This window comes from Oncorhynchus mykiss, chromosome 26 (genome assembly GCF_057628025.1).
Source record: "Oncorhynchus mykiss isolate SJ-2025 chromosome 26, ASM5762802v1, whole genome shotgun sequence".
Taxonomy (NCBI): Eukaryota; Metazoa; Chordata; class Actinopteri; order Salmoniformes; family Salmonidae; genus Oncorhynchus; species Oncorhynchus mykiss.
In genome coordinates, this window is record NC_143047.1 from 19,215,982 (window position 1) to 19,360,160 (window position 144,179).

A 144,179-nucleotide genomic window follows, 5' to 3' on the forward strand; every position below is an offset into this window, starting at 1 on the left:
AAGCTACACAATCTAATTCTAGAAAATCTTATAAATTAGTAAAACAAAATTAAGATGCATTGATTGTCTTCACACCCCAGAGTTATTACTTGGTTGAAGCACCTTTGACAGCCGCTACAGCTGTGAATAATTTTTAATAAGATTCTACCAACCTTGCACAGCTCCTATGGCATCATATAGTTATTTTGTCAAAATTGCTCAAGCTCAGTAAATTAGGATGGGAATCATTGATGGGCAGAAATACTTAAACCTTGTCTCTGATTTTCAAGCAGATTTAAGTCAGGGCTGAGACTGGACCATTCAGGAACACCCAATATATATTTGGCAGCATCATGTTATGGGTATGTTTGTCACCTGCAGGGACTGGGGAGTTTGTCAGGATCAAAAGACATATGAAAGCAGCAAAGCCCAGATAAAAAGTTAGCGGAAACCCTGTGTCAGTTTTCTGAATATATAACACACAAATGTTACACAAATGTTAATGCCAAAGACACACCAAATTGATTTTCCAGAGGTGTTGAACGTTCCTTGTCCAGTCTACGTTCTAACTTAAATTTGCTTGAAAATCAGAGACAAAGTTTAAATATTTCTGTCCATCAATGATTCCCAAACAAGTTTACTGAGTTTGAGCAGTTCTGTCAAAAACAATGGATGTATGTTGCCCTAAGAGTTGTGCAAAGTTGGTAGAATCTTATTCAAAATTATTAACAGCTGTGATGTGATGGCTGCCAAAGGTGTTTCCACCAAGTATAACTCTGGGATGTGAAGACATACACAATCAAGGCATCTTCATTTTTTATATTGTTTTATTAATTTGGAAAATGTACTTAAATATTCTTTCACTTTGAAAATGTGGAGTACATCTTAAGGGAAAAAAATCGAATTTAATCACTTTTTAGATGTAATTTTAAGGCAGCAAAATTTGAAGACTGTGCAAGGGGTGTGTAGACATTCACTTGGCACTGCATGTAGAGACTTGAACACTTTAGCCCCAGTGTACTGCCTGCATGAAAACTCAGCTCATATCAGGGCCACAGCTACAATACTTAAAGACGCACTCCAGATATTTTTAAATTTTTCCTGTTGAAAAATAATATCCCACTTATAAATACAGTAATCACTTAAGGGTAAACAAATTATGTTTTAAGCAAAATAGTGTTTTCTAGACAAAACTGCAAACTTCAAGGAGTAGGCCATTCAAGGAGTTGGTCTGATGGTGCACGCTGGTGTCATCGGCCTCCCCCTTACTTGAGGGAACAATAGAGGAGTAATAGAGAACAAAATACGAAAGGCCCACACCCCAACTTTTGTCATGTCATGAGGATACTTGGACCACATATTAAGATGTGCCTTTTATTAAGTAAATCAGGTGATAAATGAAGCGCATTCTGGGAGGACACACACTGACCTACCACATACCTACTGAACTATCACATTACATACATAGGGATTTTCTCTCCTCCTAGTTCTAATCATCCCGTCAGGTTGGTTCAGGACTTTCTGGTTCAGGCCCTGGAGAGGGAGTGGCCTGTCTCCATGGTTACACAGCCCCCCCTGCTCATACACTCCTCCCCCCAGAGACTAAATGCCTGTTGCCCTGAGATACAAGACACACACACACATTGCTACTGGCTACACCCCACACACACACACACCACACACACACACACCCTCGGATGATCACGAACACATAGACACTAGTGGACCTACTGGCAGACACACACATAACCTACAACTCAGAGGATGAGGGAAGGGAGAGAGACTGTAGCAGCCGTGGAAAGGAGTGTGTCGGTGAGGGAGAGGAGTGTGTAGGTTTTGGGGGATCCACGTTCTGCGTCCTTCTCTACTGCCTCAGATGGAGATACTGAGAGAGGAGAGAGAATACAGAGAGAGGAGGTTCTGCATGGTGTGAGCGGCCTTTTCTTTCAGAGAGTTCACATCAGTCCCTGGTCCCCGCCTGCCTTCCACCAGCTCCTCCTCTGGGGAGCATCTGACCTGGGGTGGAGTCTGGAGCATCTGCTGACCCCCTACGGGCTTTCCCTGGCTGAGGAGCAGGGGTCTCTGTGGCTGGCGGCCGAGCCAATGAGACAGCTAGACTGGCTGTGGGCTGATGACCTCACTGATGATGTCAGTGTGTGTCTGAACCTTGACCTCCTGGCGTCACTGGTCTACTCCCTGCCTGACTGGCGCCTGCTCTGGTCACCTGACCCCCGCTTCCTCAACCCCTTTCTGCCCATTGCCAGAGCAACCGTTCCATCCATTCTCCCTTTTTCCACAGAGCTTTGTTTATGAAATCAGCTTCTGGGTGGGGCCAGACTGGCAGGAGGCAGAGTTTCATGCTCTAATGAGAGAGGCCAGTAGAGAGACGGTAGAGAATGTTACACTTATAGACACCTACACACCCAACACACACCTACATACACCCTGACATAACACACACCTACACACCCAACACACACACCTACACACACCACCCAACACACACACCTACACACCCAACACACACACCTACCACCCAACACACACACCTACACACCCAACACACACACCTACACACACCCTGACATAACACACACCTACACACCCTACACACACACCTACACACACCCTGACATAACACACACCTACACACCTACACACACCCTGACATAACACACACCTACACACCTACACACACCCTGACATAACACACACTGACACACCACCCAACACACACACCTACACACACCCTGACATAACACACACCTACACACCCTACACACACACTGACACACCACCCAACACACACACCTACACACAGACCGACACACACCCTGACATAACACACACCAGCTACTGTTACAGACTCACCTTCTGCTCACACACACATGCCCTCTCACACACACACGCACACAAACTCCACACATACCTGCAAAGCCTGCTGTACACACGCATGCATCTCACCGTTAGGTAGTGTCTGTCTATGTGTGTGATAGAGATGAGTGCAGTGTTGAAATATGCTGTAGCAACACTTTCCAGACCCCGAAGCTTGTGGTTGGTGTCAGGATGGTGTTGTTGTCAGGTTGGTGTTGATGTCAGGATGGTGTTGTTGTCAGGATGGTGTTGTTGTCAGGATGGTGTTGATGTCAGGATGTTGTTGGTGTCAGAATGTTGTTGGTGTCAGGATGGTGTTGTTGTCAGGATGGTGTTGTTGTCAGGATGGTGTTGTCGTCAGGTTGTTGTTGATGTCAGGATGTTGTTGGTGTCAGGATGTTGTTGGTGTTAGGTTGGTGTTGATGTCAGGATGGTGTTGGTGTCAGGATGGTGTTGTTGTCAGGATGGTGTTGGTGTCAGGATGGTGTTGATATCAGAATGTTGTTGGTGTCAGGATGGTGTTGGTGTCAGGTTGGTGTTGATGTCAGGATGGTGTTGGTGTCAGGATGTTGCTGGTGTCAGGATGTTGTTGGTGTCAGGATGGTGTTGGTGTCAGGATGTTGTTGGTGTCAGGATGGTGTTGTTGTCAGGATGGTGTTGTTGTCAGGTTGATGTTAATGTCAGGATGGTGTTGTTGTCAGGATGGTGTTGGTGTCAGGATGGTGTTGTTGTCAGGATGGTGTTGTTGTCAGGTTGATGTTAATGTCAGGATGGTGTTGTTGTCAGGATGGTGTTGTCGTCAGGTTGGTGTTGATGTCAGGATGTTGTTGGTGTCAGGATGTTGTTGGTGTTAGGTTGGTGTTGATGTCAGGATGGTGTTGTTGTCAGGATGGTGTTGTTGTCAGGATGGTGTTGATGTCAGGATGTTGTTGGTGTCAGAATGTTGTTGGTGTCAGGATGGTGTTGTTGTCAGGATGGTGTTGGTGTCAGGATGGTGTTGTCGTCAGGTTGTTGTTGATGTCAGGATGTTGTTGGTGTCAGGATGTTGTTGGTGTTAGGTTGGTGTTGATGTCAGGATGGTGTTGGTGTCAGGATGGTGTTGTTGTCAGGATGGTGTTGGTGTCAGGATGGTGTTGATATCAGAATGTTGTTGGCGTCAGGATGGTGTTGGTGTCAGGTTGGTGTTGATGTCAGGATGGTGTTGGTGTCAGGATGTTGCTGGTGTCAGGATGTTGTTGGTGTCAGGATGGTGTTGGTGTCAGGATGTTGTTGGTGTCAGGATGGTGTTGTTGTCAGGATGGTGTTGTTGTCAGGTTGATGTTAATGTCAGGATGGTGTTGTTGTCAGGATGGTGTTGGTGTCAGGATGGTGTTGTTGTCAGGATGGTGTTGTTGTCAGGTTGATGTTAATGTCAGGATGGTGTTGTTGTCAGGATGGTGTTGTCGTCAGGTTGGTGTTGATGTCAGGATGTTGTTGGTGTCAGGATGTTGTTGGTGTTAGGTTGGTGTTGATGTCAGGATGGTGTTGGTGTCAGGATGTTGTTGGTGTTAGGTTGGTGTTGATGTCAGGATGGTGTTGGTGTCAGGATGGTGTTGGTGTCAGGATGTTGTTGGTGTCAGGATGGTGTTGATGTCAGCGGCAGGTTGCCTAGTAGTTTGAGCGTTGGGCCAGTAACCAAAAAGGTTGTTGGATCGAATCACCGAGCTGATAAGGTAAACATTTGTCGTTCTGCTCCTGAACAAGATAGTTAACCCACTGTTCTCTGGTAGGCTGTCATTGTAAATAAGAATTTCATCTTAACTAACTTACCTAGTTAAATAAAGGTTGAAAAGGAGACTGGGATAGGACTTTAACTGCCTCATTGGCTTCAGAAGAGAAACTTTAAAGTGGCTCTTATTGGCTGTGCTTCACTGCAGATTAAGTCTTTTTCAATAAAGCCACAGTCTCAGATTTCTAAGCTCCTGTCACTACACCCTTACCAAAGTTCCAGAGACTTTACCTCATCATATCAATCAATCAAGTGTATTTTATAAAGCCCTTTTTACATCAGCAGATGTCACAAAGTGCTTATACAGATACCAAAAACTGTCCCCTTGATCTGAAATAGACCCTAGAACCTTATTTCCTAGTGAGACCTTGTCATGGCATATATTGACCAAAGTGTGTCCCAACTAATATGGTCTTTGCATCAAACTAATATGGTCTTGCATCAAACAATGTAACATGCCTACAATTCCCTGCTTGTCTCTTCCCATGAGACTTTAAAAGTGATTGACCATGGACTCATGTTCCAGAAAGCTCTTATGCAAAATGTTATTCCTGGTTTTGTACAGTACAGTACAATGCCATGAATTTAACATGTATTACTCTAGGCTCCTGCCTGTGCCAACTACACGCTTTCCTGCTTGTTAAGTTCTGACATTCTACAGTATTTCCTAAGTACATGGAAGAGTGGGTTTTGTCTGTAAGGGACATGGGACACCATTGTGTGCACTTACGTTTGTAGGGCATGTGAGAGCGGGTCTTGTGGTAGAGCTTCTTGCCGGCGACACTGCGCACCCTCCTGACGTTATAGCCCAGTGTGTTGCATTTGTTCTTGCGGTAGTCCAGGCAGGTACCCTTCTCAAAAGCATTGTCATCACATCATCTGTAGGCCAGGATCTGCTTGTCTTTGTTCAGAAGGGAGTCGATGAACAGGTAGACTAAACGCTCATGGGCACATTTCACTGTCTGCTCAAAACCTAGGAGAGAAAGAGTGGAAATGTGAGTGGAATTTTAAAAGGGGGCAGGTAATAAGACTGTAACACATATGAATTGAACATTCAAACTTTGGACTCAAATGTTTCCTTTTGTGATCAGGTCACTGCATCATTCTAGCCCTGGTTAAACGAACTGGGACTGAGGCTATTCAGAACTGTATCTGTTCCAGCCTTCAATCTTTTCCTCTCCTCAGAAGACAGACTACGCCTTAACAAGATCCTGATTATACTTTTTAGTTGGTCATTATTTGGGGATTGATCATTATCCCGAAAGCAGATGATGTCCTGTCACTTCTCTGGGTAAAAAGGCCTGTCTACCTCTTTATGTCTGTGAGCTGACTGATCTGAGACCTGTCTTCGGGCCTGCTTCTCTTGAGGAGTTCTCATCATAGCCTGGAGGCAGAATGCAGAGTAGATGGACAGGGCTGAGGGAGACGTATTTGGCTAATTAACTCATGAGGATGACAGGTGCTTTAATGTGCTTCTGTCTTTCATGTAAGAAAAAAACGTTTTGATTGAATCCCCTGAAATCCCACCACCACTTATTTCGGACTATTGGGAATTCTATTCATATTCAGCACAGCAGCGTGAATATAAGATGAGGCACTGCTTTCACACAATACTGCTTTATTATTTTAGTTTGTGCCTCTCTTCAAGGTAAATGGTAATGGTTTACTTTGATCAAAAATAGCTCTTCCCCTTAATATACCCTACCAATATTTTTATATATGCCAAATGACTCTCCCTTCCCCACTCCACCACTGTGACAGACTCGCCATTGATTCCATGCAAGGCGATGTGTTCCATTAAGCTCTGGAAAGGGTGGCATCCTGGTTGGAAGTCACCCCCGTTGGGGTAGAAGTCAACATGTGCCACAGGCTGCTTGATTACCACACTCAGCCCCATGCGTTCTTGAGTGTAGGTCTGTCTGATGCTGCCTTGCCCTCAAACAGGGGACCTGCTGGATCCAGACCTGGACAAAGAAACACAAAGGATCTCAGGCTTTTCACCAGAGTGACATTAGACTTGGATACTTCTATACGAATTGTACTCTAATGCATTATTTAGCCAGGAAATGGTGTGACAAAATATTTACAGAGAGTAGAAAGTCTCACCGGTGATTCGTCCAATCTTTCCAGGTCCTCGCAGGTAGCTTCCAGCAAATCCAGAGATGTGAGCACCAAGACTGTATCCAATCAGATGAACTTTCTCTGCAGGAAACTGGTAAAACTCCTGACACACAAAGATCACTATTTTAGTGTTGATGTGAAAAGGAGGTGATGTGGCATTATTGTCTTTTGTAGGAGACATTATATCTCCTAAAGAACTTGTCTTCACATTTCTGTCACACAAACAGTACTTTGCAATGACAGTCCTTGTTGAACACGTTGAACACTTTTCTGACTCTCACCTGCAGCCACTGTAGCAGGAATGCTGTCTTTCCCAACTGCCCTAGTGTTCTGGGCTGCGTTAGGGTAGACTGGTCTTCAGAGCAGAAGCAAGAACGGGCACCCCTATCAGAGCGTTTATCTTGGAAAATTAGAAATGGGTTTTAGTCTCATTTGTAGGGTTGCAAAGGGAGGGTATCTTACTGGAATCCTTCTACGTTTACCAGTAAACTCACAGAATTTTGGTAACTTTCAAGGTTTTTGGGGGGAATTTTATCAGATGACATCTAGTGGCCTTTTTGGGTACTGCAGATTATCACAGGTGTACATAATTATTTCTGTCCCTCTATGTGGCCTTATCACATGTCAAATATATCAAATAATCAAATAACATAGTTTTAAAATACAAACCTGTTAAACATTATCAAACATTTAAACCATCAACTTAGTGAATACCAGTGGTGTTTAATATGAGGGTTTCAGCATGAAATATAATTGTATTTATTTTTTTACACACTTTTATTTACTTAAATATGTCAATATGTATTTTGTCGCCAAACTGGTAGCAGTTGTGAAAAAATAAATAGTTGGAAGAGTTGCAGAGTTAATTGAAAAATAATGTCATTGCTGATTAGATGCTTTTTTCATATTTTTTATTTTTATTTTTTATCATTCTTGAAACTCATGGATAATATGGACACAAATATAAAGCATGTATTCTATATATGAATACATTTATAAAAGTTATTAATGTATAAATTACAAAAGTTACCATATATTACCTGTTCATTACCAAAATGATAGAAGATTCCGGTAACTTTGTAATTCACCTGTAGCTTTGCAACCCTACTCATTTGGCTCACGTTTTGTTGTAAGGGACCATAGCAAATCTATATAACTTCATTCCCCCCAACTTACTACAGTTTCCATCACATTTACCGGCCTGCATCTGAAGTGCAGAACAACAACTGAGTAAAATAAGGAGAACTGCCACCAAATTATATCTGGCCCTCCACTGTATATCATCTACCGTCCATTTGTGATGTTTTTTCATAGGAGCCAATGGCCATGTTGTGTACGTGTCATCACTAGTTGAGCCAGGAGGAGTGGAGAAAACAGGCCGTACCGACCATCCGTGGGTGATGATAATGAGTGGATGACTGCTGTTGAAACCACAGGAGGTCTGAGTATGAGGTCTGAAAGCCTCCACCGTGCACCAGTCCTCCATGTCTTTAGCACCATCAGAGTAGAGCTTGAAGACTGTGCTGGTAATGTGAGGCATCTTCATTCTCAGGACAGGGTTCGGGTCCATTACAAATGTTTCAAAAATACAAACATGGTCAATGCAGAGTAATAACAGAGGAAAAAAGGTATAATGTTTTAGGATTTTATATTTGACATTAATGTGTTTTGAAGTACAACAGCAGATTATTGTGTATAGAGTGGTAGAACAAGCATTGTCATGCATGTGCATTTCATACATACCTGATTATTGAACAGCACAGGGTTCAAACTCATTGATTTAGGAATTGATTCCCCTGTCCACTCACCCACTGCATTGATTTTTTGTTCTGGTAAGTGTTAACTTGTGACTAGAATCTGTGTATTCCTTGTCTAGTTTGACCATAAGTGGACACTAGACTAACTCTCCCTCCACATTGTTGTCATTTCAGCCACAACAATGATAGTATTGTAGTAGATCCTTCACAACAGTAATCTATTTTACATCTAACTAGCACTGTTAGTATCTTTACTATCAGAATTGGTCATTTTACAGTCACCAATGATTGAAATATACACTACCGTTCAAAAGTTTGGGGTCACTTACAAATGTCCTTGTTTTTTAAAGAAAAGCACATTAATTGTCCATTAAAAATAACATCAAATTGATCAGAAATACAGTGTAGACATTGTTAATGTTGTAAATTACTATTGGAGCTGGAAACGGCAGAATATCCATATTATTATGGAATATCTACATAGGCGTACAGAGGCCCATTATCAGCAACCATCACTTCTGTGTTCCAATGGCACGTTGTGTTAGCTAATTTGTGTTAGCGTTATGTTAGTTAAACAACAATCTCAACATCAACAGTGAAGACGCGACCCCCGGGATGCTGGCCTTCTAGGCAGAGTTGCAAAGAAAAAAACATATCTCAGACTGGCCAATAAAAAGGAAAGATTAAGATGGGCAAAAGAACACAGACACTGGACAGAGGAAATCTGCCTAGAAGGCCAGCATCCCAGAGTCGCCTCTTAGCTGTTGACGTTGAGACTGGTGTTTTGCTATTTAATGAAGCTGCCAGTTGAGGACTTGTGAGGCGTCTGTTTCTCAAACTAGACACTCTAATGTACTTGTCCTCTTGCTCAGTTGTGCACCGGCGCTTCCCACTCCTCTTTCTATTCTGGTTAGAGACAGTTTGCGCTGTTCTGTGAACGGAGTAGTACACAGCGTTGCATGAGATCTTCAGTTTCTTGGCAATTTCTCGCATGGAATAGCCTTCATTTCTAAGAACAAGAATAGACTGACGAGTTTCAGAATGAAGTTATTTGTTTCTGGCCATTTTGAGCCTGTAATCGAAACCACAAATGCTGATGCTCCAGGTACTCAACTAGTCTAAAGTTGACCAGTTTAAAAAAAAAAATCAGCACAAAAGTTTTCAGCTGTGCTAACAAAATTGCAAAGGGGTTTTCTAATGATCAATTAGCCTTTTAAAATGATTAACTTGGATTAGCTAACACAACGTGTCATTGGAACACAGGAGTGATGGTTGCTGATAATGGGCCTCTGTACGCCTATGTAGACATTCAATAAAAAATCAGCCGTTTTCAACTACAATAGTAATTTACAACATTAACAATGTCTACACTGTATTTCTGATCTATTTTATGTTATTTTAATGGACGGAAAATGTGCTTTTCTTTCAAAAACAAGTACATTTCTAAGTGACTCCAAACTTTTTAACATAATGTACACTAAATCAAAATGTATTGGTCACATACACATGTTTAGCAGATGTTATTGCAGGTGTAGAGAAATACTGGTACTTCTAGTTCTGACAGTGCAGCAATATCTAACAAGTAATATCTAACAATTTCACAACTCTAGATGGCTAACAGGGGTACTGTATTGACGCCGCCGTGCGTCCATCTTGGCACTTCCCCACCACAGTAAAATAACATTTTGGAAGCTATATTCATATTTACATTCGTTTTTTGCCACATTCATTCTAATACAGACACCTTAATGCATACTTTGAAATTACATAATTTGACCTAAACAAAATAATCATAAATGAATTGTTTAGATTACTAATGTTACAATCCCCACTACAACAAAAATACTTAAATACATGTAATTTTGTCCTTGAAACATGTAATTAAAATACTGTAGAATTCCATTAATTCCTATGGAGGACTGCTCATACTGGGGAGTGTCAATATGGCCAACCGGTGGCTTCAAAGCCTCTCAATGGCCAATACACAGCATCAGCAATCCGGGGTTTGTATAAAGTTGAAGTCGGTAGTTTACATACACCTTAGCCAAATACATTTAAACTCAGTTTTTTACAATTCCTGACATTTAATCAGAGTAAAAATTCCCTGTCATAGGTCAGTTAGGATCACCACTTTATTTAACGAATGTGAAATGTCAGAATAATAGTAGAGAGAATGATTTATTTCAGCTTTTATTTCTTTCATCACATTCCCAGTGGTTAGAAGTTTACATACACTCAATTAATATTTGGTAGCATTGCCTTGAAATTGTTTAACTTGGGTCAAACATTTCAGGTAGCTTACCACAACTTCTCACAATAAGTTGGGTGAATTTTGACCCATTGCTCCTGACAGAGCTGGTGTAACTGAGTCAGGATTGTAGGCCTTCTTGCTCGCACGCGCCTTTTCAGTTCTGTTCTGTTTCTATAGGATTGAGGTCAGGGCTTTGTGATGGCCACTCCAATACCTTGACTTTGCTGTCCTTAAGCCATTTTGCCACAACTTTGTGAGTTTGCTTGGGGTCATTGTTCATTTGGAAGACCCATTTGCGACCAAGCTTTAACTTCCTGACTGATGTTGCTTCAATATATCCACATCATTTTCCTATCCTCATGAGGCCATCTATTTTGTGAAGTGCACCAGTCCCTCCTGCAGCAAAGCACCCCCACAACATGATGCTGCCACCCACGTGATTCACGTTTGGGATGGTGTTCTTCGGCTTGCAAGCCTCCCCATTTTTCCTCCAAACATAACGATGGTCATTATGGCCAAACAGTTCTATTTTTGTTTCATCAGACCAGAGGACATTTCTCCAAAAAGTATGATCTTTGTCCCCATGTGCAGTTGCAAACCGTAGTCTGGCTTTTTTTATGGCGGTTTTGGAGCAGTGGCTTCTTCCTTGCTGAGCGGCCTTTCAGGTTATGTTGACATACGACTCGTTTTCCTGTGGATATAGATACTTTTGTACCTGTTTCCTCCAGCATCTTCACAAGGTCCTTTGCTGTTGTTCTGGGATTGATTTGCAATTTTTGCGCCAAAGTACGTTCATCTCTAGGAGACAGAACGCGTCTCCTTCCTGAGTGGTATGACGGTTGCGTGGTCCCATGGTGTTTATACACTGCTCAAAAAATAAAGGGAACACTTAAACAACACAATGTAACTCCAAGTCAATCACACTTATGTGAAATCAAACTGTCCACTTAGGAAGCAACACTGATGGACAATCAATTTCACATGCTGTTGTGCAAATGGAATAGACAACAGGTGGATATTATAGGCAATTAGCAAGACACCCCCAATAAAGGAGTGGTTCTGCAGGTGGGGACCACAGACCACTTCTCAGTTCCTATGCTTCCTGGCTGATGTTTTGGTCACTTTTGAATGCTGGCGGTGCTTTCACTCTAGTGGTAGCATGAAACGGAGTCTACAACTCTCAGGCTGCAAATAAATTCATAAAAAATCCTACAATGTGATTATCTGGATTTTTTTTCTTCTAATTTTGTCTGTCATAGTTGAAGTGTACCTATGATGAAAATTACTTTTTTGCCCCACTGTATATTGTACCGGTAACTGCCAAAATAAAGGAAACACCTGAGTTAATGAGGGATACAAAGTATATTGCTGAGCTGACATATGGAATTGTTCTAAGATGGTCATACTATGAATCATTTAGCTATTTGATTTTGAATTTTAGGAACCCTTTAGGTATATACTGTATATATATATTTTTTTACAAGTATTTCATAAAATATTATATTTGGCTTTTACTACTATAGCCCAGAGAAACACATTCAATAGCATATTCATAAACACATATTTAACCCCTTTTTGTGGATAGTCACAAAACTACCTTCATACTTCCCTTAATTTGTTTAAACCAGTTACCTTCAGACCAGTCCTGTGGCACTGGTGGGGGTCATAGAGCACAACTGGCATTCGTCTTACAGTGGATGTGCCAACTTTGTGTTTGTGACAATCTCCCCTTTCCACAGTGGGGTCACATTAGTTTGTAGCCAAAACGGTTTGGACACTACAAACAGAAGTTGACACATCGATGGTACCGAAAATTATGAAAATTACAGGCCTCTCTCATCTTTTTAGGCGGAAGAACTTGCACAATTGGTGGCTGACTAAATACTTTTTTGCCCCACTGTATGTGCATGCAAAGAGCAAACAACAAGCTGCACAAGAACTCACTACTGTAATGGTCCAGGTTACAAAGTGGCTCAGTGACTCGTGTTTGCATCTCAATGTGAAAAAAACTGTTTGCATGTTCTTCACAAAGAGGGCAACAGATGCTACTGAGCCAGATGTCTATGCGTCAGGGGAGAAGCTCCAGGTGGTATCTGATTTTAAGTACCTTGGCATCATACTTGATTCCAACCTCTCTTTTAAAAAGCACGTGAAAAATGTAATTCAAATAACCAAATTCAACCTAGCTCATTTCCGATTTATACGAAATTGTTTGACGACAGAGGTAGCAAAACTGTACTTCAAATCTATGATACTCCCCCACTTAACATACTGCTTGACTAGTTGGGCCCAAGCTTGCTGTACAACATTAAGACCTTTTCAGTCTGTCTACAAACAGGCTCTCAAAGTGCTTTATACGAAGCCCAATAGCCATCATCACTGTTACATCCTCAGAAAATCTTGTGCAATACACCAATGTGCAATACATGTCTTGTATTCAAGATCCTAAATGGCCTGGCTCCCCCTCCACTCAGTATTTTTGTTAAACAGAAAACCCAAACATATGGCAGCAGATCCACAAGGTCTGCCATGAGAGGTGACTGTATAGTTCCCTTAAGCAAAAGCACCTTTAGTTAATCCGTTTTCTCTGTGAGAGCTTCCCATGTCTGAAATACACTGCCATCAGACACACCTAACTGCACCACATATAACACTTTCACAAAATGCTTGAAGACATGGCTAAAGGTCAATCAGATTTGTGAACATGGTCCCTAGCTGTGTGTTGCCGACTTTCCATGTTGTCTGTTGTCTGTAGCTTGTGAGGTGTGGAAAACCCTTTGTTGCTTTTATGAATTTTGTCTTGCTGCTTTTTGTTCTATGTTGCTATGTCTGTATGCTACGTCTTGCTTGTCCTATGTTGCTCTGTCTGTCTGCTATGTCTTGTTTGTCCTATGTTGCTATTGTCTATATTGTAATTGTTTTTAATAACCTGCCCAGGGACTGCGGTTGAAAATTAGCCGGCTGGCTAAAACCAGCATTTTTATTGAAAAGTTGATTAATGTGCACTGTCCCTGTAAAAATAAAATAAACTCAAACTAAACTCAAACCTGTATTTGTGATTTAAAGGGAGATGTATAGGTAGGGACTGATGCTGCCAGTTGAAACTGAATTTAAAGAGTTATTTTCTCTGTGAGTACAGTATGTGAGCTGGCATGATCCACTGTGAGTGTCCTAGTGCTTTGTCTGTTATTCACACATACAGTGAGATTAACTCTGCAGAGGGGAGGCAACAAACCAGGCCTAAAGAGATAGATAGAGAGAGAGAGAGAAATCATGCCTTATCTATTCTTCATGACATTACATAAGCATTTCCGATTGCTGCCTTTTTAAAATGTTTTATTCACTCCAAACTGCGCTGGGTGACTAAGTGGTTGTAGTTAGTGATCGTGACCGGTTTTCTGGCCTGTTTTTTTTAGGATTGCATACACGGGTAATATTGAATACCTTCCAGTTACTACCAATGCACTTATTCCAGTGCTAGTGGACCACAGTGGTTAGTGACAGTTTCTCATTGAATGTCTGTTACTTCCCTTAATCAGTAGACCATTAATCATGTGGATTGATTGATCAAGACAGTAAGTAAGAAAGAAATACACATGAAATATGTATTTTTGTCAAATCTACATTACAGTTGTATAAATTACAAAATGACCTTCACAAACAAGTCACTTTTATCAAATAGCATCTGAGAAAAATTGTGTGAGGAAAAGTGCCTTTTATCTTTTCTTAAGCCAAGTGAAGCAACAAAAAAGCCATAAAACATTGTACTCCTCCAAAGGTTGAATCTCAGGAGAATCAAGCTAGAATCATGTAGTCATCCAAAGGTTGAATCTCAGGAGAATCATGCTAGCATCATGTAGTTATCCAAAGGTTGAATCTCAGGAGAATCAAGCTAGCATCATGTAGTCATCCAAAGGTTGAATCTCAGGAGAATCAAGCTAGCATCATGTAGTCATCCAAAGGTTGAATCTCAGGAGAATCAAGCTAGCATCATGTAGTCATCCAAAGGTTGAATCTCAGGAGAATCAAGCTAGCATCATGTAGTCATCCAAAGTACATGTAGCAATTGTTTTAAACAAAAAATGAACTACAATAAGAAACTACAGCAACTAAACCACTAAGTAAAATAGAAAATAATTTCTAAAGAGCTTTATTATTCCTTACGAATTATATCTGGTTCAGTAGTAAGCCACATACAGGTTATAAAATGCTATGTGTTCCATTGGTGAGGGCTCTTTAGGGAATAGGGAACTAGTGTTCCTCTGCCCACCCATGTTCCTCTGCCCACCCATGTTCCTCTGCACACCCATGTTCCTCTGCACACCCATGTTCCTCTGCCCACCCATGTTCCTCTGCACACCCATGCTCCTCTGTCCACCCATGTTCCTCTGTCCACCCATGTTCCTCTGTCCACCCATGTTCCTCTGCCCATCCATGTTGCTCTGCCCACCCATGGCTAAATAACATCATTTGGTTCATTTGAGTGTTTTTGTCTGAGTTGAAGGGCTCTATTCTTGGAAGTTGCACTGATGTTATCTGTTATTGTCCAGTTCACTATAGGTCATAGTGTAGGAGTTCCTCAGTGGTTAAATCCTAGTCACATCATTGGAGGAATAACGTATTGATTACGATAAACAAACAATTTTTATACATTCCCATATGGCCATTGGCCAGTGGGGTAAACTATCTCTCATTGGACTCTTCATACAGTATTTTGTTTATTAAAACATGTCCAATGGTACTGTAGATACTAGGCTTCCCTACTCATGCTTCTATGAAAATGTGTGCACACGACAGCAGGAACGTTATATACGAGGAAATAAAAGTCAGATAAAAATAATTTAGAAGTGATGCCGTGTCACGATACACAGTTCTGTGCTCCACGAGAGAGAGAGAGTACAAACAAGAAATGCAATGTAAATTCTTAAAAATCACTGTACTCAGGAACTATCCTCAGAGTAGAATGGATAGTCTGAACACCTGATGATGATGTCATGGGCTAGTAAACATGCCTGAGATCTCAGCTTGTGATTGTGAATTTAACATTACATACTGTTTGTGTTTTTTATGTGTTGGCTCAACTGGCATTCTTTCAGCGGACCTGTCCATGAGAGTGCAGAGACTGAGACCTGACCTCAGGTCCCTTAGACAGAGGAAATTACTCTAGTGCAAGCGGAGAAGGTTGTGTCAAGTGTGGCCTCATTGAGGTGAATGTTTAGCCTGTTGAGGGTTAAAGGGGTAGGAAGCTGCCAAGCCTCAGTACCATTGGTGCTCATGGCCTCTTTGTCTAACTCAGGGTGACCATCTCGTATTTGTCCTTGATGTTGTTCTCCCCCTGTTTCTCAGGCTCGGCATGGTGCAGCTCGATGAACAGGAAGTAAACGGCGGCTCCCACCACTCCTCCCACCATGGGCCCCACTACTGGGATCCACCACCAGCAGCCTCCAGCACTGCACAGACCAGATGAGATATACATGCAGGGGTTTAGGAGTTTACATTTGACTTTGTAGTGAGTAAGTTAAAATAAAACATTTAATACCAAATACACTGAGTGTACAAAACATTAGGAACACCTGCTTTATCCATGACATAGATTGACCAAGTGAATCCAAGTGAAAGCTATGATCCCTTATAATGTCACTTGTTAAATCCACTTCAATCAGTATAGATGAAGGGGAAGAGATCGGTTAAAGAAGGATTTTTAAGCCTTGAGAGAACATGGTTTGTGTATGTGTGCCATTCAGAGGGTGAATGGGCAAGACAAAAGATTTAAGTGTCTTTGAACGGGGTATGGTAGTAGGTGCCAGGCGCACCAGTTTGAGTGTGTCAAGAACTGCAACGCTGCTGGGTTTTTCATGCTCAAAAGTTTCCTGTGTGAATCAAGAATGGTCCACCACTTAAAGGACATCCAACCAAGTTGACACAACTGTGGGAAGCATTGTCGTCAACATGGGCAAGCATCCCTGTGGAACGCTTTCGACACCTTGTAGAGTCCATGCCCCAATGAATTGAGGCTGTTCTGAGAGCCAAAGGGGGTGCAACTCAGTAACGTTTTGCACACTATCTACAGGGTAAATAGTGGTCACCCGTGTTAAAGGGACAGTGCAGTCAAAAACATGATTTACCTGTTTATTTTATGATATCTCCACACTATGAGGTGTAAAAAACACTCTGAAATTGTGAAAAATATTATAATGTCCTTTAAGAGTAAGAGATTATTGAAAAAATGCTTGGAGTTTCAGCCTGTTCAGGTGGGATGCAGTTTTTGGCCAACAGCATTAAATCATAATCTGATCTAATTATTCAGACCAATGACCAGTTGTCTTGTTCCTAATTTGAAGGAGTAAGCAGGGATGATCCTATCCACCAATCAGGGATGTGTATGAAAATATATTTAAATTTGTATCAACACGCCCACACAATGAGACATCCTAATCGATAGCAAAAGGAGGCTCAGGGTAATAAATTATAAAAATATATTTGTCGTTATTTTCATGTGATACAGTGATGATTTAAAAATACATTGAAAAAGACACTGCATGGGGCTTTAAAGCGGCCCAGGAACATGCCATGGTCTGGGGTACGCTACTGTACATTACACAGGAGGTTGGTGGCACCTTAATTGGGGAGGATGGGCTTGTGGTAATGGCTGGAGCGGAATCAGTGGAATGGTATCAAATACATCAAACACACGAACCATTCCATTTGCTCCGTTCCAGCCATTATTATGAGCCGTCCTCCCCTCAGCAGCCTCCACTGGTACATTGGGAGCAGATTCCACTACTACCTTTTGTTAATTTACACAGTAAGACTCCCTGGATAGGCTCTCTCTAATCTCCACCTCTCACTACTCCTCTACACTCTCTCACATCTTCGGGATCATTGTTCCTTCCACGGGACGCTTGAGCTAATGTAGGCTAATGCGATTAGCATGAGGTTGTAAGTAACAGGAAAATTTCCCAGGACATAGACATATCTGATATTGGCAGAAAGCTTAAATTCTTGTTAATCTTTGTTAGTCAAATTTACAGTAGCTATTACAGTGAAATAATACCATGCTATTGTTTGAGGAGTGTGTACAATTTTGAACATGAAACGTTATTGATAAACAAATTAGGCACATTTGGGCAGTCTTGATTCAACATTTTTAACAGAAATACAATGGTTCATCAGATCAGTCTAAACGGTGCACATAAACTGCTGCCATCTAATGGCCAAAATCTAAATTGCACCTGGGCCGGAATAACACATTATGGCCTTTCTCTTGCATTTCAAAGATGATGGTACAAAAAAAAATACAAAAGAACGGTTGGCTTTTCTTTGTATTATCTTTTACAAGATCTATTGTGTTATAATCTCCTATATTCCTTTCACTTTTCCACAAACTATATCCTTGCATCAGGGCCTGAGCTACAGGTAGATTTGGGTATGTCATTTTAGGTGAAAATGTAAAAAAAGGGGCGGATCCTTAAGAGGTTTCGATCTGCCTGCTAATCTATTGATCCAACTATACATAAAGTTGATCTGTTCCCACTCCCCACCAATCTGTTTCTATTAATGCCTAATTCTAATTGTGCTTTACAGATTTGCCAGTTATCTTAATAGCAGGTAATAGTAAAAGCCTAACAATTTCCAATGACCCCCAGATCACCCCTCAAATTCCCACTTAAACAGCTCTTTGCTACTGTAGCCTACGTAGTACATGTCCTGATTCTGTCCTGAACTGAGCGCTTGATCACCTCAGGGCTACTCCTTGATAGAGATTAGCCTCCCTCTGCTAGTACTGACTATTTGGATCCTGTGGGTGAAAGGGACTGAATGACCAGCACTGACGTGACAAGGCCCAGGTAGGAAAACTGACCGTGTCTGAACAGGCTGTGTTTAGCTGCTAAACTACCAGGGGGTGGATGCAGACTACATGGCTGGTGGATTAGGGTGTGTAATCCATGGGCAGAGCCAGGGTGACTAACCATATCCCATGATCAGGCCTGATGACGGACAGACACACGGGGTCACACGATGACGTCTCGTAGACATGGCACCCTCTCAGCTCTTCCTACTGATGTCAAAGGAAAGTGCCACTGTACCTGGTCCTATTGCATTCAGTTTCCTTACAGAGATTCAGTGGATGTAATGTATGGTGGATGGAATGTACGCTATATATCCTACTATCACCCTTATACATCTCTATCTTAACATCGTGATTACAGCTGTGTGTGCTGCTAAAACAGCTGAGATTTAAGGGATGTACTTACACCTATATTTCAAATGGGCAGATTACGTCAAATTTGACAGTGTGATGTAAATCTCAGGGCCGCAGGTTTATGTGCGCATTAGCGAGAACTAATCTTAAATGTATACGTGTATGGATAATTTCATATAGACATAGGATCTTAATTTGAGTCAGCTTGCTACAGCAGGAAAGGAATCCTGCAGCAACAGGAAATTATAATTCATGGACATTTTTGTAGGGGTTCATACATTTTTCGTAAGGGAAAATCAAGTCTTTAATCTCAAAGTGGAAATTACAAACTTTAGAAACCTTTTAAAACTTCAAATACACTACAAGTTTTTAATGTCCTGCATTGCAGGAGAGTTCTCCTATAACAGGGTGATCAAATTAAGATCCTACATCTGTATGCAGAACATCTGGTAAGATGTAGTGTGAACACGGTATAAAGTAGAGGGTCAAATACTGTACGTTAACGTTTCCCACCCCAGTAGGGGACCCCCAGCCATTGCACACAATTGTTCTATTCCAGCTCCAGCACTTCTGATTCAGCTTGAGATTTAACCGACCAGCCCATTCCCGAAGAAATCAGGTGTACTGTGCTAGTGCTGGAATAGAACAAATATGTGCAATGGCGGGGCTCCCCAAAGTGCAGGTTGGGAAACTGTTGACTTTGGCCATTAGAACAGACAGCGCCCTCTTCTGAAGAGAAGTCTATAGTGCACTGGCAGAGAGGTTCCTCATATCCTTCACATTTATCTTATGTAACTCTTCTTTAGCCCAGCTCTCATTGTTGAATAACTGCTTGTGAATTGCTTCACCCAGCTTTCTCTAGGGACTATGGAAGTTTGCATGGCAAAGTACAGACATTGCAGCCGATGACCGCTTTGCTTATCTAGTGTAAATAAACACCCAAAGACCAGGGACAGCTTTGAGGAGTGATGGCAGAGAGAGGGAGTCTGCCTCTGACAGTAGGACACACAATGGTGTCATTTTTCTGTTATATGAAGCATGGAATATTTATGTGCGGAGAAATAATCTTACTCTGCCCGCTCACATCTCCAAGCCTTTTTGAAAATGCAGGAGATACAAGAGGTTGCTGGAAATATTGATAGAGATTGTCAGAAGAGCAGAGATAGCGATAGAGCCGCATACTCCTGCTCTTCCTGAAGGAGAGAAGGAGGCCAGGCCACTGGCATTCACTCCCATGTTTCTCACACTGTGTGCCTAAATCCCAGCCACTGCCGGGGAGGAGGACTGAAAAGCAGCATAATGTGCCTGCAGCTCCGCTTGGCACGCTCAGATCAGAGAGGGGCTTCCCTGTCACACACACACACATACTCTGTTTTTGTGTCTTCGTGAATCTTTCAATGTTCTACTGTAAAGTTATTTTTTTAGGAGACGAAAGCTCATTTTCAATTTCAAAGGGTTTCCGGGCAAAAGGCATCTAACAATGTTTGTGAAATGCTACTGTACTTATGGAGGCCATCCAGCTCTCATTTGTGGGACTTGTCTTCTCTCTAGTATAAGCATTGTTGGAAATTACCGGAACACCTCCATGCCCCAACCGGCCACAGCAGTGAAGAGCCTTGGGCCCAGGTCTCTAGCAGGGTTGATGGGATAGCCACAGTTGAGTCCCATGGACACTCCGATGGCCATGATGATCAGGCCAATGCACAGTGGCTCCATCCCTTTAGGAGCTCCAATGTTCTTCCCATCAATAATGGCCAGAATGCACAGGATCAAGGCAGCTGTTCCTATTACCTGGAGACAAGGCATCAGCCATGAGTTTGCGATAGCAATGATCAAAACAGAAAATTGACAGACATACAGATGTAGGATCTTAATTTGAACCAATTTGCTACAGCAGGAAAATAATCCTGCAGCATCAGGAAATATGAATTATTGTGTAGATTACAATTAAAGGGATGGTTTGCTCAAATTACAAAATTACATATTGGTTTACTCAACCTGTAAGTAGTCTATGGACAAGGTATGACAGCAGTCCATGCTTTGGTTTAGATTCCCTGGCAGTGTCTGTCATTGTTTACAAGTGCTAACAGCCTAATTAAAAATTGAATACACTGCAATACACTTTCCTGCTGTGCAGAAAAATTTGCAGCCGCAAAAGAGTGATCAAATTAAGATCCTACATCTGTATTCAGTATATTCATCACCGCTACAAAATTAACCATCTGTAGCTACTGCTCATGCTGTCACTGTGATGCCTCCACCAATATAGAAAAGACAGCCTCTCATAATAGCATAACAGTGGTATTCTTTGTAGATTTTTATGTAATGGTAGATGATAATAGGAGTTGGATACCAGACAGTGACAGAGGGAGAATGGCTTGTTGTTATGGTCTGGGTTTTATAATGACTGTCTGTGGCCAGCAGGACTAATTTGCTGTGATGACCTGTGGCCGTCTATTCTTTTGCCTAAGCCTATAATGGGGCTTCCCCTTTCCCCTGGATGAAGGATAGATGAGGCAGCTTTAAAGTCTTTTGAACAGTATCCATATGGTTAGATATTAGGAGCAAATGTTATCTAGGGATAAAAATAGTCAACAACTCAACAATTGCATTAATTACTGTTCCTAGAGGGGAAAACGACTGCTTGAATGTTTGCTTCTATTAGCCAGTTAATGATTGTTTTCTGATTATATTTTGACCCCCTACCCACACACACACCTAACCACATAACCACATAACCACACACACACACACACACACACACACACACACACACACACACACACACACACACACACACACACACACACACACACACGCGCGCACACACACACACACACACACACACACACACACACACACACACACACACACACACACACACACACACACACACACACACACACACACACCACACACACAGACACAAACCAAACCACATAACCACACACACACACACATATACACACACACACACACACACACACACACACACACACACCAGTGTTGGGCTGAATTCGAATTGAAGGCAGTCAATTTAGGAAGTAAACTACAATTAGATAATTGAAAAAAATTGCATGTATTTTCAAAGACTTCTCAATAAACTGAAAAGTAAAGCTACTTAAATCAAAAGTTTTTAAAAATCCTTAATTTACTGTAAATTTCACTGCCTTCAATTCGAAACCAAACCTGTATGTGCACACTCAGCTCTTGGGTATTCAACACAGATGGTTGTTTTTGCTCAGCCAGTATTGCTCACAATATGTATGAGAGCAACAGCTGTTCCGGACGACTATGTGATCATGCTCTCCGTTGCCCGATTTGAGTAAGAACTTTAAAACAGGTTAACATTCACAAGGATTACCAGGATGCCTACTCAGAGCATGAGCTGACCAGCTGGCAAGTGTCTTCACTGACATATTCAACCTCTCCCTGACACAGTCTGTAATACCTACATGTTTCAAGCAGCCCACCATAGTCCCTGTGTCCAAGAACGCCAAGGTAACCTGTAAATGACTATCACCCCATACCCCGTATCACATCTGTAGCCATGAAATGCTTTGAAATGCTGGTCATGGTTCAAATCAACATCATCCCAGACACCCTGGACTCACTCCAATTCGCATCCCGCCCCAACAGATCCACAGATGATGCAATCTCTATTGCATCCACACTGCCCTCTCCTACCTGGACAAGAGGAACATCTATGTGAGAATGCTGTTCAATGACTCAGCTCAGCGTTCAACACCATAGTGCCCTCAAGCTCATCACTAAGCTAAGGACCCTGGGACTGAACACCTCCCTCTGAAACTGGATCCTGGACTTCCTGACGGCCAAACCTAGGTGGTGAGGGTAGGCAACAACACATCCGCCATGCTGACCCTCAACACGGGGGTCAGAGACCTGTCAGGACCAGGACAACAAACTCTCCTTCAACGTCAGCAAGACTAAGGAGCAGATCATGGACTACAGGAAACAGAGGGCCGAGCAGGCTCCCATTCACTTTGGCGGGGCTGTAGTGGAGGGGGTCGAGACTTTCAAGTTCATCAGTGTCCATATCACTAAGGATCTATCATGGTCCACACACACCAACACAGTCTTGAAGAGGGCACGACAACTCCTCTTCCCCTTCAGGAGGCTGAAAAGATTTGGCATGGGCCCTCAGATCCCCCAAAAGTTATACTGTTGCACCACTGAGAGCATCTTGACTGGCTGCATCACCGCTTGGTATGGCAACTGCTTGGCATCAAACCACAAGGCGGTACAGAGGGTAGTGCGTACGGCCCAGTTCATCACTGGGGCTAAGCTTCCTGACATCCAGGACTTCTACTCCAGGCGGTGTCAGAAGAAGGCCCTGAAAAATGTCAAAGATTCCAGACACCCAAGTCATAGACTGTTCTCTCTACTACTGCATGGCAAGCGGTACTGATGCACCAAGTCTGGAATCAACAGGACCCTGAACAGTTTCTACCCCCAAGCCACTAGACTGCTAAATAGTAAGTTAAACAGTTTACCAATTAGCTACCCAGACGATCTGCATTGACCTTTTTTGCACTAACCTTCTTTACTCATGACATCTGCTGCTGCTACTGTTTATTATATATCTTGTTGTTTAGTCACTTTATTCCTAGCTATATGTACATATCTACCTCAATTACCTCATACCTATCGACTCGGTACTGGTACCCCGTGTACATAGCCAAGTTATCGTTACTCATTGTGTATTTATTATTACTTCTATTATGTGTTATTACTTTTCTATTATTTCTCTATTTTTCTCTCTCTCTGCGTTGTTGGGAAGGGCCCGTAAGTAAGCATTTCACTCTTCGTCTACACCTGTTGGTTACGAACCATGTGACAGCTAGCATTTGATTTGATTTGACACATACTGTTCACCATGTCCGCTTAGTTACTTACACTTCACATGACTGATCTAAATGCATTTAGGGGACCGAGGGGCGCAGTGCTCTAAGGCACTGTATCGCAGTGCTAGAGGTGTAACTACAGACCCGGTTTCAATCTTGGGCAGTATCACAACCGGCCATGATCAGGAGTCCCATAGGGCGGTGCACAATTGGCCCAGCGTCGTCCATGTTAGGGTTAGTTTGGCCGTGATAGGCCGTCATTGTAAATAAAAATGTGTTCTTAACTGATTTGCCTGGTTAAATACATTAATGCTCACGTGCACATTCACTTATATACATACTATTACACATGTACTGACATGCTCTAGCTCAGGGACGTCAAACATAAATCAGGGTGTGTGCCTGTGCGGCTCATATCATTCAGTAACAAAGAGTATTAGGATATGGTTAGATAACCATTGATGGTGCATCTCTCACCTGGTCTACGAATCCTCCAAGGACTGAGATGTGCTTGGCAGGGTAGGAAGCCCATATATTAGCTGTGGCATTGACGCCAGTAACTTGCATAACTCCTCCTGTGTGTTCCATTAAGGCATCTATGGAAAAGAGAATAGTAGAATTAGCCATTGAGTTTTCCCAATAATGTTAGTGTTAGTAATAACCTATAATGTTCCCACTCCAATAATGATCAATACCTTTCCATTCAAATATCACATTGGCTAAATGCTATGAATATGGGTTCCATTTAGAATCTCTGCATTAATGTGTATGATCATAATGATGATGATTATGATCATGGTGATGGACATGATGACAGTAACATCTACCATAATACAACCCATAGACAGCACAAGATCCAGCAAAGGCACCCAGGAACTGTGCTGCCACGTAGACAGGGAACTTCTTTATTGGCAGCTTGCCCAGGACCACCATGGCCAGGGAGACTGCTGGGTTCACATGGGCCCCTGGAACAAAGGTCAAAACTGGAATTCAAAACAAGGTTCAAGCTTTTGTAGGAAGTCTGAGATACAAATGAATGTAACCACTATCCTTATCTAGTGGATTCAGTCATAGACACAATTACGGCACAACACTAGGCGGGGCCCAAGGCGGGGACTGAGGCTCTGGGTGACCTCAGCGGGGCAACACTGCTGGGGGTTTCAGAGCGCCCCAAACACTAATCCCCAGCCCTGTTCCCTTACTGTGGCCACAACAGCCGGCTGAAACATCCGATCGGAATTGGGTCTGACATAATCTGCCTGAATCTGCTTAAGGCTCGCGCAAACTGCATGTCGTTGGAAGGACCCGGCCATGACACACCTCCGCTAACAAGGGTTCTGGTTTACTCTGCCTGTAAATTAGCATCGCCAACATAGGAGTGAAAAGGAGTGGGGGGAAACAGAAGTGTGTTGTGTTCCACTTGGAGAGGCTAGCCTGGCTGGGAAGGCTGGAGACCCATGCCCCAGTAAAGCTCATTAGTCCAATACCTGTGATCATCATCAGAGATGTCACCTAACAGCGTGAAGGCTTCTCATCCACACATGGGCCCCAGGGTTGAATGGCCCAATCATGCAGTAAAGGTTCCTATACTGTAGCCTACTACACACTCCATTCTTCCTGAATTCATTTTCGCTCAAGGAAGCTCCTCAATTAATGATTCATCCACATTCATTCAAACATGGCATAAATGTTGGCTTCCCAACACTCTGGTCTGATGTGCTGTAGCTGTAAACCAGGCATTGAGGATGAGGGGTGGTCATGAGTTGAGCTTTAGAGATACAGTACAAAGACTAAGCTCACACTCTGCCAACACTGGATTTTCTAAGATGAAAGCACATTGAGTATGGCTCATATAACACTCATATTAGCTCATATGCTACAGTGTTCATATTATCCCGGGGGTGGGCATTAAAAGCTCTAATCACATCGTTGCTCTTTTATGTCCCAATTGTGATGGAAATTACCACGGCAATTTCAAATTACAACTCATCATCCCCCATTACGTAAAGCCTCGCTGAGACATAATGAAACCCTTGATTGCTGATTAAAAAGCGCTCTCCACCTTGCTCAGCAAGCTCATCTAAGGCAGCGTGACTTTTAAAAAGTAATTCCCCCTAATGTTATCCCTCTGTGCCATTATTGCTGCCGAAGCGAGAAGGAGAGGGCGATCCTTGCTTTAATCTCTATGGAATGTACCCAATAAAGTTCCCCTGGACATGAGGACACACAACTCCAGCCTTGTAAATCTAGCCGGCACACTTCATCCTCTGACATCAAGAAGCAGCCAGGCATTAGGAATGGGTAATCGAGCTATTACATATTTCTTCCATTTCCTCTGTGCCTCTCTCCCGGTTAGGGTAATACTAAATGGTACCCACGTTGAGTCCAGACTGCTATGGAATACTAAGATGATGTTCTCTGCATCATTTCGCCATGTTGCTGAGTCTCTAGTGATGACCTAGATCTCCACAGTCCATTTCTGTTACTGTATGTGGACTTTTCCCCAGGACACAAGTCAGAGAGTGTTAGTGATCCATGGCTGTACACTTTACTTTCTCTCCTGTGATCTACCTGACAATAGGGATGGACATCATCTCCCCCTTTCTCAAACAATGAACACGTGAACATGTGGATGTGAGGACATCCATGGAGCCATAACACACAGTTACCCAGACATGTGGGAAGTACATGTTGTCCTTTAAGAGTTTAGTACCTGAGAGCAAAGAGAGCCAGACATCCATGGTCAAAGTTCATGGCAAAGTAAAGCCTTTTCATCAAAGACAAACAACCATTGGTGACCTTTGAGTCCTGCTCACATATTTTAACCCAAAAGCCTTTTTAATATTAAGATCCTTTAATTTGTCAATTGCACAAAATTTGACTTCTGCTTTTAACCCCTCTGAGACACACATGAGCAGGTTTTTGGAGAGGTGCAGGGGGCTGCCACACTGGGCACCCAGGGAGCTGTTGTTGTGGGGGGTTAAGTGCCTTGCTCAAGGGCAACAGTACACTCTTAGAAGAAAAGGTGCTATCTAGAACCTTAAAGGGTTCTTCGGCTGTCCCCATAGGAGTATGCTTTAAATAACTATTTCTTTGTACAGAAAGTTCTACATGGAACCCAAAGGGTTCTACCTGGAAACAAAATGGGTTTGCCTATTGGGACAGCTGAAGAAACCTTTTGGAACCTTTTTTTTCTATGAGTGTAGGCAATGGAATTTAGGATTTGATACCACCAACCCTCCTGATGCTGGCTTGCCTCTCTAACCGCTAGGATACGTGCCACCACTTTTGTAATTGGACAAGTTGTTTGTGGATAGAGGTGACTGAGTGCAAAGTATCATTCTTTCTCTCAGTGTTCATCTTGTGTTTTTTATAGTAATGACACTATACTACATCGGTCAGTATCTCAGTCTCTCCTTTTATAGTTTCATGTTACAAACAAAAGAGGATATAATGACATAAAAAGGCGTGATTTATAAAATGAGGTGCTGACCAACTGAAAAGTCTCAACACTAAACACACATGTTGTGTTGCATTTTCAATCATACTGCAAAATCAACTATTTGGGATGTTAGAACAATGTATATTGGCTATGTGCCGAGTGGACTTTAGAAATGAATGTTGAGAATGCAAAGTTCTGTAAAGGAGGCATGGTATTCACCTGAAACTCCCCCAGCCACGTAGACGGCCATCATCACACCCAGAGTGAAGCCGATGTGGATGGTCAGGGGTTCTCCCAGAGCTCCCTTACTCAGCACCGTCTGGGCCACCGAGCCACATCCAAATAGCTGAGACGGAGACAGAGACAAAAAAAACACAAGCAAAAACATGTTGTTTTTTAATTTCCAATTATGCACAAAAGACTAGTCCTCTTGTTCTACAGCCTTCATTTCTAATTAGATGGCCTTTTAGATCAGTGTGTTCCTCCTTAACTCTGTAAGAAGAATGCCATAGAAGATGTCCCATTTGAAGCATGGGAAATTATCATTCATCCTTTCATTGATTAATTAGAAGGACAAGTAAATCAAAACAAAAGTGTTGAAAGAAGGATGCCGTCCAAAAATAGCTGTTTCTGTTGTGAGGAGTGGATTAGTTCATTGATGCTGTGCCGCTGACCTAGATGACCACTGACTCACTGAGCCCACTGAGACTGAGCTTCAGTAAGCCCAGCCACTGAGCTGTGCCACTCAGACAGACAGGACAGGACGGGGAGGTGAACCTAGAGGGGACAGGTGGAAGGCAAAGGACAGGTCAGATTATTAAGGACCCCTGTAGATTTCACCTCAGTAAACAGTGTTTCCCTCCAAACTTGGTGATGATGGGGAAATGTGTGTGTTTTTACCACAGTAATAATGCAGAGAGAGAGAGAGAGAGTGTGTATGTCTGTTAAGGGGGAAAAGGAACAGTGAATTGGACCAGGTGGTCTATCTTATGCTAATGGCTTCTCTGTCTTCAGTGTAATATAGATCTATTCTCATTCTATTTCAAATCACTGTATTAATTTACAAGTTGATTGTAATTGATAGGGGGATATGCTTTAAAAGTGTATTAACTATTGATGCTGTCATATGATGATTTTCAGCCTACAAGCAACATATAAGGTAGCCTGGTTAATCAAATAATGAAGCTTTGCGGAAATATAAAGGTGTGCAGTATGCTACATAAATTGGGTCTATTCACAGATTAGATACATTCTAAAGAAACGTGAATGTCAAATCACTGTGATGATCATACATCATATGGAATGGTGCATGGTGCATGGTGCATAGTGCATGGTGCATGGTGCATGTCAGTAAAGGTTTATTGTGTTTGATCATGTTTTTCTTTATGTCTGAAAATACCAAGCATCCCATTAATTCTCCCCCTCCTATCCTCCACCTGTCAAACTTGCCATTACAACATTCTCTAGATGTGTTAATTATCTCCCAAGGAGTTTCTCAGACCAGAATTATGGATGAGCACATCAAAGAGAAGCCACATTATCAGGATATATTAGTCAGCACCTAAACATATCAAAACATGATATCCCTGTTGACAGATCAAGTCCCCTGAGAACAATTTGACACCTTATTACCATATTGTTGCAGCTTTAAAGCAGGCTATTAAATGACAGTCGGGTGATGAGGGAAAGTGTCAATGTACTTACTATTAATACGAATATCCCCAGAAATTCTGCCAGGAACTCTTTGATGATGTCCTTCCTCAGGGCACATTGCTCCTTCATTTTTCTTTTCCTCTCATGGTCCATATTTCCCGCGGACATCTGATGTCTCACTCTTGTCAGGACAGACAGTTGACGAGTAGTGTGAGCGTGAACATGAGCGTCTCTCCGGTAGTTCAGGATATAACCCCTCCTTCCCTTAGTATCCTACTACGCGTGTTGACCTGTTAATCTTTTTCTTCCATGAAACTGTCTCCCATCCCCACCGCTACCGCCAGGGATGCACTATTTGGATCTAGGTGCTTTATTGGTCAATAAGTGTTTGATTGGTCAATAATGACTCCAATGGTCAGCAACTGACTGAACGTGGGCAGTGCGCATTTATATATATGACAGTGTGCATTTACTCACTACTTGTCTATTTTCTATCAACAAAGTCATTATTTTAAGTTTTAATTAAATGGTTGATGATAATTAAATATTTAAAATGTGGAAAATATCCCCCTGGGCACAAACTGGTTGAATCAACGTTTTAACGCAAATTTTCAAGTATTGTGGTGTGGAATCTATGTGGAAAATACATTGGATTTGAAAAAAGTAATCAATGTAAACTGTTGTTTTAAGGATGGAATTTCAACCACAGGATTTTGCCATCATTGTAACGAAGTTTCAACATATACAAACATGGTATTATATATGTTGAATTTGTACCTTTGAAACAAAGTCAGATCTTCAAAGTTATAGCCACTATTATTTAAAAAACTATAGGCCGAGCAGCACTTCCTACTGGAGAGTTGATCTATCTACAGCTAGTCATTTGGTCTCCAATACTGGGTTTTAACCAAGCCCATTTTAGCAATGATATTTGTCAGTGACTACTAACAATCTTCTATTGTGAGAATGATTATTGAGAGATCTCTTAATAACTAAATTCACTGTTGCTATCGAAATCATTCCAACGGGTAGGTTTAACAGAGTTACAGCTATTGTTTCAATTCAACCCAGGGTAAAACCTAAAATAGACAATGCACAATACTTATAGGCCTATGGTTTCAAGGTTTGGTTGATTTTAAACCTAATCTATTAAGTTAATCATTAATATGTTGAATTCACGTCTCCATCTCAACCAAACGTTAAAGAACAGGACTAAATCAAATCAAACTTTATTTCAAGTGCATTTCAAGTTAGATTTGATTAGATTTAGTCATATTCTTGAACATAGATTTTTGGTTGAGATGGATATGTGAATCCAACATATTTTAATTTGTAGACAAACTGAAATTAAATCCAGCGTAAGTCAGTGGCACAGATGGAACTATCCAAGCAGAAGATACATTTCCTTCAAATTTAGATGTTTGGTTGCATTGACAACCAAACACAATTCAATATCACTTTTGAAATACAACAAATAGCCTATGAACTTGTCTACAAGTTTAAAAAATGATATATTGGATTCATATCTCCAACTCAACCAAAAATAAAAGTTAAAGAGTGGATTAAGCCAGTGGCTCAGATGGAGCTATCCAACCAGTAGATACATCTCAATTAAATGTTGGTTTTTGGTTGCTTATAAACCTAACACAATTCAATAGGACTTTTGCAGTAAATAGACTAATGCTAAGGCTGTCTTGCAAACAAATGTAACATTCAACATTAAAATTAGTAACACATCCATGGCCACATTTTGAGGTGACTATAACTATTAATGTCTTCTTATGTAATCATATAAAGCGTGCATGTTCAAGATAACATGCATAGGTCATCAGGGGTCTGTGGAGATCTTACAATTGCTGTAATAATCTGCACAATTTCTCGGACGTCATTGATCACTTGCACTCTTTATTTTAATGTAATCTCAACTGCAATCCATCAAGGTCATTTGGTTCTGCTATTAGATGAAGCACGGTGATAACACATTCATCTCTTGTATAAACCAAAAATCTGTTTTTGCATTGGAATTTGGTTGTGATTTTAGATGAAAGCATAGTGATAACACATTGGAAATTCAACAATCGTTTTGCTTCTCACTTATCCACGTTGAAATGACATGGTGTGTCCAGTGGGATGTTGAGCATAAAAATAGTTGTGGATTTTTAGGGAATGTCATTGAATCGTAGTAGCCTAGCCTGTATGATGATGTGACTCATTTGGCTATACATATGTTTTGTTATCTATTTATGTCTTATCATATTGACCCATGAATCCATTTGGTGTTCATGAGAATATTGTGTAGAGCCAACCGCTGCCCTCTTCTGAGAGTGTTGGGTTAATGGTGTGTACTGAATGTGGCAATGTTGTAATGATATGCATTGTATCTCTTTGCCTTGAGGTCGTGTAGACCGTTGTCAAGAAGTTTGAAAAAACATCATTTATCATGCAACTCATTGAGTATTTAAAAGTGTCAGTTCCTGACTATGAGGAGTTATAAGTGCCTAGGCACTTATCAACAAGCTCTTACATTCTCATGTTTCTCAAACATCACATTTCGAAGTTGTTCCAAATGTCCAGTTTCGAAGTGTTTAAGGTTAAGTTTAGGCATTAACTCAGAATGTTTGTTAGGGTTAAGTTTAGGCATCAACTCCGAATTCTTAAGGTTAGGCACTAACTACAACTGGTTAAAGTAACTGTTATGGTTTGGGATAGGCGTAAAAAATATATATATCAACACAACTTTCTATAACGGGATTCGAACGTGCAACCTTTGAAACCAGTCGAGGATGCCTACGAAATGTACTTGAAGGTAACAGCGCTCTCTCTTGCCCCTAGTGGCCGGTTTCCAAGTCATCTCCCGACATCCTCAGATATGGATGGATGTTGAATACTGACTTGTATCACGGGTGACCTGCCTGCACTTATATCAGGGGTGACTGCCTGCACGTATATCTGACACCTTTCTTCAAACACCTATAAAGCAGTGCCATTCAGATAATTCAATCGCCATTTATTTCATAGGGAATATCAATCCCCCTTTGACCCTTTAAACATTGGTATCATATAGGCTACCTTCTGATCAATCAAGTTGCCACCAAATGAAATTATAACTAGGATCAGAGGGTGGCATGTTACTGTATTAGACCAGTTCGAGTTGATGTTTTGTCCAACAGAGGGAGCTCAATGAACGGAGAAGGAGTGGAGTGGTAGCGGGGAAGGGACACTGTCTACATGTATGTCTTATCTTCTGCTCCATGTAGTCTTTTAAAAGGAGATGCGACATGTAGAGGATGGGATGTTTTGGTTGCATTAATCAATGTCACATTTTCGTCTTTGTTGTCTTTGATGTAAAACAGACACGTTAAGAGTGTTGCCCATGCTGTGGAAAAAGGGAGCTGTGGTGATGGAGAAAAAGCACCACTGAGGGGTATTTCCAAATTATACAACTCCGTCCACTTTTTTATTCTGTCAGCCGCTTCTTGGATTGTCAATATATTCAAGGCATGTGGAAAGCCTTGTCACAGTAAGAATGTATCTTCTCCACTAGATAGATGTCCACCAACAGTAGGCTATATCCTATTTTATGTATGTTCGTCAATATGTAGCCATTAGATTGGAATAAATAAATAAAAAGTGGGATTATCCAATATGTTATTGTTTAAAAAAGCTATCAAGAACATTGTATTTTAAGATAATGAAATACTGCATCTAGGCCTAGTAGGGTACCTTATTAAATAATTTAATGTAGCCTATAGAGATGTATTATCAAAACATGGAATCACATGAGAGAGTTCAAATAATCTCACCCAACCAACATTATAAAGGCTACACCTTATATATATATATATCTCAGTGATGGAGAGATTACTCATGCAGGTATAAGAGCTTTGCTTCCAATCACTCGATTTATTGATACATTTAAAATGTTTTTAAAAAGTTTGGCCCAATAGAAATAATGCGATGTCAGTAATTTGTGGTTTTATTAGTTAACTATTATAGCCCAAAATTGTTATAGGCCTTTCTTGAGATGTGCGCAATTGGCTAGTAGGTCTACCATCCCTCCCGAGGTGTAAAGATTCGTGTAACTCCTTATATTTTTGAGACATCGCTTGAGCCGACTTAAATCGTTCAAATGTGTATTGGGAAGTTTGAAGTGAATGCTAACAGGGAATTATCACCACAGGAGAGATGCCTCTCATCAACAGACAAGGAAATAATAATGATGGCTTTAAGTCCACACTAAATAACATCTTAAGACCTTGTGAGGATGTTATAACAGGCAAGTTGATGAAATGTGTGGCAAACGGACCTTATTTATAGACATCACACTTAAATATGACAAGTGTAGCTAAAGAATAAATACATTATGTCATTCGGGTTTGTTCTAAGTAGTCCAGCATCAGGATTAATTATTATGCTTCTTACCACCTCTTATGGAAATAAGGCCACTGGTATTCATGAATAGACTAAGTTTTAGCTACAAAATAATTAGCTGAGTACTTAAAAATATTCTATACATTTGCCTATTATAGACCCATATCTGGTGAGAAAAAAGTTTAGAATCTCTCTTTCACACAAGTCTCATATAAAGAAGGTTCGTTTACTTAAAGGCGCACCGTGGAGTCTTTACAGCAAAAAGTCTGTAGCATGTTGTTTTTATTAAAGAGTCGTTTAAGGAATTGCTTTCACACTTACCGTTTACCAAGGTGTTTAATTCTCTCGTAAATACCACAAGCACCACTTCTCTAATATAACATCTTACCCTGATCCCATTTTGTTATAGTATATTCATTATAATATCTTAAATGTAAGTCAGTGTGTTTAAACTGGCACTATTCAATACAGATAACATATCAATTTCAATGTGTTTGCTTTGACTTATAATGAGAGACATTGTGATAAGTACTTTCCCTCCCCAACATGGATGGCTGGGTTCGTTTATGTAAATTAAGCTAGATTTTAATTCTATCAGGAGGACGGCCCTGTTCTCTACCCAATAAAAACGGACCGCCGCTGACACCTGGTTATAAACACAGGAAGGATTCCAAAGTCCTAATCAGAAATCAGTAGAAAAAAACGAAGACGCATCTGCAACAGACACACGGAGGCAGGCGCGATGACTTCCAGTAAAATCGAACTCCCTGGTGAAGTGAAGACCGACGCCGATGCCGCTGCGCTCATGGCATCTCTCCAGCTGATGCCCTCGCCGGTGCCCAACGCGGAGATCAAGTACACCAAGGTCTGTGAAACAACTTAAACTTACTTACTCCGAGTCACATATTATGTTCAATGTATCATATCTCTTCTATTATGCAGAATATTTCCCCCCTAAAGGTATTTGTCTGTAGATGATAGACACAATTTTCAAAGTGTGTAACTGCCCAATTTAGCCAATGTCTTTGCGCACAGTACAGGTGATTGAGTCCGGTTTAAAATGTTCATTCAAGTTTTGGAGTTACCCTCGTAAAATTGGTTTCAGATCTTTTCTCGCATTCATTGCTCAACTCATAGCATAGAATACAGCTCAACAACATGTGGCGTACAGTATGTGTGAAACTTTTCTAAAAGTTATCACATACGGCCACATCGAGTGTTTTCCAAGGCATGTTTGAATGATTAACAGTGCTGCCAACATAATTATATTGCACAGGTGGTTTTTATTTCACTTTTATATTCACCATGACTCATATAGTCTGTATGTCATCTGCAGTGGCTACAATGAATAGTATTTATCACAGGTGACAGCAGTCATTTAGTGAAGGTCAGCATTTTTTCCAGATAGAATGTTGTCGTTACGCAATTCTGTCCAGATAGAATAAACGTCCCGTAACCTGCCGTTATGTGATTGATAATAAACGCATGTTATTAACTATTTATTGATTATAAACATGATTCCCAGGTATCTTATATCACTTGCATACAATTAGAAAAAATACCTTGTTGCTGTGATTCATTCACACCTGTAATTGCAAAATACGATTGAATTGAAAATGTTCACTTTGGAATATATTTTTGTTGTAAAAATCCATGGTTTGGTCTGATATACATTTGATAGGCCTATTGTCATATTTTATCTTAAGTGTGCTTTTATTTCGTTTCAAAATATGTATTTAAACTAATTGTATTCAATCATATCAAAGCTTGAACATAAAATGAGGAGGGTCTTGGTTTCTTTGCCTACCGTAAGAAGCAATTTCACTGGTTTCAGAACCCCTTACGCATGTTGTAAATTCTATTAATTTTACTATGATTCAGAATAAGTTATTAGATTCACGGAATTAATTGCAAAGTCGTGGTGTTCTAGTCCATTGTTGTCCTTAGAAGTCCGCATGACTCTTCTGACCTCATGCAAAATTACGCAAGAACACTTGATGAAATGTGAAGACTTATTTCAATCACAAGTCTCATGTTTCCTACATATTTTATTTGATGTGTACTCTATAGCCTAGATATTGTATTTGAATGGTATTTGAATAGATTTTTGTGCCGTTACACTTGTGGTTGGTTATTATGGGCTCCGTTGGCGTTTAAGTAGGCCTACACAGCAATAGCAGGAATCAGACTCCAAGGGCTTCCTCTGAAAGTGTCATATTTTTGGTCATTATTGTTTCACAAAATGTATCCTTGCATTTTGAGGATTTCATTAATGAGAATAATATGTGATGTCAGTATAGACCCAGTATAGGCTGTTTCTCAACTCCCCCTTTACTTACTGCTGGTATACATTTAATCAAATCACTAGGACTTGACTGTAGAGTCACCATCCAAACATGTATAATAATGTGGATGTTTGTCTGTTTGCTGTAGCATGGTTCCTTCTGCAGTTTCAAATCCTATGCTTTTATTGCCATGAGTGTGAGTAAAGGGCACTTCTTATTGAGGAGAGCTCCATAACAGCACAATATGAAGTACAGTGTTGTAATCAGTGTTAGCCTCACACCTTGTTGTTGTAAGTTCAAAGGGCACTTCGCTGAGGCAACAAGCAACTTACAGTGGTCTACTCGCCATAAGAGGAGAACTGGTTTAGCATGCCTGTCTTATGTGCACAGTCATGCTATCAGCTCTCCTTCCCTCTCTCCCTCTCTCTACCTCCCTCATGCTTAGTATTATTTAAAAGAATGCACGCAAAGGGTGGAATGTATAGGAGAACCTTTAGGGAGCGCAGGGCTTGGTGAATTAACCCCCAGGAATTTGAATCCTCCAGTCCCTGTTGGTTTGGTGGACATGGGGGGCAGGAGATCACTGATTTATGGCCACCCCTGATGCAGGCGCTCCTCTCCTCACACCCTGTTCATGTTCTATCCAGCCCACCGCCTGCCTGCCAGGGGGAGAATGAACACTGCGATCAGGGTCCTTAGCTAGGAAAGAGCTGGCCTTCTGGACTGTGGGCGCATGCTCTCTGTGTAGCCCTATGCATTCTTCCACTCCTTGTAGGCTAGTTGTGTGATGTGCCTCTGCCTTTTGCAGCCAGACGTCCAGTAGAGAGCTGAGAATGAACATGCTTGTAACGCAGCTCCTTGCACTCAGGGTTAGAATTGTTTCCTTGGTCTCACATGAGCTTGAGTATGTTGATGTTTTTTCTACTTACTGTAAAACATGATCGTTGATAAGTGAATATGAATACAGTTTGAGATAGTCACCATGACTGGGCATGTCTTTTTTTCAGTCAACAGTTTTGTTTTGCAAATGGATGTTACTAATAGTGTGTCCTTGAAGATATGGCCATAGTATGTTTAGTACCAACAGTGACTGTAGAGAGGTGTGAGATAGAGAGGTGTTATCGCCATAGACGCTTTATCCTTGTCCCTTTCACTGAGCAATGAACTGTTTGCCGTCAAAGAGACATTTGTGTGAACATGTCAGTTAAGCGATCTCCCTCCCTGCGTGGGATTGTGCAGATCAGTGAGACTTTGGAAGGTCTGCTCAGGTCTCACTTTGCTTTGTTATAAAAAAATTCAAACTTTTTCACACCCCGCTCTCCTGTAGCTACAGCCGTAAAAAGAGGACGCTTGGGTCTCTGTTCCTCGATCTACCCTACCCCCACTTCACCATAGCTTGTGGCCTAAAACCAGCTGGGTAGTAAGAGTCAAAGCCAGTATAAAAACATAGCGTTTGAATGGTCACAGGAGAGTCGGCTTTAGAGCTCTCAGTCTGTGAGGTAGTCCGCAGGACTGATAGCGCCACGAAGGAAGCCATAAATTAACCTACCCCGATGGGCATTTATTGATGATTTGAGCTTTTTGCAGAGCGGGGAGAGAGAGGAGAAGGATAAACTGTGTGGTGTATAGTTAATGAATGGAGACAGAGCCAGTGTTCTCAGGGTTTTAGGGGGTGATTTCTCTGGCCCGGGTGGCTTCTCACACCGCTCAATGATTAGGAGTCGTTAAACCAGACACCTAGAAGAATAAATCTTTAGAGATGGAGGGAAGGAGCATTTCTGGCACATTCTCCTTCAAGTTGTTGAGAGAGACACCTGGAAATGCAAAGTTGAGGTCACAAAATGTGTTTGATTTGATACTTAGTGTGTATGATCCTGCATAATGTTTGAGCGGCCAAGGTGTAGACATTTTTCTGTCATTGTTTACTATAAAACTGTCATGCAGGGATTCCTCATTGTCAGTAGGACAGAAGTAGCTGAAGTTAATGGTAAACTGGAGTCACTGTAGCACGGTTGTAGTTTAGTGTACTTTTACAGATGTAGGATCTTGAGTTGAGAAAATAATCCTGCAGCAACAGGAGATGTGAATTATTATGTGGATTATAATTCATGAACATTTTTGTAGGGGTTGATACATTTTTCGTAAGGGATAACCAAGTCTGAAATTTCAAAGTAGATATTACAAACTTCAGAAGCCTTTCTAAACTTTAAATACACCACAAGTTTTACTGTTCCAGCATTGCAGTTCTCCTGTAACAGGGTGCTCAAATTAAGATCCTACACCTGTGAGCGTACATAGACTGTGGGGAATGAGGACTATAAATCAGTGAATCCTGGCAGAGGAATTTGGGCTTTAATCCAAATAGGGTTTAATTTTCAACTGTGTCAAATGCAGTGAAACAGGAAGAGCTATGCGTATGCAACCTTCACAATGTTCAAACATACCAGACTTTAACTAGACGCAGTGCCATGCTCATTATATAGCTTCCCAATGTAAATAATGGCTTTTATTTTCCAGATTGGCTTACGTTAACTTTAACGTTAATAGGAATCTATAACCTGCATATTGAAGCAAGGGAGGGTTTTGTAAACTAATCTGTGAGAAGTCCAGTCAGTCAGTCAATGTGGATGAATGAAAGAGGCCCCATCAATCCGTCACTGATTGAGATAGTACAGATGAAGGCTGGGGCTCCCCAATGCTAGGTGCTGTCCACTGGGCTGTAAATTCTGGGCCTGTCTCACAGTGTGGGTCAGTGACCTGCCTTGCCAGAACCTGACCTGCACTTCTGGAGTTTTTCACTTCAAAACCACCATCTTACTGCGATGAACATCAAACAAACCCCAAGGTGGAGGACACTGGGAGACTGAATGATTTATCACAACTAGCACAGCGAGTGTTCACTTTTTCTTCTTCTCTCTCTCCGATTCCCTCTCTTTCTCGTTTCACACTCTCCCCCCTTCTTTCTCTCCGACACACAGTCACAAACGCAGTTATACACATCCCTGGTTGTGACAGGGTGAGCTTGGTACCATGAATATGTCCGTCGTTGTGAAATGGCTGTTTGTGCAGTGAGTGTAAATTATCGTCTGAGCAGAGGCGTCAACATCGCGTCGCCTGTCTCTTAATCACTCTTTAAGGAAGCCCGGTGACAGGGAGGTTATCCCATTAACTTCTATACCTTAAGTCTTCAGGCCGGTTGACATGGAACGTGTAAATCCTTATGGTGTCATTGTGAAAAACTGCTGGCTCCATAAATCCTCTGATATCCATAAAAAACTCTCCCCTCTAGAGAGTCTTAGATACACAGAGAGCAGAAGTCTGCCAGACATGAAGTCATAGTCACCAGGCCCCAGTCACCCCTTATCACTAGTGGATCACTGTAGTTATATTCTACCCAGATGACATTTATTTGTGTTATTTCTCCCACTGACAGAATGTAGTGGAAGCATAGAATATTCTACTCTTACTTCAAGGTAATATTTTGATCATTTGAACCCTTAGAAAAGTATGGTTAAGTCTTTCAGTCTTAAAGGCTTATGCTCTTTATGAAAATCGGGGATTTGATATCCCTAATATTATTTTATGAAATTAGGCTATTTCTTTAACACAGATATTTATTTAATTAGGATAAATGTTATGTTTGAAATCTGCACAGATGATACAGCTGATTGAAAGACAAACTCAGTGTACCTCAGTGAAAGTGTCAATCTCAGACTCTGTAGACATTGGCACCACATGGCGGCTTAGAAGAGGCTGTGCCGCCCAACTCCAACTCCCGCATGTTCCATCCATTTGAACAAATGACAATTCATATTCAAACACAGTTTCCTATTGAATTTCTGTTTCTTGCGTTAAGGAGTGAGGGGGAACAGATTCAACTTTCTCACCACACACACAGTCAAGACAAAGATGTTTGCCAGTCGGTGACAGCGGGGTCGTCCCCTCCACACCCAGGAGAGCAGGGTGGCATTGTCTCCGGGTGTGTGAATGGAAAACATGAAGGTTCTATGGTGTCAGGAGGACTGGGGAAAAAACACCAACTGGGCTCCAGTTTCACATGCCCTCCCCTCGCTTGTAACAGTAGTAATTATAAATGTCTTGAAACAGATCCAGAAAACAGAGCGGAAATAGAGGTCCTGTGATAGGAAAGGATATGAAACTTCCTGTGCAGACGAAAGCTGCAGGTGCCCTGATCAGGATCCGTCTGGCTGTGGAATCTTGGCCTGCTGTGTATAAACATATATGTATGTTTTTAACTCTCTCCTGCCTCCTGAAAATGGACGAGAAATGAGTCCCATTAAATATTCCTTAAGCGTGTGAGCCATGAGAAGACGCTAGAGGCCAAACAGATGTTTTGCTGGCTGCTGTGAGTACTTTGGCATCCCCTGCCTGCCCTCACTCCCAAGTGCAGTTGTGGAGCAGCCTCCAGAGAGATCACAGTGGCAGATGAGAAATGGATCAGCAGGACTGCGCCTTGAATTCACTGAACTGATGGAACATTACTCTTTAGTTTCTCAATGTCTGCTGATTGCACATGTATTCTCAGGGGACTCCCAAATATATCTACCTTTTGCTTGGTCGAGGTGATCACCACCTAGTCCCATTGCATTGAGAGCATGTTGTAGATAAGCAGAGCTTATTTTCATATTGACATTTGTGCCCTGTATAGTGAACAATAGAGCCACGCTGATGTGATCAGAAACATGTATTCTGTAAACCTTATGTTCATCGTTGGCTTCAGGCACGCATGTCTCATCATTTCATCAGCCAAACAGACAAGTACTGTCAGCAATGTGAGATTGACAGTTTTAACAGAAAAACATGGGGGTTGCTAAATGTTTGCAGCTGTCCTGTGGCCCATGCATAAAGTGTTGACCTATCTGCAGACTGTCCAGTTCCCATCCACGCCAGGCAGCTCTCTCTCTCTCTGTGTGTTGTAGGAGGATCAGATGTCACGGCTGCACCGGGAGCACAAACTCTGCCAACTTTCTGTAATACCAAAATGGCCTGCGTGTTTACCAAATAATAAGAAACCACACAGCTTGAAGCATTCCCTCATGAGCACAAATCGATTGATTTAATTCAGTGTAAAGGTTCTATGCATTTTTAGCAGTTGTCTTCATGTTGGTGTACTGTGAGAGGTCTGGATCCCACCACTTGTTTCCTTTCCTATTTGTACAATACACACAACATATAACTTTCCCATGTCAGTTATCATCTTAAAACAGGCTTTGGGACTGACATACAGTACCAGTCAAAAGTTTAGACACATCTACGCATTCTCGGGTTTTTCTTTATTTTCACCATTTTCTACATTGTAGAATAGTAGTAAATACATCAAAACTATGAAATAACACATTTGAAACATGTCGTAACCAAAAAAGTGTTAAATAAATCAAAATATATTTTATATTGTAGATTCTTTAAAGTAGCCACATTTTGCATTGATGACAGCTTTGCACACTCTTGGCATTCTCTCAACCAGCTTCCCCTAGAATGCTTTTCCAACAGTCTTAAAGGAGTTCCCACATATGCTGAGTACTTGTTGGCTTCTTTTCCTTCACTGTGCGGTCCAACTCATCCCAAACCATCTCAATTGGGTTGAGGTCCGGTGATTGTGGAGGCCAAGTCATCTGATGCAGCACTCCATCACCATCCTTCTTGGTCAAATAGCCCTTACAGGTGTGTTGGGTCTTTGTCCTGTTGAAAAACACATGATAGTCCAACTAAGCACAAACCAGATTGTCACGTTCGTTATAATGAATGGACCAAGGCGCAGCGTGCGTAGAGTTCCACATGTTTTAATCAAAGAAACTCACCAAAACAAATACAGAAAACAAGCGAACCGTGAAGTAATTGCAGTGTTAACAGGCACTACACAAAAACAAGATCCCACAAACAGGTGGGAAAAGGCTGCCTAAATATGATCCCCAATCAGAGACAACAATAGACAGCTGCCTCTGTTTGGGAACCATACCAGGCCAACATAGAAAACGAAAAACTAGAATGCCCACCCTAATCACACCCTGACCTAACCAAATAGAGAAATAAAAAGGCTCTCTAAGGTCAGGACGTCACACAGATGGGATGGCGTATCGCTGCAGAATGCTTTGGTAGCCATGCTGATTAAGTGTGCCTTGACAGTGTCACGGGCAAAGCACTCCCACACCATCACACCTCCTCCTCCATGCTCCACGGTGGGAACTACACACGCGGAGATCATTCGTTCACCTACTCTGCGTCTTCCAAAGACACTACGGTTTGAACCAAAAATCTCAAATCACCGGTCTAATGTCCATTGCTCGTGTTTCTTGGCCCAAGCAAGTCTCTTATTATTATTGGTGACCTTTAGTAGCGGTTTCTTTGTAGTAATTCAACCATGAAGGTCTGATTCACACAGTCTCCTCTGAACAGTTTTGATGTTGAGATGTGTCTGTTGAACTCTGTGAAGCATGTATTTGGACTGCAATTTCTGACACTGGTAATTCTGCAGCAGAGGTAACTCTGGGTCTTCCATTCCTGTGGCGGTCCTCATGAGAGCCAGTTTCATCATAGCGCTTGATGTTTTTTTGTGACTGCACTTGAAGAAACTTTCAAAGTTCTTGAAATGTTCCGGATTGACTGACCTTCATGTCTTAAAGTAATGATGGACTGTCATTTCTCTTTGTTTATCTGAGCTGTTCTTTCCATAATATGGACTTGGTCTTTTACCAAATAGGGCTATCTTCTGTATATTACCCCTACCATGTCACAACACAACTGATTGGCTCAAACGCATTAAGAAGGAAAGAAATTCCACAAATTAACTTTTAACAAGGCACACCTGTTAATTGAAATGCATTTCATGAATCAGGTTGAGAGAATGCCAAGAGTATGCAAAGCTGTCATCAAGGCAAAGGATTGCTGCTTTGAATAATCTAAAATATATTTTGATTTGTTGAATTTTTGGGGGGTTACTACATGATTCCATATGTGTTATTTCATAGTTGTGATGTCTTCACTATTATTCTACAGAGTAGAAAATGGTCAAAATAAAGAAAACCTTGAATGAGTAGGTGTGTCCAAATTTTTGACTGGTACTGTAGCTGTTATTTTTTTCATTTTGCTAGACTTGATTGGAGCTAAGACATGGTCAATTTATTTATAATGGCCCCTTATCAAAGGCAGTGAGTACTTATATGGGGATAATTATTTGTATACAAATGAAACCGCCATGTGTGGTGAGAGCAAGGACACCACGGGGGGATGGGAAAAACAAAAAGAAAACACATCATTTCAAAATTTGCACTTTTGCACTTGAGTTTCCATCTGAGTTTTTTTCCCCTTCGTTTCTAAATGAACCTAAAAGCAATTTGAAGAAACGTTGAGAGTTGATTTAGTGTGCAGCCTTGTCGTCTTAATCAACTCTCTGAATGGGACGAGACAAAAGTCTAACAGCCCCCTGAGCCCCGAGAGGGCCGAGCCAAACGGTGGCTGATGGTTGTCCTTTTCTAGCCATGATTTAGATGGCGGCCTGGTCCACTGTTCCCCTGTTTTATCCCCTCTCCTTCGGCGGTGCCTTGTGAGAGGGGTTACGCCGTGCATAAAGCTACCCACGGACTGCATTCTTGCTCAGACTGTCGGGGCTGTCAGGGGGCTCCCCTGATTTAGGACGTTCCACTACAGTGGCCCCTATAAATTTTAAAACTAATTCCGTGCTCTATAGGGCTTTCTGTTTTTGTAGCAGGCCCTCAGCTCCTCGTCGTCACTGACACTTTTATGAAGTGCTCTTAATGAGAGTCAGATTAAAGGTGGCCCCCGATGTTAGGCGCCTGAGAACACTCAGCTTGGATGAACTGGAAGAGAACTCACTGAGAAGGCTAGGCTGGGGCTGGGAGAGAACTCACTGAGAAGGCTAGGCTGGGGCTGGGAGAGAACTCACTGAAAAGGCTAGGCTGTGGCTGGGAGAGAACTCACTGAGAAGGCTAGGCTATGGCTGGGAGAGAACTCACTGAGAAGGCTAGGCTGTGGCTGGGAGAGAACTCACTGAGAAGGCAAGGCTGTGGCTGGGAGAGAACTCACTGAGAAGGCTAGGCTGTGGCTGGGAGAGAACTCACTGAGAAGGCTAGGCTGTGGCTGGGAGAGAACTCACTGAGAAGACTAGGCTGTGGCTGGGAGAGAACTCACTGAGAAGGCTAGGCTGTGGCTGGGAGAGAACTCACTGAGAAGGCTAGGCTGTGGCTGGAAGAGAACTCACTGAGAAAGCTAGGCTGTGGCTGGGAGAGAACTCACTGAGAAGGCTAGGCTGTGGCTGGGAGAGAACTCACTGAGAAGACTAGGCTGTGGCTGGGAGAGAACTCACTGAGAAGGCTAGGCTGTGGCTGGGAGAGAACTCACTGAGAAGGCTAGGCTGTGGCTGGAAGAGAACTCACTGAGAAGGCTAGGCTGTGGCTGGGAGATAACTTAGTGAGAAGGCAAGGCTGTGGCTGGGAGAGAACTCATTGAGAAGGCTGGGCTGTGGCTGGGAGAGAGGCCACTAATAAAGTCTGGGATGTGGATGGGAGAGAGCCCACTGGGGGCCTGTGTCGATTCTGCTGTCTGAAATGACTGTGGGTCCACTTTGTGTGCTGTGCTGGGATGTGTTGGACGAGGACCCTCAGTGGGCATGTTTCTATCTGTTGTGTGTGTGGGGAAGTGTTCAGGGCAGGCTAATACAGATTCATTGAAATGGTATACAAGTTTGTATGGTATGGCCCGCAGAGTGGTACAGGCAGATACCGAACACCTGAACACTCAAACATGAGTTATTCATGTGCAAGGTTCTTCTTGTAAAGCAGACAACTGCGGGAGAGAGTGAGTGGGAGGGAGTGAGAGTGATGTCTGTGTGCTGAGTCTTGAATGGTTTCCAAGCGAGCTGGCATTTTATACCTGCCCTAAAGTAAACACTCCTCACAGTTTACAGCCAATTAAATTGTGCTTAAGCCTCTAAGTTTACGTTGGTAAACATGTTGGAGAGCTAGAGAGGCCTGGGCCAGCGGGACACTTGAACCCTGCTTTCAGTTCTGCTCTCAGTGTATCTTTTCTCCCTCTCAAATAAAAGTATGGTAAGAGCACATGTGTATACAGGAGGATTTAAGCCAGCAGATGTTTTCTTAACACCCCATCTATCAGACAGACTGACATTAATTAAAAACAGTGTCTGAGGAGTCGCTGTGATAGACCAAAACATGTCAATAAGCCAACGGGACAGAGACATCTTTAATTTACCTTACTCTTACATAAGACATCCGTCACATTTGTATAATCAAATCACACCAGTTTGTTAGGGGGCTTTTAAAATGAAGCTCAGAGGACTGTTATTAAACTCAGGCCAATTCCTTGAGATATGTACCATTTCTGTTTTTTGTCTAAACATTTGTTTTTCTTGGTGTCTTTATTGAGCTTGAAAAGAGTCCGTTTGGAATCCCAGGTGGTTGTTTAACGGACGGCTTGCTTTAACGCATCACAGAAACCAAGTGTGGCCTGTGTTTTATGATCTCATAAACGAGCAGCGATGTTGTGAAACGTGTGTCTCTCTCTCTCTCTCTCTCTCTCTGTGTGTATATGTTTATGTATGTGTGTGCGCACGTGTGTGTGTGTGTGTGTATGAGAGAGTGAGGGGGTGTCTGGTGTCTGATAGGGATTTATCTCTCCCCCACCTCTTTGTCTAGATGTTGGAGTACTCCCCAGAGAGCCATGCGGGGCAGGCAGGAATCTCTGTCCACATTTCCACAGATTCTTCCTCTCTCTCTCTCTCTCTCTCTCTCTCTCTCTCTCTCTCTCTCTCTCTCTCTCTCTCTCTCTCTCTCTCTCTCTCTCTCTCTCTCTCTCTCTCTCTCTCTCTCTCTCTCTCTCTCTCTCTCTCTCCCTGCCTGTCTGGCTCCCTGCCTCTCTGCCTCTCTCCCTCCCTTACACAAGAACTGAGAGGCACTTGTAGGAGCCAGGCTCACTCTCACTAGACTGTTTATCAGGAACTACCATTAGTTACGGAATAGGTTGGTTTTTTTGCACCACGGTAACAAAACAATACGTTTTTATTAAATAATATAACACACATTACCAATGATCCAACCTTACAATTATGCTCCCTCTCAAACTGATCCCAATAATCTAATCATGAAACACAGCACATTTCTTATTTGATCAGGTAAATACTTCTGTCTTGATTCAGCATTTGTGTGTTGAGAAAACTGCACAAGTAAAATGTTATACCAGGGCCCCTGTGCCTCTTTAGAGCAGGAATGGCTGAATAGGCTCTGGAGAGAAACAGAGCTGCTCCTATAACCACATTTCCCCTCTCACATGGGCCTCTCCATCCTGTGTACTGAACGCTGCATCTTTTCTCCCTGCAGATTTTCATCAACAATGAGTGGCAAGACTCTGTGAGCGGAAAGACCTTCCCAGTCTACAACCCAGCCAGCGGAGAGCAGATCTGTGAGGTCCAAGAAGCAGAGAAGGTATTGTAGAAAATAAAAACAAATCTGTAGTTTCTGCATTCCCATATCTTATATTTTCAGAAATGAAAACACAGGTACTTTCCCTTGCAGTGTTTGAGGATTAGATGTTTGTTAGACAGAGCTACGCTTGGGTTTTCCACACGTGTTTCCCACCACCCCTGTCCTGGCATCCTCTCCTTCATGCATTGTCCATGTGTGAGTTATGTGTCCAAAAAAACAAGGAAAGCAAACGGGCAGGGAGTTTAGTCTAATGTGGTTTGGTTCTCTGGCTCGGCTGCTCCTCCTCTCCTTTCCTAAATCAGCACCTCTGTGTAGAATAACTGAAGCAGAACAAGCCTTAAACATGCAAATGGAAGATCCATTAAGTATCATTCGGAATAGACAGACACATTTTATTTGTCTCAATGGAGGTGGAGAAACACCTGTTAACTGGATAAGGTTCTATCATTAAACTGTGTACTGGATACGGTTTCTCTGTTTCTCTACCTCAGGCTGATTCAATCATTAAACTGTTTCTCTGTTTCTCTCCCTCAGGCTGATTCAATCATTCAACTGTTTCTCTTCTACAGGCTGATGTGGACAAGGCGGTGCAGGCGGCCCGGCTGGCCTTCACCCTTGGTTCAGTGTGGCGGAGGATGGATGCGTCAGAAAGGGGTAGACTGCTGGCTAAACTGGCTGACCTGGTGGAGAGGGACAGTGCCTATCTAGCAGTGAGTCTACCACAGTGCTCTAAGTCCAGATCCCGGACTTCTTTGTTTTTGCAACATGCTCAAAGGAACATTCACTATACAGTTCAGATTCCTTGACTTTTTCACATTTTGCCACATTACAGGGTTATTCTAAAATTGATTAAATAAATAAAAAATCCTTAGCAATCTAATGACAAAGCGAAAACAGGTCATGAGACATTTTTACAAATTTAAAAAATAATAAAAATGTATGTACTTATTTACATAAGTATTCAGACCCTTTGCTATGAGACTCGAAATTGAGCTCAAGTGAATCCTGTTTCCATTGATCATCCTTGAGATGTTTGGATTCCACCTGTGGTAAATTCAATTGATGGGACATGATTTGGAAAAGCACACAACTGTCTATATATGGTCCTATAGTTGACAGTGCATGTCAGTGCAAAAACCAAGGCATGAGTTCGAATGAATTTTCTGTACAGCCCCGAGACAGGATTTTGTCGAGGCTCAGATCTGGGGAAGGGTACCAAAAGATTTCTGTAGCATTGAAGGTCCTCAAGAACGCAGTGGCCTCCATCATTCTTAATTTGAAAAAGTTTGGAAGCACCAAGACTCTTCCTAGAGCTGGCCACCCGGTCAAACTGAGCAATCAGGGGAGAAGGGCCTTGGTCAGGGAAGTGACCAAGAACCCGATGGTCACTCTGACAGAGCTCTAGAGTTCCTCTGTGGAGATGGGAGAACCTTCCAGAAGGATAACTTTCTCTGCAGCACCCTACCAATCAGGCCTTTATGGTAGAGTGGCCAGACGGAAGCCACTCCTCAGTAAAAGGCACATGACAGCCCGCTTGGAGTTTGCCAAAAGGCACCTAAAGGACTCTCAGACCATGAAAATCCAGATTATCTGGTCTGATGAAACCAAGATTAAACTCTTTGGCCTGAATACCAGGCATCACGTCTCGAGGAAACCTGGCACCATCCCTACGGTGAAGCACGGTGGTGGCAGCATAATGCCGTTGTAACAGTTTTGCTTCCGTCCCTCTCCTCGCCCCTACCTGGGCTCGAATCAGGGAGCCTCTGCACACATCGCTCTACTATCGCTCTACTAAAGCCGTGGCCACTACTTTGAGGTCTCAGAGCAAGTGACGTCACCGATTGAAAAGCTATTATCGCACACCCCGCTAACTAGCTATCCATTTCACACCGGTTACACTGTGGGGGTGTTTTTCAGCGGGAGACTAGTCAGGATCGAGGCAAAGATGAACAGAGCAAAGTACAGAGATGTCCTTGATAAAAACCTGCTCCAGAACGCTCAGGACCTCAGACTGGGGTGAACGTTCACCTTCCAACTAGACAAAGACCCTAAGCATGCAGCCAAGGCAATACACGAGTGGCTTCTGCGTAAGTCTCTGAATGTCCGTGAGTGGCCCGGCCAGAGCCCAGACTTGAACCCGATCAAACATCTCTGGAGATACCTGAAAATAGCTGTGCAGCAATGCTCCCCATCCAACCTGACAGAGCTTGAGAGGATCTGCAGAGAAGAATGGGAGAAACTCCCCAAATAAAGGTGTGTCAAGCTTGTAGCGTCATACCCAAGAAGACACAAGGCTGTAATTGCTGCCAAAGGTGCTTCATCAAAGTACTGAGTAAAGGGTCTGAATGGTTATGTAAATTTGAAAACATTTCTAAAAACCAGTTTTTGCTTTGTCATTACGGGGTACTGTGTGTAGATTACAGAATAAGTCTGTAACCTAACAAAATGTCAGCACAATAACAGTTAGTTGGGAGTTTCATGAAATGGGTTTCCATGGCCGAACAGCCGCAGACAAGCCTAAGATCACCATGCGCAATGCCTAGTGTCTGGACTGGGACTGGTGTAAAGCTCGCCACCATTGGACTCTGGAGCAGTGGAAATGCGTTCTCTGGAGTGATAAATCAAGCTTATCCATTTGGCAGTCCAACGGACAAATCTGTGTTTGGCAGATACCAGGAGAACGCTACATGCTCGAATGCATAGAGCCAACTGTAACATTTGGTGGAGGAGGAATAATGGTCTGGGGCTGTTTTTCATGGTTCAGGCTATGCCCCTTAGTTCAATTGAAGGGAAATCTTAACTCTACAGCATACAATGACATTATGGACGATTCTGTGTTTCCAACTTTGTGGCAACAATTTGGGGAAGCCCCTTCCTGTTTCAGTATGACAATGCCCCCATGCACGAAGAAATGGTTTGTCAAGATTAGTGTGGAAGAACTTGACTGGCCTGCATAGAGTCCTTACCTCAACCCCTCAACCCCATCGAACACCTTTGGGATGAATTGGAACGCCGACTGCGAGCCAGGCCGAATAGTCCAACATCAATGCCCAACCTCACTAATGTTTGTGTGGATGAATGGAAGCAAGTCCTGGCAGCAATGCTCCAACATCTAGTGGAAAGCCTTCCCAGAAGAGTGGAGGCTGTTATAGCACCAAAGGGGGGAGCAACTCCATATTAATGGCCATGTAATGTACCACGGAAGATCAGAGAAGGATCTTCATGAGACCCCCTTAAAATATAAAAGTGTCCATTTTTTACTTGAGATAATAATAATAATAACTTGAATCTTTAAGGCATGTTTCTAGACATCCTATGTCACTTTACATTAACATAAATGTTTTCAATTTAAAGCATATTTTTTCAATAATTATTGTAAAAAAAGAACAGATTTAAAACAAATGTATTGTGACAGAGAGATGTCAGAACAAGGGGACTGTTTTAAAAGATGCCGGAGAAAAGCACTACGCTTTTGCCGATGTGGTTATAATAGTGTTAAATCAACCTAATAACCCTAAGTCTTAAAGGTTGATTTATAGGCACTGTAGCATGATGTTATTTTAGTATCACGTTTCCCCCCGGAGATAATCTTAAGACCCACTGTTTCTTGGAAAAAACAAAAAGACAAAGATTGTGTTTAAATATATATTTCTCTCCAGACTATAGAGTCCATGGACAGTGGGAAGCCTTTCCTGCCCACCCTGTTTGTGGACCTCCAGGGAACCATAAAGACGCTCAGATACTATGCTGGATACGCAGACAAGATCCATGGAACGTCCATTCCAATGGGTAAGTCTATTCCAACTCAGGCTTCCTGACTGTACGTTATGTAGCCAAAAGCACATTGAATTCTTATTCTCTTCAATTTCAACGAACTAGAACCCAGGCAGAATGTTACAGGTCAGAGGTATGTGGTGGATGCCAGTGCCAGGTGAAGATTACTAGTTAGCTAGCAGCAGATAAGCGGAGCACCAGGCTTCTCTCTGGGGGCCTGCGGGACAGGAGATGAGCTGTGCTGAGGGCACAGAGGTGATGTGAGGGTAAATATGGCTGCTCCCTGGCCAGTTATAAATCTGAGCCTTAATGGTCGCCCTCCTGTTGAGACTGCCACCAGTGGAGCCCAGTGACAGGACTAAAGAGCGAGGGCCGCTGGCTGTTCTGGCTAATTTAAAGCATCGCAACGGGGAGTCTATAGGAGTTAGGACAGCCACTCCGCAGCTCTGTCATAGACAACCATTAGCTGGGCGAGGGGTTGGGGTGGTGTTTGGGTAGTAGATGGTTCTCAGGGACCCACCTGAGGACCAGATGGGGTCTGCTCACTGAGGGTCTGGCATTAGAGAGTCTATACAAGTCATCCACACTCTTTTAACAGGCATGTTAAGTTATTGTTTAGTAGCCAAGAAAACAGAGGACCTAAGAAAGACAACCTCCTGGGACTAGCACTGTGGTCTGGTCGCTCTTCAAGCCCCTCCTGTGTTTCTTCACCAAACCCAGCCAGTCCTCAGCTTGTTCAGAGTTTGTCTTTAGCACTATTCCAATGTGCAGCAGTGTTACAGAGCAAACAAACAGAACTGTTTCTGTGGCCTGGATGATTTTGAGATGTCTTATCTTGGCCACCAGGGAAGATGAAGCAATTGGCCAGTCCACCCTTGGGCCTTAGTTCCAGGTCCAAGCTCCTCCTCCTTCTCCTCCTCTCTGGAGCAATGCTTCATCAGCTGAAGCCATAGCCATCCTGTTCTCATGAACATCACATAACTCTATTGTAATAAACACTGTTCAGTTTTCTACCACTCCATAGCGATTGTTATTACTACTGTTGTAGGGAATGAATAAACATGGCACACCCTCAACGAGTATCATCCTTTACTCTGGTAATGTAAGAGGAATTAAACTATCCTTCCAACTTAACACCCACTGCTTTCTCCTGACTTTAAACAGAGTGACACGTATCATTTTGCTCAATGTAGCGTGACAAAAGAATGGTACTGTGTGATGTATTGCCTTTTTAGATCAAGATGAATTGTGTTGGTCAAAAGCACAACATGGACACCTGGTGTTTGATGTGTAATCCGGTCACTGCTCTGCTAACGTCTCATACATGCTCATTTCCCAAACCCAGCTTGAGCAGAGGATAGTAACGAGCCTTGTTCTTGTGTGTTCCTCTACAGATGGAGACTATCTGACGTTCACTAGACACGAGCCCATAGGAGTGTGTGGACAGATCATCCCTGTGAGTGTGCCAGTTTGTTTTCTATTCAGATGTCTAGTCTCAGAGGACAAATCTAACAGTCACTCTCCCACATCTGCAAAGCTTCCCACTCAATATGCAGTGAGAGGTGGATAGAAGGAAAGGTGTTGGGATGGTGGTGGTTGTGAGGTCTGGGACAGAGGCAGCCCTGTTGTTAAAACATATTGTGCAGGTTCCTGGAAGTCTCTGACGTGCTTATCAGTGAGTGTATATTTGGGTAAATCTGTTGGCAGGCTGAGAAAGAGACTGTGTCAGATCAGTATAAGCTCAGAGAGAGAGAGAGGGGAAGAGGAAGGGGGAGAGAGAGAAAGGGAGAGTGGGGGGGCACTATGAAAGAGACAAGGGACAGGAGGACAGAAGTAAGAACAGAGCATTGATTGTGCAAGAGCTTGAGGAAGCGTGTGTGGGTCTGTGCTGAGGCCTACTGGGGTTCAGTGTAAAGTAGAAATAACACCCGCCTGTGTAGTACCATGACACGCTCTAAGGACTGCACATGTGTTGCAATTTCCTTGTTTTCTCAGTGATGTGGGAAGAGAATAGATAGGGCGGGAGAACATTTCCTGTCATGACTACGTTGGGCAAGTGAAAGTGAGAGTCTATGAGTGAGTAAGCGACGGAATGTGTGGGAGAGCAGGGAGAGCAGTGAAGAGTTATTGAGTATGAGTGAGCGCCCTTTGTCAAGAGTCTGATGTCCTGTGTGTGTGTGTGGGTGGGGGGGGGTGTTTATGTCTACAGTGGAACTTCCCACTGATGATGACTGCATGGAAGCTAGGTCCAGCACTGGCCTGTGGGAACACGGTGGTCCTGAAGCCTGCTCAGCAGACACCCCTCACCTGCCTGTACATCGGATCTCTGGTCAAAGAGGTACAGTACAGCACAATCACCACAGTAACCCAATCCTTAGAGCCTCTTTATCCACATCCTCCATGTCTTCTCTCTGTGTTCGGCCTCTCCCATTCTCTGAGACAGTGTGTCTCTCTTGCCCCTTGTCTTTTTGATGTTCTGTCCATTCTCTCTGGTCTGCTGGTAGGGAGGTTGGGTTGGGTCCGGATTCCCTAACACTGCCTGGGGTTTTGCTTGGCTCTCCTGTCCTCTCCTCTAAAGCTTGTTTCCTCTCATATTGTTTTGACAGGCTGGGTTTCCACCGGGAGTCGTCAATATTTTGCCAGGATTCGGGCCAACGGCAGGAGCTGCGATTGCTTCGCACATGGGCATAGACAAAGTGGCTTTCACAGGATCAACTGAGGTAATTTCCATGAACAAAGCGATTGACGGATAATCCACTGTCCCTATTGCTTTTTTTAGTGACACAGTGGCCAACATGTGCAGAGCAGCAGAGATGGAGGGCTTTGTAATTAGGGGACATTGGGTTCCTGTATTGAAGTCTAAATAACAAACAAACAGGTGCTTACATAAGCTGCGTGCCTTGTCATTACTTCTCACCACAGGGGGATCAGAGGTGAGCAGTCTGCTGCTGGACTTTACCACACACACACACACACTAATGTACACATACACACGCACACACTAATGTACACACACACACACACACACTAATGTACACATTAACACACATCTACACTACACACACGCACATGCACACGCACACACACAGACACACAGACACACACACACACACACACACACACACACACACACACACACACACACACACACACACACACACACACACACACACACACACACACACACACACACACACACATACTAATGTACACATTAACACACACATCTACACTATACACACACACACACACACACTAATGTACACATTAACACACACATCTACACTTCACACACGCACACGCACACACACACACGCACACACACACACACACACACACACACACACACACACACACACACACACACACACACACACACACACACACACACACACACACACACACACACACACACACACACACACACACACATATTGTACATACACTGACATACATAGACCCGTCACAGACAAACTAGCTCATAAGTGTACCAGCCAGTCTAATGACAACCTGCTACTGTACCTTACAGACATTGAGTTGTCTATCAGGTCCCTAGGAAAAACAGCCGCCTTCATAGACAGTGGAAAAATGTTGATGGAAAACTAGGAATGATCAACCATGTTAGGCAGTGAGCATTAGGAGATGTTGTGGTTGGATTGCATTCCTCCGTCTTGTGTGATCAGTCAGAATGACTGCCAATTCCATTCATTTAGATCATTTTATAAACATCTGTTATTGCTAACCACAAATGTACCCCCTCAGGCAGTAAGAGCACCTACAGTAATCTTAACATAATTATGAAGCGCCATAAATCGATGGATTTTATATGTTTTGAAATGACCTGCGTATATTTCACGTGTATCTGTCGTAAATGAAACAAGGTTTTGTAGTGTTTAGAGAAGCCCTAGAGTTTATAGTATCTTTGCTTTGACTCTGGGGATCTGTTTGGAGAGAAAGGGAGGAGAGTGACTGTGTGTGTGTGGTATTCAGCACCCCCCAACACTGCTACGCATGTGCAGACATAATAGATTGCTCTTGGTGATAAGGGGACAAACAGAAACACTGTAACCAAAGCAAACTAACATAATGTGGAGAAAAACATGTATTTAAATTGTGTGGTTGAATCAAATCCAGGCCTTTATTGAGAATATAAGGGATTTGTTTATTTATTTATTTTTGTTGCAACATCTCTGTCAAGCCCTGTACGGATGACAAAGACCCAGATGTCCAAATCATCTGAACGGTTATTAATGAGAACCTGAATGCAGTAATAAAGTTAATGAGGGTGAATAGGGTTTCAATTGATCCTCAGAGTCCATTCATGCAGCCCGAACTTAAGTAATTTAATCATTTGATCAATGCTCCATTACCTAACCAATGAACATCCACAGGGCTTTCTCCACCATCACTGTACATGCTACCAGGCAGCACACACATACGAGCCTTCCTCTTTTAAAATGTTTTTACCATCCACGGTTACAGAACATTTCCCCAAAAAGTGGCCAGTTGTCTTTAACTGCTTTCTCTGTTGTTGTTTCCTGTGATCTGGAGTCAATTACAGAGTGGATGAAGCGCTGCTGTGAGAGAATGTAGATGCCCAGACTGTGAGTCACCTTGGGTTTCAGTCACACCGGGCGAGAGGGGACAGTGGACACAGCATCCTCTGAGAGGCTGGAGGGGGTAGATGGGGTGGATGGGTAGAGGCTTGAAGGGGGGTGTGGTTTCAGGTGGCCATTGAGTCAGCGGTCCCTTATCCTTGTACTCACTCACACACACTCAGGGCTGTGACTCTCCACAGTAGCGGCGCAAGTGGGAGCCAGCCCACCGTGTCTCCTTTACACTTCAGTGTAACGTCATGTTAGTCAGCACCCCTTGAGCCCCGCCATCAAAGAAAGCGACAGCCAGGACAGCTTTAGAGACCGTGCTGCCTGCCTGCCTGCCTGCCTGCCAGAGGAAGGTTTGTCCTGCTGTCCCTATCACACAGCTGCTCTACCAATCCAACAAGAACACTCAGCAGGCTGCCCTGCTCATTTCCTAACACAGAGTAACGCAGTCTGGCAATATTGGGAAAGTGAGACATTCCAGTGTTAAACATTGTTCGTGCAAAGAGATGAGGCATCACTCTTTTCCACTGGGGGGACTCCCTCTATCTTCTTCCAGCGCTGGTCTTCTCTCTATCTCCTGGAAAATAAAATCATGTGTGTCAGTGACTCCTGGGTGGACAGGAAGTGTGCTTGTTGGTTTATGGTTACGAATGTTGCTCGCTCTCTTTCTCAGGCTTGTCTCTATTTAATAAGGATGTATCTCATCTCATGGTGTTGAGAAATAATGTTGGGGTCAATACAATACATCAGTATAATAAGAGCAGCTGGGCAGACTCAAATACTTGCAAGCGATTCATTTTCACTGAGAGCTCACGCTATGCATTACTAGAGAACCACTGTTTTTACACGTCTCCACTGTGTGAGTCTGGAGGGAGATGGGAAAGGGCTGTGGAATTCAGCAGTATTTGGATAATGGTGAGAGCACTTTTGATGAGGGGGAAATTGTGAACAGAGAAGTCGAAAGGAAAGCTCCTGCTGCTGTTTGATAAACACTCCCAACTCCTCAGATCATCCTCAGCATTCAGCGATGCCAGCCAGGGCAGTGTAGGCCCACGTTGCACCAAACAGGCATCACTTTACAACTTATCACAGTTAGGTGTTTCAATGTGCCACACGCCCAGGCTGCTGCTGCCACCCACACAACCTGTGGTTGCTTCTTCCTGCGCTTGATTTAAGAAGAGATGCTGTTCGCTGCTGAAACTTTTCTGCTGAAGCCTCCCAGAACCTGTAATAGATATTTTGGCTGTGTGTTTGGCACACTTGTGTTTCTGTGGGCCCAGTGGTGCATCCCTTGTTTTGGGCCTAACCAACCTGCTAAGCTATTTAATGGCTGCATCCATTTAGTGATCCGGCCACAGGTCTGCTTGTGTCTGCGTGAGTAAACTAAACCCAAGCCCCGGTTCCTCCCCAGGTCGGCAAGCGGATCCAAGAAGCAGCTGGGAAGAGTAATTTGAAGAGAGTAACCCTGGAGCTAGGAGGAAAGAATCCCAACATTATTTTTGCAGACGCTGATTGTAAGTTTGATGACACTGTTTTATTAGTTCCTCCTGTTTCCGCATAGGTGGTCGTCCAGATGGAAGCAGGGGTTCCCTATATGGCATTGCCTGATTTGAAAATAGGGTCGCGAGAGAAAGGCTGAAATAAAATGTGCGCTATAGATTGGGGTTGTAATAAACAGAGCCATTTCTGTTTTTTTTCCTGCAAATTTGGCTCTATCTTTTGAACCTTTTAAGCTTCAAAACATTATGATCCCATCACTGTTTCCCTCTACAATGCCCACAAGCTGTGCAGGACTCATTAGAACAGAGTGGACAAGACCAGGCAATAAATCAGACTGGGGGAAAATATTTTGATATCAAAATGGGGTCGCGGGACAAAAAAGTTCGGGATCCCCTGCCTTATTAAAGACATTGTCTTGATAGAGGGCCGAGGGGGATTATTTACAATCTTTTGTCCAATAATTTAGTCTGACATGCAAAATGAGACAGTGGATGTGTCCACATGGAGTGAGAGCTCTTGCATCTTCAAAAGCTTCCGCTGGGCTTCACAGGGCTGTGAAAACCAATGGATGGATGGCTCTCATGTTAGCTCTAAGTGTCTCACTGAACTGGGGGTGCCGGGGCTTTCAAATGCTTTCAGCAGCCGCGAGAGGGGCTCCCCAAGGCCCGTAAATCAGGAGAATGGAACCTGCCCTGGCCGCCTGCATCAGCCGAGACCCATAAATCACTGGGCTCCGTTAACCCCTTGCGTGCCATGGCAGGGGCCTGTCTCTCAGGTGTCAGATAGCAAATGTGCAGCATAGAGAATAGCTGGACAGTGGTAGAAAACATTCTGACCATGATTGTGCATGTGTAGTGTATGTGCATTAATGATATTCGCTTTTAATTCATGTAATTTATAAGAACCATATGGAATTTCATCAACATTTTTCATAATGTAATAACGTACTACCACATGCAGCTAAAATGAACTGTATACTGAGCCCCCTCTTACTCTTCTTCCTCTTCCTCAGTGGATCTGGCTGTGGAGCAGGCCCACCAGGGAGTGTTCTTCAATGCAGGCCAGTGCTGCACTGCAGGCTCTCGTATCTTCGTGGAAGAGCCCATCTATGAGGAGTTTGTGCGTAGGAGTGTGGAGAGGGCCAAGAGGAGGACAGTAGGAAGCCCCTTCGATCCCACCACGGAGCAGGGTCCACAGGTGAGGATAGAGGACCATAGACCCTGCAAGGGAGGGAGGAGTCAAACAATACCCTCTATGTCAAAACATATCAGTTATCGACACAATATGTGCATGACTAAATATAATGTATTTTATTTACTGTATGTTAAATATGCTCTTTTGGCTTTCCTTCTTGCTTCCTCCTTTTTCTTTCTTTCTTCCTCTCCTCTCCTCTCCTCTCCTCTCCTCTCCTCTCCTCTCCTCTCCCCGTCTCTCTCTTAATCCAGATCAGCCAGGAGCAGCAGAGCCGTGTGCTGGAGTTTATTCGAAGTGGCATCAGTGAGGGAGCCAGGCTGGAATGTGGAGGCAAAGCCCTGGGCCTGAAAGGATTCTTCATCGAGCCCACTGTCTTCTCCAACGTCAAGGATGACATGCGCATCGCAAAAGAGGAGGTACGGTGATACACTGACTGACTGGTACACTGAATGAATGATACAAAGTATGACTAAAACTCCCAGTATGACTGAAACATGACTTTCCATGCCCTATGATTTTACGGAAGGTGGTTTCCAAATAAGTTAAAATGTCTATTAATGGCCTTGCCCCCCACACACTTAATGGTCTGACTAAGCAAGGATGTCATCATGGAATGTTTCAACATGTCATCTTACAAATACTACTAACTGTCTACTCCAGATCTTTGGACCAGTTCAGCAGATCATGAAGTTCAAGACTATTGATGAGGTGATTGAAAGGGCCAACAACACAGAGTACGGCCTGGTGGCAGCTGTGTTCACCAGCGATATCACCAAAGCCATGACCATCTCCACAGCCATGCAGGCTGGCACCGTCTGGTAAGACCCTCTCATCATCATAACTATCTATGTGTCCCTGGTTAACCCCATAGATCATATAAAAGGTTGAGTCATATTACTGTAGCTTTTTACAGTATGTAGCTCATACAGTATTCAACTACACTCCACTCAGCATGCTCTTCATTTAACCAGTCTTGACAGCATTACCATTCAACACGATTATTAAACAATGCAGAAGAATCAAAGATGATGTTTGATGTATGTTTTGTGTATTTAGGATAAACTGTTTCAATGCCCTGAGCACGCAGTGTCCATTTGGAGGATATAAAATGTCTGGCAACGGGCGTGAATTGTAAGTATTATTTTCTGGTTCCTAGCCCACTGTCTGAAAGTGTGTGACCAAAGCCAAGCAAGTATTCATGTAAACTGTGTGCTTACAATAGAGAAAAGTTTTGGTTGCAAAATATTTCCAAATTAAGCTTTGTACAATAAGCTTGCTACAGTTCATTAGAAATCTGTTTCAACTGACATTGTGTGTGTATGTTTGCAGGGGGGATTGTGGCCTGAAGGAATACTCAGAGGTGAAGACCATCACCATAAAGATCTCAGCTAAGAACTCCTAAGGCAGCCGGCCACACCACACGTAGTGGAGGAGGACTTCCTCTGAGGCGCACCACTGACCCTCTGGGTGTCTGTCTGTGGTGGTAAAACACACTGATCATCCCAACTAGCCATGACCATGGGCAACTAACTCTATTGGCTGTGAAAACTCCCTGCCCCCTCCTCTCCCTCACCTCCCATGGGCATTCCTCACATCAACATCAGCTGTCTCCATCAGCCCGGTGTCCACCGGCGGTCTCAAGTTCACACCAAACCTCTTCTCAACCTACTGCCATCACCCACCTCCTCCACTAACCACACTAAAGCACTCGGAGAGACGATGGGAGAGGCTACTCTGTTCACGTCCCCCCCAAAACCCCCCTAACCCCCAGGAGATGGACACTCACAGACTTATGCACCGCACCTCCATCCCTGCTTTGCCCCATGTCAGCTAATCATTGTAGCGTGTTGGGAGGCAGTGTGGTCATGTTGTATCATTGTCAAACCTCCTACTGTATGTCATTATGTATCATTGCTTTGATTTGCCAGGTAACATTCATGGAAGCATATCAGCTCATTCCAAGACCACTGAAGCTCTCAACCTCAGAAATGAATGGATGAGTCCATTGAAACTGTTAATTAGAATTTGCAATTGTTGACATCTAATTGTTCATGTTTTTATTTGAACTTTTACTACTTAACACTGTATGTCAATGTATGACCAATGTAAACGTGAAAACAAAAATGGTTAACCTCTTAAAATAATTTTAGTCATACCTGCTAAGAAGAGGAGTAATGTATTTTAATCGTAATGTAAGTTTCTTATCGATGTCCATCTATGTTCATGTTTATACAATTATGTACTATGAAATTATAAGATATAAAAAATGGACCATAGATTTTTTTAGTAAAAAACGTTTTTTTCTCTCAAAAACCTGGCTCGGCTGTGTTTGTTTCAATGCCAAGGGAAGTAATATGTTGTGATATAGTGCAGTCACTTGCATCAAAGCTCCGTTTCCACATTCATGCCTCAGCTATCTCAGCTCTGACATATTGCTCAGATATTTCATGAGGTCGCACAATTTACAGTTCCGTTCTGGCCAGAGATCTGAAGAGGGTAGACAGGGTGGGCCCCAAGTCTCGTTTTAATATTTAAGTATCAGCAAGACGTAGTCGAGGCTGCTGTTGTAACTCATGGTGAAAAAGAAGAGGAGTTTACTCTCTTAACGAGGCATCTGGTGCAAGCCTTATGTTATGTCTGAGGAGGCACTAAACTGCAACTGCAGTAACAGAGTTAACAGAGATGCTCTTCTGGTGATTATTACAATGTCTTGAATATTAGTGTTAATCTTAACATTCATACCATGAAAGACAATTGTATATTTCTACAGTATGTAGGCCTGAGGATTAAACACAAACAATAACAGGCCTATACATCTGGTAGGTCCCTCCATGCAGCTCCTGCACAATGCTAAACACAATCCTAAACACTATGCTCTCTGGACACATATACATTTGCAAACAGATTTACTATTTGATATGCCAAAGACAGAATGAAAATAAGAGAACTCGGGCCAAGGGACCAATGGAAGGGATTAAGAATCAGAGTGTGTGCGAGAGGCCGCCTTGGAGGAGAGGAGTTGTGCAGATGTGAGCACCCTTCGCTGAAGCCTTCCCTTGGCAATGGTTTTTTGAAATGTCAGGGTGGATTTTCCCACAATCCCCCTGCCTGTCGGTATCTGTAGTCATTCCAAAGGGATGATGAAAAAGTGATCGTCTTATTACGGCACTCTGTTAGCTCAACAGGGAACGTCAGAGCAGGCCAGGGACACACGGACATAACCTCCAGTTAAGGACATCCGCTTAGAAACAAATCACACTGACAGGGACGTTCATCCTGCTGTTCAGACAGCTCCTTATCTCTCAAGCACCACGTTTTGGACTTCTGTCATCCCTCACATAGTGGAGAAGCTATTCCTTTTATCAACTTCAACAAAATGCTCACATACCTAATCAATACATTTTTGTCTCAGTGTTTGTCTCAGAGTCTGCTTCAGGATGGTCCTCTTCTATTTCTTTCCTCCTGAAAGGTTGTTTTTTGTTTTCAGCCCAGGCCTCTACTGTGTCATGGTATGCTTTAGCTTTAGTGAGATGGATTGCAGCACTGTGTGTGTAATGAACACTCACGAAGGAGGGAGGACTGTATGCGTAGAGCTAAGAGATTGCAGGAAAGGTCTGATCCTTCTCACTAGAATGTTGTGCAACAGTTTCTATACAAGCGTTTCACTCCAGCAGAGTATGAGCCAAAGCTCAGTGAACAATCACTTCTCCAAAGCCTCATCATGTTTCCCTCTCCAAATTAAATTGGTACAAGTTCAGGTGAACACAGCGAATTTAATTGATATGAATGGGAAAGTTGTACGGTACAGGTAGCGCTAATTACATAAAACCTCTGCAGTAGGGCGACATCATTTCCACAGGCATATTGAAGATAGACATATTCCACATGGAAATGTTTTTGTGTGCACTGTAAAAACATACCAAAACATCAAAATAGAGGCCACAACGCCCCACAAACCTACAATAGAAAGCATATACATGTTTAGAACAACACTTTTTTTTACAAATTTGTAAAAGTAACAAAAATGTACTAAAAGCTTTCTTAAAAATGAGACGGCACTGTGATACCTTGTCAGGAATAGATGTTCATGATGAATGAATCCGTGACACCAGAAGTCTAATATGTAACATAAAATACATTTTCCATTAAGATGTGTTATCCTCAAAGATTGGTCAAGCCTTTATGGGACAGATGACGTACAGGTTGATTTAAGCGCTGTCTTAGAACCATTCCAAGGTGATGATCCTATATCCATCAGGACCTGAATCCCCATATGAACGAACCGCTCTAAGTATTTATTGGAAATAGCACTTATGGTGTCTGATAAGTATCATTCACTAGCTATTACCCTTTGGTCCTTAAACTGATTTATGAAATCCATTTGCATATAACCTTAGCATCTATTGAATAGGGTGAAGGATTCAATATTGCTGTGAAAACTCTTAAATTCAACCAATGAGACATACTTTCCAAATAATGAAATTACGTAAATGATCTATGGATCATTTACGTGGTTTGCCACGTTGCAGTCTTAAATGTTGTCATTTATATTCATTAAGCTTAGAGGAGACCTTACCCATGCTTGAGCTTGAGCACTTTCTTGTCCATAGTGATGGGACAGAGTTGACACCTAATGGACTGAGGTCAGAAGAAGCATTACCACTTTGTCCCTCTAGGGGGAGACACCTATTTCCATACCACTGCCTTCCTAGGGTCTCAATACAGATCAGGCCTGGCCTAATACCATAACAATTAAACGTAACATCAGCCCCATAACAGAGGGAAAATTAAACATATCTATCTCTACTAACAGTTTACGTTTTCTTTATGCATTTGGTAATTTGACCAGTACATTCGTCATTGGCCATCATGCTCATTAAAGGCTCAATGCAGCCATTTTTACATCAATATCAAATCATTTCTGGGTTACAATTAAGTACCTTACCGTAATTAATTTTCATAAAAATGGTCAAAAATAGCTTTTTAGAAAAAACCTTTCAGGCAAGAATTTTGCTAAGACTATCTGGGGGTGGTTTGAGTGGGGAGGGGGGAAATAAAAACTAGCTGTCATTGGCAGAAAGGTTCAGAACTCTATTTGTTATTTGACTATAAACCGATGTCACCATGAAAAGCCGAAACTCCTGCCCATGCAAACCTGCTGATTAGAAGGTCCTGTGTAGATTGTATTTTCAACCAGCAACTATTAGGAAATAATAAAACATTTTCACACGTTTACAGTGTTAGTTTAGTTTAGTTTAGTTTATTTTTTATTTTTACAGGGACAGTGCACATTAATCAACGTTTCAGTAAAAGTGCCGGTTTTAGCCAGCCGGCTAATTTTCAACCGCAGTCCCTGGGCAGGTTATTAAAAACAATTACAATATAGACAATAGCAGCATAGAACAAGCAAGACATAGCAACATAGGACAAGCAAGACATAGCATACAGACAGAGCAACATAGGACAAGCAAGACGTAGCATACAGACAGAGCAACATAAAACAAAAAGCAGCAAGACAAAATTCATAAAAGCAACAAAGTGTTTCCACACCTCACAAGCTACAGACAACAGACAACATGGAAAGTCGGCAACACACAGCTAGGGACCATGTTCACAAATCTGATTGACCTTTAGCCATGTCTTCAAGCATTTTGTGAAAGTGTGATATGTGGTGCAGTTATGTGTGTCTGATGGCAGTGTATTCCAGCCATGGGAAGCTCTCACAGAGAATGCAGATTTACTAAAGGTGCTTTTCCTTAGGGGAACTATACAGTCACCTCTCATGGCAGACCTTGTGGATCTGCTGCCATATGTCTGGGTTTTTTGTTTAACAAAAATATTGAGTGGAGGGGGAGCCAGGCCATTAAGGATCTTGAATACAAGACATGCGTCGGTGTATTGCACAAGATTTTCCCAACTCAAGAGCTCATGCTTTCTAAGGATGTGACAATGATGATGGCTATTGGGCTTCCTATCAAGCACTTTGAGAGCCTGTTTGTAGACAGACTGAATAGGTTTTAATGTTGTACAGCAAGCTTGGGCCCAACTAGTCAAGCAGTATGTTAAGTGGGGGAGTATCATAGATTTGAAGTACAGTTTTGCTACCTCTGTAGTCAAACAATTTCGTATAAATCGGAAATTAGCTAGGTTGAATTTGGTTATTTGAATTACCTTTTTCACATGCTTTTTAAAAGAGAGGTTGGAATCAAGTATGATGCCAAGGTACTTAAAATCGGATACCACCTGAAGCTTCTCCCCTGACACATAGACATCTGGCTCAGTAGCATCTGTTGCCCTCTTTGTGAAGAACATGCAAACAGTTTTTTTCACATTGAGATGCAAACACGAGTCACTGAGCCACTTTGTAACCTGGACCATTACAGTAGTGAGTTCTTGTGCAGCTTGTTGTTTCATCAGCTGTTGTGCGATATGTTATAAAATACAGAAAAACTGTATTTTTTATTGCACTGGGCCTTTAAATAATTGCAATAAAGTGATTTTACTATTTGGCATAAGAAACTGCATTACCTTGTGCCAATGAGATGATAGATTATATGTAATTACATAATTAGGCATATGGTGACTCATTTCAATTGTTGAAAAAGTTTCCATAAGCCTATAAGGCCATTGATGACTCCAGAACAAACTGATGAAAAGGGTTTCATCATTTCATGATGCTCTAACAGTTACAGTGTTTCCCAGACTCGGGCGGTCCTGTCCTGTCATGCCCCCCCTCCCTCCTCCCCCGTTTTGGTTTGTAGGGATGTAGAATAATCATCTAGCTGGTTATGGGTGAGGGTCTGACCCTGGTTCATCACACAGGTGTGCCAATGCTGGCTTCATCACTCAAATAAATAGGGCAGGGCAATCCAATTACAGTTCTGGAGGTCCGAAACACTAATTCTGTTTCTACCTGGCAGGTACTCACCTGGTGTCCTAGGTCAAATGAGTTCCTGAGTAGAGAGGAAGAATGATGAGAGATAGACTGTAAACTAGGTCTACATACACCTTGTTAAATATCAAGTCTCCCTCTTGGCTAAATGCTCACAGGGTAGCCTAGTTAATCCAAAGATAATAGATGGAACTTGTGCTGGCAGAAACCACAAGACCCGTCTGTCTGTGTTCTCCAACTCCCTCCAACATAAACGGTTTGCCTAATACCACCACTGGTAAGCTGGTTCCCTACCGCAGCTGCTCTTCTAATCTAAGTGACCACGACAGGTAGCAAAGCAACCGTAAATCATGGCAGCATTGAGCACCTGGAACGGAGGTTTTGATTCCTCATCTGTGGATTCTATTGACATGCCACTGGACAGCAGTGGAGATAAAGTTTGGTAAGATTGAAATATGACCACATTCTATGAAATTCCATGGATCATGTTTCTGCTGTAGTGTTTTGTACATAGTGTAAGATCAAAGTGTTCTCATACAGCAGGCTTAAATCACTGCTCCTACAAGTACAAGGAAACGTGCACCGTAGACAATGAGGACATAGGCAAATGTACTATCTCAGCTTTGGTTTTTCATTTCAGGAAATCATATTGGAACATATCTGGAACACTGAAATTATCTTCCCCTTGATAGACTAGAAAAGTGTTGATTTTTCATTAGAGATGATGAAAGGCCAACGTTCATGTATAAATTAAATTAATTTAATCCATTCAGTCATTTGTCTCCATTTCATCCCTCTACAATGTTCCAGTTATGTTGGACATTTTCACAGGATGTTCCTTTTTGAAAAGCTGTTATCTCAAACCCCCTTGTGACGACAATTACTCAATGATAATAAATTACAGCTCATAATCAGATATGCCAAAGGAAGCAAACCGGGACATCTTACTTTTTTAAGGAAAGAAAGGGGGAAGAGAGAAAGGAAAGTATTTAAGTCAATCAGGGTCTCTGCCAGTTCGACTGTAACCTTTGCTCTCTTGGTTTGGGAGTTTGCTAGTTTCCTCTGACATCACACTCCGGGATCCACACAATAATAATATGACCCCAATAGCATGACATTACTGCTTCCTTAAATGTACATGGGAGAATTGTGTTAAAAATCCTTCACAAGTGCAGGCTGACTGCAGTTCCCAGCAAGCACCAGCTGCACAGCTGGTGTCCATGGGAGAGGCAAAGCGGATACACAGATTCCAGTCTGTTATGGACGAGGGAAAAACATTTCATTGGGCTGTACATTGTACTGTACATTGGCAGACTACATATATAATCTACATCCCTGCTATTATTATGACAGAGGCAGCTCCAATATCTCTTTCATATACTCACATGACACTTACATCATATTATCACAACATGTACTGTACCTATGATAAAGTGCAGGTAGTTCCTAATGTACTCATGGGGAAGTAATTAGGGCTGGACATCTATTGATACATTGCAACCTTTCAATTTGACCTGGGGAAGAGTAAAAAGTGATATACAATTCATTTTAAGCACTGTAGTAGTAGTGACAGTCTATCTACTGTGATGTAGACCCTGTGTTGGTATTAATTACTATATTACCATCATTTATGAGGCAGCACTACCTTCAAATTATTCAAACATAAGAGGGAATTCTGGTTAATTTACAAGCCAAATGGATTTAACTATGACAAAATTCTATCCGCTCTGTGCCAGCTTGATAAATTAAAAACCCTATTATCTTAGCATCCAGGCTCCAGTCCGCACAGCAATAAACCTTAGTGAGCTCTTAAACTCCTGTGTCTAGTATATCGAACCCCCTGGAGAGTCTGGTTCTGAAATGTAAAGCAAATTGCTGTTTGAAATCAGTGCTTTTTTCTCCAAGCCTCAGATCTTAATTTGTTGTTGTAGCCTATTTTAGAAACATGAGCCAACTGCTAAAGTACACACAAAAAGGGGCAGAAAAAAATGCACCTTGTGTGATTTTTTTTAATGCAAGCCAGATGTGAGCAAGATGCATGGAAACAGGTGATGATAGCATTACGCTAGGATTGCACACAGATGGAAAAGGGCTTGAACCTATTCCTGTCTCGCTGTTGGGGTCATAAATAAATATTTTTTTGTCTCTTTCTGATGAAATGACTTCTATATGAATTGTGGCAGACCAACTCCTGTTGTTGTGTAAACGTGGAGAGCCAAAGGGCTGCTCTCAGGGCTAAAGTCTTCTCTCAGGCAAGACAAATAATACATTTAGAGTTTTTTTGAGAATGCAATTTAGTATTGCCTAGAAAATCAGCACGTCCATGAAGCGATACCTCGCAGGTCTTCAGGAGCTGAAGCTCATCTAGCCAAGGCCTAACAGATACGGTATGGCATCATGGCTGGTGCAATTGCCTCAGTGTGTATATTTTGCCATATGTGTGTGTGTGTGTGTTTGTGTGTATTTGCGCAAGTGCGTGCATGCGTGTGTTGGTGTGTATGTGTACGCTCCTGTACGTACATATAGGCCTATGGTTTCAAGCTTTGGTTGATTTCAAATAAAATCCTCAAGCTTTGTGTTAGAGTCATGTCTCCATCTCAACCAGAAATAAATCAAAGTTAAAGAATACAATAAAATCTAATCAAACTTAATTTAAAGTGCATTTAAAGTTTGATTAGATTACATTTGAAGGAGATGTATTTTCTACTTGGATAGTTTCATCATGCCACTCACTTAGTCTGGCTTTAACTCCAGTTTGTCTACAGATGTATAATCGATACATCTTAAAAGTTAAAGAACAGGACATTTTAAATGCAGTTTAAACAAAGTTTAATTTGAGTCCTATTCTTTACCTTTGATTATTGGTTGAGTTGGAGACATGAATCCAACATACACATTATTAATTTGTCGACAATCATGAATTTGTTGACAACCAAACACAATTCAATATCACTGGCCACATTTTGAGGTTAGCCTACTGTAACTATAAATGTCTTCTTATGTCATCATAGAAAGTGTGCATGTTCAAGATAGCATGCAAAGTTCGCAGGTCTGTTGAGATCTTCACAATTTTTTAAATAATCTGTGCAGAATCTTGAACAGCATTGATCACTTGCGTTAGGCCTATGTACTTTAATGTAATCTCAACTACAATTCAGGTCATTTGGTTGTGCTGTTAGATGAAGCACAGTGATAACACATTAATTAAGTTGCTGTATAAATACAACATCTCTGCCATTGTATTCCCATTTGAACTTTGTTGTGCTTTTAAATGGTTGAAAGCGCAGTGACTCTTTTCTCTGTATACATCAATGATGTCGCTCTTGCTGCTGGTGATTCTCTGATCCACCTCTACGCAGACGACACCATTCTGAACACTTCTGGCCCTTCTTTGGATACTGTGTTATTAACAAACCTCCAGACGAGCTTCAATGCCATACAACTCTCCTTCCGTGGCCTCCAACTGCTCTTAAATGCAAGTAAAACTAAATGCATGCTCTTCAACCGATCGCTGCCCGTACCTGCCCACCCGTCTAGCATCACTACTCTGGACAGTTCTGACTTAGAATATGTGGACAACTACATATACCTAGGTGTCTGGTTAGACTGTAAACTCTCCTTCCAGACTCACATCAAGCATCTCCAATCCAAAATTAAATCTAGAATCGGCTTCCTATTTCGCAACAAAGCATCCTTCACTCATGCTGCCAAACATACCCTCGTAAAACTGACTATCCTACTGATCCATGACTTCGGCGATGTCATTTACAAAATAGCCTCCACCACTCTACTCAGCAAATTGGATGCAGTCTATCACAGTGCCATCCATTTTGTCACCAAAGCCCCATATACTACCCACCACTGCGACCTGTATGCTCTCGTTGGCTGTCCCTCGCCTCATATTCGTCGCCAAACCCACTGGCTCCAGGTCATCTATAAGTCTTTGCTAGGTAAAGCCCTGCCTTATCTCAGCTCACTGGTCACCATAGCAGCACCCACCCGTAGCATGCGCTCCAGAAGGTATATCTCACTGGTCACCCCCAAAGCCAACTCCTCCTTTGGCCGCCTTTCCATCCAGTTCTCTGCTGCCAATGACTGGAACGAATTGCAAAATCACTGAAGCTGGAGACTCATATCTCCCTCACTAACTTTAAGCATCAGCTGTCAGAGCAGCTTACAGATCATTGCACCTGTACATAGCCCATCTGTAAATAGCCCACCCAACTACCTCATCCCCATATTGTTATTTATTTTTTAGCTTCTTTGCACCCCAGTATCTCTACTTGCACATTCATCTTCTGCACATCTATCACTCCAGTATTTAATTGCTAAATTGTCATTATTTTGCCACTATGGCCTATTTATTGCCTTACCTCCCTAATCTTACTACATTTGCACACACTGTATATAGACTTTTTTACTGTGTTATTGACTGTACGTTTGTTTATCCCATGTGAAACTTGTTTGTGTCGCACTGCTTTGCTTTATCTAGGCCAGGTCGCAGTTGTAAATGAGAACTTGTTCTCAACTGGCCTACTTGGTTAAATAAAGGTTAAATAAAATATATTAATAAAAATAAGACATTTAGATGACAATTAAACCAGGAATATGACATTATTTTCATATTGGAATTTGGTTGAGCCTTTAGATGGTTGAAAGCATAGTAATAACACATGTAATTCAACAAACTTCAGCCTGTCTTTTTGAATGGGTAAATAAGGTTGAAATCTCATTGATCAACGTCTCAAGCAAATATTACCATCATTTCCATGTTGAAATGACTCGGTGTGCCCAGTGTGATGTTAGCATTAAACAAGGTAGTTTTATTTTGACTCCTGGGTATATCCACTCTCCACAGAGACATTCTCTCCTTCCTCAATCATGCGGTTCCAGCTTCAACAGGGGAGAGAAGTTCAGCCTGTTTCATAGTGCGGGTCTTTTATTTATTGTATTTTTCCTTTATTTAACTAGGAAAGTCAGTTAAGAACAAATTCTTATTTATAATGACGGCCTACTGAGGAACAGTGGGTAAACGGCCTTGTTCAGGGGCAGAACGACCAAATTTTACCTTGTCAGCTCAGGGAACGCTCTAACCACTAGGCTACCTGCCGGGTCTACAGGAGGCAGGTCTGCTTCACGTCAGGTGAAATGACTGCTGGGAAAGGAGTGTCTCCAGCAATCAGCCTTGATGAGGCAGCCAGTGGAGCTGTCCTGTGAGACAGAGGAAAGCCACTGAACGTGTCAGACATGTTGCAAATGCGATGGACATAGAGCAGACCTCTGCATTAAGGCAAGCTGGCCACCCCTGAGAGATGGGTATTTAGCCAGCAATTATGCATCTCACAGGACTGGGGGAGTCAACGAGAATGTCCCCCTCAACCCCAAAACTTGTGGAAATTGAATCTCGTGACCTCATCTCATGAGTTAAACGTTTGCATGCACAGCCTCTGAGAAACATGAACAGAACATAAGCAGGGAAATAAAGAAAACATGGCATTTCCTCAATCAGGGTGTTCACTTTGAGTCATAAGAACGTATGGTTTCAGAAGTTGTAGAAAACATTGTTCATTGTTTTAAAAATACTTAGGTGACTTACAGCAAAGGGATTTACAGTGAAGTGACACCTTCCAGGCAGGGAAGGCTATCCCTGGAGCTACCACAAGAGAGCACAGCTGGCCGGCCGCCTGGCCCCATGCATCCATCCCCTCTCACAGCATAGCACCACCTTCCTGCTGTCCCAGTCACACACAGGTTTAAAATCCCTGGCTTTGAACACAGAGCCAGACACAGGGAAAGTGACAAGCAGAAACCCCCCAAAAACAGACAGCCATCCAAATGGGGCCACCCTGTCCCCTTCATTGGCAAATTGCTGGCCAGCTAGCCATTTGGGAGAGTGGTCGTTCACGTCGATAGACTCATAAGAAAGCGACACTTTGGCTCAGTGTGATGCCACTGGACTACGTGACAAATAGGGAGCTCCTAAATCATTACATTACTGTGTGAAATTATTGATTGGCACAGCAGACGGCCTGATCCAGGGAGAGTTAAAGATGCTCTCTGTTTTAGATCTCACCCGTTCTGTAACATGTTTATGCAGCTGGATAGTTTTATTGGACCAATTTAATTAAGTTGTGATAATTGAGCTTAAGTACAATGCTCAAGGGTGCACTAGCAGTACCCCACCTGTCAGGGTGCTGGGCTCTAGTGGGTGTTGCGTCACATTCTTATTCAGTCTATATTAAACTGTATCAGTGTCATTAAACTTACAATTAAAATGGCTATGGACATTTATAGAGGCTGTATTAAAAGCTGAGCATTCTACATAGTGGTTAAATTGGGCCGGAGCCAACCCACTGGACAAAAACTGGCTGAATCAATGTTGTTTCCACGTCATAAAAAAATGTAATTAAATAAATGTGATGACATTGAATCAACTTGGAAGACAGATTGGATTTGCAAAAAGTCATCAACGTTAAGGGTTATTTATTTTTTGAACCTAAATCCCATGACATGGTGACATTTATTTTTCTTTCACGTTGAATTCATGTTAGATGACAACTCAACCAAATGTAAATCAAAACTAGACGTTGAAATGAAGTCTCTGCCCAGTTGGAATCTTACTGTTAACTTACAGTAACCCTAAACCTAGCTTCATGTCCAAACCCCGGCTCAACCCTAACCCTAAACCTAGCTTCATGTCCAAACCCCAGCTCAACCCTAACCCTAAACCTAGCTTCATGTCCAAACCCCAGCTCAACCCTAACCCTAACCCTAGCTTAATGTCCAAACCCCAGCTCAACCCTAACCCTAAACCTAGCTTCATGTCCAAACCCCAGCTCAACCCTAAACCTAGCTTCATGTCCAAACCCCAGCTCAACCCTAACCCTAAACCTAGCTTCATGTCCAAACCCCAGCTCAACCCTAACCCTAAACCTAGCTTCATGTCCAAACCCCAGCTCAACCCTAACCCTAAACCTAGCTTCATGTCCAAACCCCAGCTCAACCCTAACCCTAAACCTAGCTTCATGTCCAAACCCCAGCTCAACCCTAACCCTAACCCTAGCTTCATGTCCAAACCCCGGCTCAAACCTAACCCTAAACCTAGCTTCATGTCCATGGCTTGGTCTATACCATTGAGACTCGAGGACAGACATGTTATTTAGATATTGAGCGTTCCCTCATTTTGGAACTGTAAATTAGGAGCTACTAGTGCTGTAAAGCTTAGTGACAGTCTGCACGAGAGGATCAACTAATTTCCTTTACCATGCAGCACAGCACAGTGTGGGGAGAACACAATTCACATTAATAGATCAAGGGCTTCTCTTTGTCCCTGCAGCCGCACAGCCTCTGTGACTCACAATGGCGTCAGCAAGGATGTTGGGCTGGCGTGACACTTGACTGGAGAGCACAGCTGACCACCTGACCTCCCACTGGTGCCTGGGGAACACACACACAGCTGCCTGAAAACCACAAATTGTGCCTCTTCCCCCTGTAGTGACAGCAGATGCACTTGCGTGTAACTTAAATCCCAACCCGTTCTATATTTAATGAGTATTGTTCTGTTTTGATGCACACTGGGCATTCACACACACAAACACATCTTACATATATAGACATATGTTTTTGTATCAATTCCCAGTTCATTGTTTCTTCCCAAATAGCTTTTGGAATAAGAGATCTATTTACTCATCCACTCACTCAACCATCCCTCCATTTATCGCTCCATTTATCCCTCCTTCATATCTATCTGCATGCCTGACTGACTTAAATAGTTTCATAATTACTGTATATATTTTACTTCCAAGTCTTACTCTTAACATTAAAATAGTTGAGAAACAAAAAGGAGATGCATTGTTGGACAGATATACTGTAGCAAGGGATTTAGATTGAGTAGATTGGATTTGAATGTTATGGCAATATTCTGGCAACTTAATGGAATTTTACATCAAAGCTGTTTATATATTCTGGACTTATGATTTACAGCGCTGTCCTTCAACCATTTCCCCCCCAGAAAATACAGCTGTGAAGCTATAAAAACCAGAGGAAATTGGATTTGACAGTGTTTTTCATTCTCTCATCCCCCCCAAAATAACATTACCTCTGATTTCCCATCTCTGACAACCGATGAGAGGAGGAGGGCAAAAGCTACGTTTACAACTGCAGATCCTCATTTGGAAAGGTGGCCAAGACAAGATAGAGAAAAAAATAAACAGTCGCCGGCTGTGGCCATTTTTCAGCGAGTGCTAGAATGTCCCAGCCCTCCAACCACTGGGATGGAGAGTCTTGGTTAGTGATGACAACTCTGATCTCTTCCCTCTGCAGGCACTCTCCTTTGACGAAGCCCAGCACATTTCTCTACTACTGGACAGAGCAATCAACCCTCTCTCTGTGTCACATGCACAAGTGCACACCCAGCGCACGCACACACACGCACACACACACACACGCACGCACGTACGCACACACACACACACGCACGCACACACGCACGCACGCACGCACGCACACACACACACACACACACACACACACACACACACACACACACACACACACACACACACCTACTACACCGTGGGCCATTTGTGTTGTTAAGTGTGTGCTAAATGCTAGGTGATTATCAGGGGGGGGCAGCTAAACCCCCTGTCCTGTAAGAACACCTTGGCTGTTGTGACTCTCACAGTCCTCCTTGAACTTCAGTGGAGAGGCCTCACTGTGCTGAGAGATCCAAAGACCTGACAGTGAGCCTCAATACAGTCCGTAACTACAGGCAACAGACATCCAATTAAATATTTTGGACTGGAAATATAAACAATAAAAATATGATACTTTTTGATCATTGTATCTTGGAGACAGCTGAGCTCTAAGTCTTTATTGGGGATTGTTTGCCTTCACATCTTTGCTTTGATGCAAATCATGCAACATTTTCACTGCTTTGAAAACACATTATGTGTTTTTACAAGTTATGTCCAGAGTATGACAGCCTCCCCTTCCTAACAATGGAGGAGGAGAACAGGGCTGGTGGGACGAACATATTTCCATGATGCACTGTGGTCACTTCTTATCTATAATGTAATTATCAAGGTTATTATAGATTTGTATCTTTATGTTAGTTTTTATTTCTATTCGTTTTTAGATTTTTGGGGGGAAATTCAGTTTAGTTTCAGTTAATTTTCTGACTTGATTTACTAGTTTTTATTCAGTTTTCATTTGATAAAACATTTATATTATATATTATATTATACAGTTTCAGTTTTAGTGTTAGGGACATAAAGTAGCCTATGCATGGGAGGCTAGGAGCCATGTATGTGTTGTAGGATCTATTTATTCCCTTTTAGCTAGTGTTAGCTAGTAGTCTCCTGTTAGCTAGTGATAGCTAGCAGTCTCCTGTTAGCTAGTGATAGCTAGTAGTCTCCTGTTAGCTAGTGATAGCTAGCATTCTCCTGTTAGCTAGTGATAGCTAGCAGTCTCCTGTTAGCTAGTGATAGCTAGCAATCTCCAGTTAGCTAGTGATAGCTAGCAGTTTCCAGTTAGCTAGTGATAGCTAGCAGTCTTCAGTTAGCTAGTGATAGCTAGCAGTCTCCTCTTAGCTAGTGATATATATTAGTCTCCTGTTAGCTAGTGATAGCTAGCAGTCTCCAGTTAGCTAGTGATTGCTAGCAGTCTCCAGTTAGCTAGTGATAGCTAGCAGTCTCCTATTAGCTAGTGATTTTAATTAGTCTCCTGTTAGCTAGTGATAGCTGGTAGTCTCGGAAATCCCAGACCTAGAGCAACAAACAAATAAAATAAAATGTTATTTGTCACATGCTTTGTAAACAACAGGTGTAAACTATCAGTGAAATACTTTCTAATGGGTACTTTTCCAACAATGTAAAGTTAAAGATAAAGATACAAAATAGAAAATAAAAATTGAAATAGTGACACGAAGAATAAATACACCGCGGATAGCGAATAACAATAACAAGTAAAAAATAACATGGCTATAAACAGGGAGTACCAGTCCCGATGTGCAGTCAATGTGCAGGGGTAAGAGGTAGCAGAGGTAGCTATATACATATCGGAGGTGGTAAAGTGACTAGGCAACAGGATAGATACAGTGCCTTCAGAAAGTATTCACAACCCTTGACCTTTTCCACATTTTGTTGAGTTACAGCCTGAATTTAAAATGGGTTAAATTGAGAGTTTGTGTAACTGCCCTACACACAATACCCCATAATGTCAAAGTCAAATTATGTTTTCAATTTTTTACAAATTAATTCAAAATGAAAAGCTGAAATGTATCTAGTCAATAAGTATTCAACCCAATTTGCTTTCCAACAGACACTGGGAGAAAAATGTACCTTTCAGCAGGACAATAACCTAAAACACAAGACCAAATATACAGTGGAGTTGCCTACCAAGACAACATTGAATGATCCTGAATGGCCTTGTTACAGTTTTGAATTAAATAGGCTTGAAAGTCTATGGCAAGACTTGAAAATCTTGAAAAGCTTGAATTATTATTTTGAGAATTATGTGCAAATATTATACAATCCAGGTGTGCAAAGCTCTTAGAGACTATGGTCAGGGCGTGAGTTGGGTGGGCAGTCTATGTGTGTTTTTCTATGTTGGGGTTTTGAGTTCGGCCTAGTATGGTTCTCAATCAGAGGCAGCTGTCAATCGTTGTCCCTGATTGAGAATCAGACTTAGGTAGCCTGGGTTTCACTTTTGAGTTGTGGGTGTTTGTTTCCGTGTGAGTGTTTGTTGCCACACTGTACTGTTTCGGTTTTCGTTCACGTTCACATTTATTGTTTTGTATTTCATAGTGTTCCGTTTATGTCTTAAAATAAACGTTATGGACACTTACCACACTGCGCATTGGTCCTCCGATCCTTCTCGCTACTCCGCCTCAGAAGAGGAGGAAGAATGCCGTTACAGAAACACCCAACAACCCAGGACCAAGCAGTGTGGTAACAGGCAGCAGCAGCAGGAGAGGCAGCGATACCTGGAGAGATGGACTTGGGAGGAGATATTAAACAGCAAGGGACCCTGGGCACAGCCCGGTGAATATCGCCGCCCCAAGGCTGAGCTGGAGGCAGCGAAAGCCGAGAGGTGGCATTATGAGGAGCTAGCTCGGCAGCGCGGCTGGAAGCCCGAGAGGCAGCCCCAAAAATGTATTGGGGGGAGGCACATGGGGAGTGTGGCGAGTTCAGGTAGGAGACCTGTGCCAACTTCCCGTGCTTACCGGAGAGTGAGAGGGACCGGGCAGGCACCATGTTATGCTGTGGAGCGCACGGTGTCCCCGGTGCGTGTGCATAGTCCAGCTCCTATTATTGGCTGGGCTAGAGTGGGCATCGAGCCAGGTGCCATGAAGCCTGCTCTACGCATCTGGTCTCCAGTGCGTCTCCTTGGGCCGGCGTACATGGCACCAGCCTTAGGCATGGTGTCCCCGGTTCCCCAGCACAGCCCAGTGCGGGCTATTCCACCTCGCCGCACTGGCCTGGCTACGGGGAGCATTCAACCAGGTAAAGTTGGGCGGGCTCGGTGCTCAAGAGCTCCAGTGCGCCTGCATGGTCCGGTCTATCTGGTGTCACCTCAACGCACCAGCCCTCCGGTGGCAGCCCCCCGCACCAGGCTGTCTCTCCGTCTTCTCCCTACAGGTGCTCCCGCCTTTCCAGCGCTGCCAGAGCCTTCCTCCTGCCCAGCGCTGTCAGAGTCTCCCGTCTGTCCTGAGACGCCAGAGTCTTCCGTCTGTCCTGAGCCGCCAGAGTCTCCCATCTGTCCTGAGTCACCAGAGTCTCCCGTCTGTCCTGAGCCGCCAGAGTCTCCCATCTGTCCTGAGCCGCCAGAGTCTCCCGTCTGTCCTGAGCCGCCTGAGCCGCCAGAGCCGCCAGTCTGTCCTGAGCCGCCAGAGCCGCCAGTCTGTCCTGAGCCGCCAGAGCCGCCAGTCTGTCCTGAGGCGCCTGAGCCGCCAGTCAGCCAGGAGCCGCCAGAGCCGACCATCAGCCAGGAGCCGCCAGAGCTGACCGTCAGCCAGGAGCCGCCAGAGCCGCCAGCCAGCCAGGAGCCTCCAGAGCCGTCAGCCATCCATGAGTCGCCAGAGCCGTCAGCCAGCCAGGAGCCTCCAGAGCCATCAGCCAGCCAGGAGCCTCCAGAGCCGTCAGCCAGCCAGGAGCCTCCAGAGCCATCAGCCAGCCAGGAGCCTCCAGAGCCGTCAGCCAACCAGGAGCAGCCAGAGCCGTCAGCCAGCCAGGAGCCGCCAGAGCAGTCAGCCAGTCAGGAGCCACCAAAGCAGTCAGCCAGCAAGGAACTGCCAGAGCCGTCAGTCAGTCAGGAGCTGCCAGAGCCGTCCTTCACTCCGGAGCTGCCGGAGTCTCCCGCCTGTCCGGCGCTGCCGGAGTCTCCTGTCCATTCGGGACCCATCGTTAGGGTCCCCAGTCGGAGGTCGGCGGCGAGGGTCGCCTCTCGTAAGAGGCCACGGAGGCGGACAATGAGGCGGAGAAAAGTGGGGTCCACGTCCCGCGCCAGAGCCGCCACCGCGGACAGACGCCCACCCAGACCCTCCCCTATAGGTTCAGGTTTTGCGGCCGGAGTACGCACCTTTGGGTGGGGGGTACTGTCACGTTCTGACCTAAGTTCCTTTGTTTTGTCTTTGTTTTAGTATGGTCAGGGCGTGAGTTGGGTGTGCAGTCTATGTGTGTTTTTCTATGTTGGGGTTTTGAGTTCGGCCTAGTATGGTTCTCAATCAGGGGCAGCTGTCAATCGTTGTACCTAATTGAGAATCATACTTAGGTAGCCTGGGTTTCACTTTTGAGTTGTGGGTGTTTGTTTCCGTGTGAGTGTTTGTTGCCTCACGGTACTGTTTCGGTTTTCGTTCATGTTCACGTTTATTGTTTTCTATTTCATAGTGTTCAGTTTATGTCTTATAATAAACGTTATGGACACTTACCACGCTGTGCATTGGTCCTCCGATCCTTCTCGCTACTCCTCCTCAGAAGAGGAGGAAGAATGCCGTTACACAGAAATACGGCTGTAATCGCTGCCAAAGGTGATTCTAACGTCAAATCAAATCAAATGTATTTATATAGCCCTTCTTACATCAGCTGATATCTCAAAGTTCTGTACAGAAACCCAGCCTAAACCCCAAACAGCAAGCAATGCAGGTGTAGAAGCACGGTGGCTAGGAAAAAAACCCTAGAATGGTCAAAACCTAGGAAGAAACCTAGAGAGGAACCAGGCTATGAGGGGTGGCCAGTCCTCCTCTGGCTGTGCCGGGTAGAGATTATAACAGAACATGGTCAAGATGTTCAAATGTTCATAAATGATCAGCATGGTCAAATAAAAATAATCACAGTATCACAGTAGTTGTCGAGTGTGCAACAGGTCAGCATCTCAGGAGTAAATGTCAGTTGGCTTTTTCATAGCATTGAGAGTATCTCTACCGCTCCTGCTGTCTCTAGAGAGTTGAAAACAGCAGGTCTGGTACAGGTAGCACGTCCGGTGAACAGGTCAGGGTTCCATAGCCGCAGGCAGAACAGTTGAAACTGCAGCAGCAGCACGGCCAGGTGGACTGGGGACAGCAAGGAGTCATCATGCCAGGCAGTCCTGAGGCATGGTCCTTGGGCTCAGGTCCTCCAAGAGAGAAAGAAAGAAACAAAGAGAGAAAGAGAGAATTAGAGAGAGCGTACTTAAATTCACACAGGACACCGGATAAGACAGGAGAAATACTCCAGATATAACAGACTGACCCTAGCCCCCCCGACACATAAACTACTGCAGCATAAATACTGGAGGCTGAGACAGGAGGGGTCAGGAGACACTGTGGCCCCATCCGATGATACCCCCAGACAGGGCCAAACAGGCAGGATATAACTCCACCCACTTTGCCAAAGCACAGTCCCCACACCACTAGAGGGATGTCTTCAACCACCAACTTACCATCCTGAGACAAGGCCGAGTATAGCCCACAAAGATCTCCACCACGGCACAACCCAAGGGGGGGGGGGGGGGGGGGGGCGCAAACCCAGACAGGAAGACCACGTCAGTGACTCAACCCGCTCAAGTGACGCACACCTCCTAGGGACGGCATGGAAGAGCACCAGTAAGCCAGTGACTCAGCCCCTGTAATAGGGTTAGAGGCAGAGAATCCCAGTGGAGAGAGCGGAACCGGCCAGGCAGAGACAGCAAGGGCAGTTCGTTGCTCCAGTGCCTTTCCGTTCACCTTCACATTCGTGGGCCAGACTACACTCAATCATAGGACCTAGTGAAGAGATGAGTCTTCAGTAAAGACTTAAAAGTTGAGACCGAGTCTGGATCTCTCACATGGGTAGGCAGACCATTCCATAAAAATGGAGCTCTATAGGAGAAAGCCCTTGCTGTTTGCTTAGAAATTCTAGGGACAATTAGAAGGCCTGCGTCTTGTGACCGTAGCGTACGTGTAGGTATGTACGGCAGGACCAAATCGGAAAGATAGGTAGGAGCAAGCCCATGTAATGCTTTGTAGGTTAGCAGTAAAACCTTGAAATCAGCCCTTGCCTTAACAGGAAGCCAGTGTAGGGAGGCTAGCACTGGAGTAATATGATCACATTTTTTGGATTCTAGCAGCCATATTTAGCACCAACTGAAGTTTATTTAGTGCTTTATCCGGGTAGCCGGGAAGTAGAGCATTGCAGTAGTCTAACCTAGAAGTGAAAAAAGCATTGATACATTATTCTGCATAATTTTTGGACAGAAAATGTCTGATTTTTGCAATGTTACTTAGATGGAAAAAAGCTGTCCTTGAAACAGTCTTGATAAGTTCGTCAAAAGAGAGATCAGGGTCCAGAGTAACGCTGAGGTCCTTCACAGTTTTATTTGAGATGTCTGTACAACCATCAAGATTAATTGTAAGATTCAACAGAAGATCTCTTTGTTTCTTGGGACAGAGAATAAGCATCTCTGTTTTGTCTGAGTTTAAAAGTAGAAAGTTTGCAGCCATCCACTTCCTTATGTCTGAAACACAGGCTTCTAGCAAGGGCAATTTTGGGACTCCACCATGTTTCATCGAAATGTACAGCTGTGTGTCAGCCGCATAGCAGTGAAAGTTAACATTATGTTTTCGAATGACATCCCCAAGAGGTTAAATATATAGTGAAAAGAATGGTGGTCCTAAAACGGAACCTTGAGGAACACCAAAATGTACAATTCATTTGTCAGAGGACAAACCATCCACAGAGACAAACGGATATCTTTCTGACAGATAAGATCTAAACCAGGCCAGAACATGTTTTGACTCAGGGGTGTGAATACTTATATAAATTAGATATTTCTCATTAGTGTGTGTGTGTGTGTGTGTGTGTGTGTGTGTGTGTGTGTGTGTGTGTGTGTGTGTGTGTGTGTGTGTGTGTGTGTGTGTGTGTGTGTGTGTGTGTGTGTGTGTGTGTGTGTGAGTGTGTGTGTGTGAGTGTGACTGTGTGTGGCGTCAGTACGCATGTTATATGTGTGTGTGTGTGTGTGTGCGTGTGCGTGTGTGTGTGTGTGTGTGTGTGTGTGTCAGTGTAAGTATCTGTGAGTGTGTGGGTGTGTGTGGACCATGTTAATTCCTTAGTGATGTGGACACCGAGGAAGCTCTCGACCAGCTCCACTACAGCCCGATCGATGTGGATAGGGGCGTGCTCGCTCCTCCGTTTCCTGTAGTCCACGATCAGCTCCCTTGTCTTGCTGACTTTGAGGTAGAGGTTGTTTACCTGGCACCACACTGACAAGTTTCTGACCTCTTCGCTATAGGTTTCCTCATCATTGTCAGTGATCAGTCCTACCACCATCGTGTCATCAGCAAACTTGATGATGGTATTGGAGTCATGTGTGGCCATGCAGTCGTGGGTGAACATAGAGTACAGGACGGGACTAAGCAAACACCCCTGAGGGGCCCATGTGTTGATGGTCAGCATGGCGGATGTGTTGTTGCTTACCCTCACCGCCTGGGGGCGGTCCATCAGGAAGTCCAGGATCCAGTTGCAGAGGGAGGGGTTCAGTCCCAGGGTCCTGAGCTTGGTGATGAGCTTGGAGGGGACTATGGTGTTGAATGCTGATCTGTAGACAATGAACAGCATTCTGACACATGTATTTCTCTTGTCCAGGTGGTTGACTGCAGTGTGGAGTGCAATAGAGATTACGTCATCTGTGGATATGTTGGGGCACTATGCGAATTGGAGTGGGTCCAGTGGGTCTGGGATGATGGTGTTGAGGTGAACCATGTCAGATTCTCTTGGACATTTATAAAAACTTTGTTCTGGGGAGGGTCCTCTTCAGACAGACAACTCTGCCAACAAGTCATAAGTTTGGGTAGGCGGGCCAAGCCTGAAAAATCGAACTCTTTCCGTAGCCTGACATCTCAGAACGTCAGAACGTGCTGCCAAAACCTTTGCATTATCTACCTTCACTAAAACCACAGCAAACTAGCCACTTGCACTACACTCATTAAAAATAACCTCCACATTTTCCATCTTGCTATCTAGCTAGCTACTACTTTGTGTCCGGCTAGGGCAACAAGCGGATAAGGCGGGGCTGTCACTGGATAAGGCAGTGACGGTCTTTCCTGTTCTGACTCATCCTCTCTTTCCCGACGCAGGTACTGTACTTGTAGAGTTGTGTATGCTGAAACATTGGTACATTGTGGGAGGCAACCCATCTGTCTAGAGAGATAGATAGTGATAGTGATGCACTAGCTAGGCCTATTTGAAACATTGCCATCTCCTGGCCGCATTTACCTGCCAGATTCAGAAGCTTGAAAACACCATTGGAAAAAAAAGTTAAGAAGAGAAAAAACTACAACTGAACATAATGTTCCATTTTTTATTTTATTTTGTTTTGTAGTCAAAGAGAGTTTTAGTTTTGAAAGAGGTTTCTTAATGATTCCTGAAACATCTGTAGTAAACCTAACAGGTTGGCCATCCAACGTAACTAAACTCAGCAAAAAAAGAAACGTCCCTTTTTCAGGACCCTGTCTTTCAAAGATAATTTGTGACAATCCAAATAACTTCACAGATCTTCATTGTAAAGGTTCTAAACCTGCAGAGGATCGGTACATCCAAACATCACCCCTGCGGGACAGGTACAGGATGGCAACAACAACTGCTCGAGTTACACCAGGAATTCACAATCCCTCCATCAGTGCTCAGACTGTCTGCAATAGGCTGAGAGAGGCTGGCCTGAGGGCCTGTAGGCCTGTTGTAAGGCAGGTCCTCACCAAACATCACCGGCAACAAAGTCGCCTATGGGGACAAACCCACCATCGCTGGACCAGACAGGACTGTCAAAAAGTGCTCTTCACTGACGAGTCGCGGTTTTGTCTCACCAGGGGTGATGGTCAGATTCAAATGTATCATCAAAGGAATGAGAGTTACACCGAGGCCTGTACTCTGGATCGATTTGGGGGTGGAGGGTCCGTCATAGTCTGGGGCGGTGTGTCACAGCATCATCGGACTGAGCTTGTTGTCATAGCAGGCAATCTCAATGCTGTGCGTTTTAGGGAAGACATCCTCCTCCCTCATGTGGTACCCTTCCTGAAGACTCATCCTGACATAACCCTCCAGCATGACAATGCCACCAGCCATACTGCTCGTTCTGTGTGTGATTTCCTGCAAGACAGGAATGTCAGTGTTCTGCCCGGATATCAATCCCATTGAGCACGTCTGGGACCTGTTGGATCGGAGGGTGAGGGCTAAGGCCATTCCCCCCAGAAATGTCCAGGAACTTGCAGGTGCCTTGGTAGAAGAGTGGGGTAACAGCAAGAACTGGCAAATCTGGTGCAGTCCATGAGGAGGAGATGCACTGCAGTACTTAATGCAGCTGGTGGCCACACCAGATACTGACTGTTACTTTAGACTTTTTCCCACCCCCCTTTGTTCAGGGACACATTATTTCATTCATGTTAGTCACATGACTGTGGAACCTGTTCAGTTTATGTTATTGTTGAATCTTGTTATGCTCATACAAATACAGTGGGGCAAAAAAGTATTTAGTCAGCCACCAATTGTGCAAGTTCTCCCATTTAAAAGATGAGAGAGGCCTGTAATTTTCATCATAGGTACACTTCAACTATGACAGACAAAATGAAAAAAAAAAATCCATCACTCTCACAGACCTGTAACTTCTTCTTTAAGAGGCTCCTCTGTCCTCCACTCGTTACCTGTATTAATGGCACCTGTTTGAACTTGTTATCAGTATAAAAGACACCTGTCCACAACCTCAAACAGTCACACTCCAAACTCCACTATGGCCAAGACCAAAGAGCTGTCAAAGGACACCAGAAACAAAATTGTAGACCTGCACCAGGCTGGGAAAACTGAATCTGCAATAGGTAAGCAGCTTGGTTTGTAGAAATCAACTGTGGGAGCAATTATTAGGAAATGGAAGACATACAAGACCACTGATAATCTCCCTCGATCTGGGGCTCCACGCAAGATCTCACCCCGTGGGGTCAAAATGATCACAAGATCGGTGAGCAAAAATCCCAGAACCACACGGGGGGACCTAGTGAATGACGTGTTTGGAGGACAAAGAATGCTGAGTTGCATCCAAAGAACACCATACCTACTGTGAAGCATGGGGGTGGAAACATCATGCTTTGGGGCTGCTTTTCTGCAAAGGGACCAGGATGACTGATCCGTGTAAAGGAAAGAATGAATGGGCCATGTATCGTAAGATTTTGAGTGAAAACCTCCTTCCATCAGCAAGGGCATTGAAGATGAAACGTGGCTGGGTCTTTCAGCATGACAATAATCCCAAACACACCGCCCGGGCAACGAAGGAGTGGCTTCGTAAGAAGCATTTCAAGGTCCTGGAGTGGCCTAGCCAGTCTCCAGATCTCAACCCCATAGAAAATCTTTGGAGGGAGTTGAAAGTCTGTGTTGCCCAGCAACAGCCCCAAAACATCACTGCTCTAGAGGAGATCTGCATGGAGGAATAGGCCAAAATACCAGCAACAGTGTGTGAAAACCCTGTGAAAACTTACAGAAAACGTTTGACCTCTGTCATTGCCAACAAAGTGTATACAACAAAGTGTTGAGATAAACTGTTGTTATTGACCAAATACTTATTTTCCACCATAATTTGCAAATAAATTCATTAAAAATCCTACAATGTGATTTTCTGGATTATTTTTTCTTATTTTGTCTGTCATAGTTGAAGTGAACCTATGATGAAAATTACAGGCCTCTCTCATATTTTTAAGTGGGAGAACTTGCACAATTGGTGGCTGACTAAATACTTTTTTGCCCCACTGTATTTACACATGTTAAGTTTGCTGAAAATAAACCCAGTTGACAGTGAGAGGACGATTCTTTTTTTGCTGAGTTTACATATCCAATCCCTTGGTCGTATATTATATATTCTATTTAATTGTTGCATGATAACCTTACATACACACTGGGTAGAAAAGGCTGATTATTTATCTTTTTACATCTTGCCTAATGTGTGAACCCATTAGTGAGTCCGGTGCATGGGAGTTAGTGCATGTGGCTCCAGCTGAAAAGAGTGCCAAAATACTCAGGTTTTTTAAATGTCCATTTATTCAGATTTGCCAGTGTTGTTTTCCTCTTTAGGTCTCTTAGAGACTGGTTTTACACTGTCTACACGCATTACTTCCATAGCCGGTTGAAGGCTGATCCTGTCACCCACATTTTGTGTGCAGCTGGGCCACCCAGTCTGGACGTGCCTCTAGCATGTCATCCCTCTGTGTGGTCCTCACAAAAGAGATACAGATAGATGGAGGGAAATGTAGGGAAGTGCCAACAAAGAGAGAGATGTTTCAAAATCTGACACTGTCATTTCTGGGCAAGGAAGGGAGGGGAAAGGAAGGGAAGGGAAAGGACAGAAGAAAAAAGACAAAGCATAGGAAGAAACAGAAAGTGTTGTGAGTCATGCCATGGTAGGAAAGAACTCAGTTGGAATGGTAGTGTGAAGAAACAGAAAGTGTTGTGAGTCATGCCATGGTAGGAAAGAACTCAGTTGGAATGGTAGTGTGAAGAAACAGAAAGTGTTGTGAGTCATGCCATGGTAGGAAAGAACACAGTTGGAATGGTAGTGTGAAGAAACAGAAAGTGTTGTGAGTCATGCCATGGTAGGAAAGAACACAGTTGGGATGGTAGTGTGAAGAAACAGAAAGTGTTGTGAGTCATGCCATGGTAGGAAAGAACACAGTTGGAATGGTAGTGTGAAGAAACAGAAAGTGTTGTGAGTCATGCCATGGTAGGAAAGAACACAGTTGGAATGGTAGTGTGAAGAAACAGAAAGTGTTGTGAGTCATGCCATGGTAGGAAAGAACACAGTTGGAATGGTAGTGTGAAGAAACAGAAAGTGTTGTGAGTCATGCCATGGTAGGAAAGAACTCAGTTGGAATGGTAGTGTGAAGAAACAGAAAGTGTTGTGAGTCATGCCATGGTAGGAAAGAACACAGTTGGAATGGTAGTGTGAAGAAACAGAAAGTGTTGTGAGTCATGCCATGGTAGGAAAGAACACAGTTGGAATGGTAGTGTGAAGAAACAGAAAGTGTTTTGAGTCATGCCATGGTAGGAAAGAACACAGTTGGAATGGTAGTGTGAAGAAACAGAAAGTGTTGTGAGTCATGCCATGGTAGGAAAGAACACAGTTGTAATGGTAGTGTGAAGAAACAGAAAGTGTTGTGAGTCATGCCATGGTAGGAAAGAACACAGTTGGAATGGTAGTGTGAAGAAACAGAAAGTGTTGTGAGTCATGCCATGGTAGGAAAGAACACAGTTGGAATGGTAGTGTGAGAGGTGTCAGAGGAGCAGTGAATTAAAGCATTCAATTGGATTTGCAGGGAAATAAATCTATATTATTCTAGGTACCTGTTGGTATGCCTGGATATATGTGAGAGGCAAAGTCTGCAATGCTGTCATGAAGGCAAAGGGTGGCTACTTTGAAGAATCTAAAATGTAAATTATCTTTTGATTTGTTTAACACTTTTTTGCTTACTACATGATTCCATATGTGTTATTTTCCAGTTTTGATGTCTTCACTATTATTCTCCAATGTAAAAAATAGTACAAATAAAGAAAAACCCTTGAGTAGCTGTGTCCAAACGTTTGACTGGTACTGTACATATATTGAACTATGCTTCCCTCCTGGAGTTGATAGTATGAGAGCCATTGAAACCATGGAGCCCAAATTAGAGCAATAACATTATTATACTGGAATATTTTATAGCTTTTAATAAGGGCAAACTCTCATTTCCTATTTGTAGAGTAAACACAGGTGATATCATTTACTGACATTTTGACTTTTTTCACCATCACATACAGGCATCTCCTCATGTTTTGCAATAAAAACACAAGTAATGTAGACTATAAATACCATAAACCAGTTTGGATCTTCAAATGTGGGTTTGTGAAAATTCACCATAAAGAGCACAAAATTCCCCCTTAATCAGGTTTATTTGTGGCTTGCTGGATGGAGAGAAGAGAAAGGCCTTTTCCGGAGCACATGGTGCAGATCCAGTGCCCTGAAGGTGTTGTGTCAGTGAAACACAGGCAGCTGGGAGAGATTAATAAATGTCTGTGCATCGTAAATACTGCCGTGCTCCTGTGATTTATGCCACATCAGACAGCGGAGGGATGGGGAGATAAGGGCAGCGCAGAGACAAACGTTCTGTTCCAGCGCGGGAGGGAGGGAGACACATCTCCCCACCCTCCATCTGATGCGAGCTTGTGCTGTGCCAAAGGTATCTGAGGCTGGCGAGACTTGATGAGGAGTCTGGGAGTGACAGAGAGGAGAGGGGCATGAGAAAACCCAAAGCAGGTTTTACTGTTGTCATATGGGTGAGTAACCTTGCATCCAAAGAGACTGCAAACTAACTTAGTCAGTCAAACAGAAATATATGTTTCTTGAATCAGTCACTCGTATACATGCCATCGGATCACAGGTGATAAAACACAGAAATACTGGTCTATATTTGAGAAGACAGCTGTGTCTGTGTTTAGTTTATTACTGCGATGCAGTTGTTCCCAACCTCTAAATCAGTATTTTCCTATCTGGAATCAATCATATGCACATAAGATAGCCTCCAAAATGACCAGTTGACTTGCTTAATGAAAAGCCAACGGGTGCGAGTATTTACACTCACACAGATGGGAGTGATTTGTTGATATCCAAACTAATATATAATGTCTTGTTTTACCAGGGTTTGCAGAATGTTGCGGTCACAGAGGGGAGGAAAGGGTGAAATACAGCGCTCTCTGGCCAACAGGAGAGGAAGAAGGTGGTTAGAATCAGGTCTTTTGGCTCTGCTGATCTTCCTCTTGGGAGGAAGGAGGTTTCCATGGCCAGAAAATTTAAGACATGTAAAACAGGATATACAAACCAGTAACACACTCCAGGTTGACTCTCCACCCCAATGGGCACAAACTGGTTGAATCAATGTTGTTTCAAAGTAATTTGTCAACGTACTGTGATGTGGAAAATACATTGGATTTGGAAAAAGTCATCAATGTGTTGTTTTGAAGGTGAAATTTCAACCGCTGGATTATGTCATAATGGTAACCAAATTTCAACATAGACAAACCTTGTATAAAATATGTTGATTTTGTACCTCAGCATTATATCCAATATCAGAAAAAACAAAAACAATAGGCAGGGCAGCACCTCCTACTGGAGAATTGATATATCTACAGCTAACCTTTTATCTCCCATACAGTTTTAAACAAGCCCAACCCTGCTTAGCTTTGATATTTGTCAATGACTATTACCAATGTGCTTTTGAGAGATCTCCACTTAAAAATGGGTAGGTATAAGAGAGCTCAAATGAAACGTGACCATTCATTATCACTCATATCATCAATGGTGCTATTTAGCCCTACAGTATATGCATTTGCCAAGTTATCAACAGCTATCGTTTCGATTAAACCTAGAATTCAACAAAAATAGACAATACAATAGGCCTAGGGCAGGGTTTCCTAACTGGCAGTCAGAGGCCGAATTTGGCCCGTGGGTGATTTTATTTTCCTCCTCTCAATTGTTGGGCATAAAAGACTGTAAAAACACCAGCAAATCAGCTCCAAGTAATATTAATTTTGGAAATCTGCTCTAAAGTATTCCCACGTATAAGTATTCCCACGTATAATAGATATATGACACCGTGAACCATCAGATCCTCCTCTCCACCCTCTCAGGGCTGGGCGTCTCAGGCTCTGCACACTCTTGGATCGCATCCTACTTGGCAGGCCGCTCCTACCAGGAGACATGGAGAGGATCTGTGTCTGCACCACGTAATCACACTACTGGTGTCCCCCAGGGCTCGGTTCTAGGCCCTCACCTCTTCTCTCTATACACCAAGTCAGTCAGCGTCGTCATATCCTCACATGGTCTCTCCTATCATTGTCCTTCTCTACAAACATCAAAGCAGTGACTTGCTCCTAAAACAGCCGTATAGTATGATCCTACCTCACACAGGAAGCGGCGCATGTCCTAATCCAAGCACTTGTCATCTCCCGTCTGGACTACCGCAAGTCGCTGTTGGCTGGGCTCCCCGCTTGTGCCATCAAACCCCTGCAACTTATCCAGAACGCAGCAGCCCGCCTGGTGTTCAACCTTCCCAAGTTCTCCCATGTCACCCTGCTCCTCAGCACATTCCACTGGCTTGCAGTTGAAGGTCACATCCACTAAAAGACTATGGTACTTGCATATGGAGCAGCAAGAGGAACTGCCCCTCCCTACCTTCAGGCTATGCTCAAACACTACACCCCAACCCGAGTATTCCGTTCTGCCACCTCTGGTCTCTTGAGGTCCCGCTCAGCCCAGTCAAAGCTTTTCACTGTCCTGGCACCCCAATGGTGGAACCAGCTTCCCCCTGAAGCTAGGACAGCAGAGTCCATGCCCATCTTCCGAAAATATCTGAAACCCTACCTCTTCAAAAAGTATCTTAAATAATCCCACAGCACCCCGCCGGAAAGGTATCTCTGCTTGGATAGTTCCATCTGTGCCACTGATTTAGTCTGGTTTTAATTTCAGTTTGTCTACAAATTAATAATGTATATGTTGGATTCAGGTCTCCATCTCAACAAAAAAAGTTTAAAAAAAAAATAGAACTAAATCAAATTCAACTTGCGATTTTTGGTTGAGATGGAGAAGTGAATCCAACATATCAATGATTAATTTGTAGACAAACTGGAATTAAAACCAGACTAAGTCAGTGGTACAGATGGAACTATCCAAGCAGAAGATACATTACTTTGAAATGTTGATATTTGGTTACGTTAATAACCAAACACAATTCAATATCAATTTTGAAATACAATAAATAGCTTATTAACTTGTTGACAACTTAACAGACTTTTTGGTTAACCAAAAATAAAAGTTAAAGAATGGGATTAAGTCAGTGGCCCAGATGGAACTATCCAAGCAGTAGAAACATCTCCTTAAAATATTGATATTTGGTTACGTTGTCAACCAATAATACTTTTTTAATACAGTAACATTCAACCGTAAAATTAGTAATAGATCCATGGCCACCTTTTGAGGTTACTGTAAGTGTACATTTCTTCTTGTGTAATGATATAAAACCTCCATGTTCAAGATAACATGCGTAGGTCATCACAGATCTTCACAATTAGTCAACAACAACAAAAAATCCATATGTCTTTTCTTATCAATAGGTGAACGATAATGGCAAGGAGAAGTTATCAATATTTAAAAATGTATAGATTTGGTAGATATATTTTTTATGATTTTGACCTCCCCACAGTTGTGTAAACTCTAACATAGACAATTAGCTAGGAAGGTAACTCCAAACACCCTGTCAGTAGTAGCAGCTGTTTAGCAAATGAAGTGTAACAGTATAACTTTAGTCCGTCCCCTCGCCCATACCCGGGCTCGAACCAGGGACCCTCTGCACACAGACAACAGTCACCCACGAAGCATCGTTACCCATCGCTCCACAAAAGCCACGGCGGCCCTTGCAGAGCAAGGGGAACCACTACTTCAAGTTCTCAGCGCAAGTGACGTCACCGATTGAAACGCAATTAGCGCGCACCACCGCTAACTAGCTAGCCATTTCACATCTGTTACAGAAGCACAATGATAGCACATGAATCTGTTGTATAAATAAACAAAATATCTGACGTATTCCCATTTGAACTTTGCTATGCTTTTAAATGGTTGAAATGGTTGAAATGGTTGTGGCGGCAGGTAGCCTAGCGGTTAAGAGCGTTCAAATCCCTGAGCCGACTAGGTGAAAATCTGACGATGTGCTCTTGAGCCAGGCACTTAACCCTAATTGCTTCTATAAGTAGGTCTGGATAAGAGCGTCTGCTAAATGACTTAAAAGTCATGTAAAATGTTGAAAGCGCAGTGATAGACATTTGGGTGACAGCTAAATGAAGAATCTGACATTGTTTTTCACTGGAATTTGGTTGTGCTTTTAGATGCTTGAAAACATAGTGATAACACATTGACAATTCAACTAACTTTTGGGTGAATATAGGTTGTAATCTTAATGATCAACGTCTAAACCAAACATTACCCAATCATCCACGTTGAAATGAAGTGTTGTGCCCAGTGGGACTTTTAGAGCTTAGAAAGAGCTAGAGAGAGAGTTTGAGAGGAGAGAGACACTGGACCCTTGTGCCTTGTTAGTTGTTACTGTACCTGACAAAGGCAAAGGCCCATAAACAAATGGCAATATGGAGCACTACTGTGTACCTTTCTTTGCCAATGGGCCTTCCTCCCCACACAGACTGATGCCACTTCCACTCATCTCTCTCTCCCCTCTTCGGGAATTTGCGGTCATTTTGCAATCAGATCAACTTTAAATGTAGATACTTACAATAATCATCCCAAAGTAAAGTATACCAAACTATGAAGACATGAACATACTACAACCATGTGTGTTCCCTTCACTGTCATACAGTACAGTTCACTGAAGCGCAGCCAAGGAGAATGATTAATGACTCACATTTTCTCTTTTTTTAACAGAACATTATCAGATAATTGTGACAAAATGGAAGGGTGTGGGTTAAACAAGGAAGAGCTGGCATGGCACAATGGATGAGAGCACTAAATATAGCTGCTGCAGGGAAGTGGCCAAGTGGGATAAGGTACTGGTATATCCTGTTAAACTCAAACAGTGTGTGGTATTATCAGACCAACGGTCTGGGATCTTAAATCCATCCACCTTGATGCCAAAACACAAAGGTGGAACACAAGCTGCTTGGCTGAGCCCTGTGAATCCGAGACCCTCGTGGGAGCGGATGGGGAAAGCGGACGAGGTGAATAATTGCTTTATGACAATGACATGGGTGATAATGAAAAGAAGATATACGTCATCACAATAATCACAATGCTTCAGGGGTGATGTCATACAGAGCCCTTATGGTAGCAAACATCTCGCTTACTGCACAGTATGGAGGCTGTGTTGCAACGTCACACAAATTCCCCAGTGTTCAGGTGGAAGACCTCACAGTTATGGCCAATTACTGCTTAATATTTTGTTTATTTTGTCATTTGTATACCCAAGTTTTAACTGGCAAACCTCTTGTCAGTTGGAGAAAATACCAGATGACACTGAAGGTGCAGACTATAGGGCCACCTTCCAGTGTCTCCTAATACTTCAGAACTGTACACACAGCACAAAGCACTGGAGATGAGTCAAACACATAGGATGGGGCCAACAGGCTCAGCTCACCATGTTGAGCTGTCCAGCATAGATGATGTCACTCGCAGGCCGTTCTCGCCCCCTCCTCGCCACAGCCTCAGCAGTGGTGCAGGCAAGCTGAGTGGCGGCAGGATTTGTTTTTCTGGGCAGACTGCGAGGAGTCGGTTTATCGGTTGGGGATTATTATTTAACGGTGCTCCACATGGAGCCCTGCATCCCCGCTCCTGAGAGAGAAAGGTGTTAATTCCATTTCTCAATGTGGTTTTAGTTTGCCCCATCGCTGACATGCTTCTCAGCTCTAATGGGCACCAGTGACGGACAGCCCAAAGCTCGCACCACGTTCGGTGGGAGAGAGTGTGCAATTATGTGGATGGAAAATGCAAGGCAATTACCGAATTGAGCAATCCTTATATTTATATAATTGCATCCACTACCACACCCTTGGGAGAATATAAATAAATAGTGAGGTTAGTGAACAATGACATAGTAGAGCGTTTCGACATCATTAACAAATAACGGCATTAACAAATAAGGCATGAAACAACTTAGCATACAGAGTGCTGTGGATGAAAACTGAGGGACTCCTATTTAGCAACGGCAAACAAACAATTGCCTCATAGATGTAGATCAAGTCAATCCTTTTAGTTTGGCATCAGTTCTCTCAGATGTTCTTTCAGTCTGCTGTCTGGCAAGGTGAAGGTAAGAGAGGAAGATTGGCTTTTACTTAGCAGATCAGCAGTCCAACAATCCTCCCATCCACCCTGTGTGTAGTGGGACTGGACAGAGAGTACACTTTAAACTGAATGGGTGGACAACTTAATCTTGTTTCATCATAGAAGGCATGTGAACAGTCAGTATATCAGCTATGCTGGCCAACAGACCACCATTCACATTTTTGAATTGCACAACACACTAGAAAACACATTTGATTCAATGTAATAATCCATCAACTAACGATTATATGAGAATGCATCTAAGTGTAAACCAGGCCCAAGTATGAAGGCATTCTGGGCCAGCAGCTGGGTGGGTTTCAGCAGCTAAGCGGTTCTGCTCTGGTCTGCTGAGATCCTGCTAATGACCATCCATGTGGACTCCATTTCCTTCCTGTCCCCAGCCCGCCCACCTATTTATCCTGACACACACACACACACACACACACACAAACACACACACACACACACACACATACACACACACACACACACACACACACACACACACACACACACACACACACACACACACACACACACACACACACACACACACACACACACACACACACACACACACACACAGAGAGAGAATGATATGGTGAGAGACTTGTCGTTTTTCTCTCATACGCTTTTAAACAGCAGATCGGAGTTCCCAGTAGGTTAGAGGGCAACAAACTTCAAATGCCTGGACAACAACCGACAACAGTGCTTTCCCCGTCATTTGCTAGGAAAACACTTCCCGTCGTGGGCTCCCCGCCCCCAGCCTGCGTTCCCCCACTGTAAATCATGATGAAATGGCTTGCAGGTGTCAGGATTAAAGAATAGTCACACAGGACCTCCAGCCCCAGCTGGGTCCCTCCCTTTGCCAGGTCTTCTGTTGCTATTTGTTTTTGTGAGATCCTCTTGTATAGTACCAGGGACCGGCACCGAGGAAGGCAGGGCCGGTTGGGGGACGGGGGGCTCTGGGCCTGCTCTGAGTTATGCACTCAGTTAGCCCAGTGAGTACGAGAGCAGATGTCCCTCCTGCCCTCTCAGGGTGTTTAGCATACCTGCCTCCTCCAGTTAAACAACATAACCTTCACACATCTCTGGCTGTATGAGCCAACACCGGCCCCGTGCCAGAGGCTCTGGGATCAATAAATCCTCCTGTCAGCAGCCATGAGCAGCACAGAGAGAGGAGCTACTCAAAGAAGAGGATGCTTCAGAAATGTTATTTTATGTGACTGCGGTGTAAACTGTGGAAACTGTAAAACTGACAGCACAGCGCTAACAACACGCTCAAAGTATAAACCCAAATGAATCAACTTTAAAGCTATGTGTCTATAGGCTGAGCAAATCCTTCTGATAGTTTCACTCAGGGGTGATCCCAGATGGGCTGGTACATTCATAGCCTAGTGGGCCTCTCTAACTTGGCATTATTGCACAAAATGAGAATTATCTGGCTAATAAAGGGCTAACAATAGGCCACGTGGGGGCCACGAGGAAAAAAATGGCCGGTGTGTTAAAAATGCCAGAGATGATATCTGGTCCCAGTCTGCCCCTGGTTTCACTCTGTTAAATCGACCAATTTCCCCTAATATCATTTCCAAGAAACAGAGAGAAAGGGAAGAAAAAGAGAGAACACCATTTTCTCTCTCCAATCTTTCTCTGAAGAACCTGGTTACCTGATTACCTGCTCTTTAAGTAGTTAAGTTCCTCCCCTGTGTTGTGCTGACTGGGCTGTTGTGAGAGAAGAGTGAGTGGTTCTGCCAGCTCTGTTCGCCAGCTGAGGAGAAACCACAGTATTAACCAAAGACAGCTTTGACAGTGTGGGAGCAGCCTCCATGGAAAGATGCAGTCCCTGGGCATTCTGAAGTGGTCCAGAAACCTTCTCACTGAAATTATCACTGACACATTGGTGAGTCTGCAGCTAAGGGCTGGAGAGAATATGGAGATATGTTGATATATTGAGAGGGACTCTCAACTACTGAGCCCATTACTGTGAACCATCTATAATACTACACACTGTAGCTATGGGCTATATCCTATATCTTGTGAAATGTCATATAATCTTTAGGTCTTTAACATCCTGCACCTGTCAAAAGACAGTATTATATTGGATTGTACAATACGGTCTGCGAGGAGCATGCCATGTTAAAATATAACAACTTTAATAATTCTTAGCGATTTAAAGGAACACTGCCTTCAAACCCCCCTCTACCACAAGGCTGGGGGAAACTCAATGGTTTGGTGGGAAGTTGGGTTAGTTTACAAGTGCTTCAGTGAAAGGGGACCCCACAGAGCAGGCTTTATACAGCCAGCGTTATTTCACAGAACACAATCTCTTGGACCACTTGTACCCCCTTCTTGCGCTAAAGAGGAGAGCCAGTCGGGGGGAGGGGGAAGAAGAAAGCCCTCATGTGGCTGATTTGATAATGACCGTTCTGTTGAGAGCAGATTGATAGACGCTGTCAGAGAAACATAAGAACTCTCGAGAGCGTTGTCAGGGGCCTGCGCGAGCCGAAAGCCATAAGAGACGTGTGTAGCTCCTGCCAAAGGATGTGCACCAGTCCCCATCCACTGCCAGACGGGAAGAGGAGACCCACTCAGGTTGAATGGAGCGAGCCGCTGCTCAGCAGCAGATGTAAGGGTGGATTGTTCCCAGTAGAAATATTAATCCAGAAGGGTTTGAAGATTATGTCGTGTCGTTAAACGCATTTCAATAATTGTCAGAGTTGACATATTTATTTTGTTGAAAGGAGGAAGAGGAAGAGACATCTCTCCGGAAGATAAAACAAACCCCCTGAGACCTCACAGTGTAACACCATCTGAGACTGTTGTTCCTGTGCAACATCTGAGAGACACACTGTCTCTTCACACACAGAGACGGGAGATCAGTTGGTATGGTAGATGGCCTGTCTATGTCTTATGAGGGCTCTATTTCTCTGGGAGCCCACTGTATATCTGCAAGAAGTGAAAACGATATCAGAGGGTGGATACCTGCCTGCGGAGGCACCCCATGCTGCATGTAAAACATGTCAGAGAGGAGTGGAGCCCTCCCCTCTCCTTCCTTCCATCATCCCTCGCTCTGATCTGCTCTCCTCCTCCACAAACTCTGCTTTCTATTAGACAGCACTGTGGCACCTGTAGGGGCTCAGGCAGGGAGGTACAAACATGACCATCTGCAGCTCTGTGAGCGTTTGCCAGAGTGTGATACATTCTCCATTGGTCACGGTCCTCTGTGTAATTCTGTTTTGTTTTGTGCTGGCGAAGAACAAAGAAGAACAGGAAGACAAACAGCCTTTATGAATTTAGTTAAGTGGATGGGTGGATGACACTCCACCCATCATACGATTGAATCATAGGGCCGCCCTCCATAACAGGAAGACAGCACTTTCTTTCTGCCCCCTTTACCTTTCCATTTCATACTGTGATTATGTCACCAGAGATTGTTTATAGATAAAGGGATAGTTATTCTGGATTTTAACCATATGTTTATGGGTGGAGAATTCCATGTAATCATTTCCCATAGGATTTTGTTTGTGAGCCATTTCTAGACGTATATATAACATACATCTCAAAACCCACCAGTAAACAATGGATCCAATAACAACAGCAGGAGAGTTTTACTCACAGTTACACTGTATGTACACTATATATACAAAAGTATGTGGACAACCATTCAAATGAATGGGTTATGCTATTGTTGTTGTTGACAGGTGTATAAAATCTAGCACACAGCCATGCAATCTCCATAGAGAAACATTGTCAGTAGAACATGCACAGAGCCCTGACCGCAACACCATCAAACACCTTTGGGATGATGAATTGGACGGCCGACTGCGAGCCAGGCCTAATCGCCCAACATCAGTGCCCGACCTCACTAATGGTCTTGTGGCTGAATGGAAGCAAGTTATAGCAGTAAAGGGGGGCACCAACTCTGAGGAGTATTTCTGTCTGTAATAAAGCCCTTTTGTGGTCCTGGCTCCCAAGTGGGTGGGCCTGTGCCCTTTCCAGGCCCACCCATGGCTGCTTCCCTGCCCAGTCATGTGAAACCCATAGATTAGAGCCAAATTTATTTATTTCAACTGACTGATTTCCTTCTTCAAGTAAAATCTTTGAGATTGTTGCATGTTGCGTTTATATTTTTGTTCAGTATATGTTTGTATGTAACACTAGAGGAGGATGAGTGTGTAAGGTTCATTTAAGACCATCCCTGCCTCATCCTGTCTGCTGTAAAATATCTAATACAGGAACAGGAGACTGATCCCTCTGACTGGGCCATGGATACGGGAGTCTATACTATCCTGTAACACACTCACACTGCACAGTCACATGGCCCATGTTCCTGAACATGATTAAGGTGGCCAATCCAGACTCTCTCACCATTAAAAAGGGATTGGATTTCATGAGATTTTGACTAATAATAGAACCAAATCCTAATGACAATAGCAGCAACCCAGGCTGTAAATGGATATGAAGCAGTCCCAGTGCAGCACAGTGAGAGCAGGGCCACACACTACAGTACTGCTCTCTCCTGTCACAACCAGTGGGAGGCTTCCTGACATTACACTCAGGTACATTATGTCTTTCCTCAACCTCAACAACTTGTAGGATATCTTGTGTGGCAGTCGTACGAGGCACACAAGACCATCAAGAGGACTGTGAGAGGCTACAAAAAGAGATATCAGACAGAGATGTAACACTCAGTCGTTCAGAAACTTGATCAGAAAAGTGCTGACTAAGCATCATTTGTGAATAATATTAACGCTGACAGCCTGGAGCAGCTTAAGACAATTAACGTTTGGAATTGGACAGTGTCTTCCTCCTCATTGAACACAGATGTTTTGTTTTGGGGACGGAGAGATGGGACTGGAGTGAGAAAAAAAGAAGGGGGCTTCCTGTTTCCCCTGACAGATTCAGTTTGTATCAAACAAACAAACAAACAAAGAAAACAAACAGGGAAAAGCCTCCCACTCTCACTGTGTCTCCTCTGACGGATCACACCCTTCTGAAGCCGCCCCGCAGAGCCAGAACCATGCTGCAGACACAGCACTCCAACACACTCCCTGCAGCAATCAAAAACACCAGGCCCCAGGGCTCAGAATGAGCTTGGCGTGGACACAACATTACAGCATATAAACAAGCCTGCAGTTCCATATAGAGGCCCTGTAATTGTTATGAGCTGGGCTAAGGAGGATTGCCTCTTTTTTACAGCAGGGTTTTACTACTGTTGTAAGACACAGTGCCCAGATCAGAACTTTATTACACAATGCAGACTTCATAGAATACAAGACATTCTCACCAAAATGCATACAGTACAGAACCCCTCTCCACCTTCCCCAGCAACACCCCCTCATCTGTAGCCTACTCCATGACTGCAGCTTATGTTCGTCATGAGAGAAGAACTGTCCTTCAGATTTGATCTAAAAACCCCTTTCAACTCCCTGCCCTCATCCAACTTTTACACCTGCAACATTAAAAAGAATGTGGGAAATGATATTTGACATTTCAGAGGTTGTATTTCATGACCCTTTAAATGAAGTTAGTGCTCTCAATGTGTAATGTCTGGCACCATTCCCTGAGTTGCTGCTAATTTACACTCCTGGTGCTTGTCAATTGGTGCGTTCACAAATCAGGAGGCATGATTTCAGTTAAAAATAATGAAAATAATGAAAAACAGAATTACATTGTATTCATCACGCCTCTTTGCTGACAACTTTAGATTGACGTCACATGTAAATGCCCCAGCCAAGAAGTTATTACTTAAAACTGGTGTTCTACATCTTGAATGCCATAACTGACATCATCCAGTCATCAGAGCCTCATGACAACCTCTCTAATGCCATCTACCAGGCTACTAGCAAATATACCGAGACAACCAATGTTCTATCTGTCACTTTGAATGGAAACATGCTCACTTTGTACCACTATAAGACACCACATGAATTAAGTAACGATGTTACACAACGTCAGAGTTAGCAGTCTCATGCACCAGGATACAGTACAACTCCTCTAATAAGCCAGGCAGCTGGACTTGTGTAATGTGTTGGGAGGTTACCACGTAATATAACTCCATTAGATATTAATAGGTGAGACAGAAAATATAGGCCTACTAATCATAATTAATGCACTTGGTATAGCTGATGAGCAGAAATTAAGGAGGCAAAAAGGGTATTGAGTAAAAAAAAAAGAAAAGTTGGACAAAAGCAAATTGTTATTGTTACATTAATTTGGATACAAGAATGAGAATTTTCCTCCTCATTATGGCCAAGCTGCTGGACAAGACTCTGGTTTCTCTCCCCTACCGTGCCCTGGCACTCCCGCAGCATCCCCACGGAGACGGCTTCCTCGCCGTGATGAGCTTTTGACAGGCCTCTAAACGGCCCGCTTAATGCCGTGCCAGCCCAGACATGGGGCGGCTGGGACGCTGGCAGCTTCTTGGCCCTCTCCGCGCACCATGGGCCTCGGCCCATCTAGACCCTCTTTTCTCTGCTTTTCTTTCTGCAGCCTCATGATTGTTATGCAAAGTTCTCCAAGCAACAGTTGTTGGAGTCTGCTTAGCCACAGATGTAGACAGGGATTTCAGACTGTTTCCCCTCTTGGTAGATTTGTAGACGTAGATCTGGGCTGATTGTTGGTGTTATCTGGACTAAGCAGATGCTGGGCTGTGGCCCAATGGGCCACACATGAGGGACATCCACCACACCTCAGAACAGCAGGTTCTGGAATTAAACACAAATATGTCAGCTAAGGACTGAAAATGAAAGCTGACAGCTGTTCAGTCGGATCCTTTCAGAAATGGTGACACTTGTTGCGTACTTTCGTTATGATGAGGTGTCTTCATAGCCGAGGCCTTGCCGGTGTGCTTGCTTTCCAACTCATACAAACAACACTGACTGTATGTTCATGAGAGCAGTTGCATGAAAACAGAACCTAGTTATTTTCTGCATGTATATCATTATCGTCAACTGGCCAATAAAAACCTTCCTATGTTTATCCAAAGTTTACTGTATGTTGGTGGTCTGTCCAGGTTCCAGGTACCGTAAGGAAGGGCACAAAGTGGTGCTACTGCCATCTAGTGTTAGACTGTGGAAGCTACATACTGTAGGTAACACGTCTGTAGTCCCATCTGCTGGAGGAAGCTTGAAAACGTCATAGTAATTCATTACAGCCATGTAATGTTTATTTCCCCCCATATGTGGTCAGGGATACAGCTACTGTAAGATAAATATTTTTGTTAGGGAAACTAACGTGACGTATTCTTGTAGGCCACAGGAGTGCAGAGCCTGGCATACTGTATTCCACATGGAACCTCGGTAGGATACAGTTCTGCATGCAATGTGTGACCTGGACATACAGTACAGTAGCCTATATCTTGACATATATCACTCAGAATGCTATGCTGGCAAAGCACTATATTAAAGATATCAAATGCTACTACTCATGGCCATAACTTGTCCATGTCACAATCAGTTCTATCTAAATAATGTTTCTATGGTTAAGTGTTATTTTTGCACCACCTTTTCAATTTATCCCTGCCTGTGCAAGGGCCTTCTCTAATGAATCTACACCTTCAGAAAATATTCACATCCCTTGACTTTTTTCACATTTCGTTGTGTTACATCCTACATTTAAAATGGATTAAATTGAGATTTTCTGTCACTAGCCCATCATTTCAAAGTGGAATTGTTTTTGAAAATGTTTACAAATGAATACTAAATAAAAAGCTGAAATGTATTGAGTCCAGAAGTATTCAACCCATTATGGCAAGCCTAAATGAGTTCAGGAGTAAAAATGTGCTTAACAAGACACATAAAAGTTGCATGGAATCACTCAGTGTGCAATAATAGTGGTTAACATGATTTTTGAATGACTACCTCATCTCTGTACCCCACACATATATATAAGGTCCCTCAGTCGAGCAGTGAATTTCAGACACAGATTCAACCACAAAGACCGGGGAGGTTTTCCAATGCCTCACTAAGAAGGGCACCTACTGGTAGAAGGGTAAAAAATAAAAATAAACTTTGAGCATGGTGAAGCTATACATTTTGGATGGTGTATTAATACACCCAGTCACTACAAAGATACATTCGTCCTTCCTAACTCAGTTGCAGGAGAGGAAGGAAACCGCTCAGGGATGTCACCATGAGGCTAATGGTGAATTTAAAACAGTTATAGAGATTAGTAAACTGAGGATGGATCATCAACATTGTAGTTACTCCACAATACTAACCTAATTGACAAAGTGAAAAGAAGGAAGACTGTACAGAATACAAATATAAAATAATAGAGCTACGCACAAGCAAAATACTAGAGGAAAGCCTAGTTCAGTCTCCTTTCCAACAGACACGGAGAGACAAATTCACCTTTCAGCAGGACAATAACCTAAAATACAAGACCAAATAAACACTGAAATTGCTTACCAAGACAACATTGAATGTTCCTGAATGGCCTAGTTACAGTTTTGACTTAAATTGGCTTGAACTTCTATGACAAGATTTAAAAATGATCAACAACCAACTTGACAGATGTTGAAGAATTTAAAAAAGAATAATGTGCAAATATTGTACAATCCAGGTGTGCAAAGGTCTTAGAGACTTACCCAGAAAGACTGCCAAAGGTGATTATAACATGTACTTAGTCAGGGGTGTGAATACTTATGTCATTTAGATATTTCTGTATTTAATTTTCAATCAATTTGCAAACATTCTAAAAACATGTTTTCACTTTGTCATTATGGAGTATTGTGCGGAGATGGGTGAGCGAAAAATCTATTTAATACATTTTCAATTCAGGCTGTAACAACAAAATGTGGAATAAGGGGTATGAATACTTTCTGAAGGCACTGTATCACAATATGACAAAGAAAATGTACACAACCAAGCCTTTCGCTGTCTTCATACAAACCAGACATTAAAATCAACTTCAACTCATGGAAAAGTAAATGATGGTGTTCATCTAAAAATACCAGATAGCAGCATTTTGAAGGGGATGTTTACTTCATGCATGATGAGACCCAGTTCCAGACAGCTGTAGTGAATCTCTAATGCACTGTTTTAATAGGAGTAACACCAGCCAGGGAATTCAGTGATCTTATCTGCATATGGTGTTGATGATGGGGCAGCTGCACACACTTTCAGAACTGTTGAGGCCACGTGCGATGTCTCTTCTGGAAGACATCAGGCATGACATAAACAACCCTTTTCCTTACTGCCTTCTGTCTCACACAACTTTCTCACAAAAAAAAAACCTGAGACAGAGGCTTGAGAAACCCACTGTTGTCTTGTTAAAGTTATGAGTAACCTGTTCTCATTGGACAGAACAGACTAGACTAGTGAATAGCAGTGGAAGTGGGTAAAATAATACTGAATATCTGCACTTACAACCATGAGAGAACACAGCAGGATACCAGTTCAATAGCACCCACTCCCTGAAAACAATTTTCTCTGTGTTATCAAAACACTAACCATTTTCTGACCTGCTTTGACGTATGTCTTCCACGCATCAGGATTGATTGTGAAAACAGATTTCTGGTGAATACCATTGGTTGAAAAAAGCTCTACATCATAAATAGAAAATTAGACTGAAATGTACAATTGATCAACAATACACATATCAAAATACCAATGAATGAAACAAACAAACCTGGAACACATGGTCCTAGTAAGAGGAGGCAGAGCTGGTTGTAATTTGGGAAGGGGAAGATAAACTACCATTACAAAGCTGCTGACTGCTGCATTATTTCATATCCTTTGTGCTTTGAGAAACATTTTAAAAAACATAAGAGGTGAGAGAATTGAAAAAAATTGTATGACCTCAGACTTCGTAACATGGCAAATGTAAAATAATGCAATCCTTTAACTGAGATTGAGTTTAATGCCAGTCTATACATCACTGTTCACTGTACGGGCAAGCTGGCTGCTCTTTGAACAGGCAGTTTTAAAATCATATGTCATTTCCCCTTCCCAAGTCCAAATTATTCCAGCTCCCCAGAGATGTGTGATTTCAGACACACAGTTGGAGCAAATCACTTGCAGACTAGCTGAGCAGATTATTAATCTGAGGTAAAACGTGTGGGATTCACCACAACTATAAGCAACCTCCCAAACGAACAACTTAAAGGCTCTGGCCATAGAACGCATGCTTGGTTCCAGCTCAATGTACTTGTGAGTGATAGCGCAGGCCAGAAACCATGGAGCAAAGCTGTAGGAAAAATGCAACCCCGTAATTGGTAACAGTCTCCACATTTATGTAAGCAAGGTAGGCTTAATTAATACCAGTACGAGGAAGATCCTCTCCTGAGCTCGCTGACATATTTATTATTGGACGTCGGAGCAGAGCTTTCTGGAGTCCATCAGACCTGTGTCTAAACACACAGCAGCCAGATGGTGTTTTTTTCTATAGCAGCTCCCACCAATGGCTCAGCAGCAATTACCAGGGGTTATCAAAGGGCATCAACCATGGAGCTCAGACAGACCAACATGAATTCTCCCTCATTTCCCCTGAGCTCACCTCAATCACTTCTCTTTCTCCTCATTAAAATTCCTGAATCATAATAAAGTTAAAATGGGTCTGTATAACTACTAGGGAGGATTGGACTGTAGGTGATGGGAATGGATGTTTGGGAAGAGTTTTTAATGTTGCTGGCACTCCTTATCAGCATTAGTAAGAAAAAATCTGAAAAATGGTATGTCAGTCTGCTGCCATCCCATCATACCCTGCCACTCCGGGAAGTAAGATGAGCCAAATGCAAGCCAGATGTATTTCAGCCATTGGGCCAGATTCCATCAAGCTGCAATATTTCACTAGACCATATATTAATCTTCTAAAGCGTGTCACAGATTTCTCCACTGATAACATCACAGGGTTTAAATGACAGCGGAGTCATAGCTCTCATCAAACTGTGGCAGGGTTAAGAAAACATTCTGCTGGAAAATGTCAGCACGCTGCTCCGTCTTAGACCGCAATTAACCACTACCACCTTTATTTTCAGAGCTCACAGAACTTAGGGCTATGATGATTTGTTCCCATTTCAATAATATGATCAACCAAAATATGGTAAGAACAGATTTTTATTTTCAATCAGAAACACTTTACAAAAAGATCATACAAAAAATATTTTCTTTATATTTCTCACATGCATACGGTCAATACTTTTGTCTTTTGGAAATGCAACCACCATGGGAGTCAACAATACCAGACAATACTGTAGCAGCCTCATCACACAACTGATCTTTTACTCTCTGACAACATGGTGAGATAGCATACCTAATGCTCCCTGCAAGAGGCTAACACATCACCCAACGGGAGGCCTAAGGTTCTGTGGCAGCTCTGATAAACTGGACAGGATGCTGACTGGGTGACAACTCAGTGAATTACTGATGGTGAACCAAGACCCACACAATTCACCTCCCTGGATAGACAAGACAGGGACACCCACTGTGCCTTCAAAACCACCCGATGCCCATGACCCTTTCCATCTCCTCAGGCAGGCCTCTCGTCTTTGAATTGCCAATCCCCTTCCTTCCATAGGCCCTGATGCAGGGCACAGAGACTGTTGTCTCAGAGGTCAGGGGTCACCTGAGTTTCCTTGCTGCGGCCCCCCCCGGATTAGTCTTCCTCTGAGGAAAGCTGGGCTACGTTGTCATGAACCTCCCTGTAGGCGCCCAGCGGGCCCCCTTCCACAACATAGCTCCCAGTGCTGAACCTCAGTCCCTCAGACAGCTTCTGGGCTGCCAGCTTGGCCTGCAAATCCTGAGGGAAACACACAATACAGGAGAGATGCTGACATTGATAGGGTAATTAACCTGAAAAAATGAGCAAGTGCTTAGCAGTAAGTATTAGGCTGCTATACTATACCATGAATGGAAGTAGCATAGGGAGTGTTCATCATTAGATGAGCAGTGTTTTTGTGGTGATAATGGAATAGGTAGGTAGACGTTGCCTCAACACTTATAACACATTTAATTCCCTCATGTAATCTGATCGTACATCTGATCAGGAGTAACTGTTACCTTGAGCAGTGAGCATTTTGGTGTTGTTGGACAGACCTTAATGTTCCTCTGTTGTGTCAGACAGACCCAGGGGCCACTCACCTGGTGTTTCCTGGTCTGCTCGAGTAGCAGGTCAGCTGACTGCTCCAGTGTCAGCAGCTGGGCAGGGCTGTAGTGGAGCAGTGGCAGCCTGGCCGCAGTGACGTCGTCAATGTGCTTCCTGTCTCGCTCCCTCCTGGCCTCAACGGAGAGCACTGGTGATGGTAATAAGCCTCCAGGGGATTGGCTGGGTGACAGAGACCCTGACGAGGAGCCATCTGTGTTGTGGGCAAACCTGCAAACATTACAGGAAGAGTTAATATAAGAGTTAGTAGGTGGGAATACAAGTGCATTGCCATAACTAAAGGCAGCATCACTGAACTATACAGTATTCTTAAATACTTTCATACAAAGTGGACATACAGATTAGGCTTATACTGCTGTCTCCTCATAGCCGGGTCCTTCTCAGTCCTCGCCAGGACTTCTATGTAGTGTAGTTTCTTCTGTGGCTGCCTTCCAAGGAAGAGGTTTCTAGTAGCAGGTCTGTTGAATGTGTCTTTAGGGGATCCACTCGAGCCAGTTGAGTGGTCAGACAGAGTGACCCTCTGCAAGGCCTCCGCTAGGTCGCTCTCTTTTGTCCTGTCAGAGTCTAGAGAGGCCCCTGCATCACCACCAGCCTGGGCCACCTCCATGGTTTCAGCAGCAAATATTTTGGACACACTGTCTTCTTGCAACGTGTCAACTATTTTGATCTCCTGAACATTAGGTGACAGAGGTGAGACGTCCAATTCTTGGACATTTCCAGGAGCTGTGTCCCCAGCTTGTCTCCTATGTTGGGAAGTTTCTGGTTTATTCTGGCTACCACGTCAAAGTCTGCTGGTATTTAGACTGCAGCTCTGTCCTGACAGATGACAGCATATCTTGCTTCATCTCCTCTTCTTCATTGTGGGCAAGAGCAAGGCATAATCTCTCAGCAAAGTCTGAGATCTTCTTCCCTTTGTCTGGAAGGGTCTGTATGAACCCCCTGTTGATAACAACATATCAAATCAGTCTGTCAACAAGAAATAACGAATAACTAACCACTGCTTTCAGCTCAACTTTAAGAAAATGTAGTTTGCAGTGATAGTAAAAACAAAGGAATGTCAGGTTCAGGGTAAAACGCATTTCCCTAGTTGAAGTAACATCAGCTAGCCTACATTGAGGCGGATAGCATATACACACATGCGCCAAAACTGGCACCACTGTCTAGCCAACAGCTGGAAGTTTCTAGAAGAATGTAATGTTGTTGTAGCAGCTAATTAATCATTTGAGTAAGCTTCTGTCAGATGAATGATATGAAGTTACATACTTGTTAGATAATAGTTTATCTTGGCGTGACAGTAATTCACCAAGTTCTTCTTTGCTCTTGGTTTTGAGAACCCCCACTTGACCCTGGCGTTCTGTTAGCTAGCTAGTAGCTACTAGTCTAAAACCCGCCCAAATAAGTTTACCGAATAACTCAAATTACCCTATAAAAACATGACTTTGTTAGTCCATTAGCGTTACACTTAACGGGATTATGTTGTTCAATAAAATATACTTTCATCTTCAGCTGTCAGATTGAATTTGTATTTTGGTTGCTACGTAGCCGGCGCGCTTTCATTGTAACCGGAAGTACGTTACCTTCAATATTCTTCTTCTTTTGCTTTAGGATTTGGTTGGCGGATCGCGTCCAACTTTAGGTGCATACACCGCCACCTACTGTACTGGTGTGTGAAGCCATTCACCGCCTACCGACAAATTATTGATACGGTAATTCAAAATTGGGAAAAATTAAAATTGCCCTGTCAACTATTTGCCCTCTATAAAAATAGAAAAAAACACACCACCCCATTCCAATTTTTAAACCTATCTAATCATATTACACTTCCTAACTTGACATTGTCGGGAAAAGACATCAAAACTCAGCAAGACAGACAAGTACCGACAATTATTTATTTAGCCAGGTAGGCATGTTGAGAACAAGTTCTCATTTACAACTGCGACCTGGCCAAGAATAAAGCAAAGCAGTTTGACACAACACAGAGTTACACATGGAATAAACAAAACATAGTCAATAATACAGTTGAAGAAAATCTGTATAGTGTGCGCAAATGAGGTAAGAAAAGGGAGGTAGGGCAATAAAGAGGTCATGGTGGCAAAGTAATTACAATATACCAATTAGACACTAGAGTGATTGATGTGCAAAAGATGAATGTGCAAGTAGAGATACAGGGGTGCAAAGGAGCAAGATAAATAAATATAGTATGGGGATGAGGTAGTTGGATGGGCTATGTACAGGTGCATTGATCTGTGAGCTGCTCAGACAGCTGGTGCTTAAAGCTAGTGTGGAAGGTAAGAGTCTCCGGCTGGCAATGTGATAGACTGCATCCAATTTGCTGAGTAGTGTTGGCGGCTGTTTTGTAAATGACAACGCCAAAGTCGAGGATCGGTAGGATTGTCAGTTTTACGAGGGTATGTTTGGCAGCATGAGTGAAGGATGCTTTGTTGCGAAATAGGAAGCCGATTCTAGATTTAATTTTGGATTGGAGATGCTTGATGTGAGTCTGGAAGGAGAGTTTACAGTCTAACCAGACACCTAGGTATTTGTAGTTGTCCACATATTCTAAGTCAGAGCCGTCCAGAGTAGTGATGCTGGGCGGGCGGGCAGATGTGGGCAGCGATCGGTTGAAGAGCATGCATTTGGTTTTACTTGCATTTAAGCGGAGTTGGAGGCCACGGAAGGAGAGTTGTATGGCATTGAAGCTCGTCTGTGTTACGGTTTTCTTTCTCCTCTTCCTCTGAAGAGGAGGTGTAGCAGGGATCGGACCAAAATGCAGTGTGGTTATTTGTATACATATTTAATAAAGATGAAAACACGAACAGTATACAAAAACAATAAATGTGGAATAAACAATTTTAAAAAATTGTTTAATAATTTTTTTTTTTAAAAACCCTAAACAGCCTATCTGGTGCAAACAGAGACAGGAACAATCACCCACGAAACACTCAAAGAATTTGGCTGCCTAAATATGGTTCCCAATCAGAGACAACCATAAACACCTGCCTCTGATTGAGAACCACTTCAGGCAACCATAGACTTTTCTAGACAACCCCACTATACCACAATCCCAATACCTACAAAAACACCAAGACAAAACACACCACATAATAAACCCATGTCACACCCTGGCCTGACCAAAATAATAAAGAAAACACAAAATACTAAGACCAGGGCGTGACAGTCTGGAGGTTAGTTAACACAGTGTCCAATGATCATACCATAGAAGTTTGTTACATTTTAGGAATCTATAGTAAATTACTGCTCCACACAAGCCTTCGTTTGAGTGTTTGAATATTTTCTTGGAGCTAGTAGTATAGCATAAACTACATGTTATTTACCTACATTCATGTATTTGCTTACCTTGCAGTAAAATACTTTCAAAGCTGCTTCATATCATATGGCATGTAAATAGAGATGAAACGCAGATAATTGATCAGATGGCGCCACCCAGCGTTGAGAAGTAAAGATTACACTGATGCGACCAATGACTTTATAAAACTTGGATTGCTGATGCTTGGCACTCCCCAATAGGAGCATTCCTCCATTTATTTTTTATTTTACCCTTATTTTACCAGGTAAATTGACTGAGAACACATTCACAGCAACAACCTGGGGAATAGTTACAGGGGGATGAATGAGCCAATTGTAAACGGGATGATTAGGTGACTGTGATGGTATTAGGGACAGATTGGGAATTTAGCCAGGACACCAGGGGTAACACCCCTACTCTTACAATAAGTGCCATGGAGAGTCAGGACACCCATTTAACATCCCAGCCAAAAGATTGCACCCTACACAGGGAAATGTCCCCAATCACTGTGATATTTAGAAAGGGTGCCACCTACTGGCCCTACAACACCACTTCCAGCAGCATCTGGTGTTTCATCTTGAGACCAAGCAGGATCAATCCTGCTAAATTTCAGAAGCAAGCCAGCAGTGGGATGAAGGGTGGTATACATCTGCTACTTAGGAATGCTTGGAATTCTACAATATTTAAATTAAATATCTCAAGGACAAAATTACTTGTATTTAAGAATTTAGTTGTAGTGGGTAATCTAAAAATATTAGTAATCTAAAACTATATATACTTTAAGTAAAATGTTTTATATATTTTAACCTTTTATGTTTAGCCCACATAAAATAATTTAAAAGTATGCATTACATTGTCGCTAATAGAATAATTATGGCAAAAACTAATGTAGACAATAAGTGCATTTCTATAGGTTCCAAAACAATTATTTTAAACGGTGGCAGAGTGGCAAGATTGAGTCATGTTGGCTTCAACACAGTGCCCCCTATAGTCATCTAGTGTATATATAAACCATTGTATGCTACATATAACCTACCCGAAAGCTTCACAAAATGAACAATCAGCCACTGGACAGTGAACATTTTCATGAATGATTATAAAAACACCACAATGGTAAAATGGCACATTTTCAAAACATACACTGATTTCATTAGTATGCACTGAATGAGTATCATTCAAGAAAGGCACATCATGATTATCATAACTTCTCATATACACAGTCCTGGCAGTGTAGACAAATGACTTATACCAGTGGCTCAGGGATGGCAGTCAGTAGAAATACAGTTCTTCAGTTTGTCAGATATAGTTAAATATTATCCAATAGATACAAAAAACAACCGGTTATCATCACCGTTGTGGAGTATCAATGATTAAGTGTTAATAAAGGCACAAAGTATATATATTTTTACATATTTTGTACATAATTTGACTAATATTGCCTCTCATTTATACAGTGCAAACTAAAAAATGTCAGAAAAAGATACAGTATAAATATAAACCTTCATACATGATAGTGAATTCAGAATTCCATAAACCATACAAGAACATTCACTGTAAACAAAACCAAACATAATTCTTCAAAAGGATACTTTCAAGTATTATTTACAGAACAATAGATTATTTACACAATATGCAACATTGTCCCTTATACAGTATACTGAATAGCCTTCATAAAAAATATTTCTTCATGTGATTACTCAATGTTAATCTTTGCTGTTATTTCTATAAGTTTCATGAAAGGTGTGTTGATTTTGGATGGGCTTGATCTTGCGAGAGAACAGGATGGGGCTGAAATGTCCGCCTCTGGACTTGAGGCTGTATCTGTGATTTGAACTGAGGCAGACTCTTCCGTACTGGACTGATCAGGGCTTAGCGGGCCAGACGAAGACAGCGTTGGACTGGTTAGTGTTCCAAAGGATCTTGAGTTGGTTGACAGATACCTGCTGTACTCAGGAGGAGAGTACCTCAGTAAACTAGACTCCAGTCTGCTGGGTGGCGGTGGACCTGATCTGAATGTCCTAGACTGTCCTAGGTATTCTGTAGAAGAGGGACGGATTGGGGTTTGTCTGGGTTGGTTAGTTTCAACCTCATACGCCTGTATTTCAGGTCTGTGGAAGTAAAATGAGAAAACAGAATGAGAAATTTAAAAGAGAAACCCAACTAGAGGAAATGAAGCCACATGTATAGTAGAAACGGTGGTTCATACCTTGGGAGCAGATGACAGGCCACTCCTATCTCTCTGGTTTGCACAACTTCCCTTTGCATACTCTGTACAGACATAAAATACTTCAGCTTGTCTTCTAACTCATTATTCTAGGAAGAAGAAAAGAGGAAGGAACAAAGTCAGATCCATGCAAATGAGGTGGATGTGATGTAATCCAAGTTGACCAGACAGAGACAGATGATGTCACAAAAGGTGCAACACTGAATTTAGAGGTAGAGTAATGTCAAAGCACAACAAACAGATTGACAATCTGAAACGTAGGAGAACGCTGGACATGAATGCACCCATAAAGTTAAAGTTTTGAAAACCACACCATACATTCATAATGGTTCGGGAAGTGGACAGTACATAGTGTGGTGGCAGTCCAGTCTCACCTCACACTCCACAATAGCAATTCTGTCCAGAAGCTCTGAGATGAACATGTCCTTCTGTGCCAATTTAGCTCGTAATGATTCAACCTTTACATTTTCAAGATGAAAAAAAGAAACAAACGTTGCATATCAGTATAACATTTATATGTCAGTGTTCTCATGTTTCCATTGACAGTGAGACAGAAAGAGTGTGTGAGAGACAGACTTTTCTTAGTCATTCACCTCCTCTATCATGCCTTTGACCTTCCTCTGCTGACAGAACACCATGTCATTCAGGTGTTTGATTCTCTCACGGAGCTCCCCTGCCTCCTCTTCCAACTTTTGAGATCTGTAATAATGAATTATAGTGTTATCACTTCAGTATATCATTTCAATGGGATGGAACATGTAAAATGCCATTTTTGTTTTGGCATTTGTACCTCTTTGCTACAGTTCCATCTGTTTTGTATGTCACCTCCATTGAGCGTAGACGCTGTTCACATTCCTGCAGTTTATTCTGAAGATGGCCCCTTTCCTACAAAAAATACATATTATTATAGTATTCTTGCCCAAAGGACTTGACATATTACATCTACAGTAAATACTATAGATATAAAGATAATGTTGCATGCATTATTGCATGCGTTATTCTGGGTCTTACCTGTCCCATACAGTCCAGCAGGCGCTCCACCTCACTGATCCTCTGGTCCCTTTCAGCAATCTTGGCCTCTGCAATCTTAGCATTCTTCTCTTCCTCCTCTAATCGCCTAATATACTCATCAATTTGGGCCTAGTTGAAATATATTGATGGTAAACAAAATCTATTAAAAGCTTTAAGGCAGAGAACATACAATTTAATCTGGGCTCATTATCATATCAACACTTGGAAGTCAGACTACTCTACATTTAACAGTACCATAGTGAGTTACTTGTACCACTAGAGGGAGACTCATACCACTTGTATGAGCAGAGTGAAACTGTGTTTACCTCACAGGAGGTTGGTGGCACTTTCTTTTTTTTTCTTTTTTTTTTTTTTTTTTTTGTTTTGAATTTTACCCCTTTTTCTCCCCAATTTCGTGGTATCCAATTGTTGTAGTAGCTACTATCTTGTCTCATCGCTACAACTCCCGTACGGGCTCGGGAGAGACGAAGGTTGAAAGTCATGCGTCCTCCGATACACAACCAACCAAGCCGCTGCTTCTTTAACACAGCGCACATCCAACCCGGAAGCCAGCCGCACCAATGCGCCGGAGGAAACACCGTGCACCTGGCCAGGTTGGTGGCACTTTCATTGGAGAGAACATGGTAATGGTGGGAGCAGAATCAATGGAATGGTATCAAACACATGGTTTCCCTTCCATTTGCTCCATTCCGGACATTATTATGAGCTGTTCTCCCCTCAGCAGCCTCCTGTGGTCTACATATACACTTTTCATGAACATGTAAGATGGTGAAAACATCACCATCCTTACTTTCCACATGATTAATCAATCACCACCCTTTCTCTTCAGGCAGGGGCTTGGGTGAAGTGATATCAGAAGGAGACTCAGCAGTACCTGTAGCTTCTCTATCTCCTCTCTGTGTTTCCTCTGCTCCTCCTGAAGTCTCTCCTCATACTGTCTCTGTAGCCTCGCTGTCACCTCCTGCACTGCATGGCTGTTGGCCTCCTGAGACGATTCCACCTGGACAACACAAGCACACATCGGTCAATTTCATACAACAATGTGACGATTCAAAGACTTGCTAAAGATAATGTAGAAATGTCTATTGATTCTGTATTTTTCTAGTGAGTCCGGCATGAATGTTAATAGTTCAAATCTGGAGGACTGGTTCTTTGAGCTTGAACTGTCTGTCAATAACCTGTTATTCATCATCACATAGAATTGAAGTTGAGTGTTCAGCGGTCAGAGCAGACAAACTAGGTCAGAGAAGGCAATCAGTCAAAGGATCGGGGAGTCACATCGAACGTTGAATGAAATAACCAGAGGGTGAAGTGCGTGAAATCAAGCAGAGCATTTTGAGACTGAAGTAGAGAGGGAAATGAATTGAACAGAGTAAGCCAGAGAGAGATATCAATCATATTGCAAGAAAAACATTTTAGCAGCCCCTCTTGACAGTGGAGAGAAAATGTTTATGTTTTAGAGTTAATTTCATGCAATTCTACACATTTTGCAATGGAGCGTACAGCAAATTTTGCAGTTTTAAAGCAAGTTTACTGCAATTCTTCACATTTTGTCGTAGGGCGGAGAGATTTTGTAATTTTAGAACTAATTTCATGCAATTCTACAAATTTTTCCATAAAGTGGAGAGAAATATTTGCAGGTTTTAATATGATACTTGAGTGAGACTGACTAATTAAATCAATGGGGACCCCGGCCAGTAATTCAAACATGATTACAATATGCCATTTGTACTTAACTTTAACTGACTTGCCTAGTTAAATAAAATCTAGTACACGGACGTCACGCGACTCTTGGCGGCAGTAAGAAAGCCATCAGCATTCAACATAGCCTAGATTTAGGTGTTTATTAATTCTAAACAATATAACTTTTGATAGTTTTCATACGCTTTACAATTATGTTTTGATTCTTACTTGAACAGACGCTAAGATTATATTTGGTTTTGATCTTTGCAAAATAACTATTTTGGATGCAGCAGTTGTTAGCTGGAATGATATATGGTGTAGCAAAAGCTAGCCAAATATATAGCCAAAAAGTGTTTTAAGTATAATGCAGTTGATTTGCGATGATGATACAAACATTACATTAAGCAGTACATTCATACGAGCCTTACAATCCAATTATAATCCAAAAGTAGTGTGAAATGCACTCATTAGCAACATGTAAATATAAGCTTTTTTTGTTGGCTCCCTCTTGTTCTGCCATCAATTCGCACGCATCGTCCTCGTCCAGCAATGTTTGCAAACACAGAAAGGGCTCTATCGCTCCGCATTGACATGATTGGTTGACGGTAGGTGAGGGCGGAAGGTCCTGTATAAACACAAACTCACTTCCTTGACAACTTCCTTCACAACAGCTCTGCGCAAGAAGTGTGAATGCACTGACTGCTGCAGATGCCTTATCACCCAAAATTCTGCATGGCCAATGCAGACGGCCATGCAACTTTGTCATGGCTTTAACACGTCCTCTGGACTTTACACCAAAAGAAAGAGAAGAACGATAACTTTAAAATTGAGAATTTAATACAGTTAGATGCGCTGAAATGAAAGCAACTTTTGAAAATGAACACTTGGATTATGGTGATATGTCTGTCTGATATCGCAAATAGTTGATTTTTAATCCGAGGCTATTGACACACAATTATGCAACAGAACGTGACAACAACAGTCCGGCAGGTAGGCCTAGACAGAGCTCTGTCTAGGCCTACCTGCCTGACTGTTGTTGTCACGTTCTGTTGCATAATTGCCCCGTTCCACCAATTTATGCAAGGGAATAATCAACCAGGGGCGATGTGTTATATGGAAAATAATCAAAGAAATGGAAGGTGTGTTCCACCACTCTAGGACATTCCAGAGTTGCATTATTGTCCAGAGAATGCATAGAGACCCAAATTGATTATCCTTTTTATACCTTGGCTATTGCCGCTAGAAATGTGTTCAACATCCACTATAGCTAGCACGTTTACTAGATAGCTACAGTAGTTGCCTTGGTAATCAAACAAAACAGAGTTGTTCGTTTAGCCACAGATATAACAATGAGATAAGTTATTCAAATCTTTGGTTCAGCTAACCAAACCATCACAACTAGCTCAAACATAGAACATGTAAGAATGAACTATAGCCATTGAATTTTACCAAGCTGATATACCATGCTTTATAGGAAAATAATACACGATCTAGAATGCCGTTCAAGCCAATCAGAAACGAGTATTCAACAATGCCACTTCTCAAGTGTTTTCAATTGTATTGTAGATAAATATGATCCCTTTAAAAACGGATAATTAAAACTAGGTCTTGCCCTTGGTTCAGTCCAGAGCTATCTGAAGTCATACACAACATAGATGCTGCCTGGGCCAAAGCTAGATTCACAGACTCAGGCACAGACTGCCAGTCTTTCAGGGGGATTGAGAAATCTTTGTGTAAAATTTATGGGCAGGTGGGACGCTCCCACCTGGCCAACATCTGGTGAAGTTGCAGAGTGCCAAATTCAAAATACAGAAATAGTCAAATTAAACGTTCATAAAAATACAAGTGTGATACATCGGCTTAAAGATCAACTTCTTGTTAATCCAGCCGCTGTGTCAGATTTCAAAAAGGCTTTACGGTGAAAGCATACCATGCAATTATCTGAGGACAGCACCCCGCTTACAAAAGCATACAAACATTTTCAAGCCAAGTAGAGGAGTCACAAAAGTCAAATATAGCGATAAAATTAATCACTTACCTTTGATGATCTTGATATGGTTGCAGTCACAAGAGTCCCTGTTACACAATAAATGTTTGTTTTGTTCGATAAAGTCCCTCTTTATGTCCCAAAAACTCAGTTTTGTTGGTGCGTTTTGTTCAGTAATCCACTGGCTCAAAGGCGGTCATAACATGCAGACGAATACATCCTAATAGTACCGGCAAAGTTTGTCGAAATATGTAAAACAATGTTTATAATTAATCCTCAAGTTGTCTATTGTCTAAATAATCAATAATATTTCAACTGGACAATAGCGTATTCAATGGAAAGGAAAAACAACGAACGGCGCTCTGCTTCATTCTGCATGCCACTTACAAAATGGTCTAATTTTTCCTAATTTTTCAGAATACAAGCCTGAAACAATGTCTAAAGACTGTTGACATCTAGTGGAAGCCATAGGAACTGCAATCTGGGTCCTAACCATTTAGATACTGTATAGGAATTCAATAGAAAAGTACCCACATCAAAAATATCTCACTTCCTGGATGGATTTTACTCAGGTTTGTGCCTGCCATATCAGCTCTGTTATACTCACAGACATTATTTAACAGTTTTGGAAACTTTAGAGTGTTTTCTATCCAATACTACCATGCATATGCATATCCTAGCTTCTGGGCCTGAGTAACAGGCAGTTTACATTGGGCACCTCATTCATCCAAAATTCAAAATACTGCCCCCTACCCAAAAGAGGTTAAAAAAGCAAAATCGTATTATTATGTTAATACACTATCTGAATGTACGGGGAACCCAGCTACATTTTGGAAAGCGGTTGTGTCTCCTCTTCTCCCCAAATACATTCATTTAGATTCTGGCCCTATTACTGCCAAAATTGATATCATTAATGAATTTAATCACCATTTTATTTCTTTTTTTTTCTCCTTTTTTTTTTACCCCTTTTTCTCCCCAATTTCGTGGTATCCAATTGTTGTAGTAGCTACTATCTTGTCTCATCGCTACAACTCCCGTACGGGCTCGGGAGAGACAAAGGTTGAAAGTCATGCGTCCTCCGATACACAACCCAACCAAGCCGCACTGCTTCTTAACACAGCACGCATCCAACCCGGAAGCCAACGGCACCAATGCGCCGGAGGAAACACCGTGCACCTGGCCACCTTGGTTAGCGCACACTGCACCCAGCCCGCCACAGGAGTCGCTGGTGCGCGATGAGACAAGGACACCCCTACCGACCAAGCCCTCCCTATCCCGGGCGACGCTAGGCCAATTGTGCGTCGCCCCACGGACCTCCCGGTCGCGGCCGGTTACGACAGAGCCTGGGCGCGAACCCAGGGACTCTGATGGCACTGCGCCACCCGGGAGGCCCCCCACCATTTTATTTCTGCAGGCTAGATATTTAAATGTATTTCAAAGCCAGCTCTGGAAAAGAGTAGTTTGGATGTTGATGGTGAAAATCTATTGAATGATATTGAAAATGCTGGTCAGGAGTTTTCTTTTCAAAGATTCACTGATAAAGAAGTCCTGGATGCTATGCTAACATTAGACAAAAATAAATCCACAGGGGCTGGTCATTTGGAGCCTGGTCTGCTTATGTGTGCAGATCCCTTCATTGCTGGCTCAGTAGCCCACATTTTTTATTTAACATTGCTATCAGGAAGTATTCCAGAAGCATGGAAATCCGCATATGTGCGGCCACTCCATTACGGTGGGGATACAAATGATCTTGACAACTATCGCCCCATTTCAAGACTACCTTGTTTAGCTAAGATTCTTGAATCCTTGATTAATGTTCAACTTTGTTCCTCTTTATCTGATAATTGTATTCTTAATGTAAACCAATCAGGGTTTAGGCCTGGGCATAGTACTACCACAGCAGCCACGCTAGTTGTTAATGATATTGTCAATGCCTTGGATGCTAAAAAGAGCTGTGCCTCCTTGTTTATTGACCTGTCAAAGACGTTTGACACTGTTGATCATTCTGTTTTGCAGAAGAAGTTATCAAGAATTGGCCTGGGATATACAGCCTGTTTATGGTTTCAGAGTTATCTTAGCGACAGAACTCAGGCCATATTAACAGATGCTCCAGATACTCAACTAGTCTAAAGAAGGACAGTTGAATTGCTTCTTTAATCAGGACAAGAGTTTTCAGCTGTGCTAACATAATTGCAAAAGGGTTTTCTAATGATCAATTAGCCTTTTAAAATGATAACTTGGATTAGCTAACACAACGTGCCATTGGAACACAGGAGTGATGGTTGCTGATAATGGTCCTCTGTACGCCTATGTAGATATTCCATAAAAAAACAGCCGTTTCCAACTACAATAGTCATTTACAACATTAACAATGTCTACATTGTATTTCTGACCAATTTAATGTTATTTTAATGGACAAAAAAAACGCTTTTCTTTAAAAACAAGGACATTTCTAAGTGACCCCAAACTTTTGAACGGTAGTGTATGTGTAACGATCGTCGTTGGAATGAGGTGAGGACCAAAGCGCAGCGTGGTATGTGTTCATGATGATTTTTATTTAAACTCAGAACACTAAACAAAATAACAAAGAGAAAGAAACAAAACCGAAACAGTTCTGTAAGGTGACAAAACACACTAGACAGAAAATAACCACCCACAAAACACAATCGAAAACAGGCTACCTAAATATGGTTCTCAATCAGGGACAACGATTGACAGCTGCCTCTGATTGAGAACCATACCAGGCCAAACACAGAAATAGAAAATCATAGAAAAACTAACATAGACAACCCACCCAACTCACGCCCTGACCATACTAAAACAAAAGACAAAACAAAATAACTAAGGTCAGAACAAACTGCCGGCTCTGGCAGCTCAGGACAGACTGGCGGCTCTGGCGGCTCAGGACAGACGGGAGACTCTGGCGGCTCAGGACAGACGGGAGACTCTGGCGGCTCAGGACAGACTGGCGGCTCTGGCGGCTCAGGACAGACTGGCGGCTCTGGTGGCTCAGGACAGACTGGCGGCTCAGGACAGACTGGCGGCTCTGGCGGCTCAGGACAGACGGGAGACTCTGGCGGCTCAGGACAGACGGGAGACTCTGGCGGCTCAGGACAGACTGGCGGCTCTGGCGGCTCAGGACAGTCTGGCGGCTCAGGACAGACTGGCGGCTCTGGCGGCTCAGGACAGACTGGCGGCTCTGGCGGCTCAGGACAGACTGGCGGCTCAGGACAGACTGGCGGCTCTGGCGGCTCAGGACAGACGGGAGACTCTGGCGGCTCAGGACAGACGGGAGACTCTGGCGGCTCAGGACAGACGGGAGACTCTGGCGGCTCAGGACAGACGGGAGACTCTGGCGGCTCAGGACAGACGGGAGACTCTGGCGGCTCAGGACAGACGGGAGATTCTGGCGGCTCAGGACAGACGGGACACTCTGGTAGCGCTTGGCAGGAGGAAGGCTCTGGCAGCGCTGGACAGGCGGGAGGACCTGTAGGAAGGAGACGGAGAGACAGCCTGGTGCGGGGGGCTGCCAACGGAGGGCTGGTGCGTGGAGGTGGCACCGGATAGACCGGACCGTGAAGGCGCACAGGAGGTCTCGAGCACTGAGCCTGCCCAACCTTACCTGGTTGAATGCTCCCTGTAGCCAGGCCAGTGTGGTGAGGTGGAATAGCCTGCACTGGGTTGTGCTGGCAAACAGGGGACACCATGCGCAAGGCTGGTGCCATGTACCCCGGCCCGAGGAGACACACCGGAGACCAGATGCACTGAGCACCTGGCTCAATGCCCAACCTAGCCCGGCCGATACGAGGCACTGCTATGTACCGCACCGGGCTATGCCTGCGCACCGGGGACACTGTGCGCCTCACGGCATAACACGGTGCCTGCCCAGTCCCTCTCTTTCCACGGTAAGCACGGGGAGTTGGCTCAGGTCTCCTACCTGACTTAGCCACACTCCCCGTGTGCCGCCCCCCAATACATTTTTGGGACTGCCCCTTGGGCTTCCAGCCGCGCTGCCGGTGCTGACTCCTCATACCACCGCCTCTCGGCTTTCGCTGCCTCCAGCTCAGCCTTGGGGCAGCGATATTCCCCAGCCTGTGCCCAGGTTCCCTTGCCATCCAAAATCTCCTCCCATGTCCAGGAGTCTTGCGATTTCGGCCGCTGCTGCTGCTGCTGCCCGTTACCACGCTGCTTGGTCCTTTGGTGGTGGGTGGTTCTGTAACAGCTGTTGGATGAAGGAGAGGACCAAAGCGCAGCGTGGTATGTGTTCATGATGATATTTATTTAAACTCAGAACACTAAACAAAATAACAAAGAGAAAGAAACAAAACCGAAACAGTAAGGTGACAAAACACACTAAACAGAAAATAACCACCCACAAAACACAATCGAAAACAGGCTACCTAAATATGGTTCTCAATCAGGGACAACGATTGACAGCTGCCTCTGAGAACCATACCAGGCCAAACACAGAAATAGAAAATCATAGAAAAACTAACATAGACAACCCACCGAACTCACGCCCTGACCATACTAAAACAAAAGACAAAACAAAGGAACTAAGGTCAGAACGTGACAGTATGTGTATGTTTTATTGTTCTGTTTTTATTGTAACGTATACGTTTACTCTCTTGTAAAAGAGATTTTTAATCTCAATGTGACATTTTTAAATTACGCTAACAGGCACGAGGGGGTTTGATCTATGGCCAATATACCAAGGTTAAGGGCTGTTCTAACGCACTAAGGAACTCGGGGTGCCTGGATACAGTCCTTAGCCGTGGTTAGTTGGCCAAATACCACAAACCCCCAAGGTGCCTTATTGCTATTATAAACTGGTTACCAATGTAATTAGAGCAGTAAAAATAAAGGTTTTGTCATACCCGTGGTATATGGTCTGATATACCACGGCTGTCAGCCAATCACCATTCAGGGCTCAAACCACCTAGTTTATAAGCACATTTATATATGCAAATACACCCAGTGTATTTACACAAATGAAGCACATATCATTTTCTTTATTTTAACACAACATTTTTTAGAAAATACCTGACACCATTACAAAATGTATACATATATAAATATAACTGCAAATTTGACAAATTTAACAACTCAATTCCCACCAAGATCCCTGTACATTAATTATTTGTCCATTTTTTTTATTAATTTTTTATTTAACTAGGCAATTGTTTGCCGCCCTATGGGACTCCCAAACATGGCCAGATGTGATACAACCTGGAATCAAACCAGGGACTGTAGTGGCGCCTCTTGCACTGAGATGCAGTGCCTTAGACCGCGGGAGACCCACTCGGGACCCACTCGGGAGCCAAATAGTGTGTTCCCTGACTGGGAATCGAACAAAGGCCGCGGCGATGAGAGCACTGAATCCTAACCATTAGACTAGACCATCCATCTAATTGATTAAAAAAAATCAGAAAGTTTTGAGTATCTTCATCCATTGTCCAACTTTTGCATTTATTGGAATTGTTTTAACAATTGTGATGACTGTTGCTACTTCATGGAACTCGTTCAGGGTGAGGATGGTGTATCCTGTGCGCCATAAACAAAAAGCAAACACTTACCAGGCTTGTGCCATCCACTGTGTGGTGCTGGTGTGCTGTGTTTACAGTAGTACTCTACCTTCAGTTTGAGTGTGAGGTTCTCAGCCTGGGCAAGTTCCAGCTGCCTCTCCCTCTCCTTCAGCCTCTCCTCAGCCTGTTGAAAGGAGTTTCTCAGACTCTTCATCTCATCCCGGGAGTCCACACGATTGTGACAGCTCTCTAGAAGAGATTTCTGCAAAGGAACCTAGTTCTTTAATTCCTCAAACCAACCCTGGACATTATTGAATGCAGCAATCATGAGCAGAAAGGTTGACTCATACACTGAAACTAAGATTAACAGTTTAGAGCTACTTTATAAAACAAACATGTATAATGAACCAGATAGGATATCCTTCACTCTCCACAGATCAGTAGAAGAAGGAAGTATAGTGCTGCACATCTCTGTTTAAGAGCATTAAGACTTTCCATGGGGGGGTTATGAGACATCCCACTGGGCAAAAACTGGTTCAATCAATGTTGTTTCCACATCATTTCAACCCCAAAATTCTATGTGATGATGTTGAATCAAAGTGGAAAACTGATTGGATTTGCAAAAAGCCATCAATTTAAGGTAATTTCATATTTTTTTTGCCAACTTTTAACTTAAATCCAATGACAGGGTGACATTTTTGGTTGATTTCACATTGAATTCACAAATGTAAATCAAAACTAGACATTGAACTGACATCTGTGCCCAGTGGGATGGCCGTGACGAGACAGTGACAGGCCTGTTTGACAGTCGTTGATTCTGTACCTGGAGGTCAATGTTGGCAGATATAAGGGAGTTGTTCATCTGGTCGAAGCTGTCCATGGCTGCAGTCCGAACCCTCACCTCTTTCTCCAGAGTCTTCCTCTGGGAGTTGGCAGTCTGGAGAGACACATAGCACACCCAATTCTCAGATTTTGTATCCATTTTGTGTTTATAAGAAATTGAAAGAGAAAGGATTTCCAGCTGTTAGCTGTCTTATTAGTCATGTGTGCCTCGTGTATTGTCTTACCCTGATGTCTTGTGATAGTTTTTGCATCGACTGTTGCATTCCTCCAACCTGTCCGTACATCCTCTCTCTGACCTTCTCCAGGGAATCTCTCACCTGTGCAGCACAGAGATAACACACGATTGAAGTAATCCATCCTTATTGCTTGATTAGCAAATCCATAATGTTGTCCATGTTACAGAATCCTGGTGTTAGCTCTTGGATACCCTGCAGGCCTGTCAGGTGTACTGTACTGTAGGCCTCTGCTCTGTTTACATTCCTTAACTTGGATCAGCTTCATCGTTATCTTCTCCATCTCCACTCACCTCCTTGATGTACCTCATCTCATCCCTCAGGTGATTGACAGACCACTCGCACGCCATCACTTCCTGCTGTCTGTCTGAGCCTGTCCTCTGCAACACACCGTACACCTTGGGCCCGTGCTGCCGCTGTAGCGACGTCTCTAGCTCCCCATTGGTCGCTGCTCTGAGCTGCTGAGGGAGACAGGATCAACCCGGTCAGGTTTCTATCTAGGCACACTTTCTACCAGCCTGTAGATGTGTGTGTGTGTGTGTGTGTTCGCCTCTATGTGAGTGTTTGTGCGCTTGCGTACTTGCGCATGCCCAGGTATTTCAAGAATTGCTGCTGAGCACTTGAATCTGGAGTTTGGGAAGCAGGGATGGAAACAGGGTGCAGTGAGGGTGTCATGTTTCTGCAACCCAGTATATGAGCTCCCGCTGTCTCCCTGCTATTGTTCCTCTCCAACAGGGCTCTCAAGGAGCACAGGTGCACACTGACACAGGTCCTTTGTAGCTCAGCAGCATCAGGAAGTGGCTCTAGCACCTTTATGTTATCTTACAGTAACATACAATATGAGAGGAATCCACTGAGTGACACAGATACAGATTTTTTTAGCCCTTTTTCTCCCCAATTTCGTGGTATCCAATTGTTGTAGTAGCTACTATCTTGTCTCATCGCTACAACTCCCGTACGGGCTCGGGAGAGACGAAGGTTGAAAGTCATGCGTCCTCCGATACACAACCCAACCAAGCCGCACTGCTTCTTAACACAGCGCGCATCCAACCCGGAAGCCAGCCGCACCTATGTGTCGGAGGAAACACCGTGTACCTGGCCACCTTGGTTAGCGCGCACTGCGCCCGGCCCGCCACAGGAGTCGCTGGTGCGCGATGAGACAAGGACACCCCTACCGACCAAGCCCTCCCTAACCCGGACGACGCTAGGTCAATTGTGCGTCGCCCCACGGACCTCCCGGTCGCGGCCGGTTACGACAGAGCCTGAGCACGAACCCAGGGTCTCTGATGGCACAGACAGATACAGAATCTAATCAAAGTTTCATAATAAATAAGTCTTACTGTGTGAAGAAGCAATACGTTTCCATTGTTATGATCAGACAGGCAGCCAGCCCGCATTTATCCACCCTACATTATTCAACAATAGAGGAGCCAAAACAATGGCCTGTCCTACTATGCCACAGACTCCAATATAAACCATGAAAGGTGAATCTGTTATCCTTTGACGATAAATCCAGGACACTCAAATTAGTATGATAGACCAGGTTGTGCACACAGGTCCATGTGACCTCTGTTTCAACCAGAGGCAGAGGGTTGTACCCAATACTACATATTGACATAATCAATGCTTGGAATTATCTGAGGATAGGTTATATCAAGTATAGTACAAAAGGTTGTAAATGTTCTTGTTTATATACAGTGCATAGCTTGAATATTTGTGTTTCACACGCCAATAGCAGAGTTGACCACAAATTCAGGAAGTTACTTCCCATATTCTCACCATAACATTCTGTAACTTTCCCTTTCAAAAGCCTCTATGTGGGAAACCATGATAGCTTTTTGTGTTGTGGTTGTGGTAGTTTACCTGTACAGGTGACTCACTGCCAGCTGGCCTCTCTCTCTGGATGAGTCTGTTCTTCTTCCATGTTCCATTGACAACCTTCTCCTCTTGCTGAGAAGACAAACAGAAACAAATGAACTGTGTGCTCACAATATCTGGAGATATTTCACAACCCTGTAACCTGATTGTTACTGAATGCTTGGAATTCCTGTTTTTTTAAAGCCACATATTTAGTTTGCAAATTATGCGCTTCAATGTACATAACGTATTCCCCTCTTTCAGATAATGATATGGGCCAAGGGTACAGTTTAAATGCATGGATCCTGTACCTGTTCTCATCAAACTGTTGATGACAGATTACCATCTTTGTTGAACATAGTCTACTGTAGTTTTGATCACTGGGAATAGTCATTATGCTCTTTTCTAGACCACATCTTAGTCATAACCCATACATGTTTTAAAAATACGGGTTTGGACAACTGCAATGCTTTATGGGGAACGAGCTAGGAGGAGCCTAGTTTCTGAACCTGTTTGGGATAGGCGTCCCGCAAGCGGGACGGGCACGAAAGGCGTCCCGCTACTGGATGGCATGCAATTAAAAAAAAAATCATAAAAATTATGGATATTAAACATTTAGTTACATATAAGTGTCTTATATTGGTTGAAAGCTTAAATTATTGTCAATCTAACTGCACTATCCGATTTACAGTAGCTATTACAGCAAAAACATGCCATGAGATTGTTTGAGGAAGGCACATCAAAATATATTTCCACCGGCACAGGTTTCATACATTCACAAATAACGATTAAATATTCACTTACTTTTTGAAAATCTTCCTCTGATTTGTCATCCAAAGGGTCCCAGCTATAGCATGTAGTGTTGTTTTGTTAGATAAAATCCTTCTTTATATCCTAAAAAGTCAGTTTAGTTGGTGCCATTGATTTGAGTAGTCCACTCGTTCAACATGCAGAGAAGGAATCCGAAAATCTACCCCTAAACTTTGTTTCAACAAGTCAAAACAAGTTTCTATTTACTCCTCAGATACCCTAAAATGTAATCAAACAATAATATTTCTTACGATAAGAAGTCTGTTCAATAGGAAACCGATTTTAGCAGGTGCGTTCTGTCTTCATGGCGGGCGCAAACACGAATTTCCAAGACTGTGTCTCTGTACTAAAACTGATATGTATTATTTGCTTTTGAAGTTACAAGCCTGAAACCTTGAACATAGACTGGTGACACCCTGTGGAAGCCATCCAGGAAGCTAATTTTCAATATGACCTTTTACTTGCCATTCTAAGAGGATGGTCTCTCAAAATAAAATTTCCGGTTGGTTTTTCTTTGGATTTCCTCCTACCATATATTTTGTGTTATATTCTCCTACATTATTTTAACATTTCTACAAACTTCAAAGTGTTTTCTTTCCAATGGTACCAATTATATGCATATCCTGGCTTCAGGGCCTGAGCAACAGGCAGGTTACTTTGGGCACATCATTCAGACGGAAATTAAGAAAAAAGGGGCCTAGCCCTAAGAAGAAGCACTTAATGACAGACTTCAACAACACAGGGGATGGTAATTGATATACAGTACCAATCAAAAGTTTGGACAAGCCTACTCATTCAAAGCTTTTTCTTTATTTTACTTTCTTCTACGTTGTAAAATAATAGTGAAGACATCAAAACTATGAAATAATACATATGGAATCATGTAGTAACCAAAAAAGTGTTTTAATAAATATCATATATTTGAGATTTGAGATTTTTCAAAGTAGCCACCCTTTGCCTTGATGACAGCTTTGCACACTCTTGGCATTCTCTCAACCAGCTTCATGAGGATTGGTTTTCCAACAGTCTTGAAGGAGTTGCCACATATACTGAGAACTTGTTGGCTGCTTTTCCTTCACTCTGCGGCCCAACTCATCCCAAACCATCTCATTGGGTTGAGGCCGGGTAATTGTGGAGGCCAGGTCATCTGATATAGCACTCCATCACTCTCTTACACAGCCTGGAGGTGTGTTTTGGGCCATTGTCCTCTTGAAAAACAAATGATAGTCCAACTAAGCGCAAACCAGATGGGATGGTGTATCACTGCAGAATGCTGTGGTAGCCATGCTGGTTAAGTGTGCCTCTAAATAAATCACAGACAGTGTTACCAGCAAAGCACCCCCACACCATCACACCTCCTCCTCCATGCTTCATGGTGGGAACCACACATGCGGAGATCATCCATTCACCTACTCTGCGTCTCACAAAGAAGATTGGAACCAAAAATCTCAAATTTGGACTCATCAGACCAAAGAACAGATTTACACTGGTCTAATGTCCATTGCTCATGTTTCTTAGCCCAAGGAAGTCACTTCTTCTTATTGGTGTCCTTTAGTAGTGGTTTCTTTGCAGCAATTTGACCACGAAGGCCTGATTCACACAGCCTCCTCTGAACAGTTGATGTTGACATGTGTCTGTTACTTGAACTGTCACGAATCCCGCTTCCTGAGTCTGTGTTTGCCTGTGTTTCTGTCCTGGAGTGTGTTTCCGGTGTCCTGGAACGCACCCTGTCTGGTTGCCGGGCGAATTAGCTTGTTGGGAGATTGATGTTCACCCGCACCTGTATCCCATCAGTAATCTGCACACCTGTCCTGATCATCACCTCTCCCCTTCAAAAGCTCTGACCTGACATCCATTCCCTGCCGGATCGTTAGCCATGAACATTACTCACCCGGATCATTTACCCCATTCCCGCCTGGTCGTCAGAGGATTCCGCTTCCCCATTGGATCCACCTATTTACTCCCATCAACTCACCACCGCTACCCGCTACACCACCTGGATATATCTACCCATTCACATTCACTTGTAAATAAATACTCACCTTCTTCCTACTCTCCTTGTCCTGGTCTGCTTCTGGGTTCGATTTTGAAGAATCGTGACATGAACTCTGTGAAGCATTTATTTGGGCTGCAATCTGGAAGTTCAGTTAACTCTAATGAACGTATCCTCTGCAGCAGAGGTAACTCTGGGTCTTCCTTTCCTTTGGCAGTCCTCATGAGAGCCAATTTCATCATAGCGCTTGATTGTTTTTGTGACTGCACTTGAAGAAACCTTCAAAGTTCTTGAAATGTTCCGGATTGACTGACTTTCATGTCTTAAAGTAATGATGAACTTTCGTTTCTCTTTGCTTATTTTACCTGTTTTTGCCATAATATGGACTTGGTCTTTTACCAAATAGGGCTATCTTCTGTATACCACCCCTACCTTGTCACAACACAACTTATTGGCTCAAACGCATTAAGAAGGAAAGAAATTCCACAAATTAACTTTTAAGAAGGCCCAACCGTTAATTGAAATGCAGGTGACTACCTCATGAAGCTGGTTGAGAGAATGCTAAGAGCGTGCAAAGCTGTCACCAAGGCAAATGGTGGCTACTTTGAAGAATCTCAATATAAATATATTTTGATTTGTTTAACACTTTTGTGTTATTTCATAGTTTTGATGTCTTCACTATTATTCTACAGTGTAGAAAATAGTACAAATAAAGAAAAACCCTGGAATGAGTAGGTGTGTCCAAACCTTTACTGGTACTGTATATTTTGGACAACAACTAAAAAGCTCTTGTTTCTTAGAAGAGAAAAGAGAAGCTTCCCTACTAAACAAATATTAGCTCAGAGGAACATCATCCAAGACCTCTGCTCTGCAGCCCATCCAGCCAGAGAGAGAAGGCGTCCTTCGCCCATCCAGCAGAGATAAGAGATGGGGAATAATGACGCCACTGTTGTTTCATGGCCTCCTGAGCTGGACGTTGCTTCACATTTCCACACCAGATAATCCACAGAGAGAGAGAGCAGGCTGACATTACGAGGGGCTCCAAATAGGCAATGTGAATTCCAACAGATGGGAGAGAAGAATGGCCGTCATTATGTTTTATGGCCGGTACTGTACACACCCTCTGAAAGAACTTCATATGTCAGCCTCAATTGCGTTTTAAATATTACAATGTAGGTGTTTCAGCATGTTTGCGGAGGGGGTATTTATTCCAGTTTTGTTCCAGTTTCGTCCTGGATTTTTTGAAGCTGAATTGTAACAGAAACTGATTTTTCTACTTCTATCCAGTCAGATAAGGGGCTGTGAAAACAGCTTTAATGTCCCAAAGGAATGTGACCCTCACTGAACTGACAGTGTTATTTATTCATGGAAAACCAGATGAGAGAGGCCTAGTCTGAAGAACTCAAAATCAAAAGCAATGGGTAATATTCTGCACTCTTAGAAAAAAGGGTTCTTCGGCTGTCCCCATAGGAATAACCATTTTTGGTTCCAGGTAGAACTCTTGGGTTCCATGTCAAACCCTCTGTGGAAAGGGTTTTACATAGAACCCAAAAGGGTTCTACCTGGAACCAAAGGGATTATACCTGGAACCAAAAAGGGTTCTTCAAAGGGTTCTTCTATTGAGACAGCCGAATAATCATTTTAGGTTCTAGATAGCACCTTTTCTTCTAAGAGTTTACTATTCACTACTTTAATTGACAATGTTACTTAAGCTTAACTGTGTATCAAAATTGCTTGCATGATGACAGACTCCACTGTGCTACAGTGCCTTGCGAAAGTATTCGGCCCCCTTGAACTTTGCGACCTTTTGCCACATTTCAGGCTTAAAACATAAAGATATAAAACTGTATTTTTTTGTGAAGAATCAACAACAAGTGGGACACAATCATGAAGTGGAACGACATTTATTGGATATTTCAAACTTTTTTAACAAATCAAAACTGAAAAATTGGGCGTGCAAAATTATTCAGCCCCCTTAAGTTAATACTTTGTAGCGCCACCTTTTGCTGCGATTACAGCTGTAAGTCGCTTGGGGTATGTCTCTATCAGTTTTGCACATCGAGAGACTGAATTTTTTTCCCATTCCGTGCAAAACAGCTCGAGCTCAGTGAGGTTGGATGGAGAGCATTTGTGAACAGCAGTTTTCAGTTCTTTCCACAGATTCTCGATTGGATTCAGGTCTGGACTTTGACTTGGCCATTCTAACACCTGGATATGTTTATTTTTGAACCATTCCATTGTAGATTTTGCTTTATGTTTTGGATCATTGTCTTGTTGGAAGACAAATCTCCATCCCAGTCTCAGGTCTTTTGCAGACTCCATCAGGTTTTCTTCCAGAATGGTCCTGTATTTGGCTCCATCCATCTTCCCATCAATTATAACCATCTTCCCTGTCCCTGCTGAAGAAAATCAGGCCCAAACCATGATGCTGCCACCACCATGTTTGACAGTGGGGATGGTGTGTTCAGCTGTGTTGCTTTTACGCCAAACATAACGTTTTGCATTGTTGCCAAAAAGTTCAATTTTGGTTTCATCTGACCAGAGCACCTTCTTCCACATGTTTGGTGTGTCTCCCAGGTGGCTTGTGGCAAACTTTAAACGACACTTTTTATGGATATCTTTAAGAAATGTCTTTCTTCTTGCCACTCTTCCATAAAGGCCAGATTTGTGCAATGTACGACTGATTGTAGTCCTATGGACAGAGTCTCCCACCTCAGCTGTAGATCTCTGCAGTTCATCCAGAGTGATCATGGGCCTCTTGGCTGCATCTCTGATCAGTCTTCTCCTTGTATGAGCTGAAAGTTTAGAGGGACGGCCAGGTCTTGGTAGATTTGCAATGGTCTGATACTCCTTCCATTTCAATATTATCGCTTGCACAGTGCTCCTTGGGATGTTTAAAGCTTGGGAAATCTTTTTGTATCCAAATCCGGCTTTAAACTTCTTCACAACAGTATCTCGGACCTGCCTGGTGTGTTCCTTGTTCTTCATGATGCTCTCTGCGCTTATAACGGACCTCTGAGACTATCACAGTGCAGGTGCATTTATACGGAGACTTGATTACACACAGGTGGATTGTATTTATCATCATTAGTCATTTAGGTCAACATTGGATCATTCAGAGATCCTCACTGAACTTCTGGAGAGAGTTTGCTGCACTGAAAGTAAAGGGGCTGAATAATTTTGCACGCCCAATTTTTCAGTTTTTGATTTGTTAAAAAAGTTTGAAATATCCAATAAATGTCGTTCCACTTCATGGTTGTGTCCCACTTGTTGTTGATTCTTCACAAAAAAAATACAGTTTTATATCTTTATGTTTGAAGCCTGAAATGTGGCAAAAGGTCGCAAAGTTCAAGGGGACCGAATACTTTCGCAAGGCACTGTATATACCTCTAATACTGCTTTGTGCCCTGAGCTTTATTTCCTTTCTTTAGGACATGTATGTGGAACTTACTATACAGTACATGTCATGTAGAAGTAAAACGTTTTTCTAATGTAACCCATTTGATTGAATTGACTTAACTTCAAAAACACCATAATTTGACTCAAGCACATTGTGGCAGTGGGGGTCTTATGTTGCAGGCATGTAAACTTTCAGTCTAGCACCTCTGTGCCACCGTTCCAGGCAGTTCATAAGGAGCAGATGCATTACACCACATCCAGGTCAGAGTCACTGATAAGCCTGTCTCCCGCAGGGTGTCGGGTTACAGGACACGCCCTTTTTAATTTCATGGTAGATCACCACTTTCATCATTGTCCTTTTCCCGAAACATAATGTCTCCGACTTAAATGTAAGATGTTTCCTCCCTCCCTCCTTCACTTAACTATCTTGTAATGCGTGTTTTCTTTCTTCGTCCTCTCCATCTCTATGTGGCACCACAGTCTTGTTGTCTCCTGCTACCCAGGTTTCACTTCCAAGTGTTTGTTTTTTTTCTTCACCTTTATTTAACCAGGTAGGCCAGTTGAGAACAAGTTCTCATTTCTAACTGCGACCTGACCTAGATAATGCAAAGCAGTGCGACACAAACAAGTTACACATGGGATAAACAAACGTATAGTCAATAACACAATAGAAAAGTGTATATACTGTGTGTGCAAATGTAGTAAGATTACGGAGGTGTCGTGACGTTTTATTAGTTAATATGACGACTGTTGCTCATCAAATGATTAAAAGTTTTGGCTTAGGAGTCTGTTCCCTCACCCTTGCTCTGGAAAGGGTCTTCTGAGGACAGACAACTCTGTAGCTCAGAGCTCACAGCAAATGGATGAAACTGTTTAGATAGCACGATTCGCTGGGATTGGATGCTAGGGGGTCCGGCTTGAATTCACCCGCTTAGACACATCTGTAGCTTGGGTAGAAAAAGATTTATTTGTCTTCAAACTTGTGTTGCGTTCTGGGTTCGTTGACTTTTTAGACCTTTGCTGCAGCTTGGGTCACGTAGTCTCCTCTGTAAATTCTTTACTCACAGGTTTTATACCCTTGGGTCAGAAGTGGGCGTAACCGCCTTTAGGGCAATTCTCTGGGCGTACCAAGTTAAGAGCAAGGTCTAGGGGGGATGAAAATGGCGCCGTAGAGAGAACACAGTGTTTCAGCGAGCTCTCGTGGCATTCGTAAATTTATATTTTTACATTAATCTCCTAGCTTGAAAAAGTGGTAGAATTGGCTAAATAAGTTACCATATAATGAGTCTTGACGGCTATTTCGCAAAAATCTCCGACAACATGCCCAACAGAACTACTAAGAAGTCGACCATGGATGTGGATGTGCATGAGGAGCTAGCTAACGTTAGCGAGGCTAGCACCATTGCGGATCCAGGCACAATGGACCTGGTGATTCAAAAGATGACTGATAACATTACTAAAGTGATCGATGCTAAGATAAGAACGGTCGGAAGCAATAGCAGGCCATTCAGCTGAACTACAGAGGATTGTGGAACGTGTTGTTGAGGCGGAAGGAAGAATTGATGCAGTGGAAACTTCAACTACATCTATGGACGCTAAGATAAAAGCACTTGAGAAACAGGTGCGCAAAATGGCGGAGCACATTGACGACTTGGATAATCGAGGACGCAGATGCAATATTCGTGTTGTGGGACTCCCGGAAAATTCTGAAGGGACACGTTCAGTAAAATTCTTTGAGGAATGGATCCCTGGCTACCTACAAATGGACACTAAGGCTGGTCGTGTGAAGCTGGACAGAGCCCATCGCTCTCAAGCACCGATACCTGGTCCCAATCAGCTCCCACGGCCGGTGGTTATAAAGTTCCACAACTTCACCGACAAGCAGCACGTCATGGACACGGCTAGAAACATCGGCTCTGATGGTAGACAACGTAAAAGTCCTAAGGTCTTATTCTTCAATGATTATTCCACTGCGGTTGTACGAAGACGCAAAGCGTTTGATGAGGCGAAGGCTCGACTCAGGAGAATGAAGATGGACTACGCACTGTTGTACCCGGCCACATTGAAGATTATGGTCAACGGATCACCTAAAAAGCTCTACACACCTGAAGAGGCTGCTGCGTTTATTGACTCTCTCGGGTAAATAACTTTTAAGCTGCACCTCAGCAGCATTGGATAACTTTGTTTATTTTTGGTTGAATCTGATCATGAAACAGTGGCGTGAGTCCTCACGTACTCCGGCTCAGTAATATTTGTATCTTTATTATTTTTCTTGCTAAAGTAATAGCCGCTATAGCTCAGGCTGAGATATGTGTGAATCCATATTGGTGCCCAGGCTTGGTTTTAGGTGGAATAGCCTCAATCTTCTCCTATTGATTTTCTTTTCCATACATATAAAGGATGAGGCTATGGAGCGGCAATGCAGACTTAAGAGTCTACATTTGGAGAGTTGAAATCCCCTGCATGTTAGCTAGTGGGAAAACCCCCTTTTGGATCTTTACATGTTTAATTTTTGGGTTTAGTATAGTTCGAGTTCAGGGTTCATATCGTTTGTTTATGCTCGGTGAGATAGAGGAGAGTTCCACACATGGAAAAAGGTACCACCCCACTTTTACAGTGGGATCCAGCCTGGATATTGAATGGTCAAGATACAATGGCAGGTAACGGACTGCGTGTATGTACATGGAACATTAGAGGGAGCCATAACCCCATTAAGAGGAAGAAGGTACTGTCTTTTTTGAAAAAATAAAATATTGATATTGCCCTGTTGCAAGAAACTCATTTGGATGATAAGGAGCACCAGAAATTACAACAAGGGGGGTTTGGTCAAGTGTTTTTCTCATCATTTACATCCAAAAGTAGAGGGGTAGCAATTCTGGTGAAAAATAACTTACCACTTAAGGTCTTGAATTGTGTGAAAGATAAATTTGGTCGCTTTGTTATAATTAATGGTACTTTTCAAGGGCAGAACATTTCTATATTGAATATTTACTTCCCCCCTGCTCACCCCCCTGATTTCCTCACTAAGGTATTTCTAGACTTTTCAGACTTAAACTCGGACACTGCAGTGGTTGGAGGAGATTTTAACTGCTTGTTGAACCCCCTTATTGATAGGTTTCCCAGCGGTATAGCTTCACTCTCTCCTCAAGCTAAGTCAGTTAAAGCTATTTGTGATGATCTGGGGTATGCAGATGTCTGGAGAGCTTTTCATCCCTCCAACAGAGAGTTCACTTTTTTCTCTGCACCTCATGGATGTCAGACTAGAATAGATTATTTTTTTATGCCCAGGACGTCTCTGCAGTCTGTTCTATCTGCTAGGATAGGAAGCATAGTCATATCTGATCATGCTGAGGTTATCTTGGACATAAAACTCAACGGGGCATTCAATCGGTCAAGACATTGGAGGTTGAACACAACCATTCTTAAAGACCATACATTCACATCATATTTTATTACAGAGTTTAAAGCATTTTTCTCTATTAACTCTCAATCAACAGATAACCCCTCTCTCCTTTGGGAGACCTGTAAAGCGTATGCCAGAGGTCTGATTATGTCATACACAGCTACTAAGAGACGGAAAAAGCGTGAAAAGCAAAAAATGTTAGAGGGTGAATTAGGAACTAAAGAGAAGGACTACATTAAAACGCCCACTCCTGCCCTATTAAAGGAAATATCAGTCATTAGATCAACGTTAGACTCTCTCCTAACACAGGACGCTGAAAAGAAAATGAGATTTGTCAGGCAAAAGCTATATGAACATGGGGATAAGCCAGGAAAGTACTTGGCATACCTAGCTAAAAAGAGAGCTGACTCTCAGTCAATTGCTACTATTACTGACTCTGATGGTAATCATTTATATGAAAATAAATTGATATGTGACTCATTTAAGACATTTTATACAAATCTTTATGCCTCAGAACTGCCAAATGATGGACCCAAATTAATGGAGAACTTCTTTTATAAGATTGAGCTCCCTACTATCTCCGAAGAGCAGCGGTCCCTCCTTAATGCCCCTATTACCAAGGAAGAGATAATGTTCGCAATTAAGAATCTGCAAAATGGTAAGGCCCCAGGACCAGACGGGTTTTGTAGTGAGTTCTATAAAGAGTTCCATGGCCTGATCCTTGAGCCATTGCGTGATATGTTTAATCACTCATTTTCAAATGACCAACTCCCTCAAACGCTGAGAGAAGCCAACATTTCACTTATTCTCAAAAAGGGAGTCTTGTTCCTCGAACAGACCAATTTCCCTTCTGAATGTGGATAGAAAATTGCTTTCTAAAATTCTAGCCACAAGATTACTGCCACTAATTTTGAAAGGAGACCAAACTGGCTTCATTAAGGTCCGTAAGTCATGCAACAATGTCAGGCGGCTTCTTAATGTAATTCAAGCTTACCAACAAAGTGCTGTGGATGGTCTTGTGCTCTCCCTAGATGCTGAGAAAGCATTTGATCGTGTGGAGGGGTCTTACCTATTATTTGCTCTAAATAAATTTGGTCTGGGTGACAACTTTATAAAATGGGTGAAAGTTTTATATGATGATCCTCAGGCTGCTGTCCTTACTAATGGGCTAAGGTCAAATAGCTTCTCTATACACAGAGGTACCAGACAGGGCTGTCCTTTATCCCCCCTCCTCTTTGCACTCGTTATGGAACCACTGGCCGAGGCCATCAGGGTAACGCCTGCTATACAGGGGCTGCTCATTGGTGATGTTCACCATAAAATAAGCTTGTATGCTGATGATGTCCTGATATTCATCTCTAGTCCCGAGACTTCAATTACAGCTCTTATTAATATTATTGAATTATTCAGCGAATTCTCAGGCTACAAGATTAACCTAACTAAGTCAGAGGCTATGCCACTTGGTAGCCTACACTCTGTACCTAATACTTCTCCCCCCTTCCCTTTTAAATGGTCTCCCTCAGGTTTCATGTATCTGGGTATATTTGTAACTCCTAAATTCCAGCAAATGTACAAAGCCAATTTTGTTCCCTTGTTTGATACAATAAGACAGGATCTGGAGCGCTGGAACTCTCTCCCGATTTCTTGATTGGGTAGAATATCCCTCTTGAAAATGAACATTTTACCTAGACTACTTTACCCAATCCAAATGATCCCAGTATTACTCTCCAATAAGGTAATAAAGGATGTAAATGGATGGCTAAGTTCCTTTATATGGAGTAAACGCAAGCCAAGACTTACGATGGCAATATTGCAGCTGCCAAGTTCTATGGGCGGCTTGGACCTGCCCAATATCAGGTTCTATCAATGGTGTGCCCACCTTTGTTATATTTCTGACTGGATCACAAATGATGACTCCTCTATTTGGTTAGACATTGAGACTTCTCTTTCAAAATACCCCTTACAGGATATTTTATTTTTCAGAAGTTTCAAGTCTGTAGAAGATCATTGCAATAATCCCATTACACTTAACACACTCAAAGTATGGAGGTCAGTTCAACGCTTCCTGGGAAGGTCCAAACTAACCTCTGCTCTTACCCCAATTCTTAACAACCCAGATTTCAGTCCAGGATTGCTGGATGCTGGCTTTAACTTTTGGCTTAATAAGGGCATACGCAGGCTAAATGACTTATTTGCTGATAAGATTTTGTTGTCATTTGAGCAGATGGTCGAGAAATATCGACTCCCAAAGCAGGACTTTTTCCGTTTCCTACAAGTAAGACATTATATTCTGAAGAGCACCACCTTAATTGGTAACCCTGATGTGTCTGTCATTGAAAGAATGCTTTTTTTCCCACAAAGGAAAAAAGTCTGTTTTATGATACTTTAAGGTCCTTTTCTGCTGTCAACACACAGAGGGTGAAACAAGTGTGGGAGAAAGAATTGTCTGTTACTATTGACGAAGAGATGTGGGAGGACATTTGGAGATATGCAAAAACAATATCTATATGTAATCGTACTAGAGCAATCCAATTAAGAATAATACACAGATTGCAGATATCCCCAAATCGCAGACATGCTTTTAGCCCCACTTCCTCTTCCCCTCAGTGTCTTAAATGCAAAACTGACACAGGCACCCTAACACATTGTTTATGGTCATGTACCAAAATACAAAGATACTGGTCTGGTGTTCTGCAAGAAATTTAAAAGATCCTAGGGGTTGATCTAGAATTGGACCCAGTTTCTTTACTGTTAGGTCTCCCTAGTAGGCATGTTACTTCTGTGGGTAAAAGGAGGCTTTACAACATCCTTACCTTCGCAGCGAGGAAAAACATCCTTTTACATTGAATTAATGATAAGGTTCCTTCTATTAAAGATTGGCATAAGATACTATTTGAATGGGTGCCTCTGGAATATCTGACATGTACATTGCACTCTAAAACAGACCAGTTCTACAAAGTATGGGAACCTTATCTAAATTACCTAGAACCTGAGGTATCAGCTATTATGCTGCAAGGATTCTCGTAGAATGGCGGGGATCTATGTATTTCAGAACTACACTGTACGTTCCATGTGTGGAACCTAACCTCTTGGTTTAAACTGAGCTTTTTTGTTTAATTTCTGTTTGTAAGTTTGTTTAAAATGTATGTATTGAGAGACGCAATGATGGTGATGGGGTGAGAGAAGCACCGAGCGGGAAGAGGAAAATGGTGTAAGTATGTATGGGTGTGTATGTGTGTGTGTGCGTACGCGTATATGTGTGTATATGCATGAGTGTATGTATGTATGTATGTATGTATATGTGTGTATATGTATATATATATATATACGCGTAGATATGTGTAAGTGGGTGCTGTTTTTCTTGTTTTTTTTCTGTGTGCTTTGTCTCTGTTGTTGTATCTCTTAATATGGGTGAAAATTGTGAAATTCCAATAAAAATACTGTTACAAAAAGAGCAAGGTCTAGGTTTTTCTCAAATCCAATTTTAGACAACTAACTTCACATTTCATCTTTACCAAAACATTCCCTTTGATTTGGAAATTTTCCACACAATGTACAATGTGTAAACATCAAACATATACTAGGAAAACTCTTCACGTTACAATGTTTTTGTAATAACGTCATCTATTAACCTTTAAATAACAAAACAAAAATGACATACATTTTCATATTCCATCTATCGTCATGACCACCATTGAGGCTGACGGAAACCATTGTTCCAAAGTGCCTATATTTGTTCTGAGGCTGGTTCTCCATAGTAACAGGACAAATGAATTTGTCTGTGGCCTGAGATTTACCAGGGGCGTGAGGGGTCATAAAACCCCCACATCTTCAGACCCTAGATCTCCCTAGATCTCTCCTCCTCTGTTGGGGTTGAGAGATAATCTGTAGGGTTGTGGTCTCCTGTAACCTGACCTGATCAGGACAGTTATGACAGAGGTAAGGCAATAAATAGGCCATAGTGGCGAAATAATTACAATTGATCAATTAAACACTGGAGTATTAGATGTGCAGCAGATGAATGTGCAAGTAGAGATACTGGGCTGCAAAGGAGCTAAACATAAATAACAATATGGGTATGAGGTAGTTGTGTAGGCTATTTACAGATGGCCTGTGTACAGGTGCAATGATCAGTAAGCTGCTCTGACAGCTGATGCTTAAAGTTATTGAGGGAGATATAAGCTTCGGTGATTTTTGCAATTCGTTCCAGTCATTGGCATCAGAGAACTGGATGGAAAGGCGGCCAAAGGAGGAGTTGGCTTTGGGGATGACCAGTGAAATATACCTGCTGGCGCGCATGCTATGGGAGGGTGCTGCTATGGTGACCAGTGAGCTGAGATAAGGCGGGGCTTTGCCTAGCAAAGACTTATAGATGACTGGAGCCAGTGGGTTTGGCGACAAATATGAAGCGAGGGCCAGCCAACGAGAGCGTACAGGTCGCAGTGGTGGGTAGTATATGGGGCTTTGGTGAACAAACAGATGGCACTGTGATAGACTACATACAATTTGCTAAGTAGAGTGTTGTAGGCTATTTTGTAAATTACATTGCCGAAGTCAAGGATCGGTAGAATAGTCAGTGAAGGATGTTTTGTTTTGTTTTCTTGCAAAATAGGAAGCCGATTCTAGATTTAATTTTGGATTGGAGATGCTTAATATGAGTCTGGAAGGAGAGTTTATAGTCTAACCAGACACCTAGGTATTTGTAGTTGTCCACATATTCTAAGTCAGAACTGTCCAGATTAGTGATGCTAGACGGGCAAGCTGGTGTGGGCAACGATCGGTTGAAGTGCATGCATTTGGTTTTACTTACATTTAAGAGCAGTCGGAGGCCACAGAAGGAGTGTTGTATAACATTGAAGCTCATCTGAAAGTCTGTTAACACAATATCCAAAAAAGTGCCAGAAGTATACAGAATGGTGTTGTCTGCGTAGAGGTGGATCAGAGAATCACCAGCAGCAAGAGTGACATATTGATGTATACAGAGAAAAGAATCGGCCTGAGAATTGAACCCTGTGGCACCCCCATAGAGACTGCCAGAGGTCCAGACAACAGGCCCTCCGATCTGACACACTGAACTCTATCTGAGAAGTAGTTGGTGAACAAGATGAGGCAGTCATTTGAGAAACCAAGGCTGTTGAGTCTTCCGATAAGAATGTGGTGATTGACAGAGTCGAAAGCCTTGGCCAGGTCGATGAAGATGTCTGCACAGTATTGTCTTTTATCGATGGCAGTTATCGTTTAGGACCTTAAGCGTGGCTGAGGTGCACCCATGACCAGCTCGGAAACCAGATTGCATAGCGGCGAAGGTACGGTGGGATTCGAAATGGTCGGTGATCTGTTTGTTAACTTGGCTGTCAAAGACTTTAGAAAGGCAGGGTAGGATAGATATAGGTCTGTAACAGTTTGGGTCTAGAGTGTCTCCCCCTTTGAAGAGGGGGGTGACCGAGAAAGTTTTCCAATCTTTAGGGATCTCAGACAATACGAAAGAGAGGTTGAACAGGCTAGTTATTGGGGCAGCAACAATTGCAGCGGATCATTTTAGAAAGAGAGGGTCCAGATTGTCTAGCCCAGCTGATTTGTAGGGGTCCAGATTTTGCAGCTCTTTCAGAACATCAGCTATTTGGGTGAAGGAGAAATGGCTTGGGCAAGTTGCTGTGTGGGGTGCAGAGCTGTTTACCGGGGTAGGGGTAGCCAGGTGGAAAGCATGGCCAGCTGTAGAAAAATGCTTATTGAAATTCTCGATTATCGTAGATTTATCGGTGGTGACAGTGTTTCCTAGCCTCAGTGCAGTGGGCAGCTGGGAGGAGGTGCTCTTATTCTCCATGGACTTTACAGTGTCCCAGAACTTTTTGGAGTTTGTGCTACAGGATGCAAACTTCTGTTTGAAAAAGCTAGCCTTGGCTTTCCTAACTGCCTGTGTATATTGGTTTCTAACTTCCCTGAAAAGTTGCATATCGCGGGGTCTTTCGATGTTAATGCAGTATGCCACAGGATGTTTTTGTGCTGGCCAAGGGCAGTCAAATCTCTAGTGAACCAAGGGCAATGTCTGTTCTTATTTCTGCATTTTTTGAATGGGAAATGCTGAGTTAAGATGGTCAGGAAAAGCACTTTTAAAGAAAAACCAGGCATCCTCTACTGACGGAATGAGGTCAATATCCTTCCAGGATACCCGGGCCAGGTGAATTAGAAAGGCCTGCTCGCTGAAGTGTTTTAGGGAGCGTTTGACAGTGATGAGGGGTGGTCGTTTGACCGCGGACCCATTACGGCCTCAGGCAATTATTTCTGAGATCCTGGTTGAAGACAGCAGAGGTGTATTTAGAGGGCAGGTTGGTCAGGATGATATCTATGAGGGTGCTCGTGTTTACGGATTTAGGGTTGTACCTGGTAGATTCCATGATAATTTATGTGAGATTGAGGGCATCTAGCTTAGATTGTAGGACGGCCGGGGTGTTAAGAATATCCCAGTTTAGGTCGCCTAACAGTACAAACTCTGAAGATAAATGGGGGTCAATTCATTCACATATGATGTCCAGGGCACAGCTGGGGGCTGAAGGGGGTCTATAACAAGTGGCAACAGTGAGAGACTTATTTCTGGAAAGGTGGATTTTTAAAAGTAGAAGCTCAAACTGTTTGGGCACCGACCTGGATAGCATGACAGAACTCTGTAGGCTATCTCTGCAGTAGGTTGCAACTCAACCCCTTTGGCAGTTCTATCTTGGCAGAAAATGTTGTAGCTGGGATGGACATTTCAGAATTTTTGGTGGCATTCCTAAGCCAGGATGCAGACACGGCTAGGAGATCAGGGTTGGCGGAGTGTGCTAAAGCAGTAAATAAAACAAACTTAGGGAGGAGGCTTCTGATGTTAAAACATCTTAGGGATAGACCCATTTTTTACATATTCACCTAAAATGACATACCCAAATCTAACTGCCTGTAGCTCAGGCCCTAAAGCAAGGATATGCATATTCTTGGTACCATTTGAAAGGAAACACTTTGAAGTTTGTAAATGTAGGAGAATATAACACAATAGATCTGGTAGATGAAAATGCAAAGAAGAAAAAAAAACATTTTTTTGTTTTTTTTTACCAACATCTTTGAAATGCTACAGAAAGGTCCCACATCTAGCCATCACTCTGGTTGTAATTCTTATGGTGTCCACAAGATGGCAGCAGTGTATGTGCAAAGTTGTGGACGGATAACATGAAGTATGAGCAAACTACATGACATTTAGTGTGAAGTCACCCAGGTACATTTGGGCAAATCGTGAAGGAGACATTTACATTCACATTACATTTTACTGCAAGAATATTGTCAAATCTGTATACTTGGATTTAGCTTTTCCAGTATTAGTAGCCATATAATAAGTTCAACATTTTCAAAACACCCAGTTTTCCTAACTTCCTAACTCTCCATATTCTTATAATTTTTGTCCAAAATGAAAAGGCTTGCTGTCACACAAGGTTAGCAGCTACATTTTGCGGCATATACGGGGCTCATTGGCCTGCTCATTGGCTATCTAGCTTTGTTTGACCCCGATTGGTGCTTATTTGACACAGTTACAGTCGATCAAGTGAAGACTGCCCGCGTCATCGGCTTTCAGCCAATATAAGAAACTTACATGTATATGTACCGACATTTGTTGTTTCTCTAAAATCTGTGATCGTGATTTATAACTGTCCCTGTTGATGGGACGCCTATCCCTAAATAGCATGCATGAATCCAAGGCTTTTACGGTTACAGAAGTCAACAAATGATAGTGCCTGGGGGAATAGAAGTGTGCCTGGGTTAACCTCTACATGACCAGAGGAACCGAGTAGGATAAGGGTATGGCTGAAGGCTATAAGAACTGGTCATCTAGTGCGTTGGGGACAGATAATAAAAGGGAGCAGATTTCTGGGCGTGGTAGAATAGATTCACGGCAAAGGTATGGTAGGATGTGAGTACAGTGGAGGTAAACCTAGGCGTTGAGTGACGATGAGAGAGGTTTCGTCTCTGGAGGCACCAGTTAAGCCAGGTGAGATCTCCACATGTGTGTGGGGTGGGACAAAAGAGATGTCTAAGGCATTTTGAGGGGACTAACAAACCAAGAATATGTGCACAATATGGGAGTGTTACCTATAGTTACCTATATTTAGAATTCCTCTGAAGATAACATCTACATACAGCGAGTTCAACCATGAAAGAATCCAGTGTCAATGACAGCCCACAGACTTTTACAATAGTTGCTCTCCATGTTGGATGCTGACCTTTATTATTGGATGTACACTACCGTTCTAAAGTTTGGGGTGTCCTTGTTTGTGAAAGAAAAGCACATTTTTTGTTCATTAAAATAACATCAAATTTATCAGAAATACCATGTAGACATTGTTAATGTTGTATATGACTACTGTAGCTGTAAACTAAAAAAAGCTGATTTTTAATGGAATATCTACATAGGCGTACAGAGGCCCATTATCAGCAACCATCACTCCTGTGTTCCAGTGGCACGTTGTGTTAGCTAATCCAAGTTTATCATTTTAAAAGGCAAATTGATCATTAGAAAATCCTTTTGCAATTATGTTAGCACAGCTGAAAACTGTTGTGCTAATTAAATAAGCAATTAAACTGTCCTTTTTTAGACCAGTTGAGTATCTGGAGCATCAGCATTTGTGGGTTCAATTACAGCCTCAAAATGGCCAGTCTCAACATCAACAGTTGTCACTCTCTGGTCATAGAGAGGCTTTTATTCTCTATTTTGGTTAGGTCAGGGTGTGACTAGGGTGGCATTCTATGTTCTTTTTTCTATGGTTTTGTATGTCGTTGGTTTTGGCCGGGTATGGTTCTCATTCGGGGACAGCTGTCTGTCGTTGTCTCTAATTGAGAACCATACTTAGGTAGCTCTTGCCCACATGGGTTTTGTGGGTAGTTGTTTTGTGTTTTTGTATTCTGTACCAGACAGAACTGTTTTGGTTTTGTTCATTCTCTTTTGTTGTTTTTTCATTCAGTGTTCAATTCATAAATAAAGATGAACACGTACCACGCTGCACCTTGGTCCTCACGTTCTTCCACCAACGGCCATTACAACAGTGAAGAGGCGACTCCGGGATGTTGTCCTTCTAGGCAGAGTTCCTCTGTCCAGTGTTCTTTTGCACGTTTTAATCTTTTCTTTTTATTGGCTATTCTGAGATACGTTTTTTTCTTTGCTACTCTGCCTAGAAGGGCAGCATCCCGGAGTCGCCTCTTCACTGTTGAAGTTGAGACTGGTGTTTTGCGCGTACTATTTAATGAAGCTGCCAGTTGAGGACTTGTGAGGCATCTGTTTATCAACCTAGACACTAATGTACTTGTCCTCTTGCTCAGTTGTGCACCGGGGCCTCCCTCTCCTCTTTCTATTCTGGTTAGAGCCAGTTTGCTCTGTTCTGTGAAGGGAGTAGTACACAGGGTTGGACGAGATCTTCAGTTTCTTGGGAATTTCTCGCATGGAATAGCATTAATTTCTCAGTACTTTGTTTCTGGCCATTTTGAGCCTGTAATCGAACCCACAAATGCTGATGCTCCAGATACTCAACTAGTCTAAAGAAGGCCAGTTGTATTGCTTCTTTAATCAGGACAACAGTTTTCAGCTGTGCTAACATAATTGCAAAAGGGTTTTCTAATGATCAATTTGCCTTTTAAAATTATAAACTTGGATTAGCTAACACAACGTGCCATTGGAACACAGGAGTGATGGTTGCTGATAATGGGCCTGTAAGGGTTTTCCTCCTCCTCTTCGTCTGAGGGGAAGCAAGAAGGATCGGAGGACCAATGCGCAGCGTGGTAAATATCCATGGTTCTTTAATAACAGAAACTCAACATGAACACACTACAAAACAATAAACGTGGCAAAACCCGAAAACAGTCCTATCTGGTGCAGCGAACACAGAGACAGGAAACAAATCACCCACAAACCCCAACACAAAACAAGCTACCTAAATATGGTTCCCAATCAGAGACAATGACTAACACCTGCCTCTGATTGAGAACCATATCAGGCCATACATAGAAACAGACAAACTAGACACACAACATAGAATGCCCGCCCACCCAGCTCACGTCCTGACCAACACTAAAACAAGGAAAACACACAAGAACTATGGTCAGAACGTGACATGTCCTCTGTACGCCTATGTAGATATTCCATTAAATATCAGCCTTCTCCAGCTGCAATAGTCATTTACAACATTAACAATGTCTACACTGTATTTCTGATCAATTCTATGTTATTTTAATGGAACAAAAATGTGCTTTTCTTTCAAAAACAAGGACATTTCTAAGTGACCCCAAACTTTTGAACGGTAGTAGTGACGTCATCTGTTTACTGCTTTATTCACTCAAAGTACTGTACTGATGAATACTGAATTGGCATTACTGACTGAAACCCTGACAACAAGGGAAGAGTCAACATGCCTGCTAAGTCAATAGATAAAGGGAAGCTAGAGGGGATGTGGTAGGAGGGGGGGCACTTTGATCATCCTTCTCTCCTCCTTTCCCACTGTGCGTCCTTACATACTAATCTTCTGTTTATGTTCTATCTGTAAGGTCTCTGAAGTTAATGGGCTGGGATAATTATTAATGTGATGTGCAATATGTCCTGGCCGCTCCGGAGCGCTGCTCTCGTTAGCGCTGGTTGGCTCGTTAAGTGGGCCTAGCTTCAGCACAGACTGATACCACATTGCAGACTGGAGTGCACAGCTGGCCGTGGCAGTGTGGCACGGCCCCCATACGACTGGCACAGATGTGTTGTGTCATCAGCAGGGCCCTGAGTATTTTCAGACCACATAACTAGACCAGGAAAAACTCTGGGCCCTAATTAACTAGGGCCCAACATTGTTCTCCTCTGTGCTGCTCTCTTGTCAACCCTGACCTAGTTGTCGTCTTTTATCAGTAGTAATGCTGTAAACATGCACAGCCTCCTGAAGGGAAACACCATCAGATTACACCATTAGTCACACTTCTATCAGCTGAACTGTGATGACAAAGGGGTGGGGCAGGTTATAGAAACAGTGTACAAGGTACAAAGAACAGCATGGACCTATCTCTCTGCTTTCTGTCACTATCTCAGTCTCTGTGGAGGAGCGACCGAAACCATACTTCCCCTAACCTCAATGTGATTCCAAGCAGCACACTGAGTGCTGTCAAACACTTAGATTACAAACTAGCTGATGTAACTTTGCCAGACCACAGCTTCTCAACACAAACAGAGCAAAATGGCAAACCACCTCTGGCAAACAACATGTCTGCCTTTATTATGGCGTAGGCTACCCATGTGTATTAAGTAGGTACCGTGTAAATAAAAAGAGTTCCATGATTGTTTAGTGACTGTTTATTGGCTAAACATTTGTATAAGACGACCTATACAATTTTACAGTAAGATGTTATCATGTGCCGTGTACATTATATATGATATATGACATCTGAAAACAGACAACAGCATGCGGTTCTGTGTAATTCTGTTGTCAGCTAGACTTGTGCATGCTGAAGAGAGTTCTACTGTAGATGAAAAGGGACACGCACCTTCTAAATTTGTGCAGAGTGCTGTGAAAATCAGACACAGCTGTGTATGTATGTGTGTGTGGTGTACACACCCCTGTGTGGATACAATTGCGTAACCAACAGCCCAGATAACATAACAGCAGTACATCTCCGTGGTTCCACCTTTCTCCGTCTCTGTATTGTGTAGACAGTCCATGGAATGTTTCTTAAACTGGATAAAAGCTGGTTCCTAGTTCACAAACATTCCCACCTGATTTGTGTGTGTTTGAGGGATAGAGAGGGCCGTGAATAAGAAAGGGAGTGAGGCAGAGCGCACTGACTACAGGTTGAGGAAGCGACGATTAAGGGAGGGGAGAGAAGGAAAAGATAAGTTCCAGGATCCATAGGGTGGTGAAGATGAAGAAGTGTGAGGCTGACTGGGTGTGTGAGGCTGACTGAGTGTGTGAGGCTGACTGGGTGTGTGTTTTGGGACTCACTGTGTCTGAGGTTGGTTTCTTGGTCTCATTCTGTCCATTGTCTCCTGTATGAAGAGTTAGTCTGAGTCGCCGAATCCTCCTCTGGGGGAATCAAAAACAGACAGAAACACACACAGACATAAAAATAAAATGTCAAGGTCACTCAGTTCAAGCTCATGCACCAGTAATCAATGTCATAGTTGGATGAAAACTCAAATGTGTTGTGTTACCCAGTGTCACTCTTTATGACATAAAAATGGATCGGTTCATATGTAATGTGTGTGATAAGCATGTGAAGCACAACATTTGTGTTGTAATGAGCCTGATTGTTGTGTTACAATAAGCAGTGGAATGTTTCTGATGGGGTCCAAATACAACAGGTCACCATCAGTATTTATAATTATAGACTGTGAAACCACAAACAAAAATGATGCAAATGTAACTGCAATGAGGTAACAGCATCAA

General features: G+C 42.9%; 5 protein-coding genes and 2 pseudogenes across 9 annotated transcripts in view; 2 read left to right on the plus strand and 5 right to left on the minus strand.

Moving 5' to 3' along the window:
- Positions 1-1,376: 1,376 nt before the first annotated feature.
- On the plus strand, positions 1,377-3,333 carry LOC149971413 (ferredoxin-fold anticodon-binding domain-containing protein 1 homolog; annotated as a pseudogene).
- Positions 3,334-4,746: 1,413 nt separating this feature from the next.
- Positions 4,747-8,282, minus strand: LOC110506099 (hepatic triacylglycerol lipase-like; annotated as a pseudogene).
- Positions 8,283-14,358: 6,076 nt separating this feature from the next.
- LOC110506537 (aquaporin-9) lies at positions 14,359-29,246 on the minus strand. Its single transcript, XM_021586222.3, has 6 exons — positions 28,965-29,246; positions 27,480-27,606; positions 24,646-24,783; positions 24,296-24,414; positions 20,527-20,744; positions 14,359-16,200 (listed from the first exon to the last, which is right to left on the minus strand). The coding sequence occupies exons 1-6, from the start codon at positions 29,079-29,081 to the stop codon at positions 16,038-16,040; spliced, it is 882 nt and encodes a 293-aa protein (XP_021441897.3). The 5' UTR covers positions 29,082-29,246; the 3' UTR covers positions 14,359-16,037.
- Positions 29,247-33,089: 3,843 nt separating this feature from the next.
- Positions 33,090-59,429, plus strand: LOC110506538 (retinal dehydrogenase 2). Its single transcript, XM_021586223.3, has 13 exons — positions 33,090-34,149; positions 45,940-46,044; positions 46,614-46,754; positions 49,704-49,833; positions 51,213-51,274; positions 52,028-52,156; positions 52,425-52,538; positions 55,834-55,936; positions 56,935-57,119; positions 57,368-57,532; positions 57,777-57,934; positions 58,173-58,247; positions 58,446-59,429. The coding sequence occupies exons 1-13, from the start codon at positions 34,027-34,029 to the stop codon at positions 58,516-58,518; spliced, it is 1,563 nt and encodes a 520-aa protein (XP_021441898.1). The 5' UTR covers positions 33,090-34,026; the 3' UTR covers positions 58,519-59,429.
- A 42,962-nt stretch (positions 59,430-102,391) lies between these two features.
- On the minus strand, positions 102,392-105,288 carry LOC110506100 (DNA-directed RNA polymerase II subunit GRINL1A). The gene is given in 6 exon segments (XM_036964365.2): positions 102,392-103,089; positions 103,431-103,662; positions 103,791-104,234; positions 104,236-104,391; positions 104,716-104,806; positions 105,282-105,288. Coding segments are annotated over 6 exon segments (1,074 nt in total). The 3' UTR covers positions 102,392-102,945.
- A 2,541-nt stretch (positions 105,289-107,829) lies between these two features.
- Positions 107,830-144,179, minus strand: part of LOC110506539 (myocardial zonula adherens protein) — a 37,543-nt gene continuing 1,193 nt past the window's right edge. Inside the window, exons 2-14 of one of the 5 annotated variants that reach the window (XM_090222327.1) lie at positions 143,736-143,816; positions 122,150-122,236; positions 120,580-120,744; positions 120,278-120,370; positions 120,034-120,147; positions 119,320-119,472; positions 110,890-111,015; positions 109,995-110,123; positions 109,774-109,868; positions 109,577-109,682; positions 109,358-109,441; positions 108,966-109,027; positions 107,830-108,867 (exon numbers count right to left, since the gene is read on the minus strand). In XM_090222327.1, the coding sequence (XP_090078453.1) occupies positions 108,453-108,867; positions 108,966-109,027; positions 109,358-109,441; positions 109,577-109,682; positions 109,774-109,868; positions 109,995-110,123; positions 110,890-111,015; positions 119,320-119,472; positions 120,034-120,147; positions 120,278-120,370; positions 120,580-120,744; positions 122,150-122,236; positions 143,736-143,816 (1,710 nt within the window). In that variant the 3' untranslated portion in view covers positions 107,830-108,452. Of the gene's footprint in view, positions 108,868-108,965; positions 109,073-109,357; positions 109,442-109,576; positions 109,683-109,773; positions 109,869-109,994; positions 110,124-110,889; positions 113,426-117,380; positions 119,473-120,033; positions 120,148-120,277; positions 120,371-120,579; positions 120,748-122,149; positions 122,237-143,735; positions 143,817-144,179 lie in introns of those variants that run through there. The other 4 variants (XM_021586226.3, XM_021586227.3, XM_021586225.3 and 1 more) reach the window with 4 other exon arrangements.
- Positions 111,231-118,738, minus strand: LOC149971414 (uncharacterized). Its single transcript, XM_090223386.1, has 3 exons — positions 118,729-118,738; positions 117,111-117,907; positions 111,231-111,251 (listed from the first exon to the last, which is right to left on the minus strand). The coding sequence occupies exons 1-3, from the start codon at positions 118,736-118,738 to the stop codon at positions 111,231-111,233; spliced, it is 828 nt and encodes a 275-aa protein (XP_090079512.1).

What these genes read in the sequence shown, in the direction of transcription:
- LOC110506537 (XM_021586222.3), bottom strand. Translation starts at nt 29,081, where the DNA reads ATGTCCGCGGGAAATATGGACCATGAGAGGAAAAGAAAAATGAAGGAG. An exon ending in CGTGGCTGGGGGAGTTTCAG is followed by an intron (nt 24,784 to 27,479) that starts GTGAATACCATG and finishes CCTTTGTTCCAG; the next exon opens with GGGCCCATGTGAACCCAGCA. An exon ending in TGTCTATGGGTTGTATTATG is followed by an intron (nt 24,415 to 24,645) that starts GTAGATGTTACT and finishes TCTTTTCCATAG; the next exon opens with ATGCCTTAATGGAACACACA.
- LOC110506538 (XM_021586223.3), top strand. Translation starts at nt 34,027, where the DNA reads ATGACTTCCAGTAAAATCGAACTCCCTGGTGAAGTGAAGACCGACGCC. An exon ending in AGGTCCAAGAAGCAGAGAAG is followed by an intron (nt 46,045 to 46,613) that starts GTATTGTAGAAA and finishes TCTCTTCTACAG; the next exon opens with GCTGATGTGGACAAGGCGGT. An exon ending in CCACGGAGCAGGGTCCACAG is followed by an intron (nt 57,120 to 57,367) that starts GTGAGGATAGAG and finishes CTCTTAATCCAG; the next exon opens with ATCAGCCAGGAGCAGCAGAG.
- LOC149971414 (XM_090223386.1), bottom strand. An exon ending in AAGCGCTACCAGAGTGTCCC is followed by an intron (nt 111,252 to 117,110) that starts GTCTGTCCTGAG and finishes TCTCTGACCTAG; the next exon opens with TTTGTCTGCTCTGACCGCTG.